General features: G+C 41.7%; 3 protein-coding genes and 1 pseudogene across 3 annotated transcripts; all 4 read left to right on the forward strand.

Moving 5' to 3' along the window:
• The first annotated feature begins 3483 nt into the window (after nucleotides 1-3483).
• LOC123807912 (serine/arginine repetitive matrix protein 1-like) lies at nucleotides 3484-90304 on the forward strand. The gene is made up of 4 exons (XM_045821960.1): nucleotides 3484-3551; nucleotides 4676-4999; nucleotides 7543-8407; nucleotides 90145-90304. Exons 1-4 carry the CDS (start codon nucleotides 3484-3486, stop codon nucleotides 90154-90156), a joined length of 1269 nt encoding a protein of 422 aa, XP_045677916.1. The 3' UTR covers nucleotides 90157-90304.
• A 9-nt stretch (nucleotides 90305-90313) lies between these two features.
• FLRT2 (fibronectin leucine rich transmembrane protein 2) lies at nucleotides 90314-93418 on the forward strand. The gene has a single exon (XM_045822777.1). The coding sequence runs from the start codon at nucleotides 90518-90520 to the stop codon at nucleotides 92498-92500; it is 1983 nt and encodes a 660-aa protein (XP_045678733.1). The 5' UTR covers nucleotides 90314-90517; the 3' UTR covers nucleotides 92501-93418.
• Nucleotides 93419-120337: 26919 nt separating this feature from the next.
• LOC123807913 lies at nucleotides 120338-131303 on the forward strand (annotated as a pseudogene).
• Nucleotides 131304-131532: 229 nt separating this feature from the next.
• LOC123807914 (leucine-rich repeat transmembrane protein FLRT2-like) lies at nucleotides 131533-132696 on the forward strand. Its single transcript, XM_045821961.1, has one exon. It carries the CDS (start codon nucleotides 131572-131574, stop codon nucleotides 132694-132696), a length of 1125 nt encoding a protein of 374 aa, XP_045677917.1. The 5' UTR covers nucleotides 131533-131571.
• Nucleotides 132697-144179: the final 11483 nt, after the last annotated feature.

Below are 144179 nucleotides of genomic sequence, written 5' to 3' on the forward strand. Positions count from 1 at the left end.
CAGTAGGAGTGTTTTATACTCATGAGAAAAATAAAAAGCTACCTCTCTACAGAGTGTTGACCATGAATTTCCTTATGAAGTTCTTCATCTTAGAAGGAAGGGGGCACTTATTTATGAAATCAACAAGCATGTTTTGATCATTTACCAGGAGAACGGTAAACTAAAGACCAACTCAGTTCTTTGAGATACCTAGATCTAGACCAGAGATAAACACGTGCATAGCTATTGTCACTTTAAAAGAGAATAATGTGAATACTATACTGTCAGAAAAACAGGAATGGGAACAAAGGCTAAGAGATCATGGAAGCCATCTTTTTACAGGGAAGTTGGGATTATGACCAATCAGATGTGGTAATGAGGACTGGACAGGAAGGGAGCATTTCAGAAAAGAGTCAATAGGATCTGGAGAATGACTGGGTTGGGGAATCCTAAAGATGGGTTCGAAATACACGGTCCAGTAGAAACAATGCCTGCTTGAGTGTGGTTAATAGGGTAATAATATGGGTGTAATCATTTATAATTTTAACTTGAATATTTCACCTAAAATGTCATGTCGTGTGCTTGAGTGTGATACTGTTATATTACAAAATTACATGCTTATTATTTTGTAATAAAGGATTTTGTAATAAAAAAGAGGCTTTATTTGTGTTGGATCCTGTATATAGCCAAGAGGGGATTTCTGAACACTTTCCTAAAGATATAGAATACAGGAGGAATTTCCCAGGACATTATTCCTGGATGAGTTTAATATCTGGGGTAGAAGGATGGGGGTGAGGAGGGTTTACAAATTGAATTAGGTGATTATTTGGTTCGTTTTAAAATTCTAAACTCAAGCAGGACTTAGTGATTTACCTCCAAAAAAAAGTTTGAAAAAGGACACATTTTTACAGTGGAGAAGCCTTGCACGCAATACCTTGCAGAGGCCTTCAACCAGCAGCCTGTGGGCTGCATGCAGCCCAACACAAAATCGTACATTTACTTCAAACCTTTTTTGTGTTCATCAGTTTTCATTAGTGTTTGTGTATTTAATGTGAAGGCCAAAACAACTCTTCTTCTTCCAGTGTGGCCCAAAGATGCCAAAAGGTTGGACACCCCTGTAGAGTGATAATGTTATCATCAGTGATGTCATGCTGATACCATGTACCACCAGGTATAATGTGATGAGAACACAGTTCACCTCTGTAACCAAATGCAGGTCCAGCTGCCTTCCACAAAGAAAGCCAATACTGCAAAGGCAGGTGCTGATATAAAGGAAAGTGATTTATTTCCAGTTGCTGGACATCTGAAAGATGGAGGACTCGTGTCTCAAAGACTATCATCTCATCTCAGTGGAGGCAAAGGTTTTTATAAAGTGGGAGAGGAGAACAGAGCAAAGAGATCAAGGGAAGAGGTTGAAAAGTTCTCTACGTGCTGACTAGCACGGTCCATTCCGATAAGGCAAGTGATGGGCCGGTGTGCATCATCCTGGTTTAGTCATCCTGGATTCACATCATCCTGGCTCCACAGCCAAAGATCAGCAAATCTCCCGGAGCTTGGATGCCTGAAGGTTGGAGTCTGTACCCTTTGAAGTTAATACCTAGGATTATTGTCCAAACATGCTGTTCGTCTATAAACTACATATTAGTCAGAGTCAGCACTTACGGAAACAAGCACAAGAATGGTGGGGTGGGTTACAATTTCTCACCATTACAATTTTCCACTGTTACACCTCCATGGTATTCTTTCCCAAAACCCATGAGTAGGGTCTAGTCATGAGAAAACATCAGCCAAACTCAACCTCAGAGACAAAATCTCTGACCATTGCCCCTCACAAAAAAGCAAGACCGAGCAACTGTCACAGAGCACAGGTGATACGGTAACTGAAGACGATGTGGTACCCTAGATGGGATCCGGAACAGGAAAAGGACATTAGTGGAAAAAAACCTGATGAAATGTGAATAAACTGTGGAGTTTAGTTAACAGCAATGTGGCGGTGTTGATTTCTTCTTTTTGAGAAATGTGCCAAGGTAACGTAAGACAATAATGTTAGGGGAAACTGAGTATGTTTAGATCGATGTCATAATTTCCCTCTGTTTTTTGAAGGCTGGGGCTGTGTGATGCAATGATAACACCGTGAGCAATAACAACTCAAATTTCTGAACCAATTTTACATACACTAACTCATAATGGGACAACATTATGAAGCCGGTAGAACAGGTGTTTTTATGTCCATTATACAAATGAGTAAACAGTGACTCAAAACGAAATGTATCCAAGATCACATTTGCAGTGCCTTCGGCTTAAACGACGATTTAGTGAATCAAGGAAACTTGTGTTATTTTTACTTTCACCAGATACTAGAAAGACAGGCCAGTGTATGTGCGCACGCACAGATGGGGAGGGAACAGGAAACACAGAGAGGGGCGCCAGAAGATTTGAGACGGCAGTCAAATTCCAACTGACCTGAAAAGTCTGTTGAGCCTTGAAGACTAAAGAATAATTAATGAGCTGACTTTCTGGTTTTCGAAGCTCACAGATTTGGGTTTTTTTTCCCCTATACTTCCCTACCTTTATGTCGGAGTGATAGTTTCCTTAATAAAAATAAAGTAACCTAATGGTCACAGTTTCGTGGGTCTGCAAAGTCATGACGCTCGGGAGCCCCTGAGCACGTGAGCTATTCACTTCTTCCTGCCCCACCACCACCCATTTCTAACACGGACTCAGACTATGTGCATGAGAAATTTGTTACTTCGATTCTGCTCATAAATTGGGTGTAATATTTTCCATACACAATTTTCTTTGTCCCGATTGCAACAATGGCACCAATAATTTTGAATAGGAAACGTATCCACATGACATTGTCCCCTTATAATTTAGGAACAGCGCTAATAAAAGGCAAATTTTGTACATTTGCAACCATCCCCTCCCCCCCGCTCTTTCCAGTCTTACTCATTTTCCAGGAGCGTAAATCAGAAAGTTAAACCTGTAGGAGTTCTGTTTTGCCTTTAAACAAAAATGCATTCTTACAGGTGAAATAATTATACTGTTATCTCAGATCAAGGTATCAAAGAAAGAGTCTCGTGTGGATACTTATGTAACTTACACACACACGAAGAGGAATGTTTCAACACAGACGGATCTGAGCGTTGGACCTAAAGTGTGGTCTTCCGTGTTGATTCTGCAGCCGGAGGAGTTATCCCTATGCTTTGCTGCCCCCTTGGCAAACTAGAAGGATTTACAACGGAATTCTGCACCCAGCCGGCTGGAGTCCGCGCTCCTTCCCACTGCCTCTGTGGGCTGGCCTGGCTCGGAGGCGTTTGAAATGGCTATTACAGATTGCCACTGGCTTAGGTATATTGCAAAGAAATTAAAGCATCTTCCCGTGGAGACACAGATTTTTCTCCTTTTAAAATAATTTACTTTCCGCAAGATCCACGTGTTAGACTCTGAGTTATTTTTAAGGGCTCGGTATTTCTTTCCTTCTTTCTTTAGTCGGGAGTGCAGATGGAGAAAGGAGGAATCGGTCGAAGACGTCTGAGTTTGAGCTCTGGGCGACGTTTTGGCTCATTCGGGTGTGACGCTGACAGCAGAGGCGCTGGGCCATCCGTTTTCCATGGTCTAAGCTTCCATTCCGCGCCTGGGAGATGCCTGGTCTCCAACTCCACTGGTTGGGAGTCCAGAACACTTAGCAGAAGCTGTTCACAAAATGCAAAGCATCTAGGTGTCCAAGGCAGAGGCTCCTGTTGTCTCTCTCTCTCTCTTTTTTTTTTTTTTTTTTTGCTCTCCCAAGTCACTTCCAAAGGAGCTAAGGGAATAAAGACGAACAAAACCTAAGCTCTTACAGCTGACCTGCTGCTTTCCATGTTGGACCTGAGACCGATTTGCTGCATCGTCATTCCCGCTTGTGTTCCCTATATTTTGCCGTTCTAAGGCTCGGCGCCGCTTTCTCTGCGCTCACCAACCTCTCCAGCTTCCCCGTCACAACTCAGACTCCCTCAAATCCGACTCCTCCCCCACTTTCCGGTGTCTAAGTCTTATTTGAACCTGAGGTCGTTTAGCTTAGGCGGGCACTGGGTAGGAGGCAGCCTTCTTTGCTGTTTCATTTAAATTCGGCGTGGGTAGGTGGGTTCCTTACACAATTCTGTAGCACACGCAAAACAGCTCAAAGCTAGAATCAGAAAGATTGGAGAGTTCCACATCTTCAAAGCGCCGCTAGGAAAGGAAATAATACGAGGAGGACGGCGTGGGTGGGTGTGGGGGGTTGACATAAAGAAATAGAACCCGACTTCCCTGGCAACTTGGATAAATCTGGTAACTGGAGGCAAAAAGATTCCGAGGGCTGAGTCTGGTCCGGATGAAACGCTAGGGCTCCTTCCAGTGCCAGAGTCTGGTGCTGGAAGATTGCCACTGGCGTCTTGCCATCGAGTGGCCCCAGACAGCAACACACCCACTGGAAACGCACGTGAGCAAAGCTCTCGCCCCGGGAACCGCTGCCTGCGGTTTCCTAGTCGATTCCAGCTTCTCTGCGGCGTGTAGGGCGCACAGAGGGTTAAGTTAGTCCCCTCCCTCGTAGGAAGGAGGGGAAGGGGAGGGGGAAAGCAGCCTAGTGTCTCAGGCTGGGTACTTCGTAGTTAGTTGTACGTTCGAAACCTGTCGCCCTCACTTGCGAGTTTGGCATCTTCCATTGCCACCACAGAGGAACGATCGCTCGGAGATATCAGCCGTGGCCGAAATCTCCACGCCAAGGCGTTGAACTGCTACCGCGCGGGTGCGTCTCTGGCCCTCGGTCCCGCGTTTCAAGCAGCGGCAAGGCAGCAGCTCCGCTCCCGCCCCCCGTGTCCACCCAGCCCGGGACCAGGTCGGCAGTTCTCAACGATGGGCAGGAGGGACCTTGGCGGCGACCCCTAAAACAATACCATGCCCCGGGAGCCCCGCTGCTGCCGCGCCAGCTTCTTCCCTTTCCATCTCCCCGACCCCGTCGGATTCGGATGAGCCCACAGCAGGGAGACGCAGACACCAGGTAAAGGGGCTGAGGTGCCAGGTAGAGTTTCCAGTAGCCGCCAGAGCTGCCATTACGCGGGCACCACGCGGTCTCTAGGGGGACGGAGGAAGATTTTTTTTTTTTTTTAACCAGCGGGGGCTGGTCATCGGGAGAGTGGGTGGAGTGTTTCAGTCTTTATCTTTCATCCAGAGAGAAAACAGGTTGCTTAATTCACCCCCGAATTTAGGGAGGTCTGTTTTCAGGCCGAATCCATCTCCCGTAAGGAGTTATGTTAACTACGCTCTGAGTCAAAACGCAAAATTTTTAGCCTGCTGGATGGAGCATCGTCCCAAACTGGGGTTTCTACGGCGACTAAAGTTGCCGGAATCAGCCTCGCACTTAGCCAGAATGAATCTGTTAACTTCTAGGAGTAACATTTTCCCGACTTCCCCACCCTCGCGCTCACCCCATCTGCCGCTAATGTCACCAGCGTTATTAAGAGCTGGCGTCTAAAGCCACCAGCACGCCCCCTGCCCGAAATCCAGGATTTGTTAGTTGGCTAAGAGATGCGGGGTGGGGGAATGCTAGTTCCTTTTCCTTCCAGTTGGGGAGGAGGTTACTCCCCCCCACCAAACCAAGTCTTTCTCCAGCTCTGCTGGTCCTCAGAGGCTGCGTACTAAGCTAGAACCAGCGCACCCTTCTCGCACATAAAGCGGGTGTACGAAGGCGCGGGGGGCATACCAGCTTGAACCCGATTGCGTTCTCTATGCCGCGAGTGTGGGATGCGCTGAGCCGGCGGTTACGCGTCCAGACGCAGAGTGCAGGGGCGAGACGAGGTGGAGGGGGGCGGGAGCAGACGGTGCCAGCTGGTATCTAGTCCCCTGGAAAGCTTGCAGTCGGCTGCACTGACCATCCCTCCCCTGTGCAGATCCGACAGCGCGGGTGCCCCCCGCCCCCGCCCTCGGGGCAGTCACTTTTCTTTGGTAACCCCGCGCCAGAGCGAGGTTGCCAGTTGAAGTCAGGGCACTAACCAGGGGAAGGAAGTGTCGAGGAAGAGGGTGACTGGGGCGGGCTAGATCCACACTTGATGCCGGTGAACTTCTGAAGCGCGCGGGGTTCCGGCTGGCAGCAGATGCGGTTGCAGGCGGAGGCCACTGCTGGTGCGGTAGCTGGCGCTTCACTCCTGTTCCCCCCGCCCCCAGCAAGATGGCACTGGCTGTTTGCTGTAGTCCAGTTAATTCCCCCAGCCATCCCCCTTCTCCTCCCGGCATTAGTCATACATTGAGCTCGGGCAGAAGAGCGGCTATGTATGTATGAGACAGTCAAAGCATTTCTCTGGCCACCTTTGCACAATGTAACAGGAACAGCAACTCCCGGGCACGAACCCCGGCCGTGTGTGCATTGGTGCCGGCTTGCGTCTCTGGCGTGCGTCTGGGTGGATCCGTCTGTGGCTTGTGCTTGGGAGGCAAATCGGGCGTTTTTCCAGGCCGTCTTAACACAATTTAGGCGCTCCAATACGTGAAGGCGGTAGACCCTACAGAGATGCGAAGAAAATAAAAACAATTGGGAAAGCGATGCCAAGTGACTCAGGCTGTGAACTGAGGACGGGGGAATCATCCTGAGCGGGTCGTGGCCACTGCCCCTGCCTAACTCTTCTGGCGCGCTAGCCGATCGGCTCCCTAGGGAGTTGGTCCTGAGCCAGTTTCAAGCTCTTGGGTGTGCTTTTGGCCAGGCACCACCGACGGCGCGTCTGAGCGCAGCTCAGCGGTTGGCGCGGGCTCGCTCTCCTTCGTCTGTTCAGATTCCGCCCCTCTACAGACTTGTTAGAACACGACAGTAACTTACCGGAGGCAGGAGCAGCGGCAATGAAATGAGAGGAGAAAACCAGAACCCCCTCCCCCGCTCCAAGAATGAGACGTGCACCTGGTTGCTTTCCATTACTCTTTCACCTTTACGAAGAGATTGCGAGTGAAGCGTCGCCTGTTCACAAACCAGGTTTCTGTAGCTGTCAAGCGTGTTTCCTAAGTCTTTGAAGTTGAATCTCTGGGGAAAGTGAACAACGGTCTTTCCAGCGGCCATGGTGAAAGGACAAAACGGGGTGGTTAAAATAACCCTATTGAATGTTTTATTATATTCCCAATTAAAACTATTTAAGAAGGTCCTGGATGAGGGAACTGGCCATGGGGTGGGGTGCGGGGTGGGGACAGATCACCCAGACTGCCTGCATTTGACATAACGCCATCTTGGTTGAGAGACTTGCAATATTTTTACCCTCTAATCTCATGTTTCCATCATTTGTCAATGTCTGAGTAATAGATCCCCTGGCTTGGAAGTACAACACCAAGTGAACAGAGAGGAAATTGACTTTCAGCTTTCGGACAGTGGCGTTATCCCAAGGGCTGGGGAGGCAGGTGGGGTGGTGCAGGGTCGGGAGAGAGGAGCACGTGTGCAGGGTCCGAGTGGCATCCCCGGCGTTGGCCCCGGTGTTCTGCAACTCACTTCAGGGAGGACAGGGTTAAGAGACTTTGCCTCTTGGAAAGCTTTGGGTTGCAGCCGCGCCTCCCAAGCATTCTTTAAACCAGAAATGTGGGAGGGACTCGGAGAGGGCGGGAGCAAAAGAGGGAGGGAGAGAAAGAAGGGCTCGAGTTGGGGAGCGCGCCAGAGCGCGAGGGACGAGAGAGAGGAGGAGCGCAGGAGCAGCGGAGGCGATCCCGCGAATTCATTACTGTAAACATCTCCCGGGGGCGTCAGGAGGGGTGGGGGTGGGGGCCGCGGCGCCTACATAGTCCGGCTGCGTCGGATCCAGGCAGCAGTGAGGTCGGAGCAGCCTCCAGACCCACGCGGGACCGACGCAGCACAGAGAGCGAGCCCCGCGCAGCGCCCCACGCCGGGCTCCGCGCGGTGGGCACCGGGGCATCGGAGGCGCACTTGCCCGGTTCTCCACACCTACCCCCCGGGTCCTCCGTCTCCGAGGAGCCCCGGCACTACGGGGCCGCTTTCCATCGCCTTCCACCCCGGTCCTCTTTCTTTTGGGACTCGTTGGCTCCGCCGAGGCGGAGAGGGAGGGGGAGGCAGCGGAGCAGAAGGGGCGGGGGCCGCGGCGGCCGGAGCCAGGAGAAAGTGGCATGCCCGAGCCCTGGAGGCGGAGGTGGCGGAGGACTGGGGAAGACGATGCCGCGGCTCCGTAAGGGAGAAAGGCAAGAGCGAGCGAGGCGAGTGGGGCGCTCGGGCGCCAGCCGGCTGCGGGCAGGCTCGCGCCGCTCTGAAGCTCCAGCCTCCGCATCCCCGCGCCCCGACGCTGCAGGCGACAGGGCTGGGCTCCGGCAGCCGCCACCGTCGCCGCTGCCGCCACCGGGAGTACCGAGCAAAAGTTTGGAGCTGAGGGAGGACGCAGCGCTGAGCGGGATTAACACCAGGGCTAGAAGGATACCTCGAGAACCTTTGCAGGTAACAGGCACCTTCCACCCTCTCTCTCCATGCCTCTCTGCTGGGCTCCTGCTCCCTCCCAGCCCCTTTCTGACCTGTCCAGATCTGGCTGCAAGTGAGAGGGAGGCGAAGCTCTCGGGGATGGGCACCTAGCGCCGGGAGGTCGACAGTAACGTAGTAACGTTAGAGGGGCCGGCGGTGCCTCTCGGCACCCGGTGGGCAGCTGTGCAGCGAGGCGAGTCTCTCCTGGGAATGGATGAGAACCCTCGGCCCCAGCTGGTGTTTGATCTTGCAGCTCTCGGGGAATTTAGAATGTGGGTTGAGGGGCTTTTAGTATTCTTGAAGCCGGAGAAATGATGGGTGCATTTCACCCACTTCCATCCAGATCCTCTCTTATTTAGCATATTTAAAGAACAGTGTGAACCCATTCGCCGTCACCCACCAAATTTAGCTGGTGCAGGAAAGCAAATGGGAGCGGGGGCGGGGAGGTGTGTGCGAAGATTTCAAGGAAAGGAGAAAATTTTTCCTTTCCCCTTTTGCTATCCCCGGGGTCCTCCCTCCTTCCATTCACCGTCTGGCGTCATAAAATAGGAACTTTGGAAGTCACATTTTGATTGAAGGGTGAGATGAAGCACACTAACCATTGGTGACGTGAATTTGCAGTGCGTATGTGTGTGTGTGTGGGGAGGGGGCGGTTGTTAACCGTGGTGCGGAGGGGTTGGTTTTTGCTAGGCGGCCTGATGCACAGTAGTGCGGGGGTGGGGGGCGGTGAGTGGTCCAGCTTGTATACTGAGGAGGGGGCAGTGGAGAGAAAACATTCAACGTTTCCAGAACGGCAGCCTTACTTGGGCTAAGAAAATAGCTTCCGCCTTTCACTCAAAGAGAGAGAAGATTCCAGCCCCAGTTCTCCAATGCCCCCTCTCCCGCAGTCGAGTTTGGAGTTTCCAAGCGGCTCCACCTTTGCTGCTGCTATCGTTTTTATTAGGATCATTATTAATTCACCTGGAAACGCATGGTGCCTTCTCTTGTAAGTGGGAATCAGTCTCTAAGAGCTTTTGATTAATTTTAGTGGAGGGACTCTTGTAAAGCTTACAGTAAGCTAATCAAGTGCAAGGCACAAATCCGTGTAAATGCTGGCCCAGGAGTGCAAGGTGCTGATTAGATTTCTTCACATGCTGCATTTGCTATGCAAAGCCTCTTCTAAATGGGATCTATTGCTCCCCACTCAGCTGGGAGGTTCTTTCATCACACAGGGCTTTAGGGAGCTTTGGGGCATGCCCACTCTCCCTGGGGCTTATTGCTAAATTTATTATGTCTAACTTCTCCCAGCCCAAAGCTAATAGGAGGACTAGCTTCCACATCGAGAAGATATTGTCTGTGTACTTACACAGAATGACCTTATTAAATCTCTAGTGAAAGGATCCCCCAAACGTTTTGAGGTAAATAAAATGCAGCTTGGCATTTGTCCAGGTATGTATTTGGTGGTTGCAGTACAAATGTAAAATTTTAGGTCCGTATCTGAAGTGTTGGAACTGGACTTTTTTTTTTTTAATTAATCGCTAAGCAACATGCGTCAGATCCATAAGATTGACAGGCCACCATGTTAGAAGAGAATAAATCCTTGGGTAATACACACTCCGTGAAAAGTTGTTTATTTCCCCACAATCTTACTGCTCCCCAGAATACTTTTCGGCTTCCCTTCCTCAAAAGCCCCAAACAGGATAGGGTTAAACCATCTGAGGATTTCTAATACTCAAGGTGGACAGGGCAACACCATCCTGTCATGTTGAGTTGCAAATATCTGTGACTGGAGAAGGTTGGAGATGAAATTTCTAACACGATTCCACGTCTCCGCCAGTGGGTATAAGACATTGTAAAAAGCATTGGGCTAGCTGTACTGTAGCCGAACCTATAACAAACCTAGCATGGAAAGAGTGCTGTATTTTTTCACCTTTTTTAATACGCCTCTTAACACTTCAGTACTTTCACTGCCGTTTTAGAAATTTCAGGGGCTGCTTTTGACAGAAGAAAGTGGATTCCCAAATGACACCACGCTGGGCGCCTTGGAGTTCCCAAGACAGGCCTGGATTTTCCTGTGTGCTAGGTTTCAGATGATATGATCTTATCCGAGTTTGACTTTGACCTGCTGGATCTAATTTGAAGCTCCTCTGATGCTTCTTACATTTATATTCCGGCCTGCTGGAGAGTTTGATTTAGGATTTAGACATATCTCCCTAAGGCAACCCTATATCTTTCTAGTTTGAAGCTGTGGTTTCAAAAAAGGTTCAAGTACATGCAAGTCCAGAAGCCTTAAACTGTAGAGACTCAGCGTGAACGTGTGGTCTAGTTTGAGTCTTCAGCTTTGTATTCTACAAGGAAGAATTTCTGCTTCTAAGGTCAGCAGGGTCTGAAGTTAAAAAACAGCAAGGGTGCCAGTGGTTTTGCTTTCTGTGTAGAAGATTCCGAAAAGGTCAAGGTGATGCCATTTTATTTCTATTCAGGTCAGACCTTCCTGGATAATCACCTTTGGGTACCTTTTCTCTAATTTCCATTCAAGTTCATTTTTCACTAGATTACTTTAATAACTTTGTGGTTGCTGCCACAGTGATTCAACTTCAGTCCATTAGTGACCTCTGTCTGCGAGAAGTGAATACTCATTGTTTCTCTTTCTTCTCATCAGAGTCTACAGATTATGCAAGGGGAAGAAAAGAGACAGCTCTGTAGTTCTTTCTGGATATTTGGATTTTCACACTTGGTTTTTCGAATACGGAGTTCAGTGTGGGTACTGATACTTAACAACAGTAATAAAAATCTTACATACAGGCTAACAGGCTTGTAAACGGTCCCTGCATATGGCATCGACAACATGATCAGCATAAATAAAACAGCAGTGCTCTCCGCTGTCAATAAAAGGGTTGTACAGTCAGGTAGGCTAATGTTTTGAGACTCACAAAGCTGCTAGATGTCAGTGAAATTTTATTGCCCCCAAGTGCTTACATAACAAGGGAAAGTTGATTCAAGCCCAGAACATGTACAGAGTATGTGGCAACTAGACTTCATGGTAGCAGCGTGTGTATGCTTTTCAATTCAGCTGTGAACTTAGGGTCCAGAGCAAGGGTGAGGTGGGGTATGAGAAGGCCGTTTGTAAACTGATGGTCCTTTAAGGAGACTTTTAAAATCTGATTCCTAACCCAGCTTTGCCTTCTCAGGGTTTTCAAATCAAAATTTCAATTTCAGTCAATTATTCTAAATGGTAATTGAAGACAAAGTTTGCTGAATTTCTTAGGTGGGTGGATGCCATTGTCAGACATTTTCCAGATGGTTTTCGATGTAGTGGTATTTGGGGATATGGAATTTTTAGGAGGTTTTCTTTCTTTTCCCTTGGACAGGTTTTGTGCAGAAGACATTTTAAAGCCCAATTATTATTATTATTATTAAAGTTAAACAACTATTATAATACCCCAGCCAACTTTCTTATTTTTCTCCACCCTCCAAATTGCTTTGCTTTTTTTTCAAAAATTATGTTTCTCTTCTAAAAACCACATGTTGGGGATTGGAGTAAGACTATCAGTATTTTTTTTTTTTTAGTATTTTCAGCAATGTGACCTCCAGTTAAGTATCTGTTTATAGTATAACACACACACTCACATACATATACATCAAGAGCCATTTTAAGACAGAGATTCTTTTCAAGGTTTTAAAATATGTTCCTTTTAAAGAACTATGACACAAATATTGTAATAAAAATATCCTGTGTTCCGATGAATACAGAGACTTATTTCAGTCAGTCGCATGGAACAGTAAAACACTGTATTAGCAAAATAATCAGTAGTATTTTCAGTACATGGTCAAAATCTGTTAGAACCTTCATGGTTTTTTTTTTTCCCTTGGCGAATTTTGCATCCACTGGTCTTTTTTGGTTTTCTTTGATTTCTTCGACTGTGGCTCTTTGAAGTGATTCAAAATTAAACAGTAGCTACTTCTTTAGGGAAATTCATCATGTTATGTTCAGGATTCCAGAAGAGTTAATGATGCAGAAAACGTCCTGTAAAACATCTTTCTAAAAGAAGTCCTTCTCTTGCAGGCTTCCCACTTACTGGCCTCCTGTACCATTTGCAGTGAATTGGAACTCTGTTATTTATTTATTTTTCAAATACCACCTCTAACTTAATTTAAGGTGGGATGTGTTTCTGCAGAAGCAGGCAGTACCGTGTGTCCTGAGTCGCCTGAACAAAGCAGTGTCGTTTTTACGGATCTGGAGTAAGGGAAGGTCAAAGAAAATATCCTTGCATAAGTTTGGGAAGTTCAAAAGGCCACATTCGTGATTCTCAAACACTGGTCAGTTATTCTTCTGATCATAAGGGCACACACATTTCTTCTGGCAGTTTAGTAGTTAAAGATCTGAGCCATTTTTTGAAGCACTCACAAAATAAATACCTGGTGTTCCTACCCATTAGGTGCTCATTAGAACTTAGCTGTTTTTCTCACTTTCTTCCCTGGTTGCTTTTAAGAGAATATGCAAGAAACTTGGCAAAAGGTCCCCTTTCCCCTCAGGTCACAGATCATGTGTTGTATTTCAGTTGTTTTTATTACAGCTTTCAAGATACTGATAAAAGAATCTTCTATCAGAACCTTTTAAGAACCTTAGGGCTTTTGGATTTAAACCCACTGAAAAATATCAGGTACCAAAGTTCATAGATGCTATTAGGTCTCAGGACACTGAGACCTGGTTCAGCAGTGGCTCTTAAAATTGGTTCACAAATTTATTGTCCATGGAGGTCAACAGAGGTCATGTGGCTGAATGGAAAGCATTAGACTCATATCAGTCCCGAAATAGGTCCACGTGTTGGTGTCAGTCTTAGCCCCAGCTGCCTATGGGCATCACTTTTGTGAAGTCCAGTGTCAAAATAGCCTCTGTGCGAGTTTCCTGTCCCACTCTACTTCAGACTTGGGACTTTATTCTGAAGAAGGAACTAATGCAGGAAATAATAATATTCCTCATAGATACTAGATAAAGAGGAGGTGAGCATTAGGGGGAATAGATTGGCTAAGCCTTTACCATATAGGTTCCAGGACATTTTGTCTAGGCCCCGAGAAATAAAATTGATTTTAAAACACATGCATGCCTGGTATTTACGTAGCTCGTCACTGGCATTTTCCAGTTCTCCCAGCCAGGATTTCATTTATTCATCTCAACTGCCTCTGTGAATGGGCATGAGAAAGCCCTACCCCCCTAGACTCTCACTGGGGAACTGGAGCCAGAAGGAGGTGGAAGCCTGCCTGAGACTACACAGAGTTCTCCTTGAAACCATTTGACATTATACGAACCGATGGGCATTGCAGTTTATTGCATAGATATGCATTCTCCAGATACAATTTAGAAGTCCTTCTTGTAAAGCCACCCAAAATGGTCAGAGTTGTATTTTTTTCATTAAAAGTAAACTATATGACCACCATATCAATATTTAGCTTTAAAAATAGAATTTCACGCTCTCTCCAACATTATATAAGATACAAGTTTGCCTATTCTGGGTAAGGATAATTTTATGATATAGGCATTGTGATTTGGGACCTGACTTGTCGTGGGGAATGAGCAATGGGGAAGTTGTTTAGGGGGAGAAGCAAGGATGTATTTCTAAAAATAAAAATAAAAAAAACCCCTGCATTCTCATGTCAGCACACTCCTTTCTGCATTTATGACCTTGGCCAAATTACTCAATCTCTTGGAGACTTAATTTCCTCTCTGCGGAGTTCAACAGGGTTGTTCCAGGGTCAGATAAGATTAATGTGTGTGAAAATACCTTGATAACAGCATAGTTTTATATTCCCATAAAGAGGCATTATTCAGATTGATACCATTTATCACTCTGTGACTGTCATGTGCTAGGATAGTTCCAGGTTTCAGATACATAAAAAGGTGACAAGAGAGAGCTTGCTCTCCTGGAGCACCCTGCTCTCCAGGAGCTGTTTGGGGGTGCTGTGGGACATTTCCCAACCAGGAACATGTCCGGAGGCTCTCTTCATCACTCACTCCATGGTGCATTGTCTCTCTTTTGTGAGTTTCCTGTATTCTGATACAAGTATTTTTTTCAAGGATCAAGGGTACATGGGGTGAGTTGGGCACCAGGGCCAAACTTTCCTTCCCCGACAGCTTGGAACCTGAATTTATCACAGAGAGATTCCACTGAGGATCTTTTGGAAAGGAACCATCAACATTCACTGAAGTCAAGTTATTTCCCCTTTTGGCTGGGTTTGTACTTTGGCCATTCAAGTTACCTTTTGCAAAAACATAGCCATTAATAAAATATATGATAACTTTAATGACTTGTTTTGTAAAATAAGGCACGTTAGTGCAAAAGACTGCCTCCTCAGTAGTTTGGCAAACCTCCTGAGCCCATTACCAGTAAATGGAAAGACCTGTTTTTGTTTTTTTTTTTACACCAACGTAATCTCCAAAGCTTGGCCTGACTTTGACTTAGTGTCACAAAACCCTCGTGGGACATTCTTCACAATTCACTTCCCCGTATTTTGTTCAGTTGTTTTTATAATTGTCAGACCTGAGTGAGCGTGTTGATTTTATTTTCCTAATTTGTGTACGCGTACGCCTTTGGAAAGGTTACATTTTGATAGATTTAAGGTTGCTTAATTGAAGCCTGCAGAAAATGCTCTCAAGTGAAGTGTGTATTTATAAAATGTATGGTTAGGTCACAATTCTTGGTCAGAAGGAAAATTTCAATCAGTGATTTGAATGTATGATAGTATGTGTTTGACAATGTTCTTTTCACTTTCTAATTTGTATTTGCCAAAGGTCTGATGCTTTTTTTTAAAGTTGATTAGCATTTTAGCAGTGCATTGTAAACTACCTGGCCATAGCACTATGTTTTAACATGACAAATAACTCTCATAGAATCTGAATACCTTTTGTTCTGGCAGTGCTGAATGATATAATCATAATATTTGAAGAAGAAAAATGTTTACTACTGCTCTGAAGAGTTATGCTAACAAAATGAGATGAATCTGTAGGTACTACACTTGCAAGAAGCTAGTTTGTGCACATCCACATTTTTCAAATGCACAAACCCATCTAAGTGTTAGGGAGGGAGTACTGGTATACCTTTCAGGTAGGGGTGCTCATTGAACCCATATGTCATTAATATAATACAATGAGATAACTCCAATTGTTTTTAAGTAAAGATGTTCTTTTTCAAGTAGGTCCTAGGGAAACTCTATATAAGAGGGAATACATTTTTGTGTGAATGTCTTGGTACTCACGAAGATGATAGTATTTTTTGTAGATGCAGAAGGTATACACCAGATGATGAAAAAAGCTTTTTCACTCATGCAGAAGATGATTTTTAGCACTATCAGGCATAAAGTGAGACTGGAATAATAAACAGGTAATATAGTAGAGCCACCTGTAGTTGAGGTCTAAGGGAGACACAAAACCTAGTCTCATCACAGTTTTATACAGGATTGAAAACAGCACAGCCAATCCCAGTAAGTGTGCCAGGAATACCTGGCATTAATGGAAAGAGCTTTGCATTTGGAAAGGGATAGTCTTGAGTTCTAATGTTGGCTGTTGTTAATTTTGTAAACCTGGGTAAAATTTTACATGTCGTTTAGACTTTGTCTCCTCAAGTATGAAATAGGAGGAAGTACTTTCTACTTCTGAGGACTGAGATAATTATGTGAAGTGTCTAATTGTTTGGCACAGAGTAGAAGCTTTATAAATGCTGACTGCAGATCATTCTATCTCCAAAATGATAATGATTCCATTATGTTGCTCTCTCCCTCTACAAATATTTTGCCATTCCTCTGGAATCCCAAAGAAAGCTTTTGACTCCTTGGACCTGTTCACTAACAGAATACAGCCTCTTCTGCGAAATAATACGTGAATTTTTATGCATGTAACGGAGCATGAAAGGACAGCGAAGGAGACAAAAACTCCACGCAGTGGCAGAATGAGCTCATAGCTGGTGGTGCGTGGTGTATGCTGGTGCCGTGACTGGGGACAGTGCGGGGGTGGAGGACAGCAAGGAGCACTTTTTCAGTTTGAGGCATCAGGAAGTGGTGTCATTTGGGTCCTGATTGACTGTAATTTTTTTGACCATTGAAAACATAGCCTTTGGCAGTTAAGGGGTGCTTCTCCATGCACCCCCACTCAGCTCCATGAACCCTTCCGTGGAACCAATACATGCCACTTGCAACAAGTTCTGGTCCAGACTGTGACACTAGGCACAGTGAACTTTGGTTATTATGTCTCTGCCACTGTTAGAGATTTTTTTTTATCAGAACGAATGTTAAAGACTTTCTTCACACAAATCATTGCACACATGACTCTTGGCAGAATTATGAAAATATTTTATTGCAGAAGATTAACATAAATTTTACCATATTTTTATAATTCTTATTTTGTTCTCTGAGAATGATGATACCTTGCTTGTTTAATGAAAGATGCTAGAATGAGAATGGTGCCGTTGGGTTATTAGTTCAGTATGAAAATATTTCTTTCAGAAAGCATTTCCAATTAATGTAAGTAAAGCAGCTTCTTACTGCTTCTACAGCAGATGCTTTGGAACAAATGTGGTCCTCAGGAGCACTGGTAAGGGCACGTACTGCTAGGGTTAGTTTTTGTCATTATAATTGCACGTATATATAATACAATTTGCTCATTCTACTCACTAATTGAAAGTTGCTTCTTTTTTTGACATTATGAATCACGAGTTTATTGATGGGAAGTTATATTTAACAAGATAATAGGTATGCCACAGACCTCAAAGTTCATAAGCACAGAAGTTTTTCCTGTTAAGGTTACATAAGTTATAATGTAATATTATATATATAACATTATATATATAACATTATATATATAAAACGTTATATATATGTATATTCCAAATAGAGCTGAGAGAAGCAGTCACTAGACTGTGTTTTGTAAATTGTTAATATCGTAGTAAGTAGATATTCTGAACCAACGTTTTGCCCAACATAAGTAATAAGACCTTGTTTTGTTTCTTTTGAACACATAAGAGAGATTAAAATTCTTTGGAAAATGGTTTAAATTTTTTTTTTACCCAAATAGGTAAGGAACAAGTCCAATAGTGCTGACAGCAATGGAATTTAAAACTCAATTCTAATAATCTCTGAGTCCCGAAGGAATGCGAGGCCCACATCCGTTCAAGTCATGAGTTCGTGGCTGGGGACTTGGCAAAGCTTGGTCCTTTACTGTGTGCCAGGCACCATACTGCGTTTCCTGTTGGACACTCGGGATATTCTTTCAAAGAACTCATTCCTGATCGCAAAGAAATCTGATGGGTTGGCCCACAGTCATCCTCTTGAAACATAACTCATTCATTTAATTAACTGAAGGAAGTGGTTAACATACAGGTTCCTGGGCCCTAGGCTGGAGATGAAATCTGATTGATTAAGTCTCTGATGAAGCCTGGGGATGTGAATGCTCGAAAGCTCCCAGCACTGGAGATCCCTGACTTAGGGATCTCTTTAGAATTCTGTAGAATTCTTAGGTTTTAGAATTTGTTTTCTGATGCAGAGGCTCCATGATAATCATCTGGTTCACCGTCACTTGTGAATTTCTGAGAGTATTTTTCCCTGTGTTTTTTGCACATAGGAAATACTGCTAGATTTAAACCAGCTCTTCTAGAAAAGAACCTTCAGAGAGGCCAAATGTCAGGGCTGGCTTCATCTGTGGTGGGCACAGCCTTTTGTGTGGTCCCTCCATCATCCATCAGTATCTCCTAAACCATTGTACTGTGTTGTTCTTGGTGTCCCAGAGTTAATTTCCAGAAAAGACAAATCACATCATATCACCTTATTCCCTGTCCACTTGGATAAAGTCCATCCAGATGTTATGCTGACTTGTGAGATTTATAACAATCTGGGTCTCAAACTTTCATTCAGGCTTCATACTCAAGCGCCCATCCTATGTAGCCATGTTCCAAAGATGGTAAAGCATGTTCCTCTTCATGCTTAGCATTCCCCGTGCTGCTAACCCTTTGCGTGGGATATTACTTGCTTACTCTCCATTTAGCAGACTCTCTTCCTTGAAGTCCCACACGAATGTTACCTTCCCTACTGGTCAAAATGAATCATTCCATACCTGGGCTTCTCCAGCATTATGTTTGTACTTTATTAGCTCCTTCTTCATGTTGTATTGTAATGTGTCTGTTCACATTGTGTCTCTCCCATTGTTCTCCAAGAACCTTGGCTTATTCATCCTGTCAGCCCAGTGCAAACAATGGTGCCCAATGCAGCAAGCTCTGCACAAATGTGGTTGATTGAATAAAGGCACCGTTGTGCTGATCAATCCTGGAAGAGAAGATTCACACTCTAGTGATAGGGAATGTGTCCTCAGAAGTGCTTTATCCTTCCCATATGGGGAAAAAATACACTACTACCTTCCTACCTTACTCGAAGCAGGCTTGTCAGGCCAATGAGTGTTGGCTAACCCGTCTCAGATCAGCATCAAGCTCTCCAAACCACACATGAGGCAATTCAGATGCCACACTGTAAGATCTGCTTAAAGAAGAAATGAGTTTACTTGATGATGTATCTTTCTTGGCATCAAGTAAAACTATCAGTTAAATAGATGTTCGTGCAGATGTGGTTTTCATAGAATGAAACATGTAGCTCATCAAAGTAACTTTGTGTATCTTGGCATAATTAAAGAGAAGCAAGAACTTGTGAAGAAATGTATGCAGTTTCTCTTATTTTTATTTTTTGTTCCGTGTTTTTATTTTGTTTATTTTATCCTAGGCACATTATTTCCTCATGGAGATATATCTGAGGAGCCAGGACCCTCCAGGGAGAAAAGAAGGCTAGAAATGATAACTCCTTAATCAGTCTGTCTCCACAAAGCAGGACCCTCCTTAGCCTTCCTGATTTGACACTGAATACAGCAAAGAGCACGCAAAGGTTACAATACATTCTAAACTTACAGGGTTTGATGTGATCGTGATGGTGACAGAGTTGGACTTTAAATCTTTCTTTTTCACCAAAAGAGCATTCTAACAACATCTCACTACTTTCGTGGTGGATTATTGATGACGGACAGAGAAGACGTGCATGCGTGTGGGCTGTGTGTGTGCCCATGTGAACACTCCAGTCCCTTGTCCCCCTTGTCCAGCAAAACATGCAGTGACTGCAGAGAGTAGAAAGTGGCAGAACATTGATCTGCCCCTACCTTACCCCTTAGTACCCTCTGGGCTGTCTCTATGTTGGCAATATTTGTATGCCAATAGAAGCACATGGAATAACATGTGGCATGAATGTCTTGCAAGTGACTGTGCTTTAATACTGGGGGATTACAACACCACCACAGAAGACCTTACAACATAATTTTTAGCACTGTTTACATACAGTATTTCTCCTGTTTCTTGAATTACACCAAATATCAGCGAGGCCACATTCTCATCCAGAGGTAGTAGGAATAATAATAATGATAATAAGCAATATTAATGGTATTGATCATAGGTAAGATCTATTGATTTAGAGAGCTGCTTTTGTAGTTCGTGTATATTATCACATTTAAATCTTAACAGAAACCCTGTAAAGTAGCTTCTATTTAGTAATATTACTATTAACCCCATGTTACACATAGGGAAACTAAAGGAGAGAGAATTGCCTGAGGTTGCACATTTATTTTGTAGTTGTTAGGAATTATAAGATCTGTGAGGACTGCGTAATTTCCAAAATCAGCTCTAACTTTATTTTTCTGTGCCCTAAGAATCAAAGTCAGAGTGCTTGCTCACTGTTCAGTGGGTAACCTGTGGTCCAGCTCTTTATATTTGCCTTTTTTTTAAATTAGTATTTCTTTTTTTTTTTCAAAGATCATCTTTTTTTAGAGATTTTTTTTACTTATTTTTAGACAGGGAAGGGAGAGAGAAAGAGAGAGAGAGAGAAACATCAATGTGCGGTTGCTGGGGGCCATGGCCTGCAACCCAGGCATGTGCCCTGACTGGGAATCGAACCTGTGACACTTTGGTTTGCAGCCCGCGCTCATACATTTGCCTTTTTAATAGATAATAATCTAAAAAGTCATTATTCTTGGCCATTTTTGAATCAAAAGGATTCTTGGTTTTCTCAATGTATACCTGTAACATAGGAAAAACAAAGAATCATAATTCTAAAATGTGAAAACCTGTTAGCATGTTTTCAGTATTAGTGAGTCTGTGGATAAATGCCTAATGATTAGAGTGCATTTATTATAGAGAGCATGTGCCATTTTTGCCTTCACCCTGTACCAGAACTACTAATAAATAGTTAAATGGATGGATCTGAGATGCACCTATTTCTCCCTGCAGAGGTGATAATGGACAATGGACTGACCAGAGGTCAGATAATAACATCAAGTGAGCAGCTTCCGAGAGAGCTGGAAAATAGTGGAGAACCGACTGTGTTATAAATAGGTCCGATTCTCTCTTTTTCTGCATCTGTGTAATTGCTTAGGCAGTAGACTTCATTGGCTGAAAAAATGACCCAGAGATGGGCTGGAAAAGGTTGTTCCACAGGGAAAATTTGAAAAGAAGCATAGTATGTGCTTGCAAGTCTTCACCTTGTTGAATTTGGCTTTTGACCATCACTCCCTGTTATCACTTTCTATTGAGGCATTCATCTCCCTATGTGTCAAGGTTGAGTTTTATGAATTCAGAGATTACAATGGAAGCCCTTCAATTATTTGCTCCTCTTTGTTCCATGTAAATATTATTGATACTACCTAAATTAAGTGGTCCATTTCTCAGTTCCTTCATTTTCCGTAAGGCAGCAGACCATGGCTGCTCTTATTTCTGTGTCCTTTTGTCACCTTATGTCCATTGTCTGTCATGAGAAAGCTGTGGATTGGGTGGCATGCGATCAGTGCTGATCTAGGTCAGTCCTGATGGTTCATTGATGCGGTTGGTTATGAAGGCAGGCTCTGCCTAGGGGTAGTAGCAGTTTGGTGAATGGCCCTGTAGACAGCCAGCTCCACAACCACATGGAAACACCAGCTCTGTCTGGCCGCTGGGGTGAATTCTGCAGTGTTTCTGTCTATGGTGATGGGAGTCTAACTGACTTGGGTGGAACCGAAACATTTGTTCTCTGCCATATGCTCCTGAGAAGTGATTAGGCCTTGTGAGAGAAACCTAAACATTCCAGTGTCACTCTTAACTGGAAGTAGCTGCCTGGTCTGTCTGGACCACAGGCATCTGTGAAGAATCAGCCCTGTTACCCAGTGTTACTCTTCTCTCTCCACTCTGAGTGCTGACCTTCCTGGGATTTTCTGCTGGACTTCAGTGTTAGTGTGTTTTATTTAGAATGAGGTAATCACTCCCAACAGTGCCCCATTCTAATTAATACTTCTCCGTTAAATGAATATGCTGTCTAGAAGCACTATTTTGAGTCATCTTAATTACTCACTTTTATTCATTTTCAGCTGTCCTATTCCTAGTTCTATGAATCACTAAAAAATTCTGTTCTTGCCCCTCTCTTGGTTCCGTTGTGTCCGTGGTAGTTACGGGCAAGTTCTTGTGTGTCTTTCTGCCCTTGACCTTCACACCATAGTTCATTATTCTTCCTCATTCCTTCACTGATGAGATTACCCTCCATTGTTTGTAGGATCAAGTCTCAACTTCTTAGCTTGACACCCCCCAGGCCTTTCCTTCTGTAGTTTTTCCTAATCTGCCTCCTAGGAATTAATCCTCTTTTGGTAACTAAATTTAGGGTGTGTCCTGACTTTATCTTTATAGGGGTCCCCTTGTGATGTAAAATTTTACCAAGTGCTTTGTCTTCACTATCTGTGAGCTTATTGAGGGCAAAGGCTCTGCCTAATGAATGTCTGGGGAGCTGAACTGAACCACTGTATCTGACCCCACCCTGCGTCTGTGAAACGTACACACGCACACAAGTCTGTGTCCTCTCTCTGCATCCTACCTCCCATCGGATTTTAAAGAGTGAACCAATTAGCATTAACAAAGTTTGCACGAATAACTCATGTATTTGAATTTTAAGGTTATCTATTAGAAGAAGCTTCCTGTGTTCCCTCTGTGGAATCCCTTATCAAAGCATTGCAGGAAGTCGGAGAATTCCAACAGTATCACGAGCCCTCTGTGTATGTTTGGAAAACCTGTAGTCCTTCCAGGTCTTTAGGCAGGAGCAAATTCTAATAATCACAGTCATTAGAACTTGATTATGTTGAATTGGATTCTTATACCAGAGGCACCACAGACTCCGGCTTGCTGGAAACGTTGAAGCCATTCGCATGTTTTGAAAAATAAAACAATCACTTGTTTTTTATAATTTCCTTAAATGTTACTCTTTTTAAAAAGGAGCTGCAGAAAGACGCAGGGTGAGGGGACTGGGGAGTCCGTGGAGTCTGCATTCACACGGGCCGGATTTGTTCTGCCTCAACAAGTTAGGGTAACTCAAGCATGTTTCTTCATCTTTTTTCCTCCTTTCTCCATTTTTAATGGAGCAAAAATAATACACATCTCATAGGATCATTGTGACACATAGATTAGGTGATGCCCACCCCCCATCAAGTACTAGTAAATAATGCATCCCTTCCCCTTTGCCCTTCAACTTCAAATAGAATAGATGCTGTGGCTTACAAATGACTGTTTTTTTCCCCTCCCTACATGGAGAAGCCAGTTCTGTAATACGGTGTCACTATTTCCCCAAAAGAGCCCTCTCTGGGGCCATGGTGCTTGCCTAATTTCTCCACGACGGCACTGTTTCTTGGGTCCAGAAGAGGATACACTGGCCTAGAAATAGTCATCTTTCTGCCTCAATTAGGACGCTCACTGTTGAAGAACTCTTAAAATCACTTTTCTTTCTGGGAAAAAGGAAATCTTACCAGCAGTCTCATCCTCTCAGAAACAGTGGGTATCATGAATTATTAGAAAAGAATTACCCAAAGAAAGTGCTCTTAAAAACAACTGCTCACAGAAAGAAGAGTCTGACTTATCGACAGGCACAAAGGAATTTTTCCTACTAAATTTCAGCTTGTCACTTACAAACATGAAAATTGCAGTGCTCGTAATATATTCTGTGGGGACAATGTTGTGAGTGTTTCCATGAGGTGAAATTCTCAAGTAAGAGCTTCTGAGAATGAATATTTACTCCCATGAGAACCCTAGGGAATCTCTATTTGGAAACAGGTGAACAACAAGCAAAAGCCATTATAAAAAGAGGAAAGCAAAACAGACAAATCAAGTAAATAATTCCTTTGTAGACCACATTGTGAAAAAAAAAATGAAATGATGTGAGACACATTTCATTTAGCATGAATAACCAATGTAATTATAATTGGCTAATGAATATTTTTTTCTTTTTCTGCATAATATTAGTGTCATCTAAAGTGGTGAAGGTGTTTTGCATATTAAAACCTCACCACCATGCAGTTATATTTATGGGCTTTTTTTTCTGGTGAAGTCAATGTTGTTTTAGCTTTTATCTAGATCTCAGTTTAAAGGCTTATCTGTAGTCTGGAAACAAAATGTTAGAGATAAAAAAGATATGTAGAACATGATTTTTTTCCCTTTAACAAATAGATATTAGAGTTTTCTCTGGATTATATTTTTCAATGTGTAGAAATAACAATCTCGTATCAAATCTAGAAAGGATTTTTTGGGAAAATTGTATCATGGCTGACATTAGCAAATTTTATAAGAACAAAAACAATGATCTCGATGACTTAGCTTAAATTTGTTCTTTATGACCGGCAAGCAAACAAGCTGGCTTCTCATTGCACCTACTTGTTCTGTGAGTCTGTGTTACTAAGTAATTAGTGGAATTTCCATGAAAGTAGATAGCAAACAGATTCCTGAAAAGAATTCGTATTCAGATAATTCTTGGTCCTTAAGTGATGGGGAGAGACTTGTAAATAATAAAATCCAGAGAGATATCGCTGATTTAATTGAACTGGTAGTTGGATTTGATTCTGACTCCACCTTTTGACTGAATGCTTAACAAGAAAGATGAAGGGATTTAAATAAATTTCAAGTCCCATTTCTTTTTGTCCTCAAAATTGATAGCACGTTGCTGGTGGGGGAGTGGCAGTTGGCGTCTGTGAAATGTGAACAGGTTGTAACCAAAGTGATGTCAGTGATGGGACTGTTTGGGAAATGAGGAAATGGCCTTGGGGGACAAGCTTAAGAAGGACACAGGTATGCTACTGCAGAAATGACCTGGAATCTCCTTTTCTGCATATATTAGCGCTTACCTTCTCCAAAGGATATTTATTGGGGATTCATTAAAAAAAAGGCAGTGTTTTCTTTTTTCATGTCACTCCAATATTTAACTCTAAAGCCCGAGTGATAGCAATAGTGGTTCCAACGTCGCCTCCAGTTGTTCCCTTCATAGGAAGGGAGGGGAGTGTCAGTACCGTGCGGTGATGGGCACACCCCACAGCACTCAAAGTAGATGGACTTGCCTCTACTGCATGGTGATTCTGTGCTGGAAGTAGGTGACCTGAGTTTGAATTTCAGCTCTGCTGTTATCTGCCTTTGAAACTGTGGGCCACATGTAAATTTCTCAGTCTCTTCTGTAAAATGAAGACATGAATCTCTTTCAAAGGTTATAAACATGAAGTGAGACATGTTATGGAAGGTATTACACATAGCATGATCTTAGTTACATTGCTGTTGGTTTTATGTGTGTTTGGCTAAATACCACTGAATTCTAAATTCTTTAATAAATAGGTGGATGAATGAATGTGTGCATGCATGAATAAATAGATAAATGCATGAAGTAGAAAAATATGTATGTTTATTCTGCCCTAAAATACCTAAAAGATTGATTGTGTTTAAGATTGCAGTAAACCCTAATGGAATAAATGAAGATTCAGAGATAAAATATTATATATGAAGTGAGAAACTTGAAGATGGAAACCATTTTTCATAATTCTTTCCATTTTTGTAACTCACATTTCTATTATTTTGTATTTTGGGGATATCATTTTACTTTCTTATCTCCTATAGTAGTTAGGGCATGGGTAATTATTTTGACCTCATAGATTCCCAGTGAGAAAAATGAATCGCTGAAGGTCAGTCCCTTTCTGTTTTGTGGGGCTATGTACCGAATCACCTGGTCAGTAACTGATGCCATGAATTGAGCTGGACAAACGGTGTGGCACGCTCAAAAGATCAGTAGGTTGCCCTGCAGAAGGCCTGAGTTCTAGTTTTTGTGCTGTCTTGAAAAAAATCTCTGATTTCTGTCAAATTACTCCACTTTGTTGAGCCTCAGTGTCTTTATCAGATGAAGACTGAGCATTGCCAGCCATGCTCTGAGGATGAGAATCCAGGGAGCTAGCGTTAGTGCTGAGGTCCCCGGCTCTGGATTTCGTCTGCGTGGGCTTGAGTTGCCTTCATGGCATCACAACTCATCTTGGAACGGTCCTTAATCTATATAAGCCTCACTTTTCTCATCTGTGCAGTTGGAATAGCAAAGTCAAAACCTTCTTAATGAGCTGCCATGAGGATTAAGCGAGGTAATACTTGTGGGGTATTTGGCATATACTTGGTGCAATTAAATGCTCAATGAATATTAGCAAGCCTTCCAACGTGGCTTATTCAAAAGTAGGTAAGGTAAACAACACTGACGTTGTCAGAGAGTAATAGACATTAATGTCTCCCTGTATTACTGACCCAACAACCTAAGTCCTGCCCTGCAAAGCTACCAGGGGTGGATGATCACAGAGGAACATCCCACAGGCCTCTTCAAAGAGAGAGATGGTCCCTCTGAGTCCCTCTAGGAGCTCCGCATTTGTTGAACGATGCTAATATTAATGATTCTGTTATAGATGGCATGCAGTTTCCTGGTGCAGACAGGGAAGATAAGGAGACCTTTTGGTATATGGCCACATTTGGAAGGCTGTGAAACCTTTGATATGAAAGAGCTATTCCAGAAATCCTTCCAAGAGGCCTAGGCCTACACTGCCATAACTAATGAGTCTTGTTGCTCCTATATCTGATGCTCCTGCTCCTGCGTTAAGTGTCTGAAATATTTGCCAGCCTGTCCTCCCAGATCTAGTTTTAGAAGACTGCTGGGGTAATGGTGTTTTTTTGATGCAATGCTCAGTATAAGACACATTAAATTTTAACTGTGGGACTTTTATAAATGCAAGACTTGTAGGCACAGCAGTCACAGTGACTAAGACAGGGAATATTTAGAGGGCAGCCACCTTTTACCTGTTGCCCCTTTTCTTTGGATTTGGGTTAAGATTGTACAGGTATCTGCATTAGTCATAGTAATGAAATGCACACCCACTCTCCTTTGCAGCCATCAGGCAGAGCAAAAGGATGTAATGGATACTGAAGTGATAAAGGTTTAGTGTCCAAGAAACAGGAAATTAGGACGGATGTGATGGAAAATTTTAGAATGCAAACAGAATGTTTATTAGTGGCCAATTTTTAAGTGCCTTGCCCCCAACAATACTTGTTCATTCCCTCTCTCTCTCTCTCTATCTCTCTTACCACCCCTCCAGGGGGCTATGCCACTAAGATCCTCTAAAGGTCATTTCTCCTCATTGAACCCCTAGGGAACACAGCCATCTGAGTCATGCTTTTAACCTCAGATTCCAGCACTGATCGGATATACAGTAGGGATTCACCAAATATTTGTGGAACGAACTAGTGAGAGAGGGAGCAGGAGGGAAGGGAAGATTGAGGGTGAAATAAAAAGGGAAGAAGATTTCCAGTTACCTCCCGTAGGTGATTGAAAATAGTTTTGTTGCTGGTAGTGGTGGTGGTTCTGCGGTATAATTTTGGGAAAGGACAGAGCTGTTTTGTCCTATTTGAGGAAATAGCATAACAGATGAGGTTCGTAGTATGTTAAACCTCAGATCTGCCTATAGGCTTGACATAGTTGTCCAGATTACTATACAAATAGAATAGACTCAACTTTACATTCATTAGCTTATAGGGTAGGGTGGACACGTTTCAAAGGTAATTTTGAGGGTTTAAATTGGAAAGAAAATCTCATCAGGGATAGAAAGCCAAGCGTCCCTTCTCTTTTTATTCTCAAACAGAAGAAAGGGGGAGACGTTTTATTTTGTTCTTTCAAAGAGCTTAACTGATTAAAGGGCTCCATTACGCTCTGCAGGACACCATGTATATTTAAATAAAAATGATTCATCATGGGGCCAGCAATCAACAAGTATTTATCGAAGTCTCAAATGCCAGAAAGTTCTAAGTGCTAGTTTAGTGGCCTCCCTGAGGGACTTAATAAACTATCATCTTGCAAAAAGACATCCTAGAAGATAAACATTTGACAGTGAATGATCACAGGCTGTAAATGCCCTTCCTTCAGAGTGGGAGTATTCTGTGCTTCATTTCCGGACATATTGGTACACCTAAGAAACACAGTCCAGGATGTATAGCATTGTCATTTCTTCACATCTTGCCAGTGGCATTCAGATGACTCTGAGGGCCTATCAGACCACTTCTGTGCCGTTTGAGTACCTGTTTTAAATCTACCTCATTTCTTAAGTGATAACATTATTTGTGAAACTTAACTTACTGACTTTGACTGAGACAGTTGGCATTGTGCATCCTGGTGTGGTGTTTAATTCAAGGAATGCTTATGACGCGTTAGCCATTTCTCTCTGAATGAAAAAAGAGAGAGTTGTTGCTATATAGGTGTTAAACAGTTTATTTGCATCACTACAGGGTGACCTTTAAGGTCTGATTCTGAGGTCCTCATCCCCTGAGGTGGTTTCTTGTCCTGCAGGGTCAAAGGTGGTGCTCTGTCACATGCCTGATCCCACACCCACTCACCCCCTGGGTATATATCACACCCCACAGAAGGCACTGATGTGGATTAGAGACTTATGACACCATCTAATAATGCCTTTCTAATGGAGATAGGCATCATTCTGGTAATGTAATTTGGGTCTTTAGAGACTTGGTATGTAAGTTAGAAATTTGATTTTACTCTCTGTGTAAAAGCTACCTTTGCTGAAAAGGAGAGTCAGAAAGCCTACAGGTGGCACAGTAGTGCAGATTTTTCCCATTAAATGTCTTAGTAGATTGAGATCCTCATGTAAGGACCGTGGGAAGTTAGCAGCCTTAATAATCTTGCTAATACTTTCAGAAATGACTCGTCAGTATATCAGGATATGCCTAGATTTCTACAAAAGGCTACAGGGCAGCAATATAACTATTTCTTCCTTATCTAAGATCTTCAAATGCATGGGGTAGGAATAGAAGAAAATGGGAAGAAAGCCAACTATTAAAAATCAGAAAGGATATAACTGTTAAATCTTCTAACGATTTAGAGGAAGACGTACATGTTGGTATTTTCTAGCAGTGAGATGTTAACAAAATATGGAGAGAAGGCATATAATTAAGAAATTTACCATTAAGTTGATAAATTCAGTTGTGTGAATAGAGACATTTTGTACTTACAGGAAACCGCCTGGAATATACAGATGGTTCCCTTAAAATTAAATCCAAGTTAGGGTAATAAGCAGTGCTGTCTAGATGTTTAACATTTTTAAAAAGTTTGGTATTTTAGAGACAATTATAGATTTGATCTGCAAGAGCTGCCCTTCAGAGAGAGTGCCCACTGGGTTTTGCAAGGGGTATGTGCAAGGCACAGTAATTTCTTTGATAAGAGCTTTATTTTTACATATTTATCGGTACTCACCTTTTTTAGATCGGGGCATTCAGGGTAGTATGGCCTAACATGCTGCTTATGGCTTTGACTTCCCTTTTGACAAGCCCTGTTCTGCATCCCAAATACTCTGCTGTCTTCCCCTAGATTTCAGCAACAAGGGGCATTCTATCATTTCAAAAAGTTACTGATACAATTCTATGGATAAAAAAATATTCCAGCTTTAAAAATGGACTCAGAGCCTGAGTAGTTTGGTCTGGAGAGCACCGGTGTTCCTTGAGGGGCATCCGTTTTCAACCCCAGGATGTCGTCTCTGGTGGGCGCACCCGCACCGTGAGGCGGTTCTGGAAAATCGGTAAGCTCATCCTGGAGCCAGACTCCTTGGGTTCAAATAGCATCTCCCCTCCATACTCAGCTACCTTAGACAAGTTGTTTCTCGCTCTGTGCCTCGGTTTTCTCCTCTGGAGATAAAGCCTACCTTATAAAGTTGTTCAATGGATTGAACAAGTTCATACATACAGTGTGTTCAGAACAGAAGCCGGCACGCAGCATGTGCACTATTAAGTATTAGCTATTGCCGTTAGTTATAACTAAGGCTTTACTAGCACAACTTCTGTCCCATTTGTAATTGTTCCAGTAAATGACATGGTGAATGCTTCCTGTTTGCTAAGTGACAGACCCCAAAACCACAGACCCTCTCAATTGGAAGCTCAAAGCCATGACTAAGTCACAGAGCTCTTTTCAAAGCATTTTTTTTTACTAGGTAGCGTACATTACCAGTTTGTAGATACGTTGAGAACAAGATTCACATCATAGTCACCATCTTGCAATACCTCCACAGCTCCTAAATGAGTAGTGAATGAAATCGTAAGTAAATCTGCTTGAACTTCTTCCCTAAGTTTACATCATGAGTATTAGGTTTTATGAGTAGGGTACCCTGATTTTCAGAAAGAAGACAGACTCGGTACTGTTCCTACACAGACTCAGACAGTATAAAAATAAGGGCAAAGTAGAAGAGTTTTGAGGACTATTTTATGTATGGCACTAGTTCATATTAGAAGAGATATGGGGAGTGTAGAAATAGCAGTAAACCTGGGGCTATCTTCAGAAAAGCATGTGACAGTTCTGTAGCAAGTGTCTCGTATGATGTTCTAAGCACAGAGTATGAGAATAGTGACACCTTCGTGTACTCTGCTTTGCTCTTGAAGTATGTATACCCTGCGTGTATCTGTGTTTTCAACTGGACTATGACATTGTCATTTTGTAAGCAGACAAGAGGCAAAGGGTGCTCAGGTTTTCAGGCAATTTGTCTTTTCGCCCTGCAACAGTTATCCTTGCTTCAAAAATTAATTTGAAAAATAAGTAAAGAGCAGAGAAAACAAACTGGGTAGGTGTGGGGCAGGGGGGTGAAGTCATGGGGCTGGGCTGGTGCTTAGCTGATTTAAAAGGAGAAGCGAACCAGCGGCCGATGTTCCCGGGTAAATGTCGATATGCATTATTAAATGAAACGGGGAAAATACAGACTGTCAGAAGCATTTTTCTTCTAGAGACACAGGGAGAATTGAAATGCACTTTCAAAGGAGAAGTTTCTTTCAGTATTCAATCATTTTCTGTTTGAAGCTTTAATTACAGTGCTCCTTGCTACCTAATGCGTTCAGTTTAAAATCACATCACAAAAGAGGGGAAGATGCAGTCGCTCAGAGAACAGCAGCTGTGGCATCAGCATCGAGGTGTTTATTCACCACGAGTTCCTGCTACATGATTCCTTCCTAGATTTCCATTCCTTTTTTGCCAGCGCTTTTGTACCGCACATCTTGGGCACAGCGCTTCTTTGGAGTGATTTTTGTGAACCTGCCGTGGCCAGAGCTGATGATGAGCTTGGGGAACTAATGTATTCTACCTCTTCTGGAGCAGGTAACGTGGGTGGCTAGTGGCTTCCTAAGAGGTTAGTGTCCTAATCAAAGTAAGCTGTACTTAAAATATATGTATACAGACAGATAAATGAACGTGTAAGCACGTGCATGCGTGTGTGCGTATAGACACACATATGTAACTGTCATAGATACTCATGAGGAAGACTTCATCATTCAGCCCAACACACACATCCTTCCTGAGCACGTGCTCAGCCTGGGGGTACAGAGGTGCGGAGGACTCGGCCCTAGCTTGCCGTATGGCTGTGGACAGACAAGGGAGCAAGTGTGATAAGCAGTGATGGGGGGTGCCGACAGCAGCCTGAACCAGAGTAGAAATGGAGCTCACACCCCCTCTGCGACCCTGGGTGGGCTCCATAGGGAGGTAAACTTTGAGCTGATCCCTGATGAAGGAACAGAAATAAGCAGATAAGCAAAAAAAAAAAAAGGCCATCCAGTTGCAGTAAGTAATCACTTTGGAGCTAAATTTATACCAGAATGAATATGAGTTCTTCCGTTTCTGAATAGTTCAGGTGTTCTTTGAACTCAGCTGTTCTTACTTTACTCGCCAGAGAAACGGGAGCCAGGGAGCTAAACCGTAGCTGCTTGTGGTAATGATTATAGGTGATATGCAATATATGTACGTGCAAGTACATGTGATGTATATGTTGGTTATAAAGCCCTCTTATACTTTTTTTTCCTGTTATCTTGTGGCAGCTCTAGCAAGTTAGATGGATAGGACCGTTTTTCAGGAAAGGGAGGCACAAAGATGTGTCAGGTTCACTGCACAGGTTCACGTGGCTCTGTTCCCCTCCAGTGACGTTCTTGGGACTCTCCTCTCCGTTCCCAAACCTGTGATGCTCTGTGCCACCCTGAGGTTAGAGGGCCGGCTACAGGTTACAGGTGAGACCTCTGACCCTAGGATCCCTCTGGCCATTAGCAGTATTTATTTAGTCAGTGACTTTCCTGGGCCAGTGTCGGTCACTCTCACTTCCTGTCGAGGGGGAGAAACTTTGTATCTGGTTCGGGAAGCCCATAGGATTTGAGCAGAAATGTGGACTTTCTCACAGCTCTGCCAGGTCTTCTCCCCCAGGCATTGAGACAGATCTTTCAAGGCTTGGTCCTCATTTCTATATTTCGAAGTGTTTCTGCAGACAGACTTTGTCCCAGCTTGACTCTACAGGGGTGGGTAGGTTGATTTGCTTATTACAAATTTTACTTGTCTACGTGTGGATTTATAGCTGCCCAGGTGAAACAATTTTGTTTTTTCTCATTTTTTTTCCAGTGAGACAGTGTGAGCATATGATTAATTTAAAGTAAGTCCAGAATCAGGAGGCATGAAGGAGAAAAACATTTTAACCTATCAGAATTAAAAATATCACATTAAAAAAAAACAACACTGACTCCTAGTAGACTGTCTTCACACATAGAATGTATGCTCTGACAAGGAATTTGTAACAGCTAAAAAAAAATTTATGAGAAGAAAATTGGAAGGTGCTATTTACCAATGTGACTAGTCTGGCTGCTTTTGGGTTCTGTGATGCTTGTGAGAAATTTGAAAAAGAAACTAAGTGAAGAATGTTCTTTTCTTCTCTTTTTATCTACAATTAGATCTTTTTGACTAAGAAAAATGCAGAAGAGCAATTACTTTGTTACTTTAATTACTCCTCTAATTATAACGATAACCTTGTCACATTATCATAATTCCCCAAACACAAAATGCAAGCTCCAAATTGCACCGATATTGGGTAATTTCACCTTGTTAATGGCTCACTGTCAGTGCCGAGAACACTCATGTCCCGCATTACCTTTCTGTTGTACGGCATACTGTAGATTCCTTTGCCGCCGAAAATGGTGTTACATTCTTTACAGCATGTTTGTATCTCACCACCCCATGATTTGAATGCAGCTTTTGAACATCTCCTCACCGTTTCAGACGCGATCTCCCGAGCAGTGTGTAATTCTCTCCCGGCTGTTTGATGGTAATGGGAGCTGTGCACGTATCCGGAGAGAGTAGAGTACAGCCTGGGGTGAGAAAGTAGCTATTTATCAAGGTATCTTACAATCTCAGTTTATGTTGTTGTAAAACGTTACTGTGCATGTTCTGCGAGATTACATCCGCCAGAAATTTGTCAGCCGTTGTCAACATACTGTAAGGAATGAGGTCGTGTATTATTCTAGTCAACTTCATTTTATTCTGCGTTGCTTTGCCCTCATTTTCAAAGAGACTGACTACCAGGGACTCTTGCTTAATGGTGCCATCTGTTAGATTATGAATTGTGCAGAACAAGGGCTGGAAATACACTTGAACACTCACAGAACCCTGGCAGGTTGATGGCAATGCATCCTGACGCATGGTCTTGCCTGCGTGGAAATTCTCCCTCCATTAGACAGCAGATGATGTTGTCGACAACCAAGGAAGTTGCAGAATGGCTGCCTAGTATGTGCAATGATAAAGTAGGAGTGAGACAAAACAGAAGCCTTTATTGCCCAGGCCGAGTAGTTCAGCTGGTTAGCGCATCATCCCCATACACCAAGTTTGGGAGTTCGATCCCCAGTCAGAGCACATACAAGAAGCAACCAATGAATGCATAATTCAGTGGACCAACAAACTGGTGTCTCTCTCTCTGTCTATCTGCCCCCCGTTACATCCCCTTCTTCTCTCTAAAACCAATTTAAAAAAAGCAGAAGCCTTTTCAAATAGAATGGTAGATTCCGCTTATTTTAAAAAATGGAAACAAGGAACAGACTGATAGCGACCAGAGGGGAGGGAGAAGGGGTAATGGTGGAAAGAAGGGGAAGGGTCTAGTTAAAGAGCATGTGTGAATGATGCATGGACTTGGACAACAGTGTGGGGACTGACTGTGGGAGTGGGGGTGCTGGGCAGAGAAGGGAAAAGGGGAGGAGGAAACTAGATCAATTGTAATAGAACAGCAATAAAAAATCTTTTTAAAATGTATAATAATGTAGCTTTAAAATCATGAGTTCTTTACACAGCCCCTGGTTTTGGGGCTTTAAAGTTCTGAAGTTGCTTCTGTTGTCATTGTTGTTTTTGTATTTTGTTGTTGTTGTTTGGTGTCAGTGTCCCTAATGGGCCAGAGCCTTCCCCATCCTACCCTCTGTGGGACACTTCTGTCGCCACATTTCTTTTCTGTCTTCAAAGCTGTCTAACCAATGAAACTGATCTCAAGATACATTGGAAACTGATTCTCGCTATAGTGAATATGACTGACACCCGTGCTAAATGTTAGTTTTCTGAGAGTATTTACATTTTCAGACCATGAGTAAGGCCTTAGAATAAATTCAGGTAGTTTCTGAAATGGAGTGTTCAACAGCTAATGCACACCTGGGGAGAATGTTCATGACAGGAAAGGCGTGTTCTTCTGGAAGTTTCCTGTACATTTATTTGGTCAGCTTGTTGCGTCCCTCTGACTTAGGTTTCCAAAAGGACATTTCACTTCACCCAGACATAGATATTTCTCCCATTTAAACCAAGAAACTTAAATTCCTATTTGATTTCTGAATTATCTACGGGAGACGAGCTGCAGTTGGTATCAGGGAAACCAAGCTTGGGTCCGATCTCTTTCGTTTTTTGGCTGTGAAAACTACCTGCAAGTTATTTGACATTTTGGAAACCCAGTCTCCGTTTCCGTAAAATGGAGTGAATAACACTAACTTACAGACTCGTCCTGAGGGTCCAGGGAGACAATATCAGGATGTGGGGTGAGGGGGAGAGTAGACAGGTACACAATATAACAGTGGCTACCAGAGGTTAATCCCTAACTATCCTAATTTATTTCCTAATTGCATGAAAGGTTATGGCATTTATGGGCATCAATTATTTTTGTTCTTTGGGTCATTCCTCAGGAAACAACAGTTCAATAACAGGAAGGAATGCCACCCCATGACTGCAGCTTGTTCTTCAAAATAAAATCTATTGATGGTTGAACAGTATAAACAACAAGGAACATAATTGGTCAGAATGACCCAGGGGAAATAGCCCAATGAAATTAAGCAAAGGAAATCTTATGCCGTGAGGAAAAATCAATAGATTGTAACGGGACCCTGTGAGAGGCAAGGCTCGTGAGTCCCGGAGACGTAGAAGCTATGGAGAAGCCATGCACCCTCGAGCGTGGGCTTCTTGTTCTGCTTTTCCAAGACTGTTTCCACAGTCTTGGTGCAGGAATGCAGGAATCAGTTCTAAATAAGTGCATTTTTAAAATCTTTTTTTTTCTTATATAATGTTAGATGCCCAGAAGCGTCATAGGATACTCATTCCTTAAATGAAACATGTCAGTTTTGGGGATGATGATTTCCTGAACACTGTTGCCTCAATGTAATCACTGCAGAAGGCTTATGAAGTATAAATTATCATGGTTATGCCCAAGTAATATTATAGCAGTTATCGCTCTCATCAGGGCCACACAACCAGGAAATGATAGTGAGATTGGACCAGGGCCAGTTGTATCTGTCGGATTCTGAAGTTTATGCTTTTTTATTTATTTATTTTTATTTTTAGAGAGGGAAGGGAGGGAGAAAGAGAAAGACAGAGAAACACCAATGTGCAGTTGCTGGGGGTCATGGCGTGCAACCCAGGCATGTACCCTGACTGGGAATCGAACCTGCAACACTTTGGTTTGCAGCCTGAGCTCAATCCACTGAACTATGCCAGCCAGGGCTGAAGTTTATGCTTTTTGTCAAATGCCGGATGCTTTTAATGCCCGTTCCAGACGTGCTGCGCCTTTTATGACGGACATGGTTCAGATCTTCTGTTATTTCCAAACCCAAGTGCTTTATGTGATCTTGAGGGAGAAAACAAATGCCGATAAAGGGACTTCCGTCTAAAAAATGTGAAGTGTTATATCAATTTTCTCTGAGATAGGGGTATGGATATATTTGGTATTTGTATATAACTTAATAGATGGTAGTCGACTCTAACTTTCCTTGACGATACCACAGTTAAAAGACAGATGATGTTGACATATGTAAAAATCCTAGCATGGAAAAATCCTTAAAAAAGTCTGCCTTTAGGTCTTGGCTGGGTAGCTCAGTTGGCTACTGCCTTGTCCTCGTACACCAAGGTTGCAGGTTCTGTCCCCGGTCAGGACACATAAAAGAATCAACTAGTGAATGCATAAATAAGTGGAATGATACTTTGGTGCCTCTCTCTTTCTCTCTCCATCTGTCTCTTTCCCTCCCCGTCTTCCTCTCTTTCTCAAATCATTAAACAAAGGCAGTCTTACATATAACACTTGAATGGATGGACAGAAGTTGGGTCCTTGGCCCCCTTCTTTTGATTGATTTGTAAGGTGATATTATCAAGGGAAGTGTAGGGCAGGTGGGGGATTCCATGCTTCAGTGGCTGTGTTTTCAGTGTTTACACAGCATAAAACCAAAGTGGCTCTTAACACGTAGCTGCCTGCACTTCTCTGCCTATATATGGAGAAGAGTATAGGCAATTGACCCTTATTTCAAGTCCCACAAAATGGTTACACCAATGACTGTATATTGTGTGAATGGGGTAGATGGGTTCATAGGCATTAGTGACTTTTTAAAACCATTATGGTGACTAGCAATTTGGGAGTGTTAAACACTGGTTTTCCTCGTTTTACAAATGAGTTGTCTTAGAAAAAGAGAGGATAATAAAAACCTAAACAAACAAAAACCATTACTAACAACCCAAGTTAAAAATATACTTAAGTACTTAAACGTCTAAATCATTCCAACTCTAGTGGGCCAACCAAGACCATTCCAAATGTATTCATGGAGGATCATCAAAGTGAACACATTTAGACTTTGGCAAAAAGGGCTGGTTTTGTAAGTGTGCCGTTGGACTCAGAAAACGTAGAAGAAAGTATTTGGAAGTAAGATTCTGTCGTACAAACCGTTTTCTCTGTCTTTTGCAGACATGGGTAACACTGTTACAGGAAACTACTACTGTTCCTGCCATGATCCACACAAACGACGTGTGGTTTAGGTCAGAGTTCTTAAACTTCGTCACTCTGCATTCTTCCTGCAAATCAGCTGCTTCATCTCTGTGCTGAGGACTCTAATAGTGCTAATCTCAGACGGTTTTTTGTAGTGATCTCATGTGAGACTGTAACTAAAAGGAATTTGCAAGTTGAGGACTACTATTCCTGCGTAGATCCTGTGGTGATTGTTATTGTGATTCTATGGGACAGTTCATATGTTGTGTCATATTTCATGTGACTTGTCATATGTTTAGTGTATATAACAGTACCCAATGAACATTTATTTCCTTTTGTCTCACTAAATTACTCTCTCATATTTCCTGTATGGCCATGAATTAGTTCTCAAGTGCCATTCTGGACTTTTATTAAAAAATTTAATTTTATAATTCAATCAGCTCTTTGGGATTTTAACATATTGCTGTCTCAATATTAAAGAAAATTTAAGCTCCTAAATTGATGGGTTCCACCTAATTTATATTCAGTAGTGGAAAGCTGTTGAATGTATACTGGTCATATTATAATAAGAAGACATATATTATATATATATATATATAATACAGACATATATATAGTAAGAACATATATATATGTATTTATAGTTGTATTTGTGGTTGTATCTTTTCTCTGTCTTACAATTTCTAGGACAGCAAGAAAAGAGTAATAGAGTAGAGAACAATGTCAGTTTCAGGAATAGAATTTGTCAGATATTACACAGAACAGTCAAGGTACAAAGCCACAGGCACCCTAAAGTTTATTTTAAAGTAGACTTCCAATTTGCTCATCTCCATTCTTTACAGAGATCTTAAGAAAAATAAATGAAATCCTCTGCTTTAGAAACTGAAGTTTTTGTTTTCAGAATGGAGATAATGAAAGTCTTCCTGACCCAAATGGCATGCAGGCTGGCATCTTATATATATAAATAATCATATGTATATAGAATACATATATATTTACATAGAATATATATGTTTTGCATAGGTAGAGTGATATTAATATCCTTAGTATGTAAGGAGTCATAAAAATGGCTTTTGTCATAATATCTCTATGTGCTGTTACTTTTCTCAAAAGATACCTGTCACATTTATTTTAAGTTGCAATGTACATGTGAGACGAGTGGGTTCCGCAGTTGTTTGAATGGGCTGGCTGTGAAAATAATAACATTGATAAAACCATTCAGAGTAGTATCTGGCATCTGGAACTTGGGTAGTTTATTTATTAATGGAAATATTACCACCTTTGACTATATGCATGGCTGGTGACCAAATTTATTTATTTTTTTTAAGATTTTCAAATTATTTCAGGAACCAAATACATAGAGATGTATTAAGATGTACATGCTGGGGAGGCCTCGTGCTTAGGTTGTTGGTTTTAAAATACAGGTTGTGAGCTCATGAAACAGAGTTGCTATTTTGAGTTTATACTCAAAAGACACTTGGAAATAGCATAGAAATACTCTTAGATCGAAAGAGCTGTTCCAAGTCAGGAGGGAAAATCTATTTGAGGTGACTGGTATATTCATACCTATTGAATCCATGGGGCCTTGGGAAGGTTTAGAACCAATAATGGAATTTATTACAAAATGCCTATCAACAGGCCATATCTTGAGGCAAAAAAAGTAATTTCTTTGTTCGTTCTCCAGAGGGAAACTTCACTGCTTGGAAAGTCCTTTAAGTAGAGGATGAACGAGAACATGTCCCAGTTTCTGTAAGACTCTCTCCTACACCCTGGCATTAGCATTAGAAAGGCAGGTCTTCACCCTGCCAGATCTAGGACATGCTGGCAGATGTACCAGAATAGGAAGATGGCAAATGCAGGGGGATTTGCACATGCTCCTCTGCCAGCGGTAGTTTTCTTATGAATCGTCCAGATGATTCACTCATACAATAGGGTAGAGGACAAAGTAGGATATACCTGGGAGACCCACTCCCATATGCACTTGCCTAATTCACCCTCTTTGAGAGCCTTCAAGAGTGCCCATGAGCCAACAAACCCTAGCTTCTCAATGTTCTAGAGGAGGAGAAATATCACAAGTGTTGTGACCAGAAGCACCTGGTAAGCCTTGCGTGCATGGGTCCGGGAATATGATAGCACTGGGGGATTACTCCGTCTGGCTCTAGAAACTTGCAAGGAAAATTTCATGGAGAAATAAATGTAACACATTATCACTCCATTCAAGACTGAAATCAGGAGCTGTTCGCCAAGAATAAAATGGCTTCCTAAAGACGTCCGGAGGCTCATTCTGATTTGTCAGCCCGTGAGAGCACACTCCATCAATTCTCATGTCCACTCCTGAAGGAGCTGTGCTCTCATGTGGTGCGTGTGTGTGTTTAAAAGAAAGAAGGAAATTTCTGCTTCTATTTTGGTGAAAGCATGTTGGAAAATGCAGTATTGGGTATTGTTCAGTAGTTGATCCAAATGTGTATGGTAGAGCTCACTGGGTTTGGATTCCTGGCCTCGTTGCAGGGAAAGGGAATGTCATCTGGTGGCTGCAAAAGAGTCTGTGTATTGAGCACTATCAAATCTTTGGCACGAATAAGAACGAACATATTCCTTCTATGTATCAGCTTCCCAGGAATGAAGCAAGCGTAAATATTTTTCAGTTTGATGGTTTGTGAATTACTCATGATGAAAAAACAGTCCGTTTCTGCCAGATGAAGGATAATGCAGTGTAGAACTTTCAAACAGTATTGATATTTGCGTTGGGACCAAGCAGTAATGGAAACAGTTTCTGCCGCTAACTTCACACAAAATTTCTCATGATTCAACCTGTGTCTCTGAAAGTTGCAGGAAGGACACAGCTATTGGAAACCATTCAAGTGAAAAATGTGATAATGCTTGTGCTCCGTGGTCAATTATTTTTTCCCAAAAGAGCTAGGGTCGGGGAAGGTGTGTGCAGACACATCATAAATTGGGAGAGTATGGTACATTGAGCTTTACAGAAATGGTGGGAGCCGTCGCAGTTCAGCTGCTAAGTTTGAGATGCCCCCTCAGGAGTCCTGTGGGCCCCTGGGGTGGTGTCTTGAACACCAAGATATTCTCATCACTGGCAAGGTGTCTGCACATAATAGAAACTCCAAAGTTACTTGGAACCTCTAAGCTTCTTTCTGCACACTTTTCTGTTGGACCAAAATGGAGCTTTCTGGGAAAACATACACTGTTTGCATGCAGATGCCATGTGCTTGCTCTATTGCCATATTGTATCGATTAAGAGCTTGCGTCGTAGAGCCAGACTGCCTGGGCGCAGACCTCAGCTCTGTCCCTTAATTAGGAGCTTGGGCAAGTCCCTTTATCACTCTGCCTCAGTGTCTTTCTCTGAGCAATGCAGATACAGTACCTACTCACAGGGCTGTTGGGGGGATCCAACGAGTTATCATCTGTAAAGGGCTCAGGGTGGGGCCTGGCACAGAGAAAATACCTTATAGGTGAAAGTTGTCTTCCTGTAGTGGAGATCAGTTAGCCCGATGAACTTCCATGAACAGCGCAGTTTACTCTCATTCCAGCAGGCGAGTTACGGAAGGCTTGCACAGAACCCACTAGCAAGGAGTCTCACTACTTATGTGGAAATCAGCCATCCTGTTCTCCTTGTTGTGGGCACCTGGAAAGTTCGACCCCTTCCCTGTGTCACAGGGGGATAAAGAAAGGGTAGTCAGCACTGCTTCTTATTCACAGAACCCTGTGGACCTGTGGGAAGGAGGGTCCTGGGGGAAGAACGTGGGCCTCTGAGTCAGAGCATAGGGTTTTCTCTAGTTCTGCCCTAGGTAAGTCGCTCCGTTTCCTCCTGAATAGGAGTCGTCTCGGCCCTGATCACTCAGTGGACAGGGTTACTGTAAAGACAGTGATTAGCAAAATTAAAAGATGATTGGGAAACCTAACAACCCTTGTGAAGCATTAGTACCAAGACAATGGTCATTGCTAGGTGTATTTATAATTTTACTTCTGTTATGTAATGAAGATGGGTATTTTCCTTAAAAATAGGCTCATATTCAGGAAGCCTAGAGCAGTTGTGGACCAAATGGCCCCAGGGATAAGGACTGAGCTTCACCCCCTGTTTACCTGCAGTTTCTTTTGCCTTTTCTTCTCTGTTTTCTTGAACTGCCTAAGGGACCCAGTGTCCCCTCCCAATTAAAGGGCACCTCACTGAGGAACCCCGCCTTATCTGCTTTCTCCCCTGGTCTTGGGATCTTGACCTTTCTCCTGTCAGTTACTTAACCCTTTAAAACCCAGTGTCACTTCTGTAAAATGAAGGAGCCGTCACCGACTGCAGAGGTTGATGGACGTGGTGTGTTACCTGGCTAACCCCCATCCCTGCCTCTCACTCATTTACGTCTCTTTTTTCCTCTGACACATTTTTCTAAGGATATGCAGGTCAGCTCATCTTTCATCTTAGAAATCTGTCCATGATCCCAATGGATCAGTCAACACTTTCGTGATAAATAATAACATTTTAACAGTCATTTCTTAGCAGCTACAGCCGTTGCTTAAAAGAAAGACTACATTAACAGTGAAACTTCTGGGGCGTTGTGGCAGACTAGTGAGGGCTCTGCGGGGAACAGAGAGCACTGTAACCATTACCCATGACTGTTATTTTGCCTTTGGGCACTGTTTCCCTAGAAAATAAAAAAGAGGAAACGTGTCTGCCCAAAGCAGCTTTGTCATTATATCACATTCTTGGCAGCTGACCACCTATTGTTCAGGCCACAATCATCCCGGCAGATTTTGTTTTTCTTTATTTTATTTTATTTGTTTGTTTATTTTTCGAGAGAGGGGTAGGGAGGGAAAAAGAGAGCTTGAGAAACATATATGTGAAAGAGAAACATCGAGCTGTTGCCTCTCGTCTGAGCAGGGACCAAACCCACAATCCAGGCATGTGCTCTGACCGGGAATTGAACCGGTGACCTTTTGCTTTGCAGGATGACGCCCAACCCTTTGAGCTTCAAGGGTCAGGGCTGGATTCCTCTTTCTTGTCTAGGATGGAGTGAAGGGTAAATCTGAGGTCCTCTGGTTCCCTGGGCTGACCAGGAAATGACACCAGGAACAGTAAGAAGTGCGGAAACCAGTGTGGAGTCCTCTGTGCCAGGACTGTGGGTCCCAGGGCAGGGCAGAGACAGCAGATGCGAGAGATCATTTCCTGCTGCAAACACTGCATTGGATGCATTGAACTTGGCCATTAGAGACAAGCAACCATTAGAATCAGGGCATCTTGAGTGCACTTTAGAGTTCTAATAGAAGTCTGCAGACAGTCACAGTGAGAAGCATGTTTTCAGAATTTCAGATGAGGCTTATTTTGTTGCCAAGCCGTTTGGTTACCATGGTTTGTTTTGTTTTTTATCAAAGCTATTAACAAATATGTTTATCTTGCTAAAAACCAGTGACACAATGGCAAAATACCAATCCTGGAATGTTGTTAAAACATTTTTTCCTGTGCTTTTGGAGCAATTTTACATTAGCTATAGGAGTGATCACTAATGTTGTCATTGCCAAGATTATTTCAGTTCTGGGATCATGCTAATTAAATGGCACAGGGAGCCTTAGTGGCATTTGTAAGATGTTGGTATGCCCATTTCACTCGCCATAATATTCTTTAAGCAAGTTTTCTCCAAACAGTCATATCCTCTTTTGGCCTTAGGAAAAAATCAAGAACAGAAAGTGACAAGCTTTCATACCAAATAAAATCGTGTGTCTCCATCATTCTCATTCTCTAGTTTCTGGTATTGACAACTGTCACCCAAGAGGGTAGAGCTGTCATTTTGACACATAAATTATACTTGGGCTCCTTCAAAGATAGTCTTTCATTCATTTTTCCAAGTTTGCATTGATTATTAAAGGGGAAATCCCTTGGTTTTTCAAATTGCAACTCTGGATTAAAATACATGTGAGGATGTTGTAAATAACTCATATATATATACACACACGCATATATATATGAAAATTAAACATAATAATTCAACTTCTTTTTTATTTTCAGCATTAGGTTTCATAGTTTTACCTTTTTATCTTAACCAGACCACAGTATTGGAAGCAGCTAAATGAAATCACATTTAGAGGCCAGTTATTTTTTCAAAACATTGTGTGGCTGTGCTTTAATTCCTATACTTAATGGAAAAGCGAAAGGTGAAGTGTGTGGTTTCAAGGCTTGTTTGTTTTCCCTTAAATTGGCATTATTTCTTTAAGAACATTTCTGGTAACGTAATGTATTCCATTATCCCTTTCTTTTCATTGCACTCTACACCGAGTCAAGAGTTTAGATTTCAAATCATTTGTCACTTCCAGTGTTTGTAAGACCCGCCTCTTCAGAAAGTGTCTGCTCCGGTTCTCGGCGCTATTGTGTTTGAGTGCTGTAAGGTGAGAATAGTGTATCACTAGTGTCCTGATGACATCTTAAGGATTTGAAATGCAAGTTTCTCCATCTGTTTTCCTCAAGGCTGAAGTGGTTTAAAATGGGTGTAGCTTTACTTCAACATCGGATGCTGTCTGCTAATGTGTATCCCTAGAAGGTCTCATCATTTTTTTTTAAAGATTTTATTTATTTATGTTTTTAGAGAGGGAAGGGAGGGAGAAAGAGACAGAGAGAAACATCAATGTGTGGTTGCTGGGGACCGTGGCCTGCAACCCAGGCATGTGCCCTGACTGGGAATCGAACCTGCCATACTTTGGTTCGCAGCCCGCACTCAATCCACTGAGCTATGCTAGCCAGGGCGGGTCTCATCATTTTAAGAGTCACCACAGTGTTACCTTGGGTCTACTTTGTGGATGCAAACAGGGGGCTGCAATAAACCATAACTTCCCACCTAGCTAGGTCATGGTGGGTAGGCATACCCCACGTATATAACTTTCTAGCTAGAGGTTTTTCTTTGCCTTAAGCCTTCTCCATTTTTGTGTGTGTGTGTGTGTATCTAGGTTAACACATCTTTGAGATGCCCTTTTTCAGACCACTTCTTCTAATACCAGACCACCCATTCAGACCCTTCCTTTTAAAGCATGACCACTCTCAAGAAAGTGCATAATCTTGTTAATGCTCCTGTGATTCATCCCCCACCTTGCCTCCTCCCACTTTCACATAATCTTCCATACATTACCTCTTAATTTCAAATGCTTAAAAGAAACTATAAAGCTGTTATTCTCTGGAGAATCTGAGGACTTCCTTCCCAGGATGTGTCATTGGTTTGGTTCAAATCAACTCTCATAAAAGTTCTTTATAGGCTTGGATGTTTTTTTACGTTAGCATCTATAATGTTTTAAAATTTGATCTGATGTACAATTTTTCAACTCTAGAATTTCTTTTAAAATGGAAATTATCACACTAATATATGGATTCTAGAGACTTTAACAAACTAAAAGCATAAAGGAAGTTGTGGAGTAGGGAAGATATGGATTTATGAGGTGGTCCAGTTGTGCATATTATGACGCTTTTACATAACAGTTCCGAATGGGCAGTTTGAAAAAGTATAACTCGATGGACGGGGCTGTTGATGTGGGCATAAAAAAGGAGGAACGGGTTACCTAATCTCTGGCCTCTTCCCTTCTACTGAAACATCCTAAGGCTAGATCAAAGATTCCAAAAAATTAAAACTAAAAAATAATCATTATCCATCCAGCACTCAATGTTTCTTTGACTCTCTTCCCGTGGTTCAGTGGCAGGAACAGTAACTAGGTGTGCTGCCCAAATCCAGCAGGGCGGCGCCATAGAGGAGGCACTGTCCTTCCCTGACCGTACATTTGATGTCAGAAGAACACAGCTAGCACCTTCTTTCTTTATCAAGTGTCTCTTGATTGGGTTCACCAAAGCTCTTCGTGGCTCCCGTTTCCCAAGGGAGCCAAGAGACACCCTTGTTACACAGGCAGTAAAATGGAAATGTGTGTGTGTGTGTTGAGGAAGGAGGATATTCATGCCCGTTGACTAGGATTTTATGTCATCTACAACCAATCTTATGCAACCCCCCCCAAATATGGGGGTGGAGGCTTGACAGTGATCACTGTTGTTATCTGACAGTGCAACAGCGGTGAGACAAACAATGCAATGCTGAGAACCCTGGGCCTAAATAACAACGGTGCAAGTTTTGTGCCTAGCTCTCAATGCTATAAGGACATGGATAACGGACCGGATTTTTCTGAGTCATCACTTAGCCCTGTTTCCTCATTTCTGTGGCTTTCTCCTTTCCTAAACCTAGGATTCCCTCCTCTTGGCTTAACTACATCTTAGTCCTCTTCCAAGGCCAACCTCCAGTGGCTTATCTTCCATGAAGAATTCCCAGACTGCTCTAACTCCTGGTGGTTCCTTTGAGTTCATTGGCAACCTCTTCTCTGACTATTCATCAGCTTTTCATCAACTGCCACTTACACTTTCATGGGCCTTTTTGTTGTTATTTAACTGTCATTTTCATTAGCTTCCGAAGCAGATGTGTGTTATCTGAGCAACCGAGACAAGGGGAGCAGGACAGCATGTTTTAGAACTTTTGGGATTGTCTACATCAATTAATTAGGTCTCGTGTCCATGGCAGGGGTTGTCGTTAAGCATGCATTGGTTAATTGCTTAATGGATAATTGATTATAAGAGTAAGTGATTATAAGACAAGTATGTGCAGATAGTTGGTAAGTGTTGATATTCTTTTATAGCTCATTTGTTCTGTGCGTAGCTAGACACAGAGTGAGTATGTACCTAAGTTACTGGCAAATACAAGACGGCTTGCTGACTTACCGAGTGCACGGAAATGCACACTCTTGCTTCTCGTTCTTCCTAGTTGGCAAGCCATATGTCATGTCCCATGGGGTGTACTTCCCACAGGCGGTAGTCCCCCACTGTACTAAATTCCATTGCATGCAGGCCCATGCCTCGGTTTTCTTTTTCCAGTTCTTGTTCATTTCTCACAGATTAGCCATGGCTTCGGTGTTAACATCTCTCCTTGCTTGAGTCCTCCTTTTGGACATTTGGACCTCAGAGTTAGCAACCCTTGAGAAGAAAGTTCTTATCAAGAGTAAATGGAATGGTGGTGGGGAGTCCTTTTAAATGGCCACTATATCACAGAGAAGAGGTTTTGCTGGTGACTGGAGAAGAAAACACTCCTTTCTCCATCATTCCCTACCGGAGACCATGCACACCCCACACACACACACCCACCCTTGGAAGCAAAGAGTAGTGGAATTTTATTTTCAGTGAAGTGCAGTTAGATTTTTCTTTACTCCTGATGCTATATTATTAGCATTTACTGATGATACAGAGAAGAAGCAGCTTACATCTGTTGAGGTAATTCTCCATTCAAATATGGATGTATTTATGTTGTATTTTGGTTGGACAGTTACTTTGTAGTGAAGGAGTTTATACATTAGCTAAGGGGAGAAGAATGCCTCAGCTCCTTCTGTTGGGTGTGCCAACTCTTTCAGCTGTTCAAGGAGCAGGATGTAAGGAGGACTTGTTTAGGAATGACAGCATGGGGTGAATTCTGGCATCAGGTGTCAGAGATTCTATTCTTGGTTGTGCTTCTGGATTGCTAATTTAGAGTGAGTGATTTTCCCTCGGAGTCCTCATCTAGGTAATACATAAGTGGTCCATGACAATACTTATTTAACCAGCCTTTGCATATTACATTAGATCTTCCTGACATTCTCAAGTTAGCACTGTCTCAAGATTGAAGGCACCTGAACCACTTCTAAAAAGCCAAATGGAGTAATTTAAGCCGTCAGAGAAATCTGGCTTCTTGTGTCTTCCTCATTTCCTCTTATCATCCTGGGTTAAAACAGTCGTTCGCAAATGTGTATACATTAAACCTCACCTGGGAGCTTGTAAACATGCTGGTGTTCGGCCCATAGGAGAGCTAATCTCCAGGGAAAGGTCCCAAGAGTCTGCATTTTCAAACAGCTTCCCAGGAAACCATGAAGTTCACTGGTGATTAAGGCCCTTTGGTTGCACCATTAATCAGGTCAAACACAGTTCATTCGGAACTTGCTCATGACTGCTTGATTGTTCTATTGTAGGCATAATAGATCTAATAAATAAAAATGCAGAATGCCCAGTGAGGTTGGCATTTCTGACACACACAGTAAGTGTGTTGTTGCACACCTCTGTCCCGTGAACTGTGCCTGTTCTCTTTCACTTGGCACCCTTTCCCACCAGGACAGACTCTGGTTCTTTCCATGGTAATTGATACCGAGGGGTCAAAAAAAAGAACCGTGAGCCGAAGCTGTTTGTGGAGGCCTTTCTCCTGCCCTGTGACTGTATCTGGATCCTTTTGAGGACCATAATATTGGGAACAAATTTCAAGATGCTTTTGTAAAAAATCTTTCATTCGTTTTCTTCCCTGTAGGCTGCATGTTGCCAGTACTGCGTCCACTTTCATTTCTTAATTAATCGGAGGCTTTTTTTAGCGTGCAAAGGAATGTAGCCACATGGCTCCTGTTGAGCCGTCACTTCATGTGGAAATGTTTTCCCCAGTGTTTCTCACGTGGGTATAACCACCTTCTCCTAAATTGCACAGCTCTATTTCGATGTGAGGTTTTATGAGGAATCTAAGACCTCCCTATGAACCAAGCTGTTGTCTTCCCAAATAGTTACTCTTCCAAGGGGAGTATTTTCCACTGGCATAGAACTGCATCTCTTTCGTCTCCTTCGGAAAACATTTACTCCGGACGTACCGGGTAAGGTAAGAGACAGAGGTATTGGCTCTTGTTTAAGAGCAGACCAGGTCAGCATTAACAACGTTGGCATCTGTTGCCACTGAACTTGATCTCTGGGCAGCTACCTCTTGTGGTCATTATACACTGGCTTAGCAGAAAAAGCTTGTGGCCTTTCGTAAGCAAATGGTCTTTCTTGGGCATTTACTAGTAAGTTATAGATGGGGTTTTCTATGCATTGAAGGGGCAGTTGTCTTGTAAATATGGTAGATGCTAGCAGGAAGTCTCTGATGGGTGGCAGTCATTGCCAAGTTGAGCTAACTGGGCCCAGCCTGATTATCTGTCTGCAGGCTGTTTATTCCTAACCTCTGCCCTCCCCCACCACACTTCCGCCTTCTCACTGAGATCTTGAACTGCAACCTGAATCATCCTACTTAATCTTCCACCTAAAACAGGCCCTACATTACATTGTGGGCAAATACTAAATATGTGTGTGGGATACGTCTCAGTACCTGGGAGTGGAGTGGGGTCCATGGAATAAGAGAATTTGACTTAGAGCTCCGTTTCCCACTTCTGGGGCTGATGTCAGTTTGATGTGTTCTTACTGAAAAGTCTCTTCAATATTAACATCTATCTATCAATCCCTCTGCTCTCAAAGCATTGTTTCAGGATAGATTAAGGGTTTCGCAGGTCCAGAAAGGAGTAATGTGTCTCCAGATTGACTCACCTTTTTTTTTTTTAAGTACATGTTAAGTTAGAACTGGGGAAATGAAACAGCTTCCTCAAAATAATCTTATGCCAAGGGTAGCTAAATGGAATAATGAGAAATGAAGAGTTTGGATCACTGAGGCCCCAGACCAGCATTAGTAACAACAAGTATTGGAGACCCTGCCACAGACTGCACTTCTTTCCCGTAGGGCTGATGGGCTGATGAATGAATCACCCGCGGCTGCAAGGCCCAGCCTCTCTGCGGAAGGGCTGCGGAAAGTTAGAGTGGGCGGGAGGGAACACAGGCGCTGCCGGCCGCCGGCGTGTGCCCTCAGCCACCTCCTAGCCAGAGTTCTGCTACGGAGTTGCCTTCCTTCCGAGCGTCCCATTGTTCCTCTGTAAAGGAATGATAATACTGACTACTTGGCTGGGCGATTCCAGAAGATTAAAGCGGGTAATACCTGTTAAGTGATTAGCACGATGTCTGGGAGGGACATGGCTCTTGAGGAATTCTGGAAACCTTAGTTCCCTCTTGCTTGTAAAATTCCGTGTGTGAGGGCATACTCTAGAATTGGAAAGGATGTTATTGCACGAACACTATACAAGATTATTCACGGACTCGTTTATTTATCATCTGTGCTTCCTCTGATTGGTAATCCACCATGGAGTTCACCAGTCACCAATCTCGAGATGAAATGATCTTCCTTTACTCTAAAACTCCGCTATGTGTATTTACTAATTTTTAATTTTTCATTATGAGAGACAAAGAATAACTTTTTTTTTACAATAAACATGTATTTCAAAAATGTTGTTGAAGTATACCTAGTATACGATATCCTGTGAATCCCAGGTGTCTATATCATAGTAATTTGACATTTACTAACGTTATGAAATGATCTCCACCGTAAGTCTAGTTACCATCTGTCACCACACAAAGTTGTTCCAATGTTATGGACGATGTTCTTTGTGCTATACTTTACGTGTCCATGACTCACTTATTTTGTAACTGGAAGTTGACTATACTATATTTAAAATTCTGGCTGTCAGAGGCAGTAGCTTCAGAAACTCCTTACCAAACTCCCAGTTGTTTAGATGTCTTTCAGATGAGTTGCTATTTAATTATAAGTGTTGTCTTACTTTACTTTCAGGATTAGAACGATGTCTTTTTATCGCCATGGGTCTCTTCTGATGCCTCCCAGTATTTGACTGTTTTCCTCTATTTGGGCAGAGAGGCAGAGGCATTATAATTGGTCTAAACGTTATTTTCTGTCTCCAAACAATAGACAGAGCGTCTTACATTTATAAAGTGCTGAACCATTATCATTGCTTTGTTTGGTGCTTGCGATCTCAGAACTTTTTATCTTACTAAGAGCTTTCAGCACCTTCTTTGCCTCCTTTGAAAAACAATCAGCGTATTCTTTGTATTCCTTGCCTCTGGCATTCTTTCAAGGAAAGCGGAAGACTGTGTTTTCCAATTCTGAAAATCTAATTCCTAAAGCAGTGGCAGTGTAAACTGGTTGTACTTTTTGTGGGCAGGGTAACAAGCCATTTGTCCTTCTGTTTTCAGACTCATTTTAGATTTGCAGCTCTCCATATTAAAACTAATTGCTTGCTTGGTGGTGGAAATTGTCTCTGGGACTGGAGAAACGGCATGGCAGACTTACCTTAGAGAAGTTCCAGATGTGTCCCCAAGAACATTGACACCCTGGGCTCAGAGGGGAGCAGAAATTCTGATGGCATCCTCCGAGCCCTGGACGTGAAATTGACCCAGGGTGCACAAGCTTTTTATTTCTGTTAAGAAAGAGTGAAAAGCCAGCCCTGGCCCTGTGTGCTCCTGATCTTAAATATTGCTACTCCGCTAAATATAGCTCAGGACATTTGTCAGTGAACTGTGAAGCTCTTGTTAAAAATAAAATGGAAATTCAAATCTCAAAATAAATAAGGAGCCAGTGATTTGTAACACTTTGCTGTTTGCATTTTTCATGTTGGGTTTGGCGAATCTGAGGTCCCTGGAATTCCTTTGTGGGTGACCCCGTTTACGTAATTATTCAAAGGCTATAGGATCTTACCATTTGGATGTCTGCTGTTGCTGTTGGAGGAGAAAACTACACAGCTCAATCGATTTCTTCAAAATCTATTTTTATATTTTGTCAATATGTGTAAAAATGGAGGAGAGGAAGTGAAATGATTCATTTGCAGTGACGTGTGCACCCACTGTCTCCTGCAGCGCTCGTACAGGCCTCCTGTCCACATTGAGGAGGGCTGAGTGCGTGCAGGAAGAGCAGAATTCTGGTCACAGGCCCACTGCCACTGACTTTCAAAGGAGATGTGTGGAGTTTTATTAGTTTCCTGCAGCCTTGCACCACTTGATTATTCTGCTTTCTGGGCAGTTGACCCTCTTTTGGTCAGTTTATCAGCCTCCCAAGACTGTGCGTGCCCTGACTTCAATATGTGTGTTCTACTTCCCCTTCTGTCAATAGGGCTTGGCAGTGTGAAGGTCAAGGACAGATGTTGGCCTTTATGCAGCACGTGGCAATCTCTACCCTTACAGAGTTTGTCAGATTGCGAGTTGAGGAGCAAAGGGCCAGCTATTTTAAATGGCGCACGCAGTGCTGCCTTTTTGTTGTCATCTATGTACAAAAGGACAACCAGTTTGTTAAAAAGAAGAAGAATGCACCGGTGCCCCGGCCAGGTGGCTCAGTTGGTTGGAGCATCATCCCATACACCAGAAGGCTGCAGGTTTGATTTAAGGTCAGGACACATACCTAGGCTGCAGGTTCGATCCGTGGTCATGGCACATAACAGGAGGCAACCAATTGATGGAAGCTTCTCCCCCACATTGAGATTCCTCTCTCTCTCTTCCTCCCCAAACCCATTTTCTTTCTCTCTAAAATCAATAAATATATCCTCAAGTGAGGATTAAAAAAACATTGGCACCTGTTTTCCCCCCCAGTGCTTTCTATAATCATTCAGAAAGCTGCTAATCATTTCACTCCATCTATCTGCTTTTGTGACTTCTGCCAGCACAAAAATCACAGGCACACTGTGTGAACTTGGCAGTGTAGAAGCATATTGCAGACATTATTATCAGAGAACATCTTTATTAGTCTATAATCCTTTTGAATAATAATGGCAGCAGTAACAATGATAACCAGCAGATGATAAACCAAGACTTAATGGCTAAGTGTCTGTCTCTGGGAAGTCACCTTGTAAATCACGGACAGAACAGAGGGAAGGATGCATTGGCCCGATTTCCAGGCAGAGCCTCCGAACCCCCGACACAGGCAAGGAAAATAGATACAGCAGCAGCGTGTGGCAAGTGGGGTTTGGGAATGTAACAGACTCCTTTAAGGAACTTTCTGATTATCTGGCATATTTGCTTTGTGTGGCTCAATTCAGGAGAACTTGCTTATAATGAAGAGTATTGCTTCCAACGATAGAAATGCAGAAAGTCACAGATGGCTCTCTTGGAGGGCGAGGCACTGCTGTCTTGTCATGGCAAAAGGGGTAAATTGAGTCTAATTGACTTCTAGACGGCTGTCTCTGCTCCTCAAACGCAGCCTGGCACTCACAAACCTGGAATTAACTTGCAAACCTGGGACATTTCTGGGCAGCAAAAACACATCCCTCTCAGTTGGACCCTCCTGCCTTCTGATCCTCCCTGGCGGCCCTGATGGAAATCAGCTCTTGGAAAACACTGACATTTTTTTTCAAGATGACTGGCATCTGCAGTGAGTCTCAGTCCTTCTCCACCCTCCCCCAGGCATGAGGTCCTCCTTCCAGCTGGCGCTGAGGGAGCTCAGGCTCCTCCCTCCTTGGATGTCTTTGAAGTCAGGGAAGGCTGTGGCAGTGGCTGACCGGAGTGGGGAGCAGGAGGGCAGGGGTGGGCGAGGCTGAAATTCACACTGCTCAGTGGGATTACAGGTTTCTCTTTCTCCTTAAAAGCAATGCACATTCACTTTTATTCTGAAATGTGTGCTTCCCCTTGGATACAGTAAAACAGGGAGAATTGGTCTGGTTTTAGAGAACACCTCCAGAGCCAGGCTATGTGCGTAGAATTGGTGGTGACAGGTAGCCGCCAAAGCCACGCGTGCCAGGGTTTGGAAATTGGACGTGTACCCATTTCATTTAGGCTTAGGTGATTCAGAGGGTGGAGGAGGGCTGGGAGGTGTCAGAAAATGTATAAATGACTCCTGATGCTCTCTCCTTCTCAATATCTCATCCCCAGCTAGCTGGGGAAAATTACTTTACCTCCCAGAACCTCAATTTTCCTACCTGTAAAACAAAAATAAAATTCTCAGCTGGTAGGGTTGTTTTGAAGATTAAGGTGTGCAGCCTTCTGAAGCACTTTTACATAGGTTCTAGTTCATCTTAACTGCTGAAGATTTTGAATACTTTGTCATGATCAGGAGTACTGTATTTATGGTACAGCAAATTTTAGTGCATATGGGAAAGATTGGCAGGGTCCTCTTCAAGAACAACACCACTGGAATAATAATGAATACTCTCGTGACATACATACTGTAGTCCAGATTATGAGGGGGAGCCCCCCAAATGGAATTTATTTATAAAAAATTGTGTATTTATTCTTACACATTTAAACTTCAGTCACCTCCAAAGTATTCTCTATTTGATGCACTACACCTATCGAGACATTTTTCCCACTGCGCAGAACAGTTTTGAACTCATCCATTTTGATACCTTTCAGTGCTTCTCCCATTTGTTGTTTCATCTCTTCTGCATTGGCAAAAAAACAGTTGCTCTGAGTGAGGTCAGGTGAATAGGGAGGGTGGAGCATGGGGTTCATGCTGTTTGGGGTCGAAAGCTGCTGAACACTCAGTACTGTGCGGGCAGGTGCGCTCGTGAATCACCCATCATGAAATGGGCAAATGCATTGAAAGAGTCTTCAAAAAAATTCACTGAAGCTGAACGCAACCTCTCACAACAACGCCAGCTGGTACAATGATACAGATGGGCTCCTAGAACGCACACCTTACAGGGGAGGCCTGTTCTGCAAGGGGCCCGCCCTCCAGAAGATAATTCCATTTGGGGGCGTTCCCCCTCATAGGTAGGGGTGGTCATTCAATGCAAAGGCTGTTAGTGTTTCCTAACCTAAGTAGTTATCAAAAGCGGATGCCTGGGCCCTGCATAGTTTGTCCTTGAACGTTCCCCAGTGTCTTTGGAGTTGTTTCAGGTTTGTCACTCAGATTTGCCTCTTGTCTTTCTTTCTGTTTGCAGTTGTTTGGATTTCTCCCAAAGTATTTGTAGCTAAAATTCCTTTTGGACTCTGAGCTGTCTTTTTTGCATAACCTTTGGATTGGAATCAATAGAATGTCAAGATGCCAGGCACATTCAGCCTAATAGCAGGTGGGTGTCTGCTGGCCAGTGCTTCTGATCTGCCTGACAGTAGCAAATTTAGGCCAGAATTAATCAGCCAGTGAAGGTGCCATCAGTGGTGCAGGTTTTTTGTAGTGTTTTCAGAAGTAATTTTGTTTTTGCCTAACGGGATCATGTTTGCTGGAGAAATAAGTGTTCATAGACAGGCACGTGCACATATGTGTTTGTGTGTGTGCATTTGTTAAGCTACTGAGCCACTTTATTCTTGGAAAATAATATTCAAACACACTGAGAAGTCCTGCTCAAAGACCTGAATAGAGCTTCGTTTAACAGTTTGTCTCAGCCTGTTTAATGTTCAAGGACAAGAAACCACTCAAATGCTGAGTGAATCACTGAAATTTTTGTTGACGCTTATTAAGACACATTTCTGTTGCATGAAGGGCTAATTTCAGAAAACAGCAGGTCAGCAGAAGGGGTCACCTGGAGTGGGGGTGAAGGGAATCGGCTGCTGCCTGAATCTGGCTTCTCTTGCTTAGAGGATGTTTGACATTGAGAAAACCACCTGCCTTTTGACTTTCTTTTTCCTCTGGGTCTTTAATCTGTGTCAGAGAGTAAAAAAAAAAGATTAAATGTGGACTTGCAAGTAAAGTGCCTGTTGTAGATCATAGTCTTCTTTAAATAGTGACTCCGTAGCTCATTAGTAGAGATTGAAGACCCGAGCGATGGTTCTGGTTTCTGCCATGTTTATACTTTAGCTGGTCTTCTGCTTTTCTTCCTTTCTATATTACAGCATGCTTTCTCTTGTTTCAGCTTTTAATTTCAAGGAACTCTACTCTGGAACCCATGCCTTCTAATTGTTGACCACAAATGCCCTTTAAATGGCCACAACCTCCCACAGTGGGATATTAAGCATCCTGATCTGGATTTGGGCAGTGGGTGAATAAAATGAAAATGTGGCTTATGCAAATTAGCTCCCCATTTGTTTAGAGACTGTCTGGAGGCAGCAGCCAGTCGCCCAGCAGTCCAGGATTCTAGGGCAGAGCAGGCAGTGCTCTGAATGACAAGCCTGTGGCTTCGCACGGCTCGTTACAGGTGCCACTTATCCCCAGAAAAGACCGGCCTCTGTATTTAGTGGTCAAAGAAAGGAAAACAATAGTTTGGCGGTACCATTGAATCCCAGGTCAAGCAGTTTAGAAAATTCTACCCAGTCTCCACTTGCAACAAACTGGCGATTGTTCCCTTCTTTCAGGTTCAGTGCCCCAAACCTCGGGGGCATCCGTAGTTATGAGCACAATAATGTTAGCGTTGGAGATTGATCCAAGGGCGAAGTCTTCCATGTTCTTCTGGAATAAAATATTAAATTCTCTCTGTGCAATAGGAACATCATAAACATGTTATAATATTTGTTTTATATCATCAATTATTTTAAAATTCAAAGAAACAGATTTGAGTGGTTTTTAAATTTTAGGGCTAGAAAAGAAAATGTGTGTTTATTTATGGGAGTGGAGGGTGGTATGAGGATGGTGCTTAAAAGTTCCTTTCTGTATTTTACTCGAATGGAAAAGGTCTAATATTTGGGGTGATTCTGCAATGCAATTGGAATGTGTGAGAAATGGGATTCTGTCCTGTCATTTTAACCTGGGTCATCGCCTTTGAAGGAATGAGGTCTTGGCTATGGGTGACAGCTACACCGGTGACGATGGCTGCAGTTTGGCACTGACTTACGTGTTTCCTGTTAGGGGCCATGATATAACATTATGTGGTGTGGCCTTCTTTTCATGGAGTGCAGAGTTGACACTGGCTCGTTTTTCCCTGGTGGGGTAGCAAACAGGGAGCGGCGTTGGTCCAGTCTGATAGTGAAAAGAGCACAGGCTTTGGAGGAAGAACTAATAGTAAATATTTATTTGATCTCATTTTTCTGAATCTAGGATTTTGTGTTTCTCAATTGTACGTAAGAATTCTTTCTGGCATGCTCCCATGAAGTTTACTGAGAGGGTATTTATTGGGAATGGTACCTCTAACAATGGAAGATAGTAACAATGACTACTTCATGTCCTCGGGTTTAAGGGTCCTGCTCCTAGGCCTACTGGCTGCTTAAAGCAGAAACTGAAAAAACACTTTGAAGCCATTCCGAATCCATGCTGCGGGTAAGCTGGAGTGGGCAGATTCCCCAATAGGAGCAACCAAGGAGTTAATCCATTGAACGTCTGAGGGACACGCTCTGTCGCATGAACAGAATTCAAATGTGGGTGACAGCAATGAATTTTAGGAGCAGAACACTCCTATGTTGGCAACAGTTACTTGAAGCCCCAGATAAACCCAGAATCAGACGGGAGATGCCAAGGGGAGAAGCTCCAAGCATTTCCTTGTCGGCACAAGTCAAGATTAGACACCTGGCCCACTTAACAATATTTCTTAGAGGCATTGTGCAAGGAAGACAATGGAACTTACTCTCTATGACAGGAGTGCTGCGTGTTGATGGGGGTGCTCTGGTAGCACAGCTACCACCTCCTGGAAATCGGAGAGAAGGAAGAGAAAACGGTAATCAGAATCTGACAATGATGATATGGCTACTTTAAGAATAGGTGGCATTGGCATCAGATTTTTGTTACTGATTGGTTCCTGGGGTGCACTGGACTGTTTATCCCTGCATTAGGATGTATTTATCTACTTATCCCTCAGGGAGTACGGGCTCTCACCTGGGAGCTTTCCATCTCTGGAGGACTCTGCAATTAAATTGCTCTCTTTGTCCTAACTTCTCAATTTAAGCCCAATTGAACTATGTCCTCCTCAGCTACGTGCCCCACAAAATGTAAGGGTTGATTAATATTTGCACAGGACTAGGAAACTGCTCTTATGAATGGAATGTTCACATACCAGGCCACGTAGTATTGATTCAGCACATTGCATTTAGTTCCTTGTTTAAATAATTAGCAGAAGAAATTACATGAAGAAAAGTCTGCTGAAAAGTATACATGAGACAAATGTGGGAGCCAATGAAAGCCTTAAAAGGCTTTTTTTCTATAATGGCTTAATTCTGTACTTGTGTAAAGCAGTAGACTTGGAGTGCCTAGGCTGGGTGACTGAAGACACTCAGACTTGAAAGTTCTTGGAGATCTCTGTACCTCTTTCTCTCCTTCCTGCCTTTCAGAACATGACAATATGCCCTCCAGAGCCCCAGAGGACACCATTCTTCTTCGGGCTCCCATGCCCCTTCTTTGCTCACACAGCCGCCCTGCCTGGGCTCGGCAGCCCTGCCTGGGCTCAGCAGAGAATCACTCACTGTGCGTTAGCCGGCGCCTCTGCAGATGCCCGCTAACACAGGGTTCTAAGTGGTGCTGAAAGCTGCTTTATGAGCCTTGCAGAGCCAGTGTGCATGTCTGCAGCTGCACATTTGCAAGAATACTGGTGGGTTCAGGCGTTTCTGGCCCTACCCTAGTCAGGCCTTCTGTGTGGGAGCTATATGAGGCTTTTGTAACCCTGCTCACTTTTCATTGCAAATGGAGCAGCATCCAAAAAGCATGGAAGGGGGTTGGGCTGGAAGGGGGAAGCATGGCAGAGGCCATGAATAAAGATAGGAAAGGCTCAGGAAAGGCACGGTAAAAGGATATTCAACTTGGAGCCCGGAAATGTAGTTGGCATTGTACCATTGCTGCTGACTGGCTGTGTGACCTTGAACCCTGGTTTCCTTATTTGCAAAATGAGGGTCCCAAGAGCTCCCTACAGGGTGGAGATGAGACGAAGGGAGATGATGCTTGTCAAGTCGTCTGTCATCAACAGTTAATAACTGTCTGCAGCCACTAAGCCCTTTGAAGCCACCGCTCCTCAGGTTTGAATGAACCGAGCATCAGCCCTCTGGTTGAAAGAGCAAGATTGTTTGCTCAAGTGTTTTATTTCTCTTACTAGTATTTGTCATATTTGGTTTAGCCCAGACTGTCGTTTCTCAGGGCAGTATTTATTTCTGATCACAAATATAAGGCAAGCTTATTGTAGATAATTTGCAAAATCCAAACTTAAAGAGTAAAATAACCAGCAACTATAATTATAATCTCTATTATACATGTATGTGTGTGACTGCATTATATATACAAGAAGAGTTAATATGGCATGTATTATATTACTTACTATATTATTTAGGTTTTTGGATACTGCAAAATAATGTTTTTTTGAGGTTGAGGATGGATGGATTTTATTTTCTTCACATTTAGACATATCTAAATCACAAGAGATTTGACAATTCCACCTGATCCTGGAACCTTCCAGAAGTCTAGGTAAAGAGCTGGGAACTCAAAAACAAGTGATGCCTTCTTCTACCACCCTCCCAACTTTATTGAGGGATAATTTACAAATGTAATTGTATATACCTGTACATTGTCCTTTCTTAATTAGGTTTGATGGTTGTCAACGGTAGTGATAGTGAATATTTTTATATGATATACCTCTTTGGCATTGGTTTGACATGCCACACACATGCATTTATAATACACAAACACATATAACCTATATGTGATTAACTCTTCTCATAGAGGAGCGGTTAAGAACTTGCCTACAAATCCCACAGCCAGGCCTCCATCTGAGGGGTCTGTGGAGCGAGTGCCTTCATCTCTCCACTTACAGCATTAACAGCACTGGGGTGAGAAACACCGTAGCTCAGTCAACAGACAGAAGGTCCCCATTATGCAGCGTGAGTAGACTCCAGACATCTGCGGTGCAAAATTCTTCCTGTACCAGCAGTAGTGTGTTGTACACTTAACATTTGTTAAGAGGATATATGTGAAGCAGTCTTACCCCTACAAGGTTCAATTTTTAAAGGAAAGAAAATGAATGATGCCCCAAATGGGTGTTTCATAATCCTGAAAACTCACCTCTATTTATGGGTCAATTCTTTCACAGTGTAGGGATCGAAAATATATGCCTTGAAGTAAAAAAAAAAAGTAAAACAGAGTCTTTGTTTAATATTATTTTAAAACCACTGAAGGTAGAACACCAGTCAGGTCAATAAATTCTCATGGCCAGGATCGTAGAGTGTGGCAGTGATATTTCTCGAAGTCAGAAGAAAGAAGTTCACATCTGAAAGGTCAACGCAGGCCTGTAAGCTAGCTCCCATGGAGTTTAAGTAGTCCAAGAAATTCCCAGGTAGCGTATGAAAATTAAAAATAGTAGATAGTTTTTTTTTTCTCTCAATTTTTGGAGTCGGCTTTCCGTTATAGATCTGTATCCTCTGGTCTGGCCGTAGGGAAATCTGTACTATTTTACATAACCAGTATCTTGGTTACGTGTTGTAACTTCCAATTTTGTCGTCAAATGGGGAAGCTCAGTGTTACTCTGTTTTCAAAAGGATATTTAAAAAAACCTTACCACGTTTACATTCTTTCAGCGTTTCAGGAAATGGGCAAAAGTAGATTTAAGCCTTGAAACTGCTTTGTCATCAGTTCATAGCTGGCTAAGGGAAGGACAGAAAGCAGAGCTCATCTTGGTCACACTAATTGGCATGGACAGCAGACACCAGTGTGCCCACAGTTCCGAGGAATTCCTGTGGAAGAGCGACTTCTGCTCGCCTAGCTTCGCCCGATTTGTTTTGTTTGCTCATTTAATGTATAATCTTGTGGTTTCTGGCCCGCTTTGCCACCTAAAGCAGAAACACATATTTGATTCTTAGGTCGTTTGAACTGGAACTTGCTCTTCAAGTTCTAACTATTTCAACAAATTAAAGGACCTGAGGGTGGAGGTTTTTTGTTTTTTTTTTTTCTTAAGTGAACACTGCTGTTACTCAAACCCTACCACACGTTCACTGGACAAATGCAAACTGTCCCTTTAGATGTGGTCTTCACAGTTGACAGTTCAAAAGAACGAAATCCAAGCCCTTAAGACTTGAAATAAAAGCGCATCCTTGGAATGAGAGCTCGTATTTCAAAGATGATATTAAAATGATAATAATATTGAACAGCCCCTCTTAGCATACATTTTTCCTGATTAAACTCTACCACAAGGCTACATTATCTTTGCCACCCTACTGAGCTAGATCTCTGGCGCTCTCCCATGGTGAATGACAAGGGAATGTTCTGGAAGGTTGCTTTTCTTTTTTTTAAACTGATGGTGCTGAGATTAGACTAAATATTCTAGAATGAACCAAATGGGACTATTCAAGTGCTGAATTTCACTTTTTAATACTGTCGTCAATGTAAGATGAGTGATTATTCTTGGGGTGTTTTATATTTTTCTTTTCTCTCATCATGTATTTGTTCAGTGAAAGACATGGGCATTATTAGTAGTAACAATAATAAAAATAATTTGCAATTCAATCAGCATTTCAGGACCTGGATAAAATGCTTTGCTTGTTTTATCTCTTGCAGTGCTCTGACCCACCCTTCAAAGTAAGTACTGCTATATTTATTAATATTATACAAAGAATGAGTCTTGGGCTTCCAGAAGTTCAATATCTTGCTCAGGGTCATAGCACTAGTTCGGGGTCCCTGCCTGCAGCAGCGTTGGAATGAGTGGGTCTTAGCTGTGGGGAGCTGTGAGGTGCCTTGTTGGAGACTGAGCAGCACCCACGGTCTCTAACCCATGAATGCCGGCATCACCCCCGGTTATGATGAACATTTCTCCAGTATTGCCAAATGTCCCCTAGGGGAGGAAAACAGGATTTCTCCTATTCAGAACTATTGCCTTAGGTATGGGGCAGAGCTTGCTTTAGATGAATTCCCTTCTTCATAACTCTTGTGCGATATTGTCTCTCTCTTTACACAGTGCATAGCTACAGTTATCACCTTTTCTTATGCTTCCCCTCCCCTTTCTCTCTCTCTCTCTCCCTCTCTCTCTCCTGAACAGAGAGCGTTAGACCTTAGTAAGTGATCACCAACGTCAGCTTGTTATCTCGAAGATGAGCTAAGTGCATTAATAAATACCTTCCTGTTCTCTTTGTGGGTGTGGTCAGTTAGGAATAACAGAGCTCTATACATTGTGAAGACGACACATAGGCATAGCAGCATAGGCAAGGAACCCGACAGTAAGCATTTTTTAAATTGCTCATCTCCCTTCCCTTGCTTAATGTGTGCTTGGGTTACAGAGTCATGTGTTCCCTGAGACATATGTTTTGTCATTGTTTCCTCAAAATTGTGAATGACCTTGAGCAAGTCACTGAATCATTTGTGTTGGTTCTTTTTTTTTTCCTGGCAAAATGAGAACCATGGTTCTATCATAAGGCTTCTTACTTTTGACTTTGAAGAGGGGTGGAATATAAACTGCAAAACACTTGGAGAGGAATTCTAAGATATTCCATTTATTGAAAAGTAAATATAATTTTTTGGAGGGGAAAGCACTGTTTATTGGAATTAGTTTTCAAGATGAAATATATCTGTATTCCATGAGTCAGCCATCAAAATGCAAAACACTGTAACAAGGGAGTCAGGAAGGAGCACACTAGTCTTTCCCAAGCCACCCTCAGATTGGTTTGGGCTTACTCAGTGACATGCAGTTTCTCGCCTTTCTAGCCTCTGAGCCTTTGGAGAAATACAAAGCCTTTTTGGAAAAAAAACAGAATGAAAGCACACGTCAGTGGTGTGTTGATGCTGGTGTCATCCGTGCATTTCACAGAAGCTGAGAACAGGTGGTGCCCTCTCTCAGTCTACATGTGTTCACGGTGCATTGTCTGGTGGGGACCCATTCTCCAGATTAGAAAGACTGCATGGAAAAGAGCTTGCACTTGGACGACCTGAAGATGCACAGGCAGAGGGAAGACCACAGCCCCGCCCCTTGCTTGGGGTAGTCATAGTGCAGGTTCTGATGCAACACTTGAGACATAAGTGAATAATACTTAGGTGATCAGAAATCCCATCATGCCTGGCTGGTGTGGCTCAGTGGATTGAGTGCCGGCCTGCAAAACAAAGGGTCACCAGTTGGATTCCCAGTCAGGGCACCTGCCCGGGTTGCAGACAAGGTGTCATGAGAGGCAGCCACACACTGATGTTTCTCTCCCACCCTTTCCCTCATTCGAAAAATAAATAAAATCTTTTAAAAAAAGAAATCCCATCAATTCAGGCCTTCAAAATACCCATCTAATTTTTTCTGCCAATTAGTGCAAGACAGTAGTTAGTTCACTGAGCATAAAACAAATCCTTATACATCTACCTTAGTTGGCAACTAAAATGGTTCTTCTGAATTGCTTTGTTTTGTTATTGAGTGACAGGGTTACATGGCTACCTGATTTATAAATGAGTTGGAGTTTTGTCCTCAGAATATAGAGCATTTTTATTGCTTAATAAATATTTTGTGAGCTAAGTCCTGACTCTTAATGGATATGGGGAATAAAGGGGTATTATGCTTACATAGAATGTTATTTAACTTTAATTTGCATTTATCTTACTGCTTAAACACATAAATGTAAAGAAATGAGTAACTCTACTAGTTGAAATAACAAAGTAATTGCAAAATTATTTCTAAAATGTCAAATTAATATTTTTCTACATAGAAATTGATTTCACTCTTCCTGAGGTAGGTCGTTAAAATAGATGTGACAAGAAGAGAACAAAAATCTTTTTTTAAAAGATTTTTTTTTGAAAGCAAGTTATAGGGTAAAGATGGCTTTCATATTCCTTCATGTTAATCAGCATATACAGTGATGATGGAAGATGAACTAGAACAGGAAGGAAATGACTAGAGAAGGAAGCTACTCTTTCTTTCCATCCGAATAGGCACATTCCTGGTTTTTCTCTGAATTTGGTAGCAGTTGGGGCTCACAGTAAATGGAGGCCTTCTCCCCTTCTGTCTTTGTCAGGTAAGGTAGCTGGTGCTCCCTTTTCTCTCTGGTGACAAAAGTGTATCAGCTCTGAGAATAAGGGTCTGGTTGGTATCTGCCCATAAGTATCGGCATTGCTTGTTCAATCAAAACTAACACATGGATTCTGTACCTGTTCGTGCAGAATACCACACAGAATGTTGTGGGGGAATCAAGGATGGAGAACATTCTGCACTGACAGTTTGATGAGCCCAAGGCTTTCTTTGTAGTCAACCCATCACATTTCCAAATCACATAAATAGTTGTCATACTACTTTAAAATCAGTGGATGGGAAATACAGAAAATACATTTTCTTCCACTGTACATAGTCAGTCTCAATTCACATCTGGATAACATTTTCTTTTTCTCTTATGCTACATAATTGCCACTGAGTATAAACTGAGTTATACTGTGATTCCTAAAGAACATGTAGGTTGATTTCAGAAGAAAGGAGAAAAAGGTTAGTTACTAGATGTCTATACAGTGTCTGTAGACTAACTTTTCATGTCCTTGAATGTGGCTTTCAAGAGGTTAATTAACCAGTTTTTGAACTTTCCCTGAAAGTTGTAATTTTTTCTGTGACGTCTTTGCAGCTTCGTTCTGTGTTGCTTTTGAAATTGCCTTAAGTTAATGGCTGCCTCTTCCTCATGATATTCAAACTCTGTTTTCATACTTCATCTTCTGGCTCCATATGGAGCCAGTAGGTTCTCTGAAGGCTGGCCATGCCTGCCATGTGATTTCTCTTTAAGTACCAGTGAAACCCTTTTGCTTTGATATGATTGAAAACGTGTTGAGACTAAATCAGTAAGTGCTGGTAGGATTTTGAATATGTCATGTATTTTTCAGGGACTGAAACCAAGGGATATTGTTGGGTATTTACAATCTGCCTGGGAAGCAATTAATAATGTTTTATAGATCCTGAACTCTTTACCCATTGCCAACCCTAACAATTTCTTTTGGTTGTGTAGGACTATTTACATAGTTCTTAGTTTCCTATTTTTTTTCCTTGAATTAAAATAATTTTACACCTGGGCTTTGAGCATTATAAAAGTACTCAGCATCTGATTTTTAAAAATAACATTTTCACAATTCTTATTCACTTTATATTCTGTGGATCCCATCATTTGTCTGCTTTTTTACAATAAAATATTCAAGGAACAAATATCTATTATTAATGCATTTCCAAATTTATCTAACACTAATGTTATTTAATATTAAGTGTCTTTTTATTTAAATAACATTAAACAAACAAATAGTGAAACTTTGGACACTGTATGAGCACAATTTTTTTTACCCAAAATAATTTAAGGTAACACATATTTTCAACTGTAATGAGATTTTAGGTCTGTTCAAATTGTGACCTTTTGAACATTGTAATGAACTGACTCTAGCTTTAAGCTCCCCCATCCAGTTTCTGTAGAAAAGTTCAAATTGCAGTTGGCAGACACAGGTAATTCAGCAGTCTTGTGAAAAATAGATTAGGTTCTGCCTTGACATGACCAAGATGGGCATTTTCCCGTGATTGAGAACATGAAGTGTGGGCTAGTGAGGGGAGAACATGGGCTGTGGCCCTGCCCCAAACACCAACCCTACTGTCTGTCACCTGTCAGCGTGGCTTCCTTCCTGTGTATCCCCACGGCTTTTCTGCAGATAAGAATACATTTTAAAATAATTTATCTTGATTAGAGAGGGTGTCCTAATATTAATGAGCCCTTAAAGTGGAACCACGTTGACTTCTTACTTAGAAATAAGAATAGGCTCAAGATAGGCTTCTGGGGAAAGAAGAGGACAGATGGAATCATCCATCTGATTGAAGGAGGAGATAGCAAAGGAATAATAGAAGAAATTCCACGGACGCCAGACACAGGGCCTTGGCCCCAAGGAAAGCAGGGAGTCTGTAACAGGAAGTGGCACTCCAGGAGCAGGTAGGGAATGCAGATCACAGTGGAGTAACAGGAGGTGGGTGCAAGGGTCTCGTTCAGCTCTTGTCAGTATTTCAAGTTTGCCCTCAGTGAAGGGAATTGTATAGTCCCAAATTCAGGAGCTGATCTTTATAATCTTTGTGAATTTGAGCAAACTGTTTTAATTTTCTTAAAATTAGATTTTTTAAAGAGATATGAAAAATGAGTTATGAATAACCACTTACCCATGTTTTGTGAGGATTAGTGACAAGATGTAAATAAGTGCCTGACAAGGTTCTTGGCATCGACAATGGGCTCAGTCCTTGGTGGGCCCACATTTTGGGTGTACATTTATGTTTGTTTATTATGTCTGTGTGCGTGCACATAGCTATGAAAAATTATGATTCCTTTCCAAGATAAGGAGAAATGTTTTGAAGTCTATATGGAAAGAATTTAGGATTAAAGTCTTGCTTTTACTCAGTGTGTAAGTGTCTACCATGTTCAAAGGGCGTCAGTAGGATTAATATCCAGAATTGTCTTTGAAGTCCTAATACAGACAAGCCTGAAAGTGAAACCCATAGCTATTTCTATAGGGGATAAGTTCTCAGTATCACATAGCAGGCCCAGTGGGAAAACTGGGCCATTTCTGGTTCACTGTGTTTTCCTGTTCCACATATGTATTTTCTTGGTGCCACGAAGGTGGTTTAGAACCGTTCAGTTCACTGAAGAGATGAGAATGTTCCTGGCTTGGCATGTCGCTCAGAGTCAACCTCGACAAGTCCCGTGGGGAGTGTTTGGAGGTCTCTGAGATTCCTGCAGCTGGAATCAGGCTATTTTTCATTCATCTTCGGATGGGATGGTGGCCGCATCTCTCAGGAAATTACAGTTCATTTTTGGACTGTTCAGGAAGAGCTTTTTTAAAATACTGGTGTCCAGAAAACAAACAGCCTCCTTCCCTGCATAGGGCAGTGAGGCCACATCTCCCCCAGGGGCCAGGAAACAGGCTCCTCTGAGTTCTACAGTTGTTTGTTTTACGTGTTATCTTCTTGTCCACATCTGGAGAATGACACAGAACCTGTCCTCGCAGATTTAGGTGGGGCCTGCTACACAGCCACCAGCCCTCATCTTCACAAGAAATTTAAAATGAATCACGGGTTTCTGATAAATATTAAAACACTTGAACACATGCTTTTTATGTAGAGTTTTTTTTTTTTCTCTTTTTTGAGATGCTCTAGCACCCTTATTTCTATTTATCACACTTACACCTTGTAGAATAGTGGACTAAACTAGAGGTTAGACACAACATAAGACAGGATTTTTTTAAATTGCCCTTTATTTTTAATGTGAGAAAAGGACTCCAATATGAGAATTTATTTTCTGGATTTGTTCAATGTGTCAGAAGGTAAGAGAATTTCAGATTTAGACATTGTAAAGTAACGGACCCCATCATTAAATTGAAGTACATTTTTCTTTTCTCTCTCTTTCTTTTCTTGTTTTTAAAACATTTTCACTGTTAACAACTCTTTCTGCCTATCACCATGGTACCAGCGAGAATTTGGATGTTTCATATGCGAGTCGCTACCATGCTATCGCACGGACCAGAGTTAACTGTGCCTTGTTATGTGCGGTGTTGACTTCCAGTTGATTTGAAGCACACTTTAAATGGTAATGAGAATGCAGAGCTGGAGACAGCATATGGCTTTAACAATTTGATTCTAAAAAGGCAAGCAAACATTTAAAAATAATAGTTTCATAATACTGAAAGTCAAAGTAAAACCACTGTTTGATTCTAATCGTTTAAACAGTTAAAAAACGCTGTCCTCTTTTCTAGTATTTTTAGCTATGGCTTTATTTCCTTGTATTGATAAGAAAATATAATGAGGCAAATCAGAATTGGCTACTGAAATCTGGATCATATTAAATACGACATAAGGCTTTGCTCAAAAGGTATGACTACTTTGGTGCTCTTCAGTACAAAGCATCTTGTCAAGCAAAATTTAATATGAAAAGTTAATTAAAATATAATAAGGAAAAAGGTAGTTCAAGGAGCTGGAAAATGAGAGGGAAATATGTCAAAGCATGAAAGAAAGACGAAGAGAAATAAACTATTTAGGCATGAACTACATTTCTATATGACTTACTACATAGTGTCTTATTAACGGAGAGAAATATGTGAGTAAATGAGGTGAGCCATTCAGAGGTACGTGACTTCCTTACAAGGAAAGACGCTATAGAGGTGCCATTATAAGTTTCGTTTTTAATTTATTCTACTGGCTTTTGCTGGCTGCCATTCCCAGCTAAACGACAAAAGTCAATGAGGTAATTTTTACTTATACTGCACTATTTTCGTAGTTCCGAGCTGAATACCAGAAATGACAAAATGCACTTGACTTTAAGACATTGAGAGGGTATAAAGAACTTGTGAGAAGTCTCATCATTTCACAGAGACACCAGGCTTCTCTCCAGTTCAGTCATTTCTGTTTCTGCAGAAAACCTAACGACGTCAGTGAGTTATACGGTCAGATGTGTGGTTTAGAATTATATACTGACTGGCAGGGTGTGGGAACTGAGTGGGTCTGCAGAGATGATACGGTCTGTTGGCATTTTTTACAAGGCAGTACTGACTTATTTACAGTCATGAATATCACCGTCTGTGGTTGGAAACCCGTGATTCCTTCAGTTTCAGGCACTCTTGTTTTTTTTTTTTATTATACTTTTTCCATTACCATTTATCCCCCCTTATAAGCCCTGCCCGCCTTCAATCACCACATCGTTGCCTATGTCTGTGAGTCCTTTTTCCTTTTTGCTCAGTTCTTTTACCCCCTGGTGAATCCCCCGAGAGATGTCAGCCTGCTCTCTATCTACGAGTCTGTCTCTGTTTCCCTTGTTGGTCGAACTTGTTCATTAGGTTCCACATATGAGTGCGATCATGAGTGCGATCAAAACAAATCGCATGAGTGCGATTTGTTTTTCTCTGACTGGCTTATTTCACTTAGCATAACGTTCTCCAGGTCTATCCGTGCTGTCACAAAGGGTAAAATTTTCTTTTTTTTACAGCCAAGTAGCATTCTGTTTTGTAAATGTCCCATTGTTGTTTTATCCACTCATCATGATGGACACTTGGGCTGCTTCCACATCTTTGCAATTGTAAATGACACTCCAATGAACACAGGAGTGCTTATGTTCTCTTAAATGAGTGTTTTGGGTTTCTTCAGGTAAATTCTCAGAAGTGGAATCACTGGATCATAAGGCATTTCCATTTTTAATTTTGAGGTCTCCATAGTGCTTTCCACAGTGACTGCACCAGTCTGCATTCCCACCAGCAGTTCTAAACTTCTTTAGATTTTCATGTGATAATGGGTTGCAGTGCGTAAGTGGATACTTACTAGCAACTAGACACTGGAAGCAGTTTCAGGAAACCAAGTCACCTCTGTCATCATTGTCAACACTTGATGACCACCCTAATCATCATAGAGCTCAGCGTCCCTGCTGGTGACATTCAGATCTTTAAGAATTCTTTTTAAGAATCTTAAAATTCTTCAAATCTTAAAGATACTTCTCAGTGGGACACAGTCAGTGGCAGCTGATTTCTGGAGCTCATGGGGTTTTCAGGTTGCAAGAAACCATATGCATTATAAAAATGCTCAAGTCCAGAGAAATGAAAAGACTTTCCCCGAGGCCACACATCTAGTTTGTGACAAAGCTCTGGAATCTGTGACTTCACCTCTTTCTGTAATTCAGATAGCATCTCTTTAAAAAGTAGTGTTGAGCAATAGATTTAATGATATGCAAGGTATTTTATGCAGCCATGCACTAAGATGAAATAAGCGAAAAATTTTTGTTTTTAGATTCAGATGACAAAATAAAAAGCTTTTCGCCCCATGAAACACTCTTCACCCAATGAGCTAAAAATATTTTCCGGTGTCAGAGATGGTAGCTATATCCTTAAACCATTCTCAAGAATGATCTTAATGAAAATCAAGTTGGTGGCTACCACAGATACAACCTGCTGCTACTCCTAATTTTTAAAGTAATCATGTAAGCTAAGTATTTTTATCCCTGTTCACCAGGAGGAAACTTCAACTCTGATATTAAATGACTTCACAGTGCCATAGAGGTACTCATTAGAATATTCAGGAATTGATACTGGTTTCTCTAACTCTCAACCTTACATATCTCCCTCTGTACCACATTGGACTAACAAAATTAAAGCTAAAATTAAAGTTGAAGAATTATCAAGTAAGTTTAACAATGTTTATTGTTTTATTTCATTTCATTTTTATGCTGCAATAAAATTATTTCATTTTTATGTTGCATCTTACATATTTAGATTAATCCATCATTCATCAGTGAGTTAGTAAATACATGTGTGTTTTACAAATGAGACATTTAGGTCACAGGAAGAATAAGTAACTTCCTCAAGGTCACACAGCCAGAAAGTGGTAAATCTGGAATTTAAATCTGAGACCCCAATAAAAATATGGCCACATCCAGCAATAGAAAAGTTGAAAAGTAAAGTTTTGAGTTGGACAAAACAATGGTAATTTCAGGATGTTTACCTTTAAGAGGTTGAGGGTGACTAGGAAAGAGAAAGACTGGAGACAATGAGGTATGAGGCAAGTGCAAGTTCAGCTCATTTATGGGGGAAGCAGTAAATATATAAAGAGGGAATTGTCCCGAAAGAATTGTCGTCACTAGTGACTCATTCTGATGGTAAGTTAGGAGGACCTAGGACGGGTGGTGACCTCTTTACTGTGGGTAACAGAGAGGCTGTCAGTGCTGTTGGTCAAAATGGAGAAGTCACAAGAAGGGCCTGAAAGATTTGGTTTGCAGTTCCAAATGGCTGAATGGCTGTTCATGTCCATGGTCATGGAAGAAATATAGGACTGAATCTCTGTTCAGATGTTGGAACTGGTTGAAGATTTGGGATCTGGCTTTCTGAAGAGTTAAACACTAGTATTTCATCATGTATCTAAGAGAAGGCAGGTAAGGCTGAAACTATGGGGACTGTCCTCATTGAGGGGTTGGGTAAGAAACAGATGTGGTGAGAAGAGTATGAGGATATCAGAGAAAGTGACAGGGGAGAGTTCAGGGAAAGGGAAGGTAGTCAGGAATATCAATCCTTGCAGGGAAGTCAACACGGAAGATCGAAAGAGTTCTTTGGATTTTGGATTTTGAAGTCACAGGGTGGACATTTTAGGGAGGAATTAGAAAAGAATTTCAGGGTGTGTAAGGCTGATTATAAGGAGCCAGATAGTAAGAAATAGAGATAATTTACATGAATGAAAGGAGGAAGACCTAATTTGAAGTCATGTGTTTGACTAATGCTCAGGAAGGCAGTAAATATGCAGAGATAGGAAGATATTGAAGGGAAGCAAAATATGGAAGAGACTGACTGAAAAAATGTGGTCCAAGACAGGGACTATAGGGGCAGTCCAACCCCTTCAGGGCTGGGTTGAACTCGCTGTGGACTCATAGACCGTTGTTGAACCATTATAACAGCATTGTTTACAAGCCTCTCAGAATCTGAAATGACACAGCATGCTCCTATTAAAGAGGTCTTGGTGCACAGCCAGACTTCCAGGACTAAAATTCTGCCCAACATTACCAACATCACTGCAAATAGAGGTCAGCAGGGTGGATGCCCTAGCTGCTGGTAAATGGCAAGCTGCGGAGAATTAGTAACCTGGGTAGAAAAGCCCTAAAGATCTCACCCCAAAGGAAGGGACACAAGCCTATAATCCCTTGAATGTAAATACCAGTTCTGCCACCCACTACTTAGGTGAGCTTGAACAAACCTTTGGAAGTGCCTGAACCTCAGCTTGTCACTTTTAAAATGAGATCATTGACAAGACTTGCTTTATAGTGATGTACAAGTGAGTGCGTTATAAATTGTAAATTCTATGCCAGTATTGACTTTAATAATTATCATTATTATCAGCAAAGCCACAGAGGTGTGGAATTCCCTAGAAATTGTGCTAGCAAAGGATGGCCTGTATCTGACATTCAATATTCAGAAATGGGAGATTTATCCTTGAATCTACCACGGAGTATTTTGAATACTAACCCATATACGTGGTTGATCCTCGAGGTCAGGTAGAAGAGTTCATTTTCAATGACAGTTCTTGTTGGTTGGTATAGAGGAAAGATTCTTTTCACAATAGACACTTTTTTAAAGCATATCTAAAACTTGTCATTAAATATAGCAAGGGATAATAAAATGCATCTTTTGGATATCAATGTATTTGCAGATATATTAATATATTCACACACAAGCATATAAAAATTTACATGTACATTACATAAAAATATCTACATAGCTACGTCATTTTCTTTGCTCACTCCTAAAAAAAAAAAGCAGTTTTCCAGTGATGATACACTTATTCTGGTTTCTCAGTGTAAACCTCTTGCTAAAACAAGCTATCTCTGTGGCCCGATGGAGTTGCCACTGCGGAATCATTCCCGGTGCGCTCCTGGCTCCTTTCCCTACCCAGCTTCTTCACTGGAAGGCGAGGTGGCACTTCCAATTTCCTGAAAACACCCTGAAGCTCGGGGAACAAATTGGAGAAATCAGGATTGATTGTATTCTCTGCTCTCTTTGTCTTTGTCAGGGTTGGTCAAAGCCAAGTTAGAGTTTCCAGAGCGAGAGTAGCTTAAGGGGACTCTATATTAAGTATAAACAATTATGATTTGGTAAAACATTCAATTATTATGAAGACGGGCATGGAAAGCTTAGTCATAATGTTGTCTTTGGAACCAGTCATTCATGTCAATGACCAATTTGCCTGATAACTGAATACATTTATTTGTTAGGAACCAAGTTGCTAGAATGTTGTAAGTGGATGCTGTATTCTTTGAGGCATGTGAGTTCTGTGTGGATACCCTTCATCCCTGTATAAAATAAAACTAATAAACATTTGGAAGACATATTGCAGAGAAAATCTCCCATAACCCCAGATGAATGATCATCTCTGCTATCAGGTTTACTTTACAGGTTTGGAGAAATCTTAATTTGATTTTCTTCTTTACAACTCAAATGATACTTTTATTTCAAGTGTTTCAGATATTCCCAATAAAATACTCCCTGTCTTTCCTACCTGGCTATAATTTTTTGTATACCTCTACTTAATGAATGTATGACCTTCTGCTTCAATTATTCATTCATCTATCCATCTTCTTTTGTCTTCTCTCCTAAGTAACTTGCAGGCAAGGACTTGAACTGATAGATGAGTGAATTCCCTGAAGGCATGTAGTAGAGAGCCCTGCACTTAGTGTGTGCTGACTTGGGAACTGAAGTAGCTGTTCAATGACATAAGCTCCAGAAAACAACAGATAAGGGCTCCTTTGCTTGTGTCTGTATGGAAGAGGAAAGGTGAGGTCGTGGGCATCGATCACTGAAGGGGAAAGAAAAGGACTGGTGTAATAAGGCTTTCTAGAATAATGACATTGACTGAATAACTGATAAGCTCAAAACCAGCATGTGAAGAATGACCTGTCTGATTGTTCATTGATGAGTGAAGCCCTCTGCTCAGGACAAGAAAAGCACTGATAAGAAACTTCTGGTAGAAGATGAAGGGGTTCCTTCTTTAATTTTTCTTCTTCTTCTTCTTCTTTTTTTTTTTTTTTGTTGTTGTCAGAGCTTGGCAAGGTATTTTGACCTGGGTTAAGAACAGAGAAAAGTTTAGAGATTAAAATTATACAGACTTCTGGGTAACCAAGAGAGGGACTTTTCATTGCATCTGGATGAGACCGTTTTGATGTGGTAAAATGTGCTGCTTCACCCTGACTGGTGTTGCTCAGTTGCCCGGGCGTCATCACACAAAGCCATAGATTGCCATTTTGGTTCCCGGTCAGGGCACACGCCTGGGTTGCAGGTTCAGTCCCCAGAAAGGATGCACAGCAGAGGCAACCGGGATGGTACTCTCTTTCTTTCTCTCTTCTAAAAATAAGTAAATAAAATCTTTAAAAAATATGCTGCTTTCGTTGAAGCCTGCATATTTCCTTTAATATGTTTCTATAAATGCAAGAACTTCTGATCCTATTCTTTCTAAATTAATCTTGCCCTGCCTTATTCTTTAAAAAAAACAGTTTTGTGAAGGTTTATTTTGTTGGATGCAGGGGGCTTATAATTTTCACTTATTTTAAAATTGGAAAGGAACTTAAGATATCGTTGAATCCGTCTCCTTCCAAAGAGATGCAAGGCATGAAGCCTAGGAAAGTTAAGTGGCGTTGCGTGCCTGTTCATGGCTTGTTCAAGAGCAAAATGTCTCCAAACTCTTCCCCAGTCCTCCTTTAGTTATGCTTTATTTCACTTATTTTCCACATGTTTATCTGTTGCCTGGTAATCTTCTCTAATGTGCGTATTTTTATTTGCCCAACTAAACTGTAAATTTTTCAAGGACTCCGTATCTTTAACTTCTTTTGATCTCTGGCAAACAAGCTCAAGTCTTTGAACGCTGTTATTCAGAGAGGGTCACACTTTAAGGATTAATGATTGCTGTGGGCAGCGTCGTTTGCACAAATTGCTGTGGGTGAGGGAATGGAGAGATAGAACACTTCACTGAAAAGGAGAAAAAAACACATGAGAAGCAAGGTAAATAAAGGATTGTTTTAAAAACTGACAATTTTTTTTTGTTCTTACTGTTTTTGAAATTGAACTCAGGGTAGAGGAAGTAAAGGATGCAGATAAACTAAATTGCTCTAAATAGCCGCAGTTCAGAGCAGTGCTTGAGAAATATCTTCAAAGGGTGTTTAGAAGACGGGAAGAAATTAGTTTTTCTTGCTGTGCGTGTGCACTGAGGGGTGGAATGCAGGGATTAGCCAGGGAAATGGGGAGACCTGGCCTTGGCCTTCCCAGCCTGGTCTGGCTGTCAGTGCTCTTTAGCAGAAACTTGACCCTTTGACAGGAAGGGTTCAGAGTCATCACGGGTTACAAAGAAGACACGGCTTAGAACCCATTGCTCTTTGGGGCCTCACTACAGTGCAGCTGGTACAAAATTCAGGTGGTTCGAAGTGCCTGGGTCTAGAAGACTTCAGCTGTGCTATTTCATCTCTCTCATTAATCTCAACCCAGGCCTTCCCATCTAGTTGTATTTAAACGTACACCTGTCTCTCTCCCTTTCTCTGTATCTCTGTATCTCTCCTCCTCTCTTTCTATCATCTCTATCTCTATCAATTTCTGTCTCTTTTGTCAAGAAAGACAACTTAGGGAGCCCAGTATTTTGTTTTCTCTCAGCTACATTTGGCTTCCAATAATTCAGATGTATGGTTGGAAATAAAGAGCATTATTTATGTCGGTAATTGTAGCTCTCTTCATTGGATGATGCTCATAACTTTTGCTTGAGTTTTGTCCCCAAGAAACCACAGCTTTTCTGTTTTAAGGCTGGTAGAACCATGTTATACATTTGAAAATGTATATAGTGTACGATTCATCTCATATCCATTGGGAATCTATTTTGCTAAATAATTGGGAAATTACATTAGTTAAATTAACAGCTCATTAAATAATTCATAATAACTTATGCAGGCACACACACAAACATTGAACTAGACATGAATTTGTCAAGCTTGTGATGTGTAGTGCCCAGATATTTGTCTGCCTGTGGAACCACTGATTGAATTAATATTGTTTTCTCCACCGAACGCATCAGTTCTGATTTCCTGTGTGCATTCTTGTACTGGGATGAAAACATTTAAGCACTTGAAGAGTGATCTGATTATAGAACCTAAACAGATTTTTAAGGTCCTGTTCCCTCAATCCCCCCTTGACAATGTGCCCACAACTGGTTTGCCATGAATGTTTTTCTAAACTACTCAACTAGGTTTCCGTACAAGTAACTCCCTTTTTGTATTCTTATTTATTGCTTTACCAAATATTTGCTCTTTTTATATATATACAATACAAAAGTATAACTGGCATAATATGGTTTGACTCTCTTGGTAAACATAGAGCTGCCAGTCAAGAGCATGCGTGAAAATGCTAGAATACTGAGCAGTTAAAGCAACTAGTACATCATGGGCGCAGTCAGTGCATTTCATTAGGGTGTAACAGCGCAAGCACTTTCGGGTACATGGATCAAAATACTGATTGCGTGAAATGTTGGTAAGACACTTTCTGTTACATTTCTGTCAGCTACTGTATATCCGGGTTCTGTAATTTGGGGCAACTCACTTAAACACTTTATGCCTCAGTTTCTACATCGCTAAAACGGTAGTATGATAGTACTGTCTATCTCATACAGTTGCCAGGTGAATTAAATCAGTTGGCAGATCACAAGTATGTGGCCTTGTGTTTTGCAGGTTCACATGACACTCAGCACATGAGAGCTATTATTGTTCTTCCTTCTATGCTTGGTAGGCTATGGCAGTGTCTCTAAAACATTATTTCATTATGGACCCCCGTAAAGAGCTTGCTTATTTTCTTTTCCCCTAAAGATCCTGTTTGCTCACGACATTTTAATATTGCACATATATTGTATATCTGTTTAAGCGCTATGACTGCTTGGAAGGCTATAAACTCTCAATATCTAAGGTTTTCTTTCTCTTTCCACAAGTCCCAGTTTTTACTCATTAGGGATGATAAAATCCTCTTTGAGAATGCATGATCTATTGGATTCCAGATGATATCTCCCCAAGCCGAAACATCAGGGCACTATGTCAGACTAGGGTTGCCTCTATAACACAAGGTCGAGCAAGCTTCGACCTAGGAGCCTGCTGTTTCTTCCCATGAATGTGGCCATCCTGAGACAGACGTTAGATGGGGGAGTAACTGAGTTAGAAGACTCAATAAGGAATCGAGGCACATCAGTGATTTTTAGATGTGAAATGCAATCACAGTCAGTTGTTTCTACTTATTAACCACACTGGGCACTTCCTAAGGTGCTTGGGGGTCGAGGACTTCAACAAATGAGCTTTGGGGAACACAATTTACCTCTCATGTAGTGGGCGTTCAACAGTGCATGAGTGAATGAATGAATGACATTTTGCTAAATTTGTTAAATTAGCAATTCTACTGATATTTGAGAATACTGATGTGCTTAGGAGATAAAATACCACGGTGATGTTTCTGTTTACTCAGTAACTCATCACTGAAGAGCCACGGCCGTGAGTAGCCTGCCCAAACATTTTAGGGCCTTGGGCAAGGGTGAGAGAGTGGCCCACCATAGCTCTAATCTTTCGAAAGCTGTAAATCTTATCAACAACTTGTTCTAAACATGTGCAGTTCTCCTGTGTCAGTGATCAGCCTTTCAGAACGACCTGGAAGGCCAGGCAGTTTTGAGTTTATAATCATAAGACTTCCAAGTTCTGCACAGAAGGTGAAAAGCACAGAGAGAACCGGTCCCCGGCCTTCTCACCCACAGTGGGGGTTCCATCCAGAGCCCTAAGGGGCCTTGTGCGCACACACACCAGACATGTACTCTCCTTCCCCCAGATACGTGGGCCTAAAGGTGTCATAAGCTTAGAAAGAGAAACCCACTGAAGAAGCCCACCTAGGCCCTGGGAAGTTTGGGGTAGAAATTCTGGAACTTGTCTACTTAAGTCATAGCCTAGAGGCGTTCTCCAGGCTTCAGACATTTATGCCACCTTTGCCCTGCACACCCCTTGTCCTCGCGGGAGGGTGTGGGTCACAGGTCTGTGGGTGGTCCTGTGGTCAGTTGCAGATCCCTCAGGAACTCCCACGAGGTTTGAACGTATTCCCATGCTCTGAATTTCCTGAGGAATGTTCAAGTGGGACAGAACATTCTGAGAAAATACATTCTGAGGGTCAGGGTTTTGTCGTGTCCAGAGCTAGCTAAGGGAGGCAGCCATTTCACCGGGGAATTGACTTCATTCATCCCTGACCCTAAACACCCATGATCTGTGCACCTACGCGTCTCCAAATGGACCACGTCACCACTTGTGAGGAGACTTGGGTCTGGACATGTGAGAACAGGTTTCAGGTAGAAGCACATAATGCACAGGACCCCTTGAGTGGGGCCCACCCTCCCCTGCAGCTCCACTCTTGTGCCCGGGTGAGACAGCACAGAGGCTCGTGAAAGATGCAGCCCTGTCAGCCCTGGACCTCTCTAGCAAGGTTTTTGTCACTGGGGTCACTAAAGGCTGCTTTTTCAAATTATCGATGGTTGTTTCTCATTCTGTGCTCGTAGCTTCAGAAAAAAAAAGCCAATGCTTTTGTTCACCACATAGAATAATTTATAGGTGAGGACCAATTTACTTGTTAGAGAACAGCGTGTGGTCTGCACCTTTCCCAGTGGAAGGGGCATTGTGCTAAGCGGGTGGCAGGCTTCAGTTCCCAGGGTGGGAGGGGCGAGACCCTTCTAATGAATGACGTGGCTGTCTTTACCCAGCAGGGGTGTCTCACTTTGTCGTCAGAGTTCTTGTTTAGTCAAAGCTGCTGCATTTCTTTTATTTATTTATTATTCATACACCATCTATTTCCAAAGAGAATTGCGACAGTTGGAAATAAAATATGCATTTGTATGGGGAGGGGTGGTTTTGGGGAGGCTCTCAGGAACAGAACTTCTGAAGACAAAGTTCTGGCAGAAAACTGAAGCCCCTTTGCTTGATAAAATTACCTGCTAGAGTTCATCATTGCTTTCCTGTGCCCTGGTATCTTTCAACTGTTGCCGTACAGAAAAAGGTGGTTCCTTTTGATCTTTATCTTCTCTCACACACCCTCCCTGTCCTAGTCCATTGAAGTGCAGGCTTTCATTGCCCTTCCAATAACATCCAAGGGGTTTGTCAAAGCCACGAGTCTTTGCTTGAGCAGGCCCTTGGGTCCTCCACTCTCTCCACGTCTCACAGGACGTCCACAGACATGTTGGTCTTTCCTGGAAGTGGTCAGGCTTTTCTTCCCGTACCCCTTTGCTCCTGCTCTCACGTGGGCCTGATGATTGCTTTAGCCTTCCTCCTCCCCGAGCACTGACCCCCTTATCATGGATCCCCCAGTAACAATTCCTGGTTCTCTGGGGATTCCTTTCCAACCACCACATCTAAACCCACACCTACAGCCTCCCGGTATTATCCGTCATACTTCATTATGTCCTTCCTGACATGGCTCTCAGATGCATTAGCTCTAGTGTCACGAATGTGGTTTTCATTTAATATTTTCTCTGTCTTGCTCTCTAACCATCACCTTCTTCCTGACGGCAGGGACTTCATCTGTGTGGTTCACCTCGCATCACAAGGGCCTTGCACTGCATCAGGCCCAGAGTGGCCATCCAACAGCTGTCCGATGAATGAATGGACGTGAAGTTCCAGCTTTTGGAAATGGTCTGCTACAGTTCACGTGACTTAGAATGTCTGCCAGAACACGTTCCCGTTTATAAAGGATAGCATTCTAATCCAAAGGAATTGGGTGATCATGATAAAATTTTAAGTGCCAGGGAACTGGTGAGATATGGTTTTGGTAGCAAGTGGCTCACTGGGAAACCACATTGCATTAAGTAGTTGCTCACTCATAATGTGTCTTTTTTCTTGAACTGTTTCTGGAGTGAGTTAAGACCAGGTCTGCCATTTCCAGGTAATATTTTAGAGGGTGAATCTTGTTAGACCCAATATGTTACTTCTGAGGAGTGGGGGGCTGCATGTCAGTCAATTGTGATTTTAGCTAAGGAAGTAATAAGTAATCCAGTTTGATCTCATAGGATACTCCACTTTTCAATCTCAAAATTTTTAATCTGCTTATCAACTCAAAATTTTCATTCATCTCTAGTATTTCGGTTTTTAATTTCATTTACACATCAAGATTAGAACTTTTCTGCATGTCCATCAGGGGACTGAAACACAGATGAAAAACCAGTCAAAATTATCTTCTCATGGGACTCCTGTGTATGTGTGAGCATCGGTGAGAGTGTGCGTATGAGTGTGTGTGTACATGTGTGTTAAGGGCCCATCTTAAACTGCATTGCCTCCCTCTGGTGGCAGCTATGTGCACGGGGACCTGGGTGGCAGGGACTGAGTCATACTGTAGCTTGCCCTTTTTTTTTTTTAAAGGAAGTTCTACTGATTGTGTGTGTGTGTGTGTGTGTGTGTGTGTATTTGTAGGAGGCTGGTCTTTTTTGGAAACAGAATAAGGAAATAAAGGAAATAAAACAGTCTTGCATTCGTGGTAAAGTTTGAAGACTGCAGTGTCATAAATGAAAGCAGTGCTCTGACCGTGGACAAACTTCTGAAAGGGCCTGCTGATATGTTTCAATCCCTCTGTGTTCGGGGGACATATATCAAAATTCCCTCCAATGAGAAAGGCCACCAGTACAGTATTTCTGAAGGTAGCTTTTAAAATCTACTTTGTTTTTTACTGTTTTGCTTTTCACTATTTCTTACATTATATGTGTAGCTACGCTGGTTATAATACTGATGCTTCTTATCCAGTGTTTTATTTTGTATTTTGAAATCACTTGATTTTATGTTAACCTACATGTGATTACGTTTCGGGGGGAGAAATGTCCTTGAGAGAAGGAGAGGGTCAAAGATAAGAAACAAGTGTTTATTTTTTAAATTTTTTGTCCCCTCTTCTCCTCTAAATTCACGAACATAACCTGACGCTTCAGCACGACAGCTGTTCTGAAGACAAGAGGTGCACTATAAAACCTATTTACTTAGTGAGGAAACTTTACAGCATTTACATTCTGAACCATCACTGTGACACCAAAATTGGCTACAGCAATTAATTTTTCATATTTTAGACTCAAAACTAGGTAACTCACCTGGAAATATACACTGTCTGATTTTACTCCCTGTGCCCATCAGTATCATAGACTGAAATCTGTATTATTTTTCTGAAGGAGAAACCCAACCTTCTGTTTCATTATGCATATTGCATCTATGGTGCAATATTTTGGTGGGGATCTTGGCTATATTTATATTTTGGGATACGGTTTCTATTTTTCATAGCAATTTTTTTGCTTGCAAATGTTTTTATTTTTATTGGATTAATTGGGAGGCACTGGTTAATAAAATCATATAGACTTTACAGGTACAGTTCTATAATGCATCTAGTATATCATGTTGTGTGTTTACTATCCCAGGTCAAGTCTCCTGCCCTCACAGTTTACCTCTGTTTTATACTCTTTCTACCTCCATCTACCCTCCTTCCCCTCTGGTTATTACTGTACTGTTGTCTGTGTCTATGAGCATTTTTTTGCTTAATCCCTTCAATTTTTCACCCAGACCCCCAACCGTCCTCCCCACTGACAGCTGTCATTCAGTTCTCTGCATCTATGAGTCTGTTTCCGGTTTGTTTGTTAGTTTACTTTGTTCATTAGATTCACATGTAAGTGTAATCGTATGGTTCTTGTTTTCTCTGACTGGCTTATATAACTAAACATAATGCTCTCCAGGTCCATCCATGCAGTTGCAAAGGGAAAGATTTCCTCTATCCTGTATGGCCAAATAGTACTCCATTGTTTAAAGTTACCACAGCACTTTTATCCATTCGTATATTGATGGGTGTCCGGCTGCTTCCAAGTTGTGGCTATTGTAAATAACACTGCAATGAACATAGAAGTGCATATATTCTTTCACTTTAGTGCCTACGCATTCTCAAGGCTCTCAAAGATGCTGGACAATTTTGTATGGATTCTCTCTGCAGTGGGAAAGTGGTATGGAATTAAAGCACAGTTCAACTGTCACACTGAATCTTTTGTAAATATATAAATTATTGGTGTTATATGAGCAAAAACGTTTTTGTGATAAATCATAAAGACTTACCGGCATTCAGGTCATAACCATCACAGCACTGCAGTGTTGGGTACCTGGCGGGCTCAGACATGCCTTACAGCAGATGCATTTCATAACAATGGGTCCGACCGACGCAGTTCAGCCGTACTGTCAGTCAGTGAGGGCACAGAATTTCATGTGATTTTGTAAAACAGGAATAGTGCTGTCGTAATTGCAAGTACTTTCCAGTTGAATGTTCTACACCTTTCTCTAAGGTCATTGAGTTTCTTCGTGTTCAGGGACTATTCATGCATTTCTCCATTTATCCCTCAATCTCTCTGGATAGGTTAGAGTAGAGTAGCTTAAACCCCCTGAAGTCTGTTCTGAAATGATATCATGATGATTCCTTATGGGACATCAGATTGACAGCGTCAAAGAGTTTTTGCAGTTTGTGTCTTCAAACAAAATAATCATCTGAAGGTCATTTTTAATTTGTTCCTTTATTCTACAAACACTTCTTGAATGCTTGCCAGATGCTGCTCTAGGCTCCGGAGAAACAATAGTGAGCCAATGCAGAGCTGTCTGTGAAAGTGTGGAAATTATAGGGAGCCAGGACATAGGGTAGAAACAAGGCTGTTCAGCTTGTGCCCAAGTTCAAATCCCATACCTGTCACTTATTCGCTAATTGGCCTTGGAGTAGCTACTTAACTTGGAGCACTCATTCCTTCTTTGGGGTTAGTAACAATATAAAATGCATTTGCTTTACTAGGAGACAATATATGTAAAGATATCTCAAACCATCAATGGTAAATTGGAAGTGATCTTGAAACGCCACAGTGAATAAGTCAAGTGGGTGTTGGATGTAGACGTAAGGAGCTGAGAAGAGAGTCTAAGATGGAAATGTAAGTGTATGTTCCATTTGCATAAGATGGCAATTTAAGCTTAAGGCTTGGAGATCATTTCCTAAAGAGGGAAAATAAGACCAGTATGTGGCTCAAGTTTACTGGACTCACACTGAATGTGTAGAATTGAAGAGGGAAAGCCTGCAGAATAGAAACTAGCAGAAGGAATAGGAAGAAAGCCAGCACCCTTTGACGTCATAGCAGCCAAGGAATGATGATGTTTTGAAAAGGGCAGGCACAACAAGTCTCAATGCTGCTGTGGCATCAAGTAGGAGGCAGACAGGCAAAGCCCTTTGGCTTTAGCAACCTGGGGGACTGACTGTTGACATCAGTGAGAGATGCTTATGGGAAAGTAGGGCAGCAACCAGTGTGGACTGTGATGGTGAAGGATGGTGGGGAGTGAGATGACAGAGCTATGGATGACGGACTGTTTTCTATTAGGAATCTGGATAAAGGCAAGGAGAGAAATGTGACAACAGCTGGAGGAAGGGATTTGGGGTCAAGGGAGTTTCACAAGTGTAAAATACTGGAGAATTTTCAAAAGTGGGTCTGGTTTGAGAGCAAGAGGTTTTGCACACAGAGAAGAAGGTGACAGAGAACTATGTTCTGGAGAGGCATGTAGGGCATGGGCTCCAAGGAAGCATTGATATTGTCAACCCTTAAAAGAATAAAGTGGGTGCAGATGCAGGTAGATTGGTACATTTGTCAACAGAAAGACATGGGACATCCTGTCTGATGTGGTCTAGTCATCTGCGGATTACAATGAGGCTGTCTACAGAGAGTGAGGGGAGAAGGTTTGAAGGTCGAAGGGTGAGTCTTGATGCCATCTTTGTGGAGAATGGAAAATGGTATTTTCCAGAGTAGTATAATAGGCTTGCTAGATGGGGAGGTCTCACATTAGGCTGATGATTTCTTATTTCAGGTAGACCTAGTCTGGGCTGTTAGTTGACCTGCTCTGGTGAGAATTTGAAACTCAGGCAGGCAGAGGGGAGATGAGGCTTGTGATTGGGTGGGAGATGCTTGCTTGATGAGTAGAGAAGGCCAGGGAACCTTGAGTATGGGCAGAATTTGTGAAACGATAGATTGTGAACCCTAAACCAAAAGGGAGAGAAATGTGGTATAGTGGGAAGACCACTGATTTTTTTTTAACCAGGAAACCTGAATTGGAATTCTACCTCTAGGATTTGCTACTATTTGAATTTAAGTCACAGATTTCTCCCAGTTTGTTTCCTCATTTGTAAATTAGGGATTAAAATGTTTTATTTTTCATAGCTCTGTGAGTATTTCACAATATTAGCCATGGCTAATGCCCAATAGATATTTTAATATTTTACTGCATCTGAAACCAATTTGGAAATTATACAGGAGCCCAAGGGTGAATTATGTGAGTATAGTTACTTATTTCTTTTTTGAATTGTCAAAAATGTATAAGCATTAAGTTCAAATCTTTGTTCTCTATCAGCCTAGCTTACCTTCCTAAAAAGAAAGGGAGAGGAAAAGGGAGAGGCAGGATGACTTCCTGTGAAGGAGTTCCCCACTCCAGGCAAAGGCTGGCAGATTGCGCTTGGGTGCGTGACCGCTTGGGGGCAGCATAGAAACGGACACTCACATTCAGAATGACCACTTGTGTTTAAATTCTAGGATGGAAGAAGGGAGAAGAAAGCTTTCAGGCTTCCTGGAGTTCACTGCTCTTTTGTGAATGGCTGGACACTGTCTTTTGTAGAGAAAAAGCAGATCTAGCAAGAGTTTCTCTGAATTTACTGTTTAGCAGAATACTGCCGCTTCCTAAGAACTCATGATACCTGTGGCATTTCATCCGAGGAGATGAGTAAATGAAAGGTGGCCATGTGTTGGGCCGTTGGTGAATAGTTTCACCTTCCACAGCTTTTCCCTCAGTGGCCACACGTAGAGACCTTTCAAGCTGTAGAAAGTGGTGGCAGAAGACTTGGGGCTTGTTGACACGAAAGTAGGAAAGGGGAGTTTGTCTGTCTTACTGCCATCCTCTAGGTAGCCCATCAAGACTTTCAGGCACCCCTGATCTTTGATACCTTGAAGCTGCTTATTGGCTGGGCAGCCACTTGGTTTCCCGCTCCCACTGAGCCATGCAGCGGTGTGGGGAGGTCCTTGGTCAGTTACCCTTCATCTACACACAGGTCCAGCTTGATCGAAGCTAAATTCTGGTTCCAAACCTTTACTCTGTACTCATTTCTCACATGTTGTCTTGATCCAGCAGAAAGAAGGACCAGTTGTGTCGATGCCCTGAAAGAAATTCCCAACAGGGAATTTTATTTATCTTAATAAATAAAATTTTATTATCTGGGTAATTTTATTATCTGGGTATTAGAAGCTTACAGTGGCTGGTCGTCATGCCCACCTGGGGACATTTGACAAAATGTGCATGCCCAGAAATCACTTTTCATCATCTTTCCCTAGTGTTTTGGCAGACTCTCTGGGTTAGGAAATCACTGGATCAAATATGGAAAAAATCTCTCCCAGAGATAAGAGTCTAAGAAATGTGTTCTTTTCATTGCCTGGAACATTAGTCTCTCCGTGTCTGTTTCAGCAAAGACATGTGAGTGTGTGAACAAATGAACTTTAAGGAACACTTTGAAATGGTTTGACAGCATATAGATATGAAGTGTAGGGGGTCCGTTCTGTATGTACCATGTACTTTTTTCTTTCCTTTAATTCTGTTGGTGTTGTCCCAATCACATTCTTCCCTGTTAGTATTTGTTCACCACTGGGTTTATTGAACACCCCGTAGGATCCTTCTGTAGTTTAGATTATGCAGATTTTAATGAACCCAAGGGATGGTCAATGGGAGCTCCCCGGTGGATTGAGGGGTTTGGAGCAGCCTGTGGCAATAATTAATGTGTCTTTCAACTTTATGTGTTTGCATTTGTAACATTGGTTGCTTGTTCTACACTTATCCCCGTTATTTGAACCAACTGTGTTGGAAGTCTTGGGAGAACATCTCTTCGAATGTGTTAGAGAGTTTTATGCTTGCCTAGAGAATCCTTTTTTCCCCTCCAATTTTAATGCTTTCAATTCCAGATGGATTAGAGCCAGAAAATTGTCAACTGTTTAAATAAAGTGTTTCCTTTTTTCCTTCCCTTTTTCCCTCCTTCTGTCTTCCCTTTTTTCTCTCTTTGTTTCAGCAAAGAGAAATATTTGCCTAATGAGAAACTTTAAGGGGTTTGGTTTGGTTGTGGTTTAATGAATGGAATGGAAAAACAATTCCAAGTTACGGGGTGGCTATTGTTATATTTCTCCCCAAGTTCCTCTGCTAATCCCCGCATCTTGACCAACTAACTACAGAACTCTCCTGACTGTTGTGTGCACAGTATTTATAACCTATCTTCAGGAATGTGGAAATGTGCACAAGATCTAAAATTGCTTTAGTGATTCCACATTGCAACCAAGACATTTGTAGTATAGGGAGGACTATGGATGCTGTACCTGTGTGTTTCTCATTTTAAGCACAAATTGCCTAACTCCAGAAGCTCTAAATCCAATGTAACTTAGGAATCTTTACTCAGCGAATCCCTCTTCATGTCAGTTTTCACATTTGTAATGTTATCAAACCAAATTGGGGCTCTGCTGTCCCATTGCCACCAGAAGGCAAACTCTAGGGTTAGAGGTTAGTGAGATATGAGAGAAATTTTCATTCCCATGCAGAATGAGCTGGGACGAGGAGGACTCCCCATCTGCTTCATAAAACCCAGCCAAAATGCAGCCATCCCCAGCAAGACCAAAATAAAAAGCAGTGCCCCAAATTCTTGCTCCGTTGTAAAGTACCGTTCTTTGAAGCCCAAGGCAGCTTGTAAGTGTTTATCGAGTTAGTGTAGCTCATTCCCAGCTTCTGTCAAGCGTCAGGTTCCCACCTGGAGATGGCGTGTGTAGCCAGCACTGCCATTGGCCATGTGGCTTCTAGGGCCACGAGGTCTCATGTCCCCTGCCCTTGAATGTTCCGCCAGGTCAGCGAGAGAGACACACAGTCCAGTCATGGGCCCCTGGAGAGGACAGTCCAGGACACTGTCCACGTGCAGGTCCTCAGCAGCAGTCACAAGCAATAGTGTGACCTCTTTGTTCCCATGGGTTTATATTAACTTTGGTTAGGATGCTTTCTCAGAATGACTAATTAACTTCCTAAACGTTCCCATTATTTGGGTGGGTTCACCTCCCAAGTTATCCCTTGGTTTCCCCAGGCTAGACTGACAGGTTTGTTTGGTCCAGTACAACCCCCTGCCGCGATCCTGATCTCTGTGTGCATGTGCCTGCCTACCCCCTGGTCCCACCCCCGATCAGGTACCAGAAAGGTGTAGGAGGGCTTGCTTTCCTATCCAGTTATCATCCCAGCCTTCCACCTGTCCCCATCTCGCCCAGGGATGTGGGAGATTCCCGTGGAGTCCAGTTAACTCTGTGCCCGCCCCCATGCCCTAGTTCCCACATACAGCTAGTTGCCCATACTCAAGGCCCACCGACAAAGGAAAGGGACCCTGGAAACCCCGCCTGACCTCTCAGGCAGAGCCAAGGACTAGACCTTGAAAGATGGGGGTGGGGACCAGCAGTCAGGAGCAGAGCACTCCATATCAGGGGCGCATCCTTCACAAGGCAGGGGCTCAGTTACCTGGGCAAAGCGGCTAATCCGTGGGTGCATTGTAAAACTCACAGTATCCTTACCATGGCTCCAGGTGGTTCCTGACAGTATTGTCTGGCTGCATACCATGCCCTCGGTCCACTCACAGCATCCCGACAACCTGTCTACAGCCCGCCTATTGGTATCAGCATCGCTTCCTGCACTGTGCTATCTTGTCCCAATCCAGCCATGCTGAAACCATTAAGATTTTATTAGGTTCTTCCTAGTATCATTACATTATGCAATCGGCAGTGCTTATTGACAGTTCCTATTTTCTGAACTATGATTTTTTATAGTCTGAGTTTATTAAGTGCTCCTGGAAGAGGGCATCCTGGAATTAATTTAAAAGAACCAAAAATCTTCTTAGGCAGCACTAGGAAAGAAACACTTTGTAGCAAGCTTTTCTATGATTTGCCTGCTTTGAGTTTCAGTTCCGATGAGAAGAGTTGAGTAAAGTATCTGGGGACAACTTCTGCTGTTACTGTCATTGTTTGCAGACTGGCAGGGCCAGGTCTGGCTGTCTCCAAAGTGCATTGGTTGCGTATTGATTTACACCCATGCTTTTGAAACTGTACTTTCAGCTTCTCAATAAACATTTCTGCCTTTACCTAGCACCTTCTGTGAAGCCATTCTTCATCATCTTCTGTTTCCTGGAGGGGGAATGCAGTCGATACAACAAACAAATAGGAAAGAAAAAAAGAAAAAACACAACCGTTACTTCCATATTTTAAATTTATCTTCTATGGCTAAGCCTGTTTATTCCTAACAGTAGAGACTTGCAAATGAAATGGCAAATGGTTTTGAAACATGTGCTTGTTTCCGGTCTTCTAAAAACAGGACTGCCTCAGTGAGGAGCAGACAAAGTCAGGGAAAGTCGAAGTTTTGTTCTTTTTCTCAGCTGGTCTGGGGTTTGCCTCTTGATCCACATTATGACCAGCGTGGGTCCGTGAGCAGAACTTGTTGAATCTTCGCTGGCTTGCCCCTTCTTATCCTTCAGATCACCGCGTAGACAGTCCTTCCCCTTCAGTGTTTTTATTCTGACACTCGGCGGGCTAGGTTAGAACTTTATACACAGTATGTCATTCCCTGAGGCCCCAAGGTTAGTGCTGCTTACACAGCACCGTGTTCCCTGTTCTTCAGTTTTCTCCCCTCACTAAACATTAAGCCTCAGGAAGCCAAAAACCACATCAGCTCTGCAAAAGACTGTGTGCTCATTCTATGTCCTATAAATATTGAGTGAATAGATGAATGAAAAACATATTGCATTTTCGGTCTCCAAAGCAAGGAGCATTTTTAGCATTTATTAGAAGCTTACCTTGAATTTCCGCTGTAGCATCAGAGGAAGCACCTCCTCAGGTACTTAGAAGGATGGTTCCCAACTTGGGAGGTCTTGCTGTCCTAGCAGACATGCAGATGGCACTGTCCTGGGGACATGTTTGGGTGCTCACGGCAAACCCACAACCAAAGACTTACTGGGCTCAAAATGTCAATCGTTCTGAAGATGAGAAATCCTGGGGTAAGTCAAAGAGCACAGATGTTAGCTCAAATGTGATTTTATTTTTCTCTACATGTTGGAGTTTATATCTTTGGACAGCACTAATAATAACAAGTACACAGAGAATAACCATTTATAATATTGTGTGTGTTTTTTCATGTGTAAGGCACCATATAAGCTTTTCACCATGTTATCTAGTTTAATCCTCCCAAGAGTTCTGTGATTTGGGAACTATATTATCCTCATTTCTCATAGGAGGAGACTAAGACTTAAAAGATTGGTTTATCCAAAGTCCCAGAGCTGCTGAGGGTCAGAGGTGGGATGAGCTCTCAGGGCCCAGCCTTTTGACTATAACTTAGTGCTCTGTCTCTGCGAATAGTCTCCAGCTTAAGGTCTAAAAGGATTTCTGCCTTAGATATTTGGTAGGAATTAAAGCTGAGCACATAGAGGAAATTTTCACTCACTGAAATTCAAAAATATTTTTTCTGCATGTTTGTAATGTTCTACTTGCGCTACTGTGAACAGAGATACAATATATTGGCTGACATGACATGTAGGCTGTTGTGGATCCAAGGATGAGCGCAAATCTACTGTGCACTGAGAGTTTGCGGGGGGTTCCCAGGGCGCTCTGAGAAAACCCCCAAGAGTTTGTTCTCATCCCAGCTTGCAGTTGTGAGAACTGATCAACACGCTGTGATCTAGATGGAACTTTTCTCCTAGGAAGGTGGATAAACAGTAGCAGTTGCCCCTTGTCATCCTATGAGGAGCCGTCTTCAGGACCGCTTCCTCTTCTTGTGTAATTAGAGAAGAAACACTTACAATAAAAGACACTCGCAAGGGCATGAGGTCTGGGCAGAGGGACTACCCCTCCTCTTCTTCCAGGGGACACAACTCAGCAAGTGGAAAATTCGTAATTTGGGTACATATTGAAAGTCCCCAGGTCATTGCAGAGAACTTTGTTAACTCCCAGTGATTTTTGCTTTCAGGCTGTTAGCTGAGGAGCTTTCCAAGTAAATGCTGTCATTTTCAAGTATGGGTTTATTGTTTTCAGGCCCTAAACCCTTGGCGTGTAAACAGAGTTGGGCATCAGTTTTTTGTACATAGGAACTCACTCAGAGACCCTGGTGCAGCAGTTCCTCCCCCTTAGGAAATCTGATGCCCTGTGCGTTCACATCATACTTTGAAGATTCTTGTCGAAGACTCAAAAATACACTAGATTTTCTTTTTGTCTCCATATTCTACCCCTTTTGAAACGTAAACACTAACAGCACAAGTTTCATGTTCTTAAATAAGTCATGCTTTAGAAAATTGGACTCCTGATTACCAGTGACTCCTACAGACATTCCTTCTTGTCATTCAGATAAACACTTTCCAAGCGTCCACTGAGGTGACATTTCTAGGCATTGCACTGCTCCACTTATAAAATGTCATTTGCATGTAAGATGCAAGTTGAGACTATCTGTTGGAGACAGAAGTGGTAAGTATGCCTGATGCCTTTGCTCTTCTTGGAAGAGTCGTTCGGCATGCTTTTACAGGTGTTTGACATGTGATACTTTAAAACATCTGAATGATTAAATAAGATGGCACACTTTTGGGGGATGTTTTTAAGATTTTAATGTGCCCATCCGAGGCTCTCACTAACACGTAGGTACTGTGTTTTCAACGATGGAGGTCAAGTGAATGCTTCTGGACCAAGGCTCACGCTTGAGTAACAGGCTATTAGGGAACATTGAGAGGGTTTGAAAATTTGAAACCTGAGCTAAAAATGGCAGCAAGCTTATGCATCGAACTCATTTTTCTGACACTTGCTTTAGTTGTCCTGTACACTATTCTTTAAGCATAGAGGGGTTTTGCTAGAAGGGAATGGTTATGATCAATCAAAACAGATATTTGTAAGTTTAATTAAGTAACTTTTTGTTTTTTCTCAAAGTATCATATATATCTGTTTGCCTGGAAAGAGGCTGCTGCCCCTACCCCTATTTAAAATAATTCTGAATAATAAATAGTGAATTTTACCACTTCAGGTCATCAAAGGCATTTTTTCATATAGTTCAAAAACTTTTATATTGTGGAAAAATATACAATATCTTTGCCACTTAAATGGCACTTACACTTTTTTTCTTTTTAAATTATGTTTCTAAAGAAAGCTAAGGGAACAATTTCAAATAGTTTCCCGTGCTTTTTGATGTAAGTAGTTTCAATCTCTGGTTATTGGTGAGAATTAAGAGATGCATAGCTTTCCATGCCCTGTCATGTTAGCTTATTTTGTAGGAAAATCAAATCTGGCACCTTTCAATTAACTTCTTTACCTCTCTAATCTAAAAAACAGTTGGGACAAGTTCTGGAGCATGAAGGCATGAGTACTTATCTGTAGGTTGCCTTTACTTCCGTAACTGTGTCTTCTATCATTTCAAAGTTTTCTGAAAGTCCTACTTTAAAAGCAGGAAAAACTCATGGCTGGAAAGAAGGTCGTGTTGTTGAAAAAATAATGTGTTCCCAATCATGAGTTTTGCAGCTCTCAAAGGGCTCACAGGTGCATGTCTCATCTCCATGTGGAGGTCCCGAAGGAGGGGATGAGTGAAAATGAGTCCCGGACTGGACTGTGGCCATTGTCCTTGGTAACCAGGGTGTAAGCTATTTTAGAGGAACACTAGAGATGAGAAGAGGCAGGAAACGGGGCAGAAAAGTCTTCTCTGTGCGCCCGCACATGCTTCAGTGCCTTAAGTTTGTAGTGCTTCCTCAAGGTGTCGGATCAAAAGGCTGCATCTTTGGAGTTGGCTTTGTTGGTTCCCAATTTGCATTGGTTTGTTTATAACTTGAAAAGGTTTTGCATTTTCCCCTAAAATTCTATTAATTCCTCATTTACTTGTCCCATCTTGAAACAAGATGCCAACCAGTTGGATTTGTAGGTAATCTCATTATTTGAATCAGAGGATTCATCAGCGTGCCTATGGATATGCAGATAGGTACTTATGAGATGGTACTGACTGCGACTGTAAAATTCACAGTATAGGGATTGACAATGAGAGGTAACAGTATGGATTTGTTTGAAGATAATTGAGTCATTTCATTTCTTGAATATCTTTTCAATGAAATTATTGTTCCTTAAGTATCACTTAATGCCAGTCACCTGCCTCTAGTCATTTAGTCCCAATCACAGCATTCTTTGGAGCAGTACAGTCAGGTCAACACTTTCTTCCAGTACTGCCCTCAACTGACTCTTTTCTCTCTGCTTTCCTACACAGGTTGCAGATTGAGCTAACCCAAGAAGTTCACAGACTGACCAACGCTGTTCTGACGTACAACAGAAGGCAAGGTGTTCTGCCTGCCCAACAGGGCCCCTGTTGAGCGCTGATAACTTGGCTTCATTGCTGGCTTGTGTAGAAAATTCTCTCTGTTGAATTCCTTTTTGCACATGGAGGACAATAGCAAGGAGGTCAACACAGGCTGGTAAGACCAGAGACTGCAGGAAGATTCTTTGACCGTGGGCCTTTGGGACTCTCCTCTAGTTGGAGTTCTGGACTTGGACAGAACTCCATCCAGTCATTTTGGTTTTGCTTTCTATTTTTTTCTTTTTCATTTCCCCACCACTTTGTATTTGATTTGTGTACTTCAGCAATGGGCGTACAGACCACACAGTGGCCCAGCCATGGGGCTTTTTTCCTGAAATCTTGGCTTCTCATTTCTCTGGGGCTCTCCTCACAAGTGTCGAAACTCCTGGGGTGCCCCAGTGTCTGCCGCTGCGACAGGAACTTTGTCTACTGTAACGAGCGAAGCTTGACCTCAGTGCCTCTTGGGATCCCGGAGGGCGTAACCGTGCTCTACCTCCACAACAACCAAATTAATAATGCTGGATTTCCTGCAGAACTGCACAACGTGCAGTCAGTGCACACGGTCTACCTTTACGGCAACCAACTGGATGAGTTCCCCATGAACCTCCCCAAGAATGTTCGAGTTCTCCATTTGCAGGAAAACAACATTCAGACCATCTCACGGGCAGCCCTTGCTCAGCTCTTGAAGCTCGAAGAGCTACACCTGGATGACAACTCTATATCCACAGTGGGGGTGGAAGACGGGGCCTTCCGGGAGGCTGTTAGCCTCAAGCTGTTGTTTCTGTCCAAGAATCACCTGAGCAGCGTGCCTGTTGGGCTTCCTGTGGACTTGCAAGAGCTGAGAGTGGATGAAAACCGAATCGCTGTCATATCAGACATGGCCTTTCAGAATCTCACGAGCTTGGAGCGTCTGATTGTGGACGGGAATCTCCTGACTAACAAAGGCATTGCCGAGGGCACCTTCAGCCATCTCACCAAGCTCAAGGAATTTTCAATCGTAAGGAATTCGCTCTCCCACCCCCCATCTGACCTCCCAGGTACGCATCTGCTCCGGCTGTATCTGCAGGACAACCAGATAAACCACATCCCTCTGACGGCCTTTTCCAACCTCCGTAAGCTGGAGCGGTTGGATATATCCAACAACCAGCTGCGTGTGCTGACTCAAGGGGTCTTTGACAATCTCTCCAACCTGAAACAGCTCACTGCTCGGAATAACCCTTGGTTTTGTGACTGCGGTATTAAATGGGTCACAGAATGGCTCAAATACATCCCTTCATCTCTCAACGTCCGAGGTTTCATGTGCCAAGGTCCTGAGCAAGTCCGCGGGATGGCTGTCAGGGAGCTGAACCTGAATCTTTTGTCATGCCCCACCACGACCCCCCGCCTGCCTGTCTTCACCTCAGCCCCAAGTACAGCTTCTCCAACAACTCAGCCACCCACACTCTCTGTCTTAACTCCTAGCAAAAGCTATACACCTCCGACTCCTACCAGCTCGAAACTTCCCACTATTCCCGACTGGGATGGCAGAGAAAGAGCGACCCCGCCCATTTCTGAACGGATCCAGCTCTCTGTCCATTTTGTGAATGATACATCCATTCAAGTCAGCTGGCTGTCTCTCTTTACTGTGATGGCATACAAACTCACCTGGGTGAAAATGGGCCACAGTTTAGTTGGGGGCATTGTTCAGGAACGCATCGTCAGTGGGGAAAAGCAGCATTTGAGCCTGGTTAACCTGGAGCCCAGGTCCACCTATCGGATTTGTTTAGTGCCACTGGATGCTTTTAACTACCGAGCCGTAGAAGACACCATTTGTTCCGAGGCCACCACCCACGCCTCCTATTTGAACAATGGCAGCAACACTGCTTCCAGCCACGAGCAAACGACCTCCCACAGCATGGGTTCCCCTTTTCTGCTGGCGGGCCTGATCGGAGGCGCAGTGATATTTGTGCTCGTGGTCTTGCTCAGCGTCTTTTGCTGGCACATGCACAAAAAGGGGCGCTACACCTCCCAGAAGTGGAAATACAACCGAGGCCGGCGGAAAGATGACTACTGTGAGGCGGGCACCAAGAAGGACAACTCCATCCTGGAGATGACGGAAACCAGCTTTCAGATCGTCTCCTTAAATAACGATCAGCTCCTTAAAGGAGATTTCAGACTGCAGCCCATTTACACCCCAAATGGGGGCATTAATTACACAGACTGCCACATCCCCAACAACATTCGATACTGCAACAGCAGTGTGCCAGACCTGGAGCACTGCCACACGTGACAGCCAAGGCCCCGTGGTCCACAGGCAGACAGTGAAACTCCCAAGAACACACACCCGTGTGCACATAAAGACACGCCAATTACATTTGATAAATGTTACCCAGATGCATTTGTGCATTTGAATAGTCTGTAATTTATATGGTGTACTATATAATGGGATTTAAAAAAAAAAGTGCTATCTTTTCTATTTCAAGTTAATTACAAACAATTTTGTAACTCTTTGCTTTTTAAATCTTAAGAAAATATATAGTTGCTGAAGTACTGTACAGGGTTGTACAAAGAGAACCCAACGCCAAGGCAAAAGAACGAGTGATTCTTCCTTATGATGCACATTAACCACTTTGCTGTTGAAGCTGTCAGAATGAATTCTTTTCCTAGAGCCGGTGGTCAGATGAGAGGGCAGGTGAAAATGGATTCATCAAGGTAGGCTAAATAAAAGGGGTCAAATAAAGAAGGACCGAGATATCTTCATGCTATTTCTATACTTCCTGGTCTGGAAGAAATGTAAAAAAAAATATCCAAACTATATAAGTATGCAGGTAGTTACCCTCTTTTGACCCAAAACAGGAAATGGAGAAAGCATCACGAGGAAGTCAGTTCCTGTGAGATAAGTTAAAAGCCTGGCAGAGCCAAAAACATGAGATGAATTTTGGAAAGACCCTTAAGCCTGGGGGTTGGCATTCTTACCAGGAACTTACAAAATCACTCCTCATGTTTCCCTGGCCCTTTGTGATAACAGAGTTAGAGACCTGAGTCTGACATTAGTCGTCTTCAGGGACAGGTCAAATGTCCCAGCAAGAAAATTCCCTTTAAAAGTGTTACTCTTCAAAATTCTATGTCAGGTTGAATCACATTCAACAGAGATATATTCTAGAATACTTTTTTTAGAAGATGCTAATAAAAAATAATGGGAAGATTATATTGAATGGAATTATTTTTGATAATGAGAATTATTTGTTTGGGTAGATTCATTGCAGCTATGTCAACATGATATTTAGGCCAACAAGGGATCAGTGTTTGAATATACTAAAACAACTTGTTACCGATTACCGTGCAGACAAAAGCAAGTGATCAGTGTTTCAGCTATATAGTGTCGATTGCCTTTGTTAGTATCATGTTGAAATAGCGTGAATTAATACCTTTACCCCCTCACAAATTCTTGTCTTCCAGTCACCTCACATATATTTTCGTAATTAGCTATTACACTGTTCGCTTTTCTCCCTCCGCTCCCTGCTCAAAATTTCAAAGTTTTTAAAGATGCCAGTCTTTGTTGCACAAAATATTCATACATATTTACGCAATTAAAAACAGACACTAAGTTGAACTGGTAAAATTCTGTAAGGACACATTAAATCTGGCCAAAATAATGTAGTTTTTGAAAGCCTTATTGCGTTTCTCCCTTGGACAGTGATCCTGTCCCATTTTTAAAATTTTATTTATTCCTTGTCAATTTTAGATATTTCTCTCCTTTGGGAATTGTGGAGAGATAATCAGTCATCTATTAACAGGATAACAGACGAAAAACAGACAAGTCAGAGGGGTTTGTTCCCTTGACCTTGGCAGAGCTGGGCACAGTGCAGCGGGTATGGAGAAGAGAGGGGGTGTTCATGCCACACCCCAGAAGGCATATATAATTCATTCCTTCCCTTCCCTTAGATTTAGAAGGGCTATAGATCACACATATTATCTAAAAAACACACCCATGGAAAATTCTTTTCAAAATCAAATTTAGGCATTTCACTCTGTATTGCGTATTTCCTTTACCACTGACCATTGTTTTAGGGACCCAACAAGGTAATGTTCGTGTGCACTTGCTCTCTCTCTCTTACACACTCCTTTAAAAACAATAGAACTGTGATGTGTCTTACTTGTAAAATTTTAGGTATAAAATGCTATGCAAGTTTTTTCTTTGTAGTGAGAGCTTTATTTTCTTTAATAATAGAGCCCCAATTTATGTTTTATTCTCTCTCATCACTCAGAATAAGCCGAAAATATAACTGAAGATACAATGTTCTAGACACCATCGTTGAAACTCTGCAATCAGTTGAGCGCAAATTGACTATGAATTAATTTGACTTAATGCTACAGTGCTTTGGTCTCCATTTTAGTCGATTAGCTAGTGAGTTCTGGCTGTTGCCTTGTTAGAGCCAGGTCCACACGGTGAAGGGGTAAGACCGTCTGTGAAGGTGAGCGTTGCAGCAGTGAGCCATCTAAAGTCAGGACACCGACATGGGGTCTTGTGAATGTAACTCGACAATTCCCTTCCACTGCCCTCTTCCCCTTGGCTCTGTAGATAAAACTATGTGTTAAAACGATGGTCCTTGGAGGTTTTCTTTCTTTTATCCACAAAATAGTCATTCTTCTTTACTGGTGCTGTGTGGATAACCCTCAGTGGGATAGTTAGCTGCTGAAATGATGTGCTTTGGACCAAGAAGACCAAGGCTGCAGAGATGTCTTTGCTGTCTTATGGGATTCTCAGACTGATTTGGGGCTAAGTGGTACACGGGGGATCTAGTCTTGTGAACTGGTTGGGGTGACCTAAAGAGGAACCTTTGCTAGGAGGTGTGCCTGAAGACGTAGAATCTGATGACGGGCTTCACTTTCATCTTGTGCCCAACACGACTAAGCGGCCAACATGACATTCAGCCCCTGTTTGTGATGACACCCCTGAGGCTCTCACCTACACTAGAACACAACCTACATCATGAAATTTGTAACGTGTGTTAGGAAGCCTGCTAAACAACCATCATGGTGGACTATGCTTTGACTGACATTTTCAGCCATGAGAATATCATTTGTTGATTCATCTGCCTTGCATTTAGCCCACTGTCACAGACATTGTTAGGTATTTTGAGGTGTTCAGGTGAGTGACAAGGGTGAACAAAGCCATAGTCACTGGCTTATAAAGAGTTTGGTGCCATCTGTCCAAGTGAGGTGATTTCAGATAGCAGGCCGCCACTATGCAGAGGAAATTCTAAAGGAAAAGGCATAGTCATGATCATAGAGTTATTCATGCCCGGGGTTGTCTTTAATCCCTGCTTCCGTAGAGGGATGTGTTTGATCATGGAGAGGCCCTGGGCTTTCCTGGAAACTGTCAGATGCATTGACGGCCCATCACGTGGGACAATCACAGGCAGAGACACGACTGCTCTGCCCGGCCTATTTTCCTTGTGTAGCAAGTGGAAAACATTCTACTCTATGAAAAATACTGCAATTTCTAGTTTTCTGGATGTTGGTCGAAAATATATTAGACACATTTTCCTGAGGCTAAAAAACGAGTGTCATGTGCCCAGTCTGGTAAGTTAAGGAAGTGGTGAAGGTCACGGCTCCATTTCCTGCCAGCGCAGATCACGATGGTCATGGACATTTCCCAGGAGCCAGAACTTCCTTCCCCACTGAGGAGAATGCACTGTCCGTGTGAGCAGAGCACCCATCCCAGACACAGGAACCCTTGTGGCAGTCCCCAGGCACAGATGGGGACTGCCCCAACCTCACTCAGGGCCCGTTGCAACTTCTGACAGTGAAGTCAATTTCCATTGGCTTCTTTCTCCATAACATTTTCTCCAACCCATAACGAGGAGACATTAAGCTTCCCTTCTGAAGGTGAGGGTAATGGTTTTGCTCATGACTTACCTTTCCAGCTGTGTGGGAGGGCAAAGCAGGAAACAGTGCCCAATAGGGGAAATGATACGCAAACACTCACAGGATCCTTCCTAGTTCTTAATCTTGTCAAACGTTGCCCGATGCTCTTTTTAAGTCAAAATACTAACATAGAAAGCTGTCATTTAATCCCTTCTCTGACTTCTTCAGCAGGTTGAAAGACCATGCTGGCTTGGGAATGCCTGTCACTGATTGTGGGGAAGTTTGTACACGTATGATGCAGTCGGTATAACACACAAATCTGATTGTTGTATTAAATGTCTCATTTTCTAGCAGCACACCCACCAGAAGAGCACAAAGCAAGGTCACCGCAACAGGCATTTTATCCATGTGTAAAACACATGGGTGCACACCGGCAAACACACGCACTGGGGTGTGGTTATGACCTTTAAGAAGCAAGGTGAAGGCGCCTCCCCCGGGCGTCCCTCAGAGGACCAGCATGTCTTCACTGAAAGCTAATCCTGATGATTTGTTCTCGTTTGAGTCATGCCTTTTGCTGCTGGTTTGTGTTTAGTGTGTTCTCGCTGACAAGGGACCGCGAGGGGCTGGGAGTTTCCGCATCACTCGTCCTCTGAGACCTGTCATGTTGCACACTTTGTTAGCTGCACACTCACTCTACACTATACAATACCTTGTTGATGTATTCAGTAAAGGCTTATTTTAAAACAAAACTACATTGTGTTTATCTGAGTAAGTTTATTGGTTGAAAGCTGATACGTTTTAATGATGAAGAGAAATGAAGAATGGTTGAGGAGAATACAGAAGGTGGGCAGAAATGAAGGAGGTAATAGGATTTTCCTCTTCCTCCTACCTGAAGACAGTATGGGGGTAAAATGTCACTTGAGTCTTCATGCGAGGGATTTACATGGAATCTTCATATTCTCTTCTATTTCCTAACTTGTGTGTTCCCACAAATACCTTTGAAATATATACACGTACCTTGAGCATATTATTTTGCACTTGAGGAATCCACGTTGTACAGTCTCTAGTAAATACCAGTGTAGTTACCTAGTCAGAGTAGTGCTTCCCCCTGCACACTGTTGGTTTAGGTGTCACTTTTCCTTCAGAATGTTCCTGGTCCTTCTCTACTTCAGAATTTTTTGTAGTTCGTCCACCTACACTTCTAATGAGCATTTAGGAAAATGTATCTCTTCAGATGCTGAAGTGTGAGTCTAGGTTAATCTCAAATCTTCTGGAACACTGTTTTGTGATTTCCTCTTGGTCTTGTCATTTATGATACAGTAGACAGAGACCGAATTGGAAAATATAATCATAATACTTTGGTTAACTAGTATTCATTATTTGTAAATCTCTTGGAAATGAACTGAGAGACAGTGGTAACAAGTGAAATTTTATGTGAAATAATAAGTGGTTTTGGTTATTATTATATCAAGAGTTACACACCTTATTCTATGAAGACAAGCCCTTGGTTGAGGATGTAATTCTTTCGAACAAGTTACTAAACCTCTGCCCCACTCCAGGCGCTGTGCTGGAACAGAGGGCTCCCAGACCAGTAGCCCGCCGTCTTAGCCGAGGTCAGGCAACCTCTGATTCTGCAGTGTTCCTCAAGTAGCACATTGGTTCATTGGGTGTGCTGACTCCTCACCCACTTCCACTGAGGGCCGACTGTGCAAGGTTCTCCTGGGGACCCAGACAGAACTGCCACTCCACTGCCAAGGAGCCCGCAGATTGTTAATAAACTCATGTTCTTACTCTGTGCGCTGTCTCAGAGCCCATGCAATTATTCCACGTTCACTCGTTAAACTCAACAGAGCACCTAAGGGGACGAAAGAGACATACACACTCCTGGTAAATTTGATGAATGCATCCATCTTATATATTAGATGATCTTGGTGCTTAAAAGATGAAACAAAGCAATCGTGCACTGATAAAACCAGAACACAATTTGAATTAAATTTTCCCATTTACACCAAGCAATTTAAAATGTGGGAATTGTATTTCCCGATTACACATGCAACCTCTAAAATTTCCACTGAGGAGGACAGAATGGAAGTCAAACTAAAAGAAGAACAATGGCGCCTGACGATTATTGAGCATCTCTGTTTACTATGTGCTTTCCAAACGCTGTGACGCACATGACAGCACATCGTGTTTAACCCTGTGAGGAGTGTTCTCTTGGTGGTTCGGAGTTTACAACTCAGCCTCCTGGGAGTGGAAGAGTCAGGACTTCACCACAGCCTGACTCCATGGGCATTTCACTGTTTACTTGCCTCTTAATAAGTTAACTAGCCTTAAGACTGCCTGGCCTTTAGGACAAATTCATAGTCAATGTTTAAGACCTTGGAGTTACTATAACCTCAGCCTGGATGTATATATTAATTATTGTTTTTGAAAATCAAGGGAATCTTTTTATAAACCTGAAAACATCTATGTCTTTGAAATCCCTTGGTAATCCATTCCCATATTTTGCCAGAAATTCTGTTTTGTGATTATTAGATGGCTACACGTTGATCTGAATTGAGAGGTTCAGGCAGAATGTGGCGATGTCTACACCCACAGGGCGAGCTGAGAGAGCTATTAAAAGGTCTCGAGTTGGGTTATTTTTAGGAACGAGTTGGTTTTATACTTGAGACTTTGCTCTCAGTATTTTGTAGATGCTGCTAGAGATGCTCACATGTGAGAATCTAGCTGGACATTAGAAAACCGGATTCTAGGTTTACATTATTTTTTTATAGCAAATAGAGAATATATGCTCTAGAGGACATTACACAAACTTTATATTCATTATTATATACAAAGTTAAGAATAAATAATTTTCAATGTTATGCTTCAAATCAGATACCATTTTAGCACACACACCAACTGATATTTCCATTTGTCCTTTTTCTTGGTAAGAAGTCTAACTAGATAAAATTTTCAATATATACTTAAGGGAGTTCTTATTACAACCACATATGAAAACTCCATATTGACTCAATGTTTGCCTAATTAAATATAAAAAATGCCAGCTTAATCTGCTAAAATCCCTGGTTTGGGGTAATATGGGCCTTTGTTAGTTTTGTTTTCATTCAGCAACTATTTGCTGCATAAGCCTGTTTTCTAGGAGAGTTAACTTTCTATCATCAAAAATCTTTTCGGACACCTGCTGGTATTCTGCAAACACATGGTCTGGGTCATTGCTGCCATTTTTGCCTCCTTTGTGTGCTCCGTCCTGCATTTACTCAGCCACCCTTGATAGTCCCTGCCGTACATGCTCTCTCACCTGTGTCTGCTTCTCTCTTTTCCCAGCTCTCACATGACTTAGATCCTTCCTCCAGTTTGCCACCACTCTAACCTGTCCTACACACTGTAGGACAAAGGATACTCTATTAAGAATGCCTGTTTGTGGATCTGTCTTATTTTCAGAAAATATTCCATTGCCATTATTTTCAATATGGGGTTCAAACTCTTCATGCAACATGTATGTCATACCACACATTTCTCCCAGGCATTCCTACCAATATTCCTTCCTCAGGCATGTGTTTTATTTTAGATATATACATTTAAAATGAATAAACCAGCTCTCAGGCTACCTCCAAGAGATCTCAAGCTCCTCATGCTGCTGTAGTTTTGTTCAAGGTCTTTTATTCTGTGACATTTACTTTTGCCTTTTCCTGGTGATACATTTGATTCTCAAGTATAATTCAAGTGTACCTCCCTCCAAAGCTTCTTGAATCACACCTGTCCATCTTGTGACCCCTCTGGTGCAGTTAATAGAACTTAAAAACACTTTTATTTATAGCACCTCTGTATTCTAATTTTTCCTGGGTCTGCCTTTTGTCTGGGTCCCTGGAGACAGAACACCTGTTCTGTCCATTGTATCTCATTCAGCGCTGAGGAAAGTGTTTAACCCAACAGGTGCCCAGTACACGTTCTTGGAGGACGTGTGAACAGAGCACATGGGGCACGGAGCACACGGCAGGCTCCTTGCGGGATAAGGTCTCCACTCAGCAGCAGCTCAGGTAATGGCCAATTTGTCCATCTCTACGTTTGGATGACTTAACAACACGCCTCAGAAAGAGCTGTGGAATTCTGAAGTATGTGAAAGAAGTTTTGCTCAAATACCAGAATACACATTTTACAAGAAGCAGCAGAAAAGATAGATTTTCCTAAAAATCTCTTGGTTACCCATTACTATTTTTACACAAATTTTGTGTTTGGGATTATTTGCTGGTCACATGTTAGTCTGACAAAAGCTCATGGAGTCGCTATGTGTCTATTCTTCTGAAGGCCGAGAGAACTATTAAAATAGTTTGAAGTACATCCCTTTCACACTTCACAATCTCAAAAGTTGAGCCATCTTACTAAAAAAGCATATGAAGAAATATCCTAAAGAGTAGTTCTAACAAAATGTCACCATCATGCAAAGTGGTATGGTAGCCATTATGTCAAAGTCAAACATTTTGACAGTTTGCTCGTCCAAATGAACTTTCCACATGTAAAATGGAGGTGGATGATTTTCTTGGTTTCCATCACCAATGTCCAAAAAGACAGTTGTTACTATGCTTTATCCCACACCTAAAACACAGCATATATTATTAAAAGTTACACCTTTTATTATCTGGGTTATCAACATGAAAATAAAGAATTCTTTTCTAGAAACGGCATTCCCATAAAGAAGGAGGCTTTGCACAGTGGTGGGGATTAGGAACTCAGACTGGAATCAGACTGACTGACTTTGGAAACATGTCTCAGCCACTGACTCGCCAGTTTGCCTTGTCAATAACTTACACTTTATGGTCATTGGTTTCTACTGCTGTAAACAGAGACAGTTACGTCTAACACACGCGGTGGTTGTCAGAATTGAAGGCATATAGAACAGTTGATAGAGTAGCCAGCTCTCAATAAATGATATCTAGCACCATTTATTTTTCATCCAAACCCAAGTCACATGCACAGGGTGACATTGCCAACTTTACGTGATGACCCAAACTCCTTGAGTATTCAGATTGGAACGAAATGCAAGGATTCCTATTAAAAGGCAAATAGTATCCCTAATCGTGGAAATGCATTGTAAGTTGGGTTTTTAAATATTTTCTACTCGATTTTCTGGCTCCTATTCACAGCAAAATGACAAAAGTCTGCGAGACTATTTTTTTTAAACCACGCTATTTTCATAGTTTAAAGCTGAATACCAGAAATGGCAAAATGCATTTGAGTTTAAGATACGTAGAGGGTATGAAGAACTTGTCAGAAGCCTTGTCTGTTAAGAGGGACACCATGTGTTGTCTCCAGTTCAGTCATTTCTGCTTCTGCAGAAACCTAAAGGCATCAATGAATTATACAGTAAGATGTGCGGCTTAGAATTATATACCTACTGACAGGATGTTAGAGCTGAGTGGGTCTGCAGAGATGATATTCTCTGTTGGCATTTTTTATACCAGCAATATTGGCTTACTTACAGTATAAATATATCTGTCTGCAGTTGAGAAATAAACTCTTGACTCCCTCCACTTTAGACTCCTTTAATGGCTTGTCTCCACTCGTCACAATTTCACGTCAGTTGTTTCATTCAAAACTGTTAGTCTGGTTACTTCATATAGACAGAGATTGTTCTAATGATAAATATAACGGTGACCATTTGCTGAGCTCTTACTCCATTCAGACCATTTTTACTATGTAAAGGCTGTGCCTAAGTGTCCTCATTTCATCTTTATAACCATGTGGTAAGGACTTTTTGGATTGAAAAATTTACGTGATTTGCTTAATATTTGCCCACAGTTCATTTATGCCAAAGAAAATGTTTAGAAACACAAGTCCACCCTACTACATTTATTTATCCCAGAGTTGAACAGGTTTCTTAACTGAGTACCAGCATTCTACTGGAGTTCTAAGCTTCCTTTGATTTCATGTGATTATGGGTTGCAGAGCTGAAGTGATACTACTAGAAACGACACTGGAAGCTGTTTTAGGAAACCAAGTCTCCTCTGCCATCTTCATCAACACTTTATGTCCATTCCATTCATCAGAGAGCTTAGCTTCTGAGGGTGACATTCAGATGCACTAAATTCTTCAAATCTTAAAGACGTTTCTCAGTCGAACACAGTAGGTGGCAGTCCATTTCTGGAGCTCATGTAATTTTTTAGCTGCAAGAAACCATAGGCATTATAAAAATGTTCAAGTCCAGAGAAATGAAATGACTTTCCCCAAGGCCACACATCTATTTTGTGACGAAGCTCAGACAAAGACCCAGGTCTCTGTAATCTGTGACTTTACTCAGAGAGTCTTTCTTTAAAAAGTAGTGTTGAGCAATAGATTTAATCATATGCGAGGTATTTTATGCAGTCATGCACTAAGATGAAATAAGAAAAATGGGTCTTTGGTTTAAATTCAGACAAACACAGACAACTTTTGGAGCCATGAAACACTCTTGATCCAATGAGCTAAAAATATTTTCCAGTGTCAGAGATGGTAGCTATTTCCTTAAACCATTCTCAGGAATAATCTTAATGAAAATCAAGTTGGTTGCTATCACAGACACAACCTACTGCTACTCCTAATTTTTAAAGTAACCCTGTAAGGTAAGTATTTTTGTCCCTCTTCACCAGGAGGGAACATCGATTCTGATATTAAATGACTTCACAGTGGCATAGAGGTACTCATTAGAATATTCAGGAATTGAATACTGGTTTCTCTAACTCTCAAGCTTGCATATTTCCCTCTGCACCACATTGGACTAACAAAATTAGAGCTACAGACTTGATTAAAGTTGAAGAATTAACAAGTAGGTATAACAAGCTATGAACAATAAAATTATTTCCTTTTTATGTTGCACCTTAGATACTTAGTTTATAATTATTCATTAAACCTTTCTTTCTTCAGTGGGTTAACAAATGCATGTATATTTTAGAAATGAGGAATCCAGGTCACAGGAAGGGTAAGTAACTCCCCCAAGGTCACACAGCTAGAAAGTGGTAAATCTAGGATTTAAATCTGAGACCACAATAAATAGATAGGCTGCATCTAGCAATAGAAGAGTTGAAATGACATTATCCTCAGAGGCAGCACAAATGAATTTTTGAGTCGGGCACTACAATGATACTTGCAGGATTTTTAACTGTAAGACATTAAAGTGATACTGGACACTATGAAGTATAAGGCAAGTGCAAGTTTAGCTCACTTATGGCGGAACCAATATATATGCAAAGGGAGTTGTCAAGAAAGGATTGTCATCACCAGTGACTCATTCTGATGGTAAGTTAGGAGGACCTAGGAGGGGTGGTGACCTCTTTACTCTGTTGAGAGGCTGTCAGTGCCATTGGTCAAAATGGAGATGTCACAAGAAGGGCCTGAAAGATTTGGTTTGAAGTTCCAAATGGATGAATGGCTGTTCATGTCCATGGTCATGGAAGAAATGTAAAACTGAATATCTGTTCAGATGTTGAAACTGGTTGAAGATTTGGGATCTGGCTTTCTGAAGAGTTAAGCACCAGCATTTCATCATGTATCTAAGAGAAGGCAGGTAAGGCTGAAACTATGGGGACTGTCCTCATTGAGGGGTTGGGTAAGAAACAGATGTGGTGAGAAGAGTATGAGGATATCAGAGAAAGTGATGGAGGGGAGAGTTCAGAAAAAGGAAAAGTAGTCAGGAATATCAATCCTTGCAGGGAAGTCAACATGAAAGATTGAAAGAGTCCGTTGGATTTTGGATTTTGAAATCACAGGGTAGGCATTTTAGGGAGGAATTATGAAAGAATTTCAGGATGTGTAAGGCTGATTATAGGAGCCAGATAGTAAGAAATAGAGATAATTTACAGGAATGCAAGAAGCAAGACCTAATTTGAGGTCAAGTGTTTAACTAATGCACAGGATGCACACTTCAGCTGCTTAGTAGATGTTCATTGAATGACTAATTTAGTGCTTTATCAATTCAGAGAAATAGATATTACCTTCATTTAAATACTAAAAATGGAATCAAATAAACAAATGGAAGTCATATTCTATAATAGACAGGAGTGTGAAGGGTAGGAATAATGAACACTGAGTCAACTTCATGAAGAAGTAGGTTCAGTTGATACCAGGCAGAAGCTAATGCTTAGAAAGGCAGTGAAGATGCAGAGACAGAGGCTGAAGTACTGAAGGGATTGTCAAGTGATATTGAAAGGAAGCAAAACGTGGAAGAAACCAACTGATAGAATGTGGCCCAAGGCAAGTAGTATAGGGGCAGTCGAAACCCATCAGGGCTGGGTTGAACTGCCATGGACTCATAGACCATTGTTGAGTCATTATATGAGCATTGCTTGCAAGCCCCTTTGAATGCCAAATGATACAACATGCTCCTAATAAAGAGGTCTTGGAGCCCAGCCTGGCTAGCAGGACTTCAATTCTGCCCAACATCACAAGTTCCCCAGAGAGACTGTAGGCCTCTGGAAAATAGAAGACAGCAGGCTGCCCTGGCAGCTGGTGAATGGCAAGCCACAACAAATTAATGGCCTGGGGAGAAAAACTCTAAAGACCTCATGCATGGAAAAGAGCACAGCCCTAGGTAGGGCTTAAATCCCTGCTCTGCTACCCACTACCTAGTTGAGCTTGAACAAATCCGTGAAACTGCCTGAGCCTCAGCCTGTCACTTTTAAAGTGAGACTGATGACACAACTTTCCTTATAGAGATATATGGGTTGGAACTTTGTAAATTGTAAATTCTATGCCAATACTTACTTTTTAATAATTGTCATTATTATTGGTAAAGCCACAGACGTGTGGGTCTCTTAGGAATAGTACTAGCAAAGGGTAGCCCTGTATCTGATGTACAGTTCTAAGGAAAGGAAGATTTATTCTTGAGTCTACCATGGGATGTTTTTAATACCAGGTTTTACAAGCAGTTGATCCTTGAGGTCAGGTGGAAGAGTTCATTTTCTACGACCAACAGCGCTTCTTGGTTGAAATGAAGGAAAGGTTCTTTATACAATAGACATATTTTAAGCATACCTACAATTTGTTATTAAACTCTTATTTACAGTAAAATGTAATAAAATGCATTTTGTGGGCATAATTTATTTGCATATATAATATGTTCACATGAGTGCATATAAAAATTTACATGTATGTTACATGAAAATATCTATATCTTATTTTCTTTGCTTACTCCTAACAAAATGGTCTTCCAACGATGATACACTTATTCTGATTTCTCAGTGTAAGCCTCTTGCTAAAACAAGCTATCTCTGTGGCCCGATGGAGTTGCCACTGCGGAATCATTCCCGGCGCGCTCCTGGCTCCTTTCCCTGCCCAGCTTCTTCACTGGAAGGCGAGGTGGCACTTCCAATTTCCTGAAAACACCCTGAAGCTCGGGGAACAAATTGGAGAAATCAGGATTGATTGTATTCTCTGCTCTCTTTGTCTTTGTCAGGGTTGGTCAAAGCCAAGTTAGAGTTTCCAGAGCGAGAGTAGCTTAAGGGGACTCTATATTAAGTATAAACAATTATGATTTGGTAAAACATTCAATTATTATGAAGATGGGCATGGAAAGCTTAGTCATAATTTTGTCTTTGCAACCAGTCATTCACATCAATGACCAATTTGCCTGATAACTGAATACATTTATTTGTTAGGAACCGAGTTGCTAGAATGTTGTAAGTGGATGCTGTATTCTTTGAGGCATGTGAGTTCTGTGTGGATACCCTCCATCCCTGTATAAAATAAAACTAATAAACATTTGGAAGAAATATTGCAGAGAAAATCTCCCATAATGCCAGATTAACGATCATCTCTGCTGTCAGGTTTATTTTACAGGTTTGGGGAAGTCTTGATTTGATTTTCTTCTTTACAACTCAAATGATAATTTTATTTCAAGTCTGCCAGATATTCCCAACAAAACATTCTTCTCTTTCCTGTCTAGCTATAATTTTGTGTATACTTATCGCATTTATGACGTTCTGCCTTCCATTATTCATCTATCCATATTTTTTGTCTTCCTCTCTCCTAAGTAACTTGCAGGCAAGGACTTGAACTGATAGATGAGTGAATTCCCTGAAGGCACGTAGTAGAGAGCCCTGCACTTAGTGTGTGCTGACCTGGGAACTGAAGTAGCTGTTCAATGACATAAGCTCCAGAAAACAACAGATAAGGGCTCCTTTGCTTGTGTCTGTATGGAAGAGGAAAGGTGAGGTCGTGGGCATCAATCACTGAAGGGGAAAGAATAGGACTGGTGTAATAAGGCTTTCTAGAATAATGACATTGACTGAATAACTGGTAAGCACAAAACCAGCATGTGAAGAATGACCTGTCTGATTGTTCATTGATGAGTGAAGCCCTCTGCTCAGGACAAGAAAATGACTGATAAGAAACTTCTGGTAGAAGATGAAGGGGTTCCTTTTTTTCCTTCTTTAATTTTTCTTCTTTTCCTCCCCATCCTCCCCCTTCTCCTTCTCTTCCTTCTCCTTCTTTTCTTCTTCCTCTTCTTCCTCCCCTTCCTCCCCCTCCCCTTTCTCCCCCCTCCCCTCCGCCTCCCCCTCCTTTCTCCTCTTCTCCTCCTCCTTCTCCTCCTCCTCCTCCTCCTCCTTCTTCTTCCTCCTCCTCCTCCTCTTCTTCTTCTTCCTTTGTCATCAAATTTTGGCAGATAATTGAGACCTAGATTCAGAACAAAGAAACATTTAGACATTAAAATTGCCCAGATATCTGGGTCACGAAGAGAGTGACTTTACATAGCATCTTTATGAGCCCATTTTGGTAAGTTAAAATGTGCTGCTTTCATTGATGTCTACATGTATTATTTTGTTTAACATATTTGTATGAACCCAAGAACTTCAAATACTGTCCTTCTAAATCTATCTCACTCTGCCTTATTAGTTTTTACAAAACATTTTTGTGGGAATTTTTTTGTTGATTTTAAGGGTGTGGGTCTGATTGGAAATTGTCATTTATTTTGTAATTGGAAAGGAGTTTAGATACAGTCAAATTCTTCTCCTTCTAAAGAGATGAGTGGCATGAAGCCCAGGGATGTTATGTGACATTCCTGTTAGTGGACTATGCCTGTCATTTGGGCAGGATCCAAACGTCTCCAAACTCTTCTTCAGGTCCTCTTTTAGTTACAATTTATTTCACTTATTTTGCACATGTTTATATTTTTATTTTTTTATTGTTTTTAAACATAGTTGTCCCTATTTTTCTCCTATTTGCTCACCTCTTCCCTGCCCACCCTGTTCCACATTCAATCCTGTCATTGCCCTTGTCCATGGGTCCTTTTTACATGTTCCTTGGCTTGACCCTTGCCCTTCTTTCCCCCATTATCCCCCTCCCCCACCCTCTAGTCACTGTCAGATTGTTCTCTATTTCCATGTCTCTGGTTCTATCTTGCACAGGTTTATTTTTATTTACCCAACTAAACTGTAACTTTTTGGAGGACTTGAAGTGTTTAACTTCTTTTGATCGCTCACAAACAAGCTCAAGTCTTTGAACACTGTTCTTCACAGTAGGTCCCGCTTCAAGGATTAATGATTGCTGTGGGCAGCGTCATTGGCAGAAATTGCTGCAGGTGAGGAAATGGATAGACAACTTCACTAAAAAGGAGAAATAAATACTTTAGAAACAAGACAGATAAAGGATTATTTTTAAAACTGAGAATAATGTTTTGTTCTTACTGTTTTTTTAAATATTGTTTATGCTGTAAGAGTTGTCCTAATTTTTCCCTCTTTCCCCCCTCTACCTAGCTTGCCCCATTCCCTCAGGCAATGCCCACATCCATTCCCGTGTCCATGGGTCCTTTATGTAGGCTCTTTGGCTAATCCCTTCACCTTCTTTCAACCAGTCTCCATTTCCGCTCTCTCCCCTCTCTCCCCTCTCAGAGCTGTGAGTCTAGTCCATGATTCTATGCCTCTGACTCTATTTTGCTTGTTAGTTTATTTTGTTCATTAGATTCCACATATAAGTGAAATTACATGGTACTTGTCTTTCACTGGCTTATTTCACTTACCATAATAATCTCCAAATCCATCCATATTGATGCAAAAGGTAAGAATTTCTTATTTTTAGTGCTGCATAGTATGCCATTGTATAAATGTACCACCATTTTTAATCTACTCATCTATTGATGGGCACTTAAGCTGTTTCTAGATCTTAGCTCTTGTATATAACACTGCTGTGAACATAGGAGTGCATATATCTTTTGAATTGATATTTCAAGATTCTTAGTATATATTCAGAAGGGGAATCACTGGGTCAAAAGGCAGTTCCATTTTTTAATTTTTTGAGAAAATTCTATACCATTTTACACAGTGGATGTACCAGTCTGAATTCCAACCAACAGTTCACTGGAATTCCCTTTTCTCCCCATCCTTGCCAGCACTTGTTATTTGTTGATTTATTAATCACAGCCTTTTTGGCAGGTGCAAGGTGATATCTCATTGTGGTTTTAATTTTCATCTCTTTGATGGCGAGTGATGTTGAGCACTTTTTCATATGTCTTTGGGCCATCAGTATGTTCTCCTTGGAGGTGTTTATTTAGGTACTTTGCCCATTTTTTAATAGATTGTTTGTCTTCCTGGTGTTGAGTCATATATTTTGCAGATTAAACCCTTGTCCAGTGTATCAACCGGCAAATATGTTCTGCCATACAGTGGGTTCCTTTTTCATTTTGAAGATGGTTTCTTTAGCTGTGCAGAATCTTTTTAATTTGATGTAGTCCCATTTGTTTATGTTTTCCTTCATTTTCCTTAACTTGGGATATTGAAAAAAATACTGTGACATCACATTTCTGAAATTTTACTGCCTATGTTTTCCTCTAGGATTTTTATGGTATTGTAACATATATTTAAATCTTTTATCCATTCTGAGTCTGTTCTGGTGTATGGTATAAGTTGGTGGTATAGTTTCATTTTTTGCATGTATCAGTTTAGTTTTTCCAACACCATTTGTTGAAGAGACTGTCTTACTTGCATCCTTTGTCAAATATTAATTTACAATAAATACGTGGGCTTATTTCTAGGCTCTCTGTTCTGTTGCATTGATTTATATATCTGTTTTTATGCCAATACCAGGTTGTTTGGTGACAGTGGCCTTATAGTATAGCTTGATATCAGGTATTGTGATTCCTCCAACTTTGTTTTTTTTCTCAAGATTGCTAAGCCTATTTGAGAACTTTCTTGGTTCCATATGAATTTTGGAATATTAGTTCTAGATCTGTGAAATATGCCACTGGTATTTTACTACAAATTACATTGAATATATACATTGCTTTGGGTAGTATGGACATATTAATGATGCAAATTCTTCCAATACATGAACAGGGGATATGATTCCACTTATTTTTATCTTTTTCAATTTCTCTCTTCAGTATCCTATAGTTTTCCAAACACAGGTTTTTACCTCCTTGGTTAAATTTATTCCTAGGTACCTTTTTGTTGTTGTTGCAATAGCACATGGAATTGGTTTCTTTGTTTCTCTTTCTGATAGTTCATTATTGGTATATAAAAACTCATCATTTTCTGAGTATTAGTTTTGTATTCTGCTACTTTAATGAATTCACTTATTAGGTCTAGCAGTTTTTGGTGGAGTTTATAGGATTTTCTGTCAACTGCAAACAATGGCAGCTTTAATTCCTCCTTTCCAATTTGGATGCCTTTTATTTCTTCCTTGTCTGATCACTGTGGCTAGGACTTCTAGTACTATATTAAATACGGGTACTTAAGGTGGACATTCTTATCTTGTTCCCAATCAGAAGGGGAATGCTTGTAGTTTTTGACCATAGAGTATGATGCTGGCAGTGCATTTTTCATGCATGGCCTTTATTGGATTGAGATATGTTGCCTCTATTCCCACTTTTTTGAGAGTGTTTATCATAAATGGGTACTGGATTTTGTCAAATGCTTGTTCTGCATTTATTAATATGATCATGTGGTTATTTATCTACATTTTTATGTGATGAATCACATTTATTGAATTGTGCTTATTATACCAGTCTTGCATCCCATTCAATTATGGCATATGATCTTTTAAATGTATTTCTGGGTCTTTTGTGCTAATATTTTGTTAAGGATTTTAGCATCTATGTTATCAGTGCTATTAGCCTATGATTTTCTTTCTTTGTTGTATCTTTACCCAGTTTTAGAATTAGGATAATACTGACCTATTGAAAAGAGCTTGAAAATCTTCTCTTCTCTTGATTTTTTTGGGATAGTTTGAGATGGATAGGTGTTAGTCTTCTTTGAAAGATTGGTAAAATTCATTAGTGAAGCCACCTAGCCCAGAACTTTTGTTTGTTGGGATTTTTTTTTATCATTATCACTGCTTCCATTGTGTTAGTATTTATTGGTCTATTCAGGTTTTCTGTTTCTCCTTGTCTCAGTTTTGGAAGATTCTATGTTTTTAGAAATGTATCCATTTTGCCCAGCTTATCCAGTATCTTAGTGTATAATTGTTCATGGTATTTTCTTACAATCCTCTATATTTCTGTGATATCAGTCATTACTTCTCCTCTTTCCTTTCTGCTATCATTTATTTGGGTCTTCTCTCTTCTTTTGTTGATCAGTGTGGTTAAAGGTTGTCAATTTTATCTTTTCAAAAACCAGATCCTGCATTCACTAATGTTTTGAATTGCTTTTTATAGTTTTATGTCATTTATTTCTTCCCTAATCTTCATTATTTCCTTCCTTCAATTTGCTTTGGGCTTTGTTTGTTGTTGTTTTTCTAGTTCTTTTAGTTGTAAGATTAGATCACTTATTTGAGATTTTTCTTGCTTCTTTTGTTGGCCTGTAATGCTATGAACTTTCCTATGAGGACTCTTTTCACTCTGCCCCACAGATTTTGGGTTGTTTGTATTTTTTTCCAGGTAATTTTTTATTTATTCCTTGACCTCAAATGATAACACATTCTTTATTCAATAGCATGCTATTTAGCCCCATGCATTCAAATGTTTTTGAGGGTTTTTTAATTTGAGGTTAATTTCCACTTTAATGCCACTGTGATCCAAGAATTTGCTTGCTATGATCTTAACTTTTTTGAATTTTCAAAGCTATTTTGTGGCCCAACATGTGGTCTGTCTTTGAGAATAATCAATGTGCACTTGAGAAGAATGTGTATTTTATTATTTTGAAGTGAAATGTTCTACAAATATCAATAAAATCTATTTGATCTTGTACATGGTTTAAGGTCACTGTTTCCTTGTTGATTATTTGTCTGGAAGATCTATATGTTGGTGACAGTGGGATGTTAAAAATCCCCATACTTTGACTATTGTTATTGATCTTTTTCTTAAAGTTCACTAAGATTTTCTTTACACATTTTGGTGCTCCTATATTGGGTGCATATGTTTACAAGGGTTATATCTTCTTGTTGGGTTGATCACTTTAGTATTATGTAGTGACCTTCTTTGTGTCTTATTTTGGCCTTTGTTTTAATTTTTTTTGTCAGATATAAGTATTGCTATCCCAGTTTTTTTCACCTCCATTTACATGGAATATTCTTTCCATCCTTTCACTTTCAGCCTGTGTAAGTCTTTTGTTTTGAGGTAGGTCTCTTGTAGGCCTCATATATATATATATATATGTAGGCCTTATATATATATATATATATATATATATATATATATATATATATATAGAGAGAGAGAGAGAGAGAGAGAGAGAGAGAGAGAGAGTTTTCTTATTTATTCAGCTACCCTATGTCTTTTGATTGGAGCATAATCTATTTAAATATAAGTTTTCTGTTGATAGCTACCTATACTGCCATATTTCCTCCTTATACCTACTCTCTTTTTTTATTTCTATTTTTTCTTCTTTCTAACAGCAGTTCCTTTAACATCTTTTGCAATGTTGCTTTGGTGGTAATGAACTCCTTTAGCTTTTGTTTGTTTGGGAAGCTCTTTATTTCTCCTTCAATTTTAAATGATAGCCTTGCTGAGCAGAGTTGTCTTGGTTGCAGGTCTTTGCTTTTTATTACTTTGAATGCCTCATGCAAATCCCTTCTGGTCTAAAGTGTTTCTGTTGAGAATTCAGCAGACAGCCTTATGGGACCTCCCTTGTATGTAACTAACTGTTTCTTTCTGCTTTTAAGATTCTCTCTTTGTCTTTAAACTTTGCCATTTTAAGTGTGGTGTGCCTTGGTATGGGCTTCTTTAGGTTTGTCCTGACTGGGACACTCTGTGCTTCCTGAACTTGTGTGATTTTCCTTCACCAGGTCAGGAAAGTTTTTATCATTATTCCTTCAAACAGTGTTTCTGTCCCTTGCTCTCTTTTTTCTCCTTTTGTTATCCCTATGATGAAATATAATGTTATGTTTCATGTTGTCTCAAAATTACCCTAAACTGTCCTTATTCTTTTTGTAGTTTTTCTTTTTGTTAGACTAACTGGGTGTTTTGACTTTTTAAATTTTTTTTTTAATTTTGGCCCTGTCTTCCAAATTGCTTATTCAATCATCTGCTTCATCTAGTCTGCTTTTAACTACTTCTACTGTATTCTTTATTTCAGATATTATATTCTTCCTTTGCAACTGATTCTTATTCGGAGTTTCTATGTCCTTTTTCATGTTGATATAGTTCCAGCTAAGTTCTTTGTAGTCCTTACTAAGTTCCTTCAGCATCCTTATAATCAGTCGTCCCCAACATTTTTGGCACCAGGGACTGATTTCATGCAAGACAGTTTTTCCATGGACCATGGAGGGGGGAGATGGTTTCGGGATGTCTTACCTTGCAAACTGTTGTACAGGTGTTGACGGAACAAAACAAAATAACACTAAACAACAAACAAAGGATATCAACAAGAAGAGAAAAATCAACACAAAAGAGCAAATAATAAGAAAAGTGAAATAGAAGAGTAAAAGAAAAAAGGAAGGATATGAGAAAATGAAAGGAAATAAAAATGGTTATGAGAAGGGAGAAGGAAGAAAAACAATAAGAGTAAAGAATAGGAAGAGGAAAATAACAAAGAATAAAGAAAGAAAAAGAATAAAAAATAATGCAAGGAAAGAAGAAATCTACGGAGTAAGAAAATGAGAAAGTAAAATAAGAGATATAAGAGAAAAATAGAAAAAATAAAAAACAGAAAATGAAAAAATAATAATAAAGCAATGGAAAAAGACAAATTAATGAAAAATAACAAAGTGGGATTCACCTCAGCAGAGTTTAGTGTCTGCCTGCTGGGATCTCCCTTTGAATACTGCTCTGATGCGGTCTGAAGCTGGTGTGAGCCAATATCAGATGCCATCCTCTTCTGGCCCTCGACAGTCTTTTTGAAGGTACAAAGGGTACGCAGTTTGTGGCTGCCTCTGCTAGGCATGGCTGTACACGGGAGCAGCCCAGCAGCCCTGCCAGCCTGGCTTTTTCCAGTACATGACCCAGGGGTGGGTCAGCAAAACTTTCGAGGCGACTGCCTCATCCTGTCTCTGCCTGCTGCCCTGCTGTCAGTCTCAGTTGTTGAACTGGCTGTTTTCTGAAAGCACTTCTGGTTGAATCAGGAGGATGGGACCCCTAGATCTCCTGGGCCGGGGGTGGGGTGGGGGTGGGGCTTGTCATTCAGAATTCAAGGAGGTTGGTGAGTGTCGTTTCCCACACATGAGCCACACATCGGAATCTATCAGGGATTATTTCCTTGAAGTAAGCCCTAGTAAGCAAGTGGGTGGGGCCTATGGTGCCCGGAGTTTGGGTCTGCCAGAAACTAAGAGGGTGATTCTATGAGCTATTCTATGAAGGGAAGCACCGATTTGGTTCCTGGAAAAGTATAGGGAATGGTTGCACCACAAAACCAGTCTCTGACACCCCCTGAGTCTGCCTATGTTGTTGTTTCTTCAGCAGGAATAACATAGAGGGTGGGGAAAGAAGAGAGAAAAGATGCAGGGTGAGGCCAGCAGAATTCCAGAGGGTGGGATGAGCAGTATCCCACAAGGTGGGATAATTGTTTTTCTCCAGGCTGATTCCACAGGGGCAGGCTTGCTCTTCTGAAGAAAAAAATGGTCTTCTGTGATATCAGTGAATGACCGACACAGGGGTCCCAGCAACTGTTCCCACACATCTCTACCCAATGCCTTGCACCTTCCCTTTGCCAGAGGTCAAGGTGAGTGGCTGCAAATGAACAACCTGTGCTTCGGCCCTTTAAAAAAAAACACCAATGTGGCTTTTTCTCCGCCTCCCTCCAACAGACAAATACCCTGCCTTTGCCACCTTTCACCACTGGATGCTACCTGGGCAGCTGATTTGAGCTTTGGCACACTGTGTTCGGGAGCCCTCCCTGGGGTCCAGGCTTTACTCCTCTCTGTGGTAAGCTCCCAAGGCTGTGTGTCTCTCCACCTGCTCTCCGGGGGAACGGGTCAGCATCTTTTCCTACTGTGCCCTTCCTACCAGTCTCGAGGGGGTTTCTGCCTGTCCTTGGTTAAAAGACTTCTCTTCAGGTCATCTTCGGTTGGTCATTCCAGGTGACGGTTCCCCTTTATTTTATTTCCACTTTGGTCTGGGAGCAGGTATGAGAAAGATCCTTCAATTCTGCCACTATCTTGTGCCCCCCACTCTGTTTTTACTGTTTTAGAAACTGGACTAATGGTAGAAGGAATAAGAAATGCAGATAAGTGAAACAGCTCTAAATAGCTACAGTTCAGAGCAGTGCTTGAGAAATATCTTCAAAGAGTGCTTGGGAAATGGGAAGAAATTAGTTTTTCCAGCTGGGTGTGTGTGCTTGAATGGTGGAATGCAGGGATTAGCCAGGTAAAAGGGGAGACCTGGCCTTGGCCTTTCCAGCCTGGTCTGGCTGTCAGTGCTGGTTAGCAAAAACTTGAATCTTTGACGTGAAGGGTTCAGAATCACTACTGGTCACAAAAAAGACACCTCTAAGGACCCAGAGCTCTTTGGGGTCTCACTACAGTGCAACTGGTGAAAAGTTCAGGCAGCCTGCAGTGCCTGTGTCTGGAATGGCAGTCCTTGACTTTTTTGGCACCAGGGACTGGTTTCATGGAAGACAATTTTTTTTCCAGGGATCAGGGTGGTGGGATGGTTTCAGGATGATTCAAGCGCATTCCATTCAAGATCATCTGCTGCTTTGTGGCCTGGTGCCTAACAGGCCGGGACCAGAACTAGTCCAAGGCCCAGAGGTGCTACTTCGTCTCTCTTGTTAATTCCAACCTAGGCTCTCCATCTGACACTATTTAAACCTGTACCTCGAACTCCCTCTCTCTCTGTCTCCGTCTCTCTCTCCCACCTTCTGTCATCTCTACCCGTTTCTGTCTCTTTCACATTTTTCAAGAAAAACCACTTAGGGAGCCCAGTGTTTTGTTTTCTTTCAGCTACATTTGGCTTTCAATAATCCAAAAATACAGTTGGAAATAAGGAGCATTCTATATTTCAGCAATGGAAGCTCTCTCCATTGGACAGTGCTCATCACTTTTGCTTGAGTTTTGCCTCAGTAAGTCACAGGTGTTCTAGGTATTAAGACTGGTAGAAACATTATGCATTTGAAAATGTCTATAGTATACAAGTCATCTAATATCAACTGGACATAACTGGGAAATTATGTTAGTTAAATTAACAGCTCATTAAATGTTTAATAATAACATACAGACATACACACCAACATTTAAGTAGACATGAATTTGTCAAGCTTTTGATGTGTAGTGCCCAGGTTTTTGTCTGCCTGTGGAACCACTGATTGAATTAATATTGTTTTCACCACCAAACGCATCAGTTCTGATTTCCTGTGTGCATTCTTGTACTGGGATGAAAACATTTAAGCACTTGGAGAGTGACCTGAGCACAGAACTACAATATATTTTTAAGATTCTGTCCTCTTGATCCCCACTTCCCATTGATCTGCCATGAATGTTTTCCTAAACCATTCAACCAGGTTTCCATTCCAGTAACTCCCTCTCGGTACTCTTTATGTTTTTTTTTCTAGAAAATATTTGTTCTTACTTATAATCACAGTACAAAAGTTTAGCTCTCTTGGTAAACGTAGACCTGCCAGTCAAGAGCATGCGTGACAATGCAAGAATACTGAGCAGCTGCAAGAACCCGTATGTCATGGGCGCAGTCAGTGCATTTCACTAGGGCCTGAGCACACAGTGATTTTCTGGCATATTGACCAAAATACTGACAAAGTGAAACATCGGTACGGAACTTTCTGCCACATATATGCCAGCTACTGAATATCTAGTCTGTGTAATTATGAGAAAACTACTCCTGAGCGTGGACCCTCCAAAACAGGAATCTGTTTATTAAAAAAATATATGTATTTATTGTTACATTTTTAAACTTCAGTCACTTACAAAGTCTTCTCCAGTTGATGCAATATGTGTATCGAGACCCTTTTTTCCACTTCTCAAAAGGTTTTGAACTTGTCGGTTTTTTGGTGCTTCATCTATTTGTTGTTTCATCTCTTCCACACTGGCAAAAGGTTTCCTTTTGAGGACTTTTTTCATTAAGGGAAACAAAAAATGTTGCTCAAGGTGAGATCCAGGAGAAAGAGGGGTGAGGCAAGGAGTCATCCCCTTTTTGGTCAGAAACTCCTGAACACGCAGTGTGAGGTGGCAGGTGCGCTGGTAAATCGCCCGCCATGAAATGGGCAAACGGGCTGGAAGAGTCCTAAAAAAAATTCCCCGAGGCCAAGCACAGCCTCTTACAACGACGCCAGCTGGTACACTGGTACAGATGCGTTTCTAGATCACTCGCCAAGCAGGGACAGCCCGTACTAAGGGACCCACACCCTAGAAATACCATTTTTCGGGGTCCCCCATCATAAACACTTTATGCCTCAGTTTCTACATCACTAAAATGGTAATATGATAATGTCTGTCCCACAAGTTCATCACGAGAGTTGATGATTTGGCGAGCCTCAAGCAAGTGGCCTCCTGCATATCACAGTTTCACACTGCACTCAGCACGTGATACCTCTTATTATTCCTCCATGTGTGGTAGATCATGGCGATGTCTCTAAAACATTGTTTTCATCATTGACGCCAGTAAACAGATTGCTTATTTTTTTTCCCTGAACATCTCCTTTGCTCACCACATTGTAATATCACAGATATATTGTGTATTTGTTTAAGTACTGTGACAATTTGGAGGGCTATACACTCTTGGAACATCTAAGGTTCTTTCCTCTTTCCACAAGTCTCAGTTTTTTTCCCCATTGGCAATGATAAAACCCTCTTTGAGAATGCATAATCTACTGGATTTCAGATGATATCTCTCCCACCCATAACATCAGGGCACTATGTTAGTCTAGGGTTGACTCTTCATAATACAGGGTTGAGCAAGCTTTGAACTAGGAGTGAGTGTACTGTTTCTTCCCATGAACGTGTCCCACCTGAGATAGATGTTTAGATGGGGGAGTAACTAAGTTAGAAGACTCAGGCACACCAGTGATTTTTAGATGTGAGATGCAATTAGAGTACGTTGTTTCTGCTTTTCTTATTAACCACACTGGGCACTTCCTGAGGTATTAGGGGGTCAGGACTTCAACAAATGAGCTTTGGGGGAACACAATTTAGTCTATAATAATCTGCTACCTGCTGTGCAGTGGGCATTCAACAGTGAATGAATGAATGAACGAAATTTTTGCTGAATTTGTTAAATTAGCAATTCTACTGATATTTGAGAATACTGATGTGCTTAGGAGATAAAATACCACGGTGATGTTTCTGTTTACTCAGTAACTCATCACTGAAGAGCCACGGCCGTGAGCAGCCTGCCCAAACATTTTAGGGCCTTGGGCAAGGGTGAGAGAGTGGCCCACCATAGCTCTAATCTTTCGAAAGCTGTAAATCTTATCAACAACGTGTTTTAAACATGTGCAGTTCTCCTGTGTCAGTGATCAGCCTGTCAGAACGACCTGGAAGGTCAGGCAGTTTTGAGTTTATAATCATAAGACTCCCAAGTTCTGCACGGAAGGTGAAAAGCACAGAGAGAGCTGGTCCCCGGCCTTTTCACCCACAGTGGGGGTTCCATCCTGAACTCTAAGGGGCCTTGCACACACACACCAGACATGTACTCTCCTTCCCCCAGATATGTGGGCCTAAAGGTGTCATAAACTTAGAAAGAGAGACCCACTGAAGAAGCCCACCTAAGCCCTGGGAGGTTTGGGGTAGAAATTCTGGAACTTGTCTACATAAGTCATAGCCTAGAGGTGTTCTCCAGGCTCCAGACATTTATGCCACCTTTGTCCTGCACACCCCTTGTCCTCGCGGGAGGGTGTGGGTCACAGGTCTGTGGGTGGTCCTGTGGTCAGTTGCAGGTCCCTCAGGAACTTCCACCAGTTTTGAACGTATTCTCATGCTCTGAATTCCCTGAGGAATGTTCAGATGGGACAGAACATTCTGAGAAAATACATTCTGAGGGTCAGGGCTTTGTCATATCCAGAGCTAGCTAAGGGAGGCAGCCATCTCACGGGGGGAATTTACTTCATTCACCCCTGACCCTAAACACCCATGATCTCTGCACCTACGCGTCTCCAAATGGACCACGTCACCACTTGTGAGGAGACTTGGGTCTGGAAATGTGTGAGCAGGTTCCAGGGAGAAGCAGATAGTTCACGGGCTCCTGGAACCCTTGAGTGGGGCCCACCTTCCCCTTCAGCTCCACTCTTGTGCCCGGGTGAGACAGCACAGAGGCTCGTGAATGATGCAGCCCTGTCAAACCCTGGACCTCTAAACAAGGTTTTTGTCACTGGGGTCACTAAACGCTGCTTTTTCAAATTATCGATGGTTGCCTCCCTGGCTGTGCTCATAGCTTCAGGAAAAAAAAATAAGCCAATGCTTTTGTTCACCACATAGAATAATTTATAGATGAGGACCAATGCACTTGTTAGAGAGCAGCGTGTGGTCTGCACCTTTCCCAGTGGAAGGGGCATTGTGCTAAGCGGGTGGCAGGCTTCAGTTCCCAGGGTGGGAGGGGCGAGACCCTTCTAATGAATGACGTGGCTGTCTTTACCCAGCAGGGGTGTCTCACTTTGTCATCAGAGTTCTTGTTTAGTCAAAGCTGCTGCATTTCTTTTATTTATTTATTATTCATACATCATTTATTTCCAGAGAATTGCAGCAGCTGGAAAGAAATAAGTGTGTGTGTGGTTGGTGCATTTGGGAGGCTCTCTGGGACAGAACTTTTGAGGAGAAAATTCTGGCAGGAGAAGTTTGAAGCTCACTTTTCCTCTCCAAGCTCCTGTTCTTTTTTTTTTTTCTTCCAAGTGATTTTATAAAAGATGTTTGCTCAAGTACGGTTGCCTCCATTTCCCTGCCAGCACTCTCCCTCCGCCCCAACCACTCCCACCTCCCACCCTCCAGCCTGCCCCCTTCAGCTGTGTCCAAGCTCCTACTCTAGCTCCCGTTTCCTGCTCCAGTTAACCATGCTGCCCATCCTGGTATCTTTCAACTGTTGCCGTACAGAAAAAGGTGGTTCCTTTTGATCTTTATCTTCTCTCACACACCCTCCCTGCCCTAGTCCATTGAAGTGCAGGCTTTCATTGCCCTTCCAATAACATCCAAGGGGTTTGTCAAAGCCACGAGTCTTTGCTTGAGCAGGCCCTTGGGTCCTCCACTCTCCCCACGTCTCACAGGACGTCCGCAGACATGTTGGTCTTTCCTGGAAGTGGCCAGGCTTTTCTTCCCGTACCCCTTTGCTCCTGCTCTCACGTGGGCCTGATGATTGCTTTAGCCTTCCTCCTCCCCGAGCACTGACCCCCTTATCATGGATTCCCCAGTAACAATTCCTGGTTCTCTGGGGATTCCTTTCCAACCACCACATCTAAACCCACACCTACAGCCTCCGGTATTATCCGTCATACTTCATTATGTCCTTCCTGACATGGCTCTCAGATGCATTAGCTCTAGTGTCACGAATGTGGTTTTCACTTAATATTTTCTCTGTCTTGCTCTCTAACCATCACCTTCCTGATGGCAGGGACTTCATCTGTGTGGTTCACCTCGCATCATGAGGGCCTTGCACTGCATCAGGCCCAGAGTGGCCATCCAACAGCTGTCCGATGAATGAATGGACGTGAAGTTCCAGCTTTTGGAAATGGTCTGCTACAGCTCACGTGACTTAGAATGTCTGCCAGAACACGTTCCCGTTTATAAAGGATAGCATTCTAATCCAAAGGAATTGGATGATAGTGATAAAATTTTAAGTGTCAGGGAACAATGAAAAATGTGTTTGTGGGTATATGTGAGATATTTTCTAAGAAACGGAATACTCTTAAGAAAATAGCACCATCATGCATTTGTGGTAAAGACTGAAAATCGCAGTGTCGTAAATGAAAGCAACTCTCTGACCATGGACAAACCTGTAAAACAGTCTACTGGTATGTTTAAATTCCTCTGTGTCTGAGGAACATATTTCAAATTCACTCAAATGAGCAAGGTCACCAGTACAGGTTTTTTGAAGGTAACTTTTATAATCTATTTTGTTTTTTACTATTTCCTTTTCATTATTTCTTATGTGATCTGTGTAGCTACACTGGGTATAATAATACAGATGCTTCTCATCTGGTGTTTTATTTTGTATTTTGAAATTGTTTGATTTTATGTCAACCTACATGTGATTACGTTCCAGGGGGAAGAAATGGCCTTGAGAGGAGAGGGTCAAGGATAAGAAACAAGTGTTTTTTTCTGTTTTTTTTTTTTGTCCCCTCTTCTCCTCTAAATTCAGGAATAGTCCAAAGAACATAGCCTGACGCTTCAGCACGACCGCTGTTCTAGAAAACCTATTTACTTAGTGAGGAAACTTTACAGCATTTACATTCTGAACCATCCCTGTGACACCAAAATAGGCTACAGCAATTAATTTTTCATATTTTAGACTCACAACTAGGTAACTCACCTGGAAATACACATTGTCTAATTTTATTCCATGTGCTAATCAATATCATGGATTAAAATATGTATTAATGAAGGAGACACCCAATCTCCTGTCATTATGTGTATCACATGTATGGTGAAATATTTTGGTCAGAAACTAGATCATGTTTTTATTTTGGATTCAATCTATATTTCTCATAAACATTCTTTTTTTGCTTACAAACACTTTTATTTTTAGTTTTAGTTTTAGTTTTTTAATGTATTGGGTGACATTGGTTAATATAATAATATAAGTTTCAGGCATATAATTTTATAATAAATCATTTGCTTTACTAGGAGACAATATATGTAAAAATATCTCAAACCATCAATGGTAAATTGGAAGTGATTTTGAAATACCATAGTGAATAAATCAAGTGGGTGTTGGATGTAAAAGTAAGGAGCTGGGAAGACAGTCTAAGATGGAAATGTAAGTATATGTTCCATTTGCATAAGATGACAATTTAAGCTTAAGGCTTGGAGATCATTTCCTAAAGAGGGAAAATAAGACCAGTATGTGACCCAAGTTTACTGGACTCACACTGAATGTGTAGAATTAAAGAGGGAAAGCCTGCAGAATAGAAACTAGCAGAAGGAATAGGAAGAAAGCCAGCACCCTTTGATGTCATAGCAGCCAAGGAATGATGATGTTTTGAAAAGGGCATGCGCAACAAGTCTTAATGCTGCTGTGACCTCAAGTAGGAGGAAGACAGGCAAAGCCCTTTGGCTTCAGCAACCTGGGGCTGACTGTTGACATCAGTGAGAGATGCTTATGGGAAAGTAGGGCAGCAACCAGTGTGGACTGTGATGGTGAAGGATGGTGGGGAGTGAGATGACAGAGCTATGGATGACGGACTGTTTTCTATTAGGAATCTGGATAAAGGCAAGGAGAGAAATGTGACAACAGCTGGAGGAAGGGAGTTGGGGTCAAGGGAGTTTTACAAGTGTAAAATACTGGAGAATTTTCAAAAGTGGGTCTGGTTTGAGAGCAAGAGGTTTCGCACACAGAGAAGAAGGTGACAGAGAACTATGTTCTGGAGAGGCATGTAGGGCATGAGCTCCAAGGAAGCATTGATATTGTCAACCCTTAAAAGAAGAAAGTGGGTGCAGATGCAGGTAGACTCATACGTTTGTCAACAGGACATGGGAGATCCTGTCTGATATGTTCCATTTATCTGCAGATTAAAATGAGGCTGTCTACAGAGAGTGAAGGGAGGTTTGACGGTTGAAGGGTGAATCTTGATGCCATCTTTAAGGGGCATAGGGTAAGGTATTTTCCAGAGTAGTATAATAGGCTTGCTAGATGGGAAGGTCTCACATTAGGCTGATGATTTCTTTTTTCAGGTAGTCCTAGTATACATATTAACCTCTAATCTCTGCTCTATGTCATCTTAGCTTACCTTGCTAAAAAAGAAGGGGAGGGGGAAAGGGAGAGGCAGGGTGACTTATTTTCTCTTTCCTCACTCCAGGCAAATGCTGGCAGATTGCACTTGAGTGCATGGCAGCCTGACGGGCAGCATACAAAGAGACACTCGCCTCCTGAATTATCATTGCGTGCTTGATTCGTAGGGTAGACGACGGAAGAAGACAGCTTTCAGACGTTCTGGAGTTTAGCGTTCTTATCGGATTTGGCTGGTCACAGTTTTTTGTAAAGAAAAAGAAGATCTAGCACGATTTTCCCTACGTTTGCTGTTTTGTAGATTACTGATGCCATATTCTACAGGTATTTTTCCTTTGGTATTCAAGGAACTCTTGATACCTATGACATCTCATCCCAATGGTTAGTAAACGTGAGGTGTCCATGTGTTGGACATCTGGAGATTAGTTTCAGCCTCCACAGATTTTCCCTCAGTGGCCACACGTAGAGACATTTTCAAGCTGTAGAATGTGGTGACAGGAGACTTGGGGCTCATTGACACTGAAGTAGGCAAGGGGAGTTTGCCTGTCTTGCTACCATCCTGTAGGTAGCCCATCAAAACTTTCAGGTACCCCTAATCTTTAACACCCTAATGGTAGGGTGCTTATCAGCTGGCAGCTACTTGGTTTCTGGCTCCCGCTGAACCATGCAGTGGTGTGGGGAGAGTGGATAATGGATCCCTAGCTAATTACCCCTCATCCACACACCAGTCCAGCTTGGAAGTGTTACCTAGCTCAGTGTTGTGCTACTGCTAGTTTTATAAATTTAAGCAGTAGAAAGGGGCTTTCTATGCTGTCTGCAGGTAGGTGTCAATTTTAATACTATTATAATTAACACCATTCATAACATCACACCTGAAGCTCATATTTTCTTACAGGAAATTTTACCCAAATCATCTATATGACTTTGAGCAATTTGCTTCATTTCTGTGGACTTCATTCAAGGTTGATATACATAGTTCTTAAAGGTTATTGTGGGATTAAATGAAACATTAAAATGTTTGGGGAATTAAAATGAGCTTTATATAAAGAATGCCTTGATCTGGCATGAACCTCTTTTCAACACCAAGGGCCATGCGATAGTTATCTTTCTAGTAACTACTTCCGTGTCTGGCAGGAAGTGAACATTCCTCAGGTGTTTGCTAGGCTTTGCTGGTGCTGGTCAGATTACATTGTGAGGCTTGTTTTCTGTTCTGGGTAATACGTACCAAGAAAGGTATTACCAGTCAAAGCATTAGCATTGCTAGGAGTCTGAAGGACATGGAAGAAATGGGACATTTACACAGGAAAGGAGAAGATCTCAGAGACCCAGTAAATATCTCCACTTATTTGCAGGATTAATGAATGGAGAGGTGCATGTGTTTGTGTTCAAAGGAGAGAACTGTGATCAAAATAGTGAATGAGAGAGGACAGTATAATCTGATGCATTTAAACAAACCAACTCTCTACAAATTAGAGACAAAAGCTCCCTGGAGCAGGAGACTTTCATTATTTTTTGTTTTTATTTTTTATTGAGGTAAAATTGGTATATAACATTTTATAAATTTCAGGAGTATGACCTGCAATTTGACATCTATATGAACTACAACATAATCACCACTAAAAGTCTTTTTAGTGTTTTTACTGTACAGTTGACCCCATTTATCCAATTTGTGCCACCCCCACCAGCACTATTCCCATCTAGTAACCATCAACATTATCTTCATTTATGAATTTCTTTTGGTTTTGTGTTAGAGTCCACATATGGGTAAACCAATGTAGTATGTTGCCTTTGTTTGACTAATTTACTTAGCGCAATATCTTCATGTTTCACCCTTGTTCACAAAAATGGCAAGATTCCATTCTTTTCACTGCTGAGTAATATTCCATTTCTATTGTTTTTAAGCTACAAACAAGAATGACCAGCACATAATTACTTGGTTTTCCACGTGTTAGGTAGGATTCTAAGTGATACATAGCCCTATAACAACCATGAGAGATTAATACTCATTTTCTCCACCTCTCATATAAGTTAAATCTGGCCTAGGCAGGAGAAGCAAAGTTCCCAGGTGAGCACAGCTGGTAAGTGGGAAAGTTGAATAGGTCACCTGTCCCCAGAGACTGCCCTTGTTCATTATACCATCTCTGCTTCTCTTAAATTACAGTTTATTGAGTTTATTTAATCACTGCTTGATAGTATTAGTTACTTTACATATATTAGATCTAGTTTTTCTCATGATTTCTTCTCTTGAGACGAAAACAGTGGGATTCAGAGAGGTTTAGTCATGGGCCTGTTGCCATACTATTAGTGAGTGGCTGAGCTGTGATCAAAGCTAAATTCTGACACCAAACCTTTGCTCTATACTCACCTCTCACATGTTGGCTTGATCCAGCAGAAAGAAGGACCAGTTGTCTCAATGCCCTGAAAGCAATTCCCAACAGGGAGTGTCTGGGTAATAGAAGCTTACAGTGGCTGGTCATCATGGCCACCTGGGGACATTTGACAAAATGTACAAGCCCAGGCTGTTTTTGAAGACACACCAAACCAGAATCTTCAGGGTGGGACCCAGGAATCTTCATTTCTCATCATCTTACCCTAGTGTTTTGGCAGACTCTCAGGTTTGGGAAATCCCTGGATCAAATAGTGGAAACAATCTTTCCCAGAGATAAGAGTCTAGAACATCAGTTCTTTTCATTGCCTGAAACATTAGGTGTTCAGTATCTGAGCAAAAAAATGTAAATGTAAATATAAGAATAAATGAACTTTAAGGAACCCTTTGAAAGTATATACATATGAGGCATAGGAGGTTCATTCTTTATGTACCCTGTAGTTTTTTCTTCCCTTTAATTCCATTGGTGTTGTTTCAGTAAAATTCTTCTCTATTAGTGTTTGTTCACCACTGGGTTTATTGAACACCCCGTAGGCTCCTTCTGTGGTTTAGATTATGCAGATTTGTATTGACCCAATGGATGGTCAATGGGAGCTCCCCAGTGGATTGAGAGGTTTCGAGCAGCCTGTGGCAATAACGGATGTCTTCCAAGTTTATGCATTTGCATTTGTAACATTAGTTGCTTGTTCTACACTTATCCCCATTATTTGAACCAACTGCATTGGAAGTCTTGGGAGAACAACTCTTCAAATGTGTTAGAGATTTTTATGCTTGCCAGGAGAATAATTTTTTCTTCCAATTTTAATGCTTTCAATTCTAGATGGACCGAAGCCAGGAAATTGTCAACTGTTTAAATAAAGTGTTTCCTTTCTTTCCTTCCCTTTTTCCCTCCTCCTCTCTTCCCTTCTTTCTCTCTCTTTGTTTTAGCAAAAGAAAAATATTTGCCTAATGAGAAGCTTAGGGGCTCAGTGAATGAAATGGAAAAACGATTTCAAGTTACTGGGTGGCTATTGTTATATTTTCCCCGAAATTCCTCTGCTAATCCCCACATCTTGACCAACTAACTACAGAACTCTCCTAACTGTCGTGTGCACAGTATTTATAACCTACCTTCAGAAATGTGGAAACGTGCACAAAAACTAAAATTGCTTTAGTGTTTCCAGATTGTAACAAAGGCATTTGTAGTGGAGGGAAGACCATGGGCCCTGCACCTGCCTGTGTCTGATTGTAAGCACAAACTGCCCAACTCCACAAGTTCTAAGTCCCATGTAAACTGAGAATCGTTCCGAGGTGACTCCATCTTGATGTGAGTTTTTTGCCTCTGTATCACTTCACGCTCGGTGCTGTCCTGTTTCAATCCAGCCGATGCTAAAACCATTAAGATTTTATTAGGTTTGTCCTAGTGTCATTACATTATGCAATCGGCAGTGCTTATTGACAGTTCCTATTTTCTGAACTATGATTTTTATAGTCTGAGTTTATCAAGGGATCCTGGAAGAGAGGATCCTGGAATCAATTATTTAAAAAAATAAAACACTGTTAGGCAGGACTAGGAAGGAAACACTTTGCAGAAAGCTTTTCCATGGTTTGAGTGCTCTGAGTCTCAATTTGAATGAAAAGAGTAGAGTGGTCTGGGAAAATTCTGCTGTTGCTGTCACCTTGAACGCACTGGCAGGGCCGCCTCTGGCTGTCTCCAAAGGGCATTGGTTGTGTGTTGATTTACGCTGGGCTTTTGAAATAGTTTTCTTCTTTTCAATAAACATTTCTGTCTTTACCTAGCACCTTCCTGAAGCCTATTTTCATATTCTCCAGTTTTCTAGGGAGGAACCATAGTCCGTGAAGCGTTCAAACAAACAGGAAAAAGAAAACACAACTCTTGCCGTCAATATTCGAAAGTTATCTTGGGAAGCAAAGTCTTTTTATTTCCAGTGGTCGAGACTGACAAATGAAATGGCCAACGATTTTGAAACGTGAGCTTGTTTCTGATCTAAATATAGGACTGCCTCAGTGAGGAGCAGACAAAGTTGAGGGAAATCAAGTTTTGCTCCTTTTCTCGGCTGGTCTGGGGTTTGCCTCTGGATCCACATCATCACCAGCGTGGGTCCGTGAGCAGGACTTGTTGAGTCTTCCCTGGCTTGCCCCTTCTTATCCTTCAGATCACCACGTAGACAGTCCTTCCCCTTCAGTGTTTTTATTCTGACACTCGGCGGGCTAGGTTAGAACTTTAAACTCAGTGTGTCATTCCCTGAGGCCCCAAGGTTAGTGCTGCTTACACAGCACCATGTTCCCTGTTCTTCAGTTTTCTCCCCTCACTAAATGGTAAACTTCACGAAGCCAAAAACCACATCAGCTCTGCAAAAGACTGCATCCTCATTCTAGTGCCCAATAAATATTTGTTCAAGAAATAAATGAAATACATACTGCATTTTCCGTGCCCATGGCAAGGAACATTTTCAGGTTCCATTTATTAGAAACGTACCTTCAATTTCCTCTGTAAAATCAGAGTAATAATGTTGACCTTCTAAGATACTTAGAAGATGGGGCAGGAAAATGGTTCCCAACTTGGGAGGTCTTGCTCTCCTAGCAGACACGCATACGGCACTGTCTGGGGACACGTTTGGGTGCTCATGGCAAACCCACAACAAAGGACGTCTTGGCCTTGCCCTGCATGGTATGGCTCAGTTGGTGAGAGATTTGTCCTGTAAACCAAAAGCTTGTGGGTTCAGTTCCGAGTCAGAGCACATACGTAGGTTGCTGGTTTGCTTCCCATTCTGGCTGTTTACTCAAGCAAGTGATCGATGTTTCTTTCTCACATCGATGTCCCTCTCTCTCTCTCTCTCTCTCTCTCTCTCTCTCTCTCTCTCTCTCTCTCTCTCCCCCCCCCTCCCCCTTCCTTCAGCTCTCTTTAAAAAGCAATAAAAAAGAAAATGTCCTTCAGTGAGGATTTAAAAAAAAGACTTATGAGCTTGAAATGTCAATAATTCTGAAGTTGAAAAATCCTGGGGTAAGTGAAGGGGCACAGATGTTAGGTCAAATGTGATTTTATTTTTCTCTACATGTTGGAGTTTATATCTTTGGACAGAACTAATAATAACAAGTACACAGAGAATAACCATTTATAATATTGTGTGTGTTTTCTCATGTGTAAGGCACCATATAAGCTTTTCACCATATTATCCAATTTAATCCTCCCAAGAGTTCTGTGATTTGGGAACTATATTATCCTCATTTCTCATAGGAGGAGACTAAGACTTAAAAGGTTGGTGTATCCAAAGTCCTAGAGCTACTGAGGGTCAGAGGTGGATGAGCTCTCAGGGCCCAGCCTTTTGACTATAACTTAGTGCTATGTCTCTGCGAATAGTCTCCAGCCTAAGGTCTAAAAGGATTTCTGCCTTAGGTATTTGGTAGGAATTAGAGCTGAGCACATAGAGGAAATTTTTGCCCACTGAAATTCAAAAATATTTTTTCTGCATGTTTGTAATGTTCTACTTGCGCTACTGTGAACAGAGATACAATATATTGGCTGACATGACATGTAGGCTGTTGTGGATCCAAGGATGAGCGCAAATCTACTGTGCACTGAGAGTTTGCGGGGTTCCCAGGGCGCTCTGAGAAAACCCCAAGAGTTTGTTCTCATCCCAGCTTGCAGTTGTGAGAACTGATCAACACGCTGTGATCTAGATGGAACTTTTCTCCTAGGAAGGTGGATAAACAGTAACAGTTGCCCCTTGTCATCCTATGAGGAGCCGTCTTCAGGACCGCTTCCTCTTCTTGTGTAATTAGAGAAGAAACACAATAAAAGACACTTGCAAGGGCATGAGGTCTGGGCAGAGGGACTTACTCCTCCTCTTCCTCCAGAGGATACAACTCAGCAAGTGGAAAATTTGTAATTTGGGTACATAGTGAAAGTCCCCAGGTCCATCCCTGAACACTTTGTTAACTCCCAGTGAGTTTTACTTTGAGGCTGTTGGCTGAGGAGCTTTCCAGGTAAATGCCATCATCCTCAGGTATTGGTTGTCTTCAGGCCCTAAAATCTTGACACGTAAACACAGCTAAGCATCAGTTCTTGGTACATAGGAACTTACTCAGAGACCCTGGTGCAGCTGTTTTTCCCCCTTACAACATTTTCTCACTGTGTGTTGCTATCACACTTTGAAGACTCCCCTGGGTCAAATACTTTTTTTTGTCCTTAAATAAACTATGCTTTAGAAAAGGGCACTCCTCTGATTACCAATGACTCCCATCAGACAATAGTGCTTGCCATTTAGATAAACACTTTCCAGGAGTCTGCTGAGGCTCTTCCCCAGGATGCCTACATGCCACTGGAGCCCTGTCTCTCGTGGTTCCTGAGGCGTTCCAGCACATTTTCGAAGACTCAACACCGATATCGATGGGCGACAGAAAAGAGCCTTTGCCATCCCTACAATGAGGGATGTGGGGTGAAGGTACGCTCTTGTGGTGGTGAGGACAGCAGACATCTACCTTACCAAGAGGGCAGGAGAGCTCACTGAGGACGAAGTAGAGTGGGTGATCACCATGATGCAGAAGGAGGACCAGTGCAGGAATGCAGACTGGTTCTTGAAAAGACAGAAGAATGTGAAGGGTGGAAAATACAGCCAGGCCCTGGCCAAAGGTTTGGACAAGAAGCTTTGTGAAGACCTGGGGTGGCTGAAGAAAATTCAAGCCCACAGAGGGCTGTGTCACTTCTGGGGTCTTCGTGTTTGAGGTCTGCACACCAAGACCACAGGCCTGTGGGGTCGCACTGTGGATGTGTCCAAGAATAAATACACCTGTAGGCCTTGTTCATTAATAAATAGTTTATACATCTGTTGGGGGTAGGGTAGAGAAGAGTCTGCTGAGGCCAGGCTATATCTATATCTATCTATATCTATCTATCTATCTATCTATCTATCTCCATTGCACTGCTCCTCTTATAAAATGTCATTTACATGTAAGATATAGTTTGAGTCTATTTGTTGGAGGCAGAGGTGATGAGTATGCCTTATGACTTTACTCTTCTCAAAAGAGTCAATTCACATGCTCTTACATTTATTTTATATGTGAGAATTTAAAACATTTGAATGATTAAATAAGATACCACTCTTTCAGGAAGTGCTTGTCAAATTTTAATGTGCCCATCTGGGGCTGTCAGGTAGATACTGTGTTTTCAACAACTTCTGAGGTCAAGTACATGCTTCTGGACCAAGGATCACACTTGAGTAATAGGGTATTAGGGAACATTGAGATGGTTTGAAATTTTGAACCTGAGCTAAGATGTCAGTATGCTTATGCATTATACTTATTTTTCCTATACTACCTTTAGTTGTACTGTACATTATTCTTTAAGCATGGAGGGGTTTTTAAAGTGTAGAGAAAAATTACAATATCCTTGACACTTAAATAGCACTAACATTTTTTTTCTTTTTAAATTATGTTTCTAAAGAAAGCTAAGGGAACAATTTCAAATAGTTTCCCGTGCTTTTTGATGTAAGTAGTTTCAATCTCTGGTTATTGGTGAGAATTAAGAGATGCATAGCTTTCCATGCCCTGTCATGTTAGCTTATTTTGTAGGAAAATCAAATCTGGCACCTTTCAATTAACTTCTTTACCTCTCTAATCTAAAAACAGTTGGGACAAGTTCTGGAGCATGAAGGCATAAGTACTTATCTGTAGGTTGCCTTTACTTCCGTAACTGTGTCTTCTATCATTTCAAAGTTTTCTGAAAGTCCTACTTTAAAAGCAGGAAAAACTCATGGCTGGAAAGAAGGTCGTGTTGTTGAAAAATAATGTGTTCCCAATCATGAGTTTTGCAGCTCTCAAAGGGCTCACAGGTGCATGTCTCATCTCCATGTGGAGGTCCCGAAGGAGGGGATGAGTGAAAATGAGTCCCGGACTGGACTGTGGCCATTGTCCTTGGTAACCAGGGTGTAAGCTATTTTAGAGGAACACTAGAGATGAGAAGAGGCAGAAAACGGGGCAGAAAAGTCTTCTCTGTGCGCCCGCACATGCTTCAGTGCCTTAAGTTTGTAGTGCTTCCTCAAGGTGTCGGATCAAAAGGCTGCATCTTTGGAGTTGGCTTTGTTGGTTCCCAATTTGCATTGGTTTGTTTATAACTTGAAAAGGTTTTGCATTTTCCCCTAAAATTCTATTAATTCCTCATTTACTTGTCCCATCTTGAAACAAGATGCCAACCAGTTGGATTTGTAGGTAATCTCATTATTTGAATCAGAGGATTCATCAGCGTGCCTATGGATATGCAGATAGGTACTTATGAGATGGTACTGACTGGGACTGTAAAATTCACAGTATAGGGATTGACAATGAGAGGTAACAGTATGGATTTGTTTGAAGAAAATTGAGTCATTTCATTTCTTGAATATCTTTTCAATGAAATTATTGTTACTTAAATATCACTTAATGCCAATCACAGCATTCTTGGGAGGAGTACAGTCAGGTCAACACTTTCTTCCAGTACTGCCCTCAACTGACTCTTTTCTCTCTGCTTTCCTACACAGGTTGCAGGTTGAGCTAACCCAAGAAGTTCACAGACTGACCAACGCTGTTCTGATGTACAACAGAAGGCAGGGTGTTCTACCTGCCCAGCAGGGCCCCTGTTGAGCGCTGATAACTTGGCTTCATTGCTGGCTTGTGTAGAAAATTCTCTCTGTTGAATTTCTTTTTCTTTTTCTTTTTTTGCACATGGAGGACAATAGCAAGGAGGTCAACACAGGCTGGTAAGACCAGAGACTGCAGGAAGATTCTTTGACCGTGGGCCTTTGGGACTCTCCTCTAGTTGGATTTCTGGACTTGGACAGAACTCCATCCATTTCTATTTTTTTCTTTTTCATTTCCCCACCACTTTGTATTTGATTTGTGTACTTCAGCAATGGGCGTACAGACCACACAGTGGCCCAGCCATGGGGCTTTTTTCCTGAAATCTTGGCTTCTCATTTCTCTGGGGCTCTCCTCACAAGTGTCAAAACTCCTGGGGTGCCCCAGTGTCTGCCGCTGCGACAGGAACTTTGTCTACTGTAACGAGCGAAACTTGACCTCAGTGCCTCTTGGGATCCCGGAGGGTGCAACCACCCTCTACCTCCAAAACAACCAAATTAATAATGCTACATTTCCTGCAGAACTGCACAACATGCAGTCAGTGCACACGGTCTACCTTTACGGCAACCAACTGCAAGAATTCCCCATGAACCTTCCTAAGAATGTTCGAGTTCTCCATTTGCAGGAAAACAACATTCAGACCATCTCACGGGAAGCCCTTGCTCAGCTCTTGAAGCTTGAAGAGCTATACCTTGATGAAAACTTTTTAAGGACAGAGCAAGTGGAAATTGGGGCTTTTTGGGAGGCTATTAGCCTCAAGTTGCTGTTTCTGTCCAAGAATTATCTGAACAGAGTACCCTTTGGGCTTCCTATGAACTTGCAAGAGCTGAGAGTGGATGATAACCGAATCACTGTCATATTAGATGTGGAGTTAGAGCATCTCCCAAGCTTGGAGCGTCTGATTTTGGACGGGAATCTCCTGACCAGCAAAAGCATTGCTGAGGGCACCTTCAGGCATCTCACCAAGCTCAAGGAATTGTCACTCGTAAGGAATTTGCTCTCCTACCCCCCAGCTGGCCTCCCAAGTACGCATCTGCTCCGGCTGTATCTGCAGGACAACCAGATAAACCACATCCCCCTGACAGCCTTCTCCAACCTCCGTAAGCTGGAGCGGCTGGATATATCCAACAACCAGCTGCGTGTGCTGACTCAAGGGGTCTTTGACTCTCTCTCCAACCTGAAACAGCTCACTGCTCAGAATAACCCTTGGTTTTGTGACTGCCGTATTAAATGGGTCACAGAATGGCTCAAATACATCCCTTCATCTCTCAATGTCCGAGGTTTCACGTGCCAAGGTCCTGAGCAAGTCCGCGGGATGGCTGTCAGGGAGCTGAACATGAATTTTTGTGGTGTCTTTACCAGAGCCCCTAGTACAGCTTCTGACAGAGCAGTGGGGTAGAGAGGAGACCGATGTTCATGCTTCAGTGGGGGGCAAATATAATTCACTCCTCTCCTTCCCTTAGATTTAAGAGACAAAGATTACACATGTTATCTAAAAAATACGTCTTTAGAAAATTCCTTTCAATATCTGATTGAGGCATTTCACTCTGTGTTGTGTATTTCCTCTATCACTCGCCTTTGTTATAAGGACGCAGAAAGTTAATGTTACAATCATTTTTGCTTTTCTCTCTTTTAACAAAAAGAACTGTGATATGTCTCCTTTGTAAATGTTTAGGTATAAAATGCTATGCAAGTTTTCTCTTTGTACTGAGAGCTTTATTTTCTTTCACAATAGAGCCCCAACTTATGTTTTATTCTTCCATATTCCTTGGGATAAGCAGAAAATATAACTGAAGATACAATGTTCTAGACACCATCGTTGAAACTCTATAGTCAGTTGAGCGGAAATTGACTATGAATTAGTTTGACTTAATGCTACAGTGCTTTGGTCTCCATTTTAGTCGATTAGCTAGTGAGTTCTGGCTGTTGCCTTGTTAGAGCCAGGTCCACACGGTGAAGGGGTAAGACCGTCTGTGAAGGTGAGCGTTGCAGCAGTGAGCCATCTAAAGTCAGGACACCGACATGGGGTCTTGTGAATGTAACTCGACAATTCCCTTCCACTGCCCTCTTCCCCTTGGCTCTGTAGATAAAACTATGTGTTAAAACGATGGTCCTTGGAGGTTTTCTTTCTTTTATCCACAAAATAGTCATTCTTCTTTACTGGTGCTGTGTGGATAACCCTCAGTGGGATAGTTGGCTGCTGAAATGATGTGCTTTGGACCAAGAAGACCAAGGCTGCAGAGATGTCTTTGCTGTCTTTTGGGATTCTCAGACTGATTTGGGGCTAAGTGGTACACGGGGGATCTAGTCTTGTGAACTGGTTGGGGTGACCTAAAGAGGAACCTTTGCTAGGAGGTGTGCCTGAAGACGTAGAATCTGATGACGGGCTTCACTTTCATCTTGTGCCCAACACGACTAAGCGGCCAACATGACATTCAGCCCCTGTTTGTGATGACACCCCTGAGGCTCTCACCTACACCAGGACACAAAGCACATCATGAGATTTGTAACGTGTGTTAGGAAGCCTGCTAAACAACCATCATGGTGGACTATGCTTTGAGTGACATTTTCAGTCATGAGAATATCATTTGTTGATCCATCTGCCTTGCATTTAGCCCGCTGTCTCAGACATTGTTAGGTATTTTGAGGTGTTCAGGTGAGTGACAAGGGTGAACAAAGCCATAGTCACTGGCTTATAAAGAGTTTGGTGCCATCTGTCCAAGTGAGGTGATTTCAGATAGCAGGCTGCCACTGTGCAGAGGAAATTCTAAAGGAAAAGGCATAGGCATGATCATAGAGAGAGTGCTGACCGTTATTCATGGCTGGGGTTGTCTTTAATCCCTGCTTGCGTAGGGGGATGTGTTTGATCATGGAGAGGCCCTGGGCTTTCCTGGAAACTGTCAGACACATTGACGGCCCATCACGTGGGACAATCACAGGCCGAGACAGGACTACTCTCCCCGGCCTATTTTCCTTGTGTAGCAAGGGAAAAACATTCTACCCTGTGAGAAATATTGCAATTTCTAGTTTTCTGGATGTTGGTCAAAAATATATTAGACACATTTTCCTGAGGCCAAAAAACCAGTGTCATGTGCCCAGTCTGGTAAGTTAATGAAGTGGTGAAGGTCACGGCTCCATTTCCTGCCAGCGCAGATCACGATGGCCATGGACGTTTCCCAGGAGCCAGAACTTCCTTCCCCACTGAGGAGAACGCACTGTCCGTGTGAGCAGAGCACCCATCCCAGACACAGGCACCTCTGTGGCAGTCCCCAGGCACAGATGTGCCACACCAGCCAACCTCAACTCAGGGCCCGTTGCAACTTCTGACAGTGAAGTCAATTTCCATTGGCTTCTTTCTCCATAACATTTTCTCCAACCCATAACGAGGAGACATTAAGTTTCCCTTCTGAAGGTGAGGGTAATGGTTTTGCTCATGACTTACCTTTCCAGCTGTGTGGGAGGGCAAAGCAGGAAACAGTGCCAACTGGGTGAAGAGATACATAGGCAAACACTCAAAGCATCCTTCCTAGTTCTTAATCTTGTCAAACCTTGCCTGATGCTCTTTTAAGTCAAAATACTAACATAGAAAGCTGTCATTTAATCCCTTCTCTGACTTCTTCAGCAGGTTGAAAGACCATGCTGGCTCAGGAATGGCTGTCACTGATTGTGGGGAAGTTTGTACATGTGTGATTCAGTCGGTATAACACACAAATCTGAAGTTTTGTTAACCTTCTCAATTTCTATCAGCACACCCACTGGAAGGGCACAAAGCTCACTGCAACAGGCATTTTATCCATGTGTAAAACACATGGGTGCACACCGGCAAACACACGCACTGGCGTGTGGTTATGACCTTTAAGAGGCAAGGTGAAGGCGCCTCCCTCGGGCGTCCCTCAGAGGACCAGCATGTCTTCACTGAAAGCTAATCCTGATGATTTGTTCTCGTTTGAGTCATGCCTTTTGCTGCTGGTTTGTGTTTAGTGTGTTCTCGCCGACAAGGGACCGCGAGGGGCTGGGAGTTTCCGCATCACTCGTCCTCTGAGACCTGTCATGTCGCACGCTTTGTTAGCTGCACACTCTACACTATACAGTACCTTGTTGATGTATTCAGTAAAGGCTTATTTTAAAAGAAAACTACGTTGTGTTTATCTGAGTAAGTTTATTGGTTGAAAGCTGATATGTTTTAATGATGAAGAGAAATGAAGAATGGTTGAGGAGAATGCAGAAGGTGGGCAGAAATGAAGCAGGTAACAGGATTTTCCTCTTTCTCCTACCTGAAGACAGCATTGGTATTTTAAGACTATTTGACTCTTTTCATCTAAGGAGTTTACAACAAATCATTATATTTCTTTCTGTTTCCTAAATGGTGTGCTTTCACAAATAGCTTTTAAATATATACACTTACCTTGAGATTATTATTTTGCATTTTTGGAATCCACGTTGTTCAGTCTCTAGTAAATGCCAATGTAGTTACCTAATCAGAGTAGCGCTTCCCCCTGCACACTGTTGGTTTAGGTGTCACTTTTCCTTCAGAATATTCCTGGTCCTTCTCTACTTCAGAATTTTTTATAGTTCATCCACCTATACTTCTAATGAGCACTTAAGAAAATGTATCTCTTCAGATGCTGAAGTGTGAGTCTGGGTTAATCTCATGATTGCACAGAACCCTCCCCCCACTTTTTTTATTTCCTCATGGCCATTTCACTAATTATATATTTGATAGAAATTGAATTAGAAGATGAAATCATGACATTTCAGTTAAGAAGTATTAATTACTTGTAGAATCTCCGTTGGAAAAATAACTGTGAAAGACAGTGGTAACGAGTGACTCATATTTTATTTGGGAGATCATGTAAAATAATATTTATGTGTTTTAGGTTACTTTTATCAAGAGTTACACACATTATTCTATGAAGACAAACCCTCAGTTGAGGCTATATATAATTCTTTCGAACAAGTTACTAAACCTCTGCCCCACTCCAGGCGCTGTGCTGGAACAGAGGGCTCCCAGACCAGTAGCACGCCGTCTTAGCCGGGTCAGGCAACCTCTGACTCTGCAGTGTTGTTCAAGTAGCACATTGGTTCATTGGGTGTGCTGACTCCTCACCCACTTCCACTGAGGGCCGACTGTGCGAGGTTCTCCTGGGGACCCAGACAGAACTGCCACTGCACTGCTAAGGAGCCCGCAGATTGTTAATAAACTCATGTTCTTACTCTGTGCGCTGTCTCAGAGCCCATGCAATTATTCCACGTTCACTCGTTAAACTCAACAGAGCACCTAAGGGGACGAAAGAGACATACACACTCCTGGTAAATTTGATGATGCATCCATTTTATATATTAGATGATCTTGGTGCTTAAAAGATGAAACAAAGCAATAGTGTACTGATAAAACCAGAATGAAATTTGAATTAGATTTTCAGAATTATACCAAGCAATTTAAAATGTAAGAATCCTGTATCATAATTACACATGCAACCTCTAAAATTTCCACTGAGGAGGACAGAATGGAAGTCAAACTAAAAGAAGAATAATGGCGCCTGACGATTACTGAGCATCTCTGTTTACTATGTGCTTTCCAAACGCTGTGATGCACATGACAGCACATCGTGTTTAACCCTGTGAGGAGTGTTCTCTTGGTGGTTCGGAGTTTACAACTCTACCTCCTGGGAGTGGAGGGGTCAGGACTTCACCACGGCCTGACTCCATGGGCATTTCACTGTTTACTTGCCTCTTAATAAGTTAACTAGCCTTAAGACTGCCTGGCCTTTAGGACACATTCATAGTCAATGTTTAAGATCTTTGATGACGGAGATATTATAACCTCAGCCTGGGCGTATATATTAGTTATTGTTTTTGAAAATCAAGGGAATCTTTTTATGAACCTGAAAACATCTATGCCTTTGAAATCCCTTGGTAATCCATTCCCATATTTTGCCAGAAATTGTTTTGTGATTATTTGATGGCTGCACGTTGATCTGAATTGAGAGGTTCAGATAGAATGCGGCGATGTCTTCACCCACAGGGCGAGCTGAGAGAGCTATTAAAAGGACTCGAGTCAGGTTACTTTTAGGAAGGAATTGGTTTTATACTTGAGACTTTGCTCTCAGTATTTTGTAGATTTGGGTGAAGATGCTCACATGTCTGAAACCTTGGCCATTAGCAAACTGGGTTCTGGATTTACGCTATTATTTTTTTGTAGCACAAGTAAAGAGTGTATGTTGTAGAGTATATTACACGAGCTGTATATTCAAGAGTTATATAGAAAGTTAAGGATAAATAATTTTTAATGTTATGCTTCAAATCCGATGCCATTTTAGCATACAAAGCACCTGATAATTCCATTTCCTTGATTTGAATTCTAACTAGATACAATTTTCGATATATCCTTTGGGGGATTCTTACCATTTCAATGACATATGAAAACTTCATTTTGGGTCAGTCTTTCCCTAATCAAATATAGAAATATGTCAGCTTAGTCTGCTAAAATCCCTGGTTTGGGTAGTATAGGCCTTTGTTAGTTTTGTTTTATTTTCATTCAGCAAATATTTGCTGAGGCTGGTAAGGTTTTTGCTGAATAACTTGTTTTCCAGGAGAGTTAACTTTCTATCATCAAAAATCTTTCTGGGCACCTGTTGGTATTCCGCAAACACGTGGCCTAGGTCATTGCTGCCATTTTGCCTTTCCTGGGCATTCACCCTCCTGTGTTTAGGCCACCTGTCATAGTCCCAGCACGTACATGCTCTCTCACGTGCTTTTGCTTCTCTCTGTTTCCCAGCTCTCACGTGACTTGGATCCTTCCTCTAGTTTGCCACCACTCTAACCTGTCCTACACACTGTAGGACAAAGGCTACTCTGTAAAGAATGCTTGACTGTGGATGTATCTGTCTTTTTTTCCAAAAATATCCCATTGCCATTACTTTCAATATGGGGTTCAAAGTCTTTGTGCAACATGTATGTCATACCACACATTTCTTCCTACCAGTATTTCTTCCTCAGTCATTATGTGCTTCATTTTAGATGTTGTATTTAAAATCAGTAAACAAAACAGTTTTCAGACTACCTTCCAGGGATCTCAAGCGCCCCATACTGCTATAGTTTTGCTCAAGGTCTTTTATTCTATGACACTTACTGTCACTTTTGCCTGGTGACATGTTCCTCTTTCAAGATAGAATTCAAATGTACCCCCTCAAAGGTTCTTGAACCACACCTGCCAACCTTGTGACCCCTCTGGGGCAGTTAACAGAACTTTAAAATGCTTTTGTTTATAACATCTCTGTATTCTAATTTTTCATGGGCCTGTTTCTTGCCTGTTATCTGGGCCCCTGGAGACAGAGCATATATTCTGTCTACTGTATCTCATTCAGTGCTGAGTGTGGTTTTTAGCCCCTGGCAGGTGCCCAGTACATGTTTTTGTAGAACGTGTGAATGGAGCACACGGGGGCCGGCAGGCTCCTTGTGGGACAGGGTCTCTACCCACAGCAACAGCTCAAGTAACAGCTACTTTGTCCATCCCTATGGCTGGTTTACTTCGAAATAAGCCTCAGAAAGAGCTGTGGAATTCTGAAGTAAGTGAAATACGATTTGCTCAAACACCACAATATGCATTTTACAAGTAGAAGCAGAGCAGATTCATTTTCTTAAAAATTGCTTGCTTACTCTTTATTATTTTTTACAGAAATTTTGTTTGGGATTATTTGCTGGCCATGCATTAATCTGACTTGAAAGCTTTAGATAGAATTGGGAAATGTCTATACTCACAGGGAAGGTTGAGAGAACTATTAAAATGATTTGAGGAACATCCTTTTTACATTTCACAGACAACCTCAGAGCTCTAAACCATCTTGCAGAAAGGCATATAAAGAAATATCTTAAAGAATTGTTGTAACAAAATGTCACCATCATGAAAAGTAAAGTAGAAACAAAGTCAAACATTTTGACAGTTTGCCAGTCCAAGTGAACACTTCCCATGTAAAACAGAGGTAGACTAATTTCTTGGTTTCCATCAGCCACATCAAAGAGACAGTCGTTATTCACCGTGCTGTATCCTATACCAAAAACACAGCACATATTGTTTAAAGGTTCACATTGTACTATCTGGGTGGTTAACATGGAAATAAACAAATATTTTCTAAAAACGATATTGCCGTAACTCAAATTTGAATCAGACTGAGTTATTTTGGAAAACAGCCCAGACACTGCCCTGCCAGTTGGCCTTCTTAATAACTTCCACTTTATGGTCATTGGTTTCTTTTGTTGGTAAGTGGAGACAGTGAAGCCTTACACGCAAGGTGGTTTTCAGAGCTGGGGGCATATAGAGCAGTTAGCACAGTAGCAGTGACTGACGAAATGACATCTAGCACCATTTATTTTTCAGCCAGATCCAAGCCACAAGCCCCAGATGACACACTGCCAACTTGACAAGATAAAACCAAACTTATGAGTGTTCAGATCAGAATGATATGTAAGAATCATCTTATTAATAGTAATAGCACCTCAAACCCCACATAGGTGTACAAACATTATCAACACAAGTTTGACGGGAAGCTTTTCCTAGCCTTTTTTTTATGGGACAACAAGGTTCCACAAGGAAACACAAAATACAAAATTCTCTGTCTTATGCTCAGTGGAATCACTGAACAGCACTGTTGAACAGAAAAAGAACTGTTACATGTCTGCAGTTTATTGTATTTCCTCTCTGATATGAGGAGCACATACAGGTGTGGTTATTTTTGAAAATTAATTCAGGAAATGGGAGTATCAAATGATCCCCCAAAACGAGTGTTGAGAAGACATTGGGATATTGAAACATTTAAGAAATCCAGGGAAGAACTTTATTTCAAACACCTCAACTTTTAAGTGACAGCTTTATTTTATTGCATTCTGTCTCCAAAACCATCAATCAACTTCCCAAACTTTCATATGCTTTGCGTGGGTTCACCTCCCAATGAGTCCCTTCTTTCCCCAGGCTACACTGGCAGGCCTCTCTGGTCCATCACCTTCCCTGCTGACATCTTTACTCCTATGGTACATGTTCTTGCTTTTCTCTGCCCCTTCCCCAATGTGGTACCACAGGGGAGGGGTGGAAGGGCTTTTCGCACGGTCAGTGTAGGAACCTACCTGAGCAACCACCTTGGCCTGTGGGTGGAGTCCCCCCTGGTGCCCACGATCGCCCCACCATAACAAGTATACTACATGATGAAACATAGGATTTACATCCACACTTGGGTGGCAGGTAGTGGGGATATTGCAGCCCAAAAAAGGAACATTTCAATGGCTCTGTGATGCACATGTGATAGTACACCAGCTGTCACAGTTTCTTGTTGCAATCAGTACCATTCTTAATCTTGAAATCTGGTTGTAATTAAGAGGCACGCATCTTCTCTGGCTCGGTTGTGTTATTTTTTCCTTCTGTACACTTTCTGTTGATGATAGTTAAAAGAGACTCAAAGCAGCTCACTCCCTGGGGTCTACTTAGGATTATTTTCCTTTTTTATTCTGTCTTTCCTTGCTCAGTAAATTCAGAAGATGGGATATTTGGATGCTAGGAGAAAAAGTATTTTCTCTCCTGGTCTTCAAATGCAGAGTTTAATTGGTTTCAGGGCGGTTATAAATCAATACTGGCATTTCTGTGGTCCATAGCCAATTTCTATTCTGTTTGGGCCAGTGTCTGCTTTGATAGATTGGCCCCTACCTCTTTTTATTGTTAAATATTTTACATATCAGCTCTTGTAGTTGAAATACAGTATATCCTCCACTACTGTATCTGAAGAGAGAACCAGATGCCTTGTAATGGAGGTCAATCATAACTGAGAGAAAACAGCTATTTCTATACAGCTATTGGATGGTAGCTAAATTATTGAAACATGATGAATCCTCTTAATTCTCAGTTCAAAGCTGTCTAGACCAAGATTCACCCTTGCTGCAACCCATGCTATCCCTTGGGTCTTGGGCATATTGATGCTTTAGTTTCCTCTTCTGTGCAAAGGATAGTACAAAACTCACCTAAGAAAGAACAATACAGCATCCTTTCTGATACACGCAAGTGTTCAAAGATGTCGGCTGCTTTCTGAAAATATACGGAATCAAAGTCCAAAACTTAGGGCTACATAGCTCAGGTCTCCTTTGGATCTTGTGTAACATGATTCATTTCTCTGGCTTGTTTCTTCTAGGGAAAAGCATGCATTTGGTTGATTTCTTAAGGTCTTTTGGACTTTGAATTCTGTTTAATCCTTGTTCCTTTTCCAAGAAGTTTAGCATTAGTTAATTATGCTGATTTATGTCCAATGTCTTATAAATTTCAGGAAGATGTGCATGGGATAGAAAACAGGAAGCATTCACACACTCGGATTCATTAACTTTATTATAAAGACCAGCTTGTCCCTATTTCTTATGTCAACAGTAAGCTCAATTTGTTTAGGCAGCAGTACACTCAGTCATTAAAAGCAGGGGCTGCAGAATTACCAGAGAACTCCCACTCTGTGCCTGTGTGCTATTGTTTAGTGCTGCTAAGCCTCAGTTTGCTCATCTGTGAGGTGGAGTTCTGAGAGTCATGAGGGGCCAATGGGATACTTTCTGCCAAATATTCAGTGCAGTGACCGGGACCCACTTATAGTCATTATGGCTGAAAAGTTACAAATGAATTGAAATAAAAGCAAATGAAACAAAACTCATTCTTATTAACCTAAGTACCTCTCCTCAAAATAAAAAAAATTCAAGCCACGTGTACAAAACACCTATGTATTTGTATTAAGTAGACATATGTGTATAATACATTATTTCCATAAACATTATCAAAGATAGAATCCCTACAATAAAAAAGTGTGTAAATTGTATAAAACAAAATTGTTTCTTAAAATATGGAATGCATTGTCTACCTTTGCAGGCATTTTATGTAATAGCTACTAAACTTTCAATAATCAACACAAAAGGAATTATGAGATTATCCAAGAAAATGGTAAATGTGGTTTATTTTTGATGAACTAGAGCAGATTTCAACACTTGACTCTATCACTGCTTATCATTGAACCTTGAAAAAAGTACACAATTTTGTTCTTAAAAATAGAGGACGGATTTTTAGAATAATTACAAAATACTTGCTTTTCAGGACCTTCAAATACATTTATAAAACTGCTTAACAGATAACAATGGATGTTAATTTCAAAATGTTTAGGCTTAATTCTGTTGCCTAAGAATTCCTGCCAATAAACAATAGCTTCATCTGATTACATGATACACCTGAATTTAATAATGAAACATTGTCTTATTAAAGATGTTTATATAATACAGACTTCCCAATACTTTATAAGAGTCTAAAGATTGATATTTTAAATGAATTGCTTTTAATTGTGTAGTTAGAAATTGCTCCTTGGGTTTCAGAGTGAGATATTATTATCTATTCATCTCTTTTATAGGCTGTTATTTATGGTAGTCATTCACTAGCTCTTTGTTATGATACTTTAAAGAGTTTGTTAGTCCTATAAAGATAATTTAATAAAATGTAACCACATTAGTAAAATAATTATTTTTAAAATTATTTAGTACTATGTTACCTCTATAAAGGACCAAAATAGCATTTAAAAGGAATTTATTAACGTATACATTATAAAATTATTTCAAGGTACCTTTTCCAATTATTAAAATTTTACCTGGCAATTCAGGAATATCCTTAATACTGCTAAAATACAGGTAAATCAGAAGTGAAGTCTGGCATAAAAACACATTCTTATTAAATTTAACTATTTTTCTATTGTGAGGGAAATTCAGAACTTCAGAAACATGGTTTCGAAATCATATACTTTAACATAGCTTTAAGTAATGAAAGAATTACTAAAAATTGAATCTTTTTTAAAAAATTCATTGTAACCTGAAAAGTAAGCAACAAATAAACTAGCGTAAGGCATATAGAAAGACATAAATAAAAAGTTAATGCAAAAGAATCAACATTTTAAGAGAAAAAAACTCATCAAAAATAACAGCAAAAAACCCCACATGTTTTATAGAAGAGTTTTCAAAGTGTAGGCAAATAAATTGTGGCATGACCTGCATTTTTACAGGAAAAAGAGCAATGCATTTATTCGTATGTTCATATTCTTGTGAACGTACAAATAAACACATTTAAACATACAAATCATTTATGGCATGAGTATAAATTATGTAATTAGGTTTGGTTTAGAAAATATAAAACAAATTTACATCTAGACCAAGATGTTATCAAAATCATTAACCAGTAGTTTAAAATATTAACTTTCACCCTGGCTGGTGTGGCTTAGTGGCTTGAACACTGACCTGCAGACCAAGACATCACTGCTTCAATTCCCAGTCAGGGCACATTCCTGGATTGCAGGCCAGGTCCCCATTTGGGGGCATGTGAGAGGCAACTGATCAATGTGTCTCTCACACATCGATGTTTCTCTCCCTCTCTTTCTCCATCCCTTCCTCTCTCTCTAAAAATAAATGAATACAATCTTTAAAATATTAACTCTCCAAGTACTAGAAAGTTGAACTGCTGTTATTAAAAGTTTTTCAAGAATCCCCATAGCATATGGGGGAGTAGAAATAGTATTGCCTTTGGAGTTCAAATGCTGGCTTTTTCACTTACCAGTTTATATTCCTTAGCCAAGTAACTAACCTCTGTAAGGTTTGGTTTCTTATGTTCAACATGGAGTAATTGGTGTGAGAATTCACTTAATGTCACAAGTACAGTTGTTAGTACATTGCTGTCTTAATTCCATCCAATTTCTTCCTGTCATTTCCAGCCCCTTCTTTCTATTGCTTCTGGTAGAATTATGCACTTTCCTGTAGTCCTGAAGGGTGCACAGCCATCTCACAGATTCTCAGACAGAGATGCTGTTTTATGTGACCAGGAGCGATGTAGCTTTG

Source organism: Phyllostomus hastatus, unplaced genomic scaffold, assembly GCF_019186645.2.
Source record: "Phyllostomus hastatus isolate PE091 unplaced genomic scaffold, TTU_PhHast_1.1 phas_scaffold_501, whole genome shotgun sequence".
Lineage (NCBI taxonomy): Eukaryota > Metazoa > Chordata > Mammalia > Chiroptera > Phyllostomidae > Phyllostomus > Phyllostomus hastatus.

What these genes read in the sequence shown, in the direction of transcription:
- LOC123807912 (XM_045821960.1), top strand. Translation starts at nt 3,484, where the DNA reads ATGGAGAAAGGAGGAATCGGTCGAAGACGTCTGAGTTTGAGCTCTGGG. An exon ending in CGACGTTTTGGCTCATTCGG is followed by an intron (nt 3,552 to 4,675) that starts GTGTGACGCTGA and finishes TTGCCACCACAG; the next exon opens with AGGAACGATCGCTCGGAGAT. An exon ending in CAGGGAGACGCAGACACCAG is followed by an intron (nt 5,000 to 7,542) that starts GTAAAGGGGCTG and finishes TCTTTAAACCAG; the next exon opens with AAATGTGGGAGGGACTCGGA.
- FLRT2 (XM_045822777.1), top strand. Translation starts at nt 90,518, where the DNA reads ATGGGCGTACAGACCACACAGTGGCCCAGCCATGGGGCTTTTTTCCTG.
- LOC123807914 (XM_045821961.1), top strand. Translation starts at nt 131,572, where the DNA reads ATGGGCGTACAGACCACACAGTGGCCCAGCCATGGGGCTTTTTTCCTG.